General features: G+C 37.1%; 1 long non-coding RNA gene, 1 other non-coding gene and 1 pseudogene across 2 annotated transcripts; 2 read left to right on the forward strand and 1 right to left on the reverse strand.

Annotated features, from left to right (window-relative positions):
• The first annotated feature begins 33,018 nt into the window (after positions 1 to 33,018).
• LOC134736248 (uncharacterized) lies at positions 33,019 to 90,844 on the forward strand. The gene is made up of 4 exons (XR_010120145.1): positions 33,019 to 33,293; positions 86,399 to 86,522; positions 88,321 to 88,471; positions 89,853 to 90,844. It is a non-coding gene; the product is annotated as an uncharacterized lncRNA (long non-coding RNA).
• On the reverse strand, positions 50,484 to 50,586 carry LOC129479904 (U6 spliceosomal RNA). Its single transcript, XR_008656833.1, has one exon. It is a non-coding gene; the product is annotated as a U6 spliceosomal RNA (small nuclear RNA).
• On the forward strand, positions 67,714 to 68,771 carry LOC129479482 (small ribosomal subunit protein eS1-like; annotated as a pseudogene).
• Positions 90,845 to 101,025: the final 10,181 nt, after the last annotated feature.

Below are 101,025 nucleotides of genomic sequence, written 5' to 3' on the forward strand. Positions count from 1 at the left end.
ATTAGTTAAGGGTAAAATAAATTTAAGTTATATGCTCTCCTTTACTTTATTCTCCTTGTATCATTCTTCATGAAACTTGGAGCCTCAAATATACATGTGGAAAGCCTCTGTAGATTCCTGTTAGGATTGAAATTTTCTTGGTATATAAACTTTCAACAGAAAATGGGAAAGCAACCAATTAAGTTTGCATAAACTGTCTTTTAGATCACCTATCTTTCTTTCCTTTTATAAGTGATATCTCATTAGTTAATTCAATAAATTTTTATTGAGACCATTGTATTTTACACATTGATAATGCAGATATGAAAAAAAATCAGACAAGGTCTCTCCCCTTGTGGCTATTAGAATTTATTGGTATGGTTATGACCATGCTTATGTCTTTTGGAGTAATATGAACATGTGACAATATACATTCAATTCTATTTTTCTTGTTCGAAGTTAGACAATTAAAGTCCCGCTTCTATATTTCTAATTAAAGTCCCACTTCTATATTTCCTTTCACCTCTGCACAATGAATCTCTCCCTTCTTCTAAGATATTATATTGTTATTGTAGTAATGTGCAGGCCTTATTTTGTACTTTCAATTTAATTAATCAATGTGCTATCATAGCATTTTCATTTTGCATTTTATAGTCATTTCTGAACATGTTTTCCATACTAGAATATTTTCTTTAGATCTCTCAAAGATAAACAAACTGGACATTAGTTCAAGTGCTAAAAACAGATTTTATTCAGTAACTACTGACAGTAAGGGAACAACCTAAGCTCCATTCCAATTTGTGCAGAGGTGATGGATGGGGCATTTTAAAAGGAGAATAAGGGAGTAGGAAGGAAAAGTGAGCAGGGCTCAAGCAGTGTCAGGGAAGTAAAAAATTACCAGAAGTAAGTAAGAAGGTTTGTCAGTGTAAATGTGATTAGGCCAGCTGTGTATGCTAGTTGGCAATTATTGAAGTTGGAATTCTATCTTCCCACAGAGACTGAGATACAGAGGTTCTATCTTTCCTGCTTATTATATTTTAAAGGAATGGCTTTTAGGTCCTTGAGAAAGATACCCTGGGGCATAAGAGATACATACATATATATCTCAAAGTTACAGAGGAAGGATTTATAATTATAAGCTCTTTTTAGTAAATTCTCTAAGAAAGGGGAGTCAGGGGCCTATTGTCAAATGTTGGCTAGAACAAACAATAAATTCTTTCGACAGGCTTGAGCTTTTTCAGACAGGCACTCAAGGAGGGGTTGAGTCTTTCCAGGGATGTAGCCTTAGGCAGCCAGAAGCCATGTTAGGGTTGATCAGGTCTCTTAGTGCAGGGGTTTGTATGGAGTCATTTTGTGCCAAGAGTTCTTTTGTAGTTCTCAGATCCTATCTTTGTATTTCTTATATAGTAAGAGAGTAGTAGGTTCTCAGTGAATGTTGATCCAATTAGTATTTATTGCTTAAATACTAATAGTCCTTTAATAATCAGATCCTAATTATTGTTTTCTGCTTGTGTTGATTGGCCTGTTCTATTCATCGCTGCATATTCAAGATCCCATGCCAGAGCCACCTGTACAGTTGTGCAGTTTATATACTGCACAAGTGTGTCTGAATGAAGAGGTGAGAGGGAGCTTAAATTCCAGTTATGCTTTATTTGCTGTAAACCTCAACACCAGCGTATCCTCTAAATTGTATGAAGACATTATGTGGGCTAGTTTCTATCCTGCCTATTACAATGCCTGTTATAGGATTCTAAAATATATGGGATCTAAAAAACACTGGCTGGACATGTTCTAACTTTTTGCTCTGGAAAGTTAAAATAAAAAGAGTTTTAACCCCAAATTTTCAATAATTACCTTGATTTTTGCTTTGCCTTTTTAATAAGAGAAGTTTGGTTTGTTAAGGTCTAGGTGTTTGAACACTGGAAAGCACAAGTTAGTCTATTATAATGGTCTGTTTGCTTCAGATTCTACCGAAGGTCTTCAAGATCATAGATTTGTAGCCAGGGGCCTCTCAAATATAACCACTACCTTGGTAACCAGTGTCACAACCAAGAGAAACACAGATTCCTCTCCAGGGAGTTGACTGTCTTTTTGTTGATTTTGTTTTCAGCTTGGGGTAGATTTAACTGTTTTTATTATCTTTGCTATACACATTTATGCAGAGATATTTTCAAGTAAAGTCAGGATTTGTTCTTGAGTAATACCAATTTTCTTTTTATAAGGTCATGGGTTTTGGGTTTTTAGACTTTTGAAAAGCTGTACCTGTTTTTCAACTCAATCGTTTGCAATTGTTTTATTTCTTCATGTACTGACTTGCACATTCCCATTAATCTATCCCAAATTTTTCTCTACCAAAAAAGCCCCATAAAAATTAAACATCTATTTTGATATTTTATATTGTTACAACTCTGCACTCTATATTCCATAAGAAATTATTTAAAAGCAACAATGACAATAGAAAATCTGCTTGGATTAAGAAAATTAATTTTAAAGTTTTTTCATGGTAGCACAAGTATTTAATATAGTAATATATTCCTCCCTTTGGAAAAAAAAAATACCCTGGAAAAGCTAGAACAGCTGGGACATATATTACTATGCTGTATTCACCTCAATTTTACTAATATCTAATTTCAGGCTTTGAAATTGTATATTAGTATAATTGACATAACTGACTTTCTTTCAGTTTTGGTCTCAAACCAAAATAGATTCAAATGTCTTCCACTAAGCATTAGAGAGATAAATTGCTGCCCACTTGTAAGAAGAAAAAATTCATATTTGTGTGTTTCAAGACTCAGTAGAGCACAGTCTTCTGTTCCCATGGAAACTATCTCTAGCGAAATGGGGGGAGGTCGCAGAGCAGAACTGAAATGCCTATACCAATAGGAAGAGCTGTGTTTTAATTCTTCTGGAAGTTATTTACTTTTTTCTTTTTTTTTTTTGGTCCTAGCTATGGTGCCAAATTATTTGGTCAGACGACATTTACTTGGACATTAATGATCTTGAAGATAATACTTAAGTGGGGACAATTTTTTTTGGTAGGGAAAAGAAAATTGAAATGTTGGAAAAACAAAAGCTGATAGAATTCACACTGAAGAATAAGGTTTTTAGTTTTCAAAGCTGGGCATTTGAGCGATGTAAATTTTACTATTGATGTTATCAGCCATACTCAAAAGAGAATGTCCTGATGATTCATGTTAGTTTTTATTTACGTGTTCTCAGATAAATATGTGACAATCTATGAAGTGTTTATTTTTAAAAGTTATTATATAATCCATAGCACTGATATAGTTACATTTTTAGTCAACACATCACAAACACTGCAGATTGTCCAAGATTAAGAGATACTTACAATCTTGTCTCAACTGGTACAGTTACATGGAAGCTTTTCTTGGCTATATTAGCTCTTTTGAGTAAGTGTAAAAACCAGGTGCAACTACAACTATTTTCTTTTCTTGACCCTAGAAGAAATACCTATTTAGATTTTAGATGTTTATGTTTTCATAAACACAATAATTTAATTTGGAATTTATTTTCATGTTTGAAAAAACTTAGAGGAGCCAATGAATTATGGAATGGAAGAGCACTGAGATATTCTCTAGACGTCAGCTCAGTCCTCCGATTTTCATTTGAGAAAAACAGTCCCAGGTGATTTGCTAATTTCCTTATGTAAAATCTGTAGCATGAACTCCACTGGAACCTGGGGTTCTTAGACCCTAATCCAGTATGGTTGTCCTTTCCACCTGACTTATTTAAAATATTCATATTTCTCACATTTATATCTGAAGACTGTGCAAATGGTGCTATTTTAATGTCTTTTAAATTGATTTAAAAACCCAAAGACTTACTTCACGTATTAGCCTTTTGGTCAGAAGTATAATTTGCCTCAGTAATAAAGATAAGCAGTTCAGTAAAAGAAAGATAAACTTCCAAGTTTTCTAAATATGAGTGTGTTGGAAAACCTCAATCTGGGTGGCACCACTATTTTAGGCAGAATATATGTGGGAAACAATCAGGAGTTGACTATATGGTGTTTGTCATGAGACTTAAATATGAATGGATGTGGAAACACACATTTACTTCTTTGCCGATGGAACCTATCTCTATCTTAGGTGGTAGGCTAGTTATGGTTTTTTCATTTTTCATGTGAATGTTCTTTATTGGCATGGATAATGGAGAATTTACTGTATATACATATATCCTGTTCCTATGGAAGTGAAACCTTGAAAATACTGCTTTCCACCCTGAAACACAAAACAAGGTTTTAATAAACCCTGATATGAAATAATGTAAAGTCAAGATGTGTCTGGAGTTGTTTCTTCCAGTGGGTTCTTGGTCTCGCTGACTTCAAGACTGAAGCCGCGGACCTCCATGGTGAGTGTTACAGCTCTTAAAGGTGGTGTGGACCCAAAGAGTGAGCAGCAGCAAAATTTATTGAAAAGAGTGAAAGAACAAAGCTTCCGCAGCATGGAAGGGGACCTGAGTGGATTGCCGCTGCTGGCCACCTTTTATTTCCTTATTTGTCCCCGCCCACGTCCTGCTGATTTGTCCATTTTATAGAGCGCTGATTGGTCCATTTTACAGAGTACGGATTGGTCCATTTTACAGAGTGCTGATTGGTGCATTTACAATCCTTTAGCTAGACACAGAGTGCTGATTGGTGCGTTGTTACAGAATGCTGATTGGTGCATCTACAATCCTTTAGCTAGACACAGAGTGCTGATTTGTGCATTTTTACGGAGTGCTGATTAGTGCGTTTACAATCCTTTAGCTAGACACAGAATGCTGATTCATGCGTTTTTACGGAGTGCTGATTGGTACATTTACAATCCTTTAGCTAGACACAGCAATGATTGGTGCGTTTACAATCCTCTAGCTAGACAGAAAAGTATATATATTTATATGTGTATAGAGAGATCTCTCTATATATAGAAAGGCTGAGACAGAGAGATATTAAGAGAGAGAAATAGAAAAGGAGAGCGAGAAGTTGATTGATACTCAGTCAGCCAAGAAATAGAAGACTTGCTGAAAAAAGTTTACTCAGTAAGAGATAAAACTGATTAATGTCCTACAGGGCAATAAAACTATAACCTTTTGGGTTGTCTTTTCTGAGAGAAATCATTTGCACTTCTACTGGACAAAACAATCTATACCATTGACATGTAATTCATAGAACCTGGGCCTTTATCAAAGGTAACTAGTAAATCAAACAAAGGTACATCCCCTTGAGTATTAGATAATCCTTGGGTGGTCCTATTAGACAGTGTTCTGACACTGAAAGGCAATACGGTGATTCCTTTGTCCTATTTCAAATTCAGTATAATTTTTTTTAGCACAACTAGTTTCTTTCCCAAATACCTAAAGTCTGCTTTCTGTAGTTCTAACATTATCATGCTCTAGTGAAAGCCCTCCAGTTTAAGCTGAATTTCCCCCCTTTAAATCCAGAATATGCATTCCTGCCTAAAGGAAACAACTTTCTTCCCAGAGTTTTTCCAGGGTTGGGTAGAATTTTTATGTCAGGAAAGGGCTTTTGATCTTATTAAATATTCCAAAAGCAGGGAAACAGGAATTGACTGTACGTTAATATAAATATGACTAGCAGGCCTCCAAATATATTCCTATGCTATATTGAGAAATTCTGAAAAAAGTGAAGAACTTTATTACAAATATTATTTCTAACATTTATAAATATTTTCACCGTATGATGTGCTTTGAGTATTTTATTTTGCTGTGTTTGTTTTACTTTCTTTTTGCCCTGGTTGACATCATTTACTCATTGTTGGAATAATTTTTTCAATTCTGTACTGGGAGTTCTTCATTTCAGGGTCACTTTTAGCCCTAAAGATCCATAATTGTGTTCACATATTGCACTGTATTTTGTTTATCTCACAAGGCACATTTTCCTTTTCAGAGTAAAAGTAATATATATGAGACCTGCATTTTGAATGTAAGATTTATTTGAACCTATAAAGGGAAGAACTAATGTCCTTCACTCAGTAAAGTTGAAAACACAACTCCATAATGTATTGTTTCTGAAAAGAATTTATATTAAAAACATTGCAATAAGAGGTTTCAGAATAGCACATTAAGCATATGAACTTATGTGGACATTTTGGCCTGGGGCAGTGAAAGTAAATACTTTTAACTCATTTTATGAAAAGAATGCAGTTACCATTGCAAAACAAGGAAAGAAAAATAAGAAGTTAAGCTAGAAATAAAGATTTGAAATGTTTGTAACAAAAAGAAATGATAAATGTGTTTGAGATGATGGGTATCCTAAATATACTGATTTTGTCATTACACATTATATGCAAGCATCAAAATATCACATGTAACACATAAATATGCATAATTATAAATCAATAAAAATAATAGACAAAATAATAGACAAAGAATTGAATACAACTGACTTTAGACTTCTAATAGTTTATACATATGACCCCAAATCACCTAAACATTTTATACTTTAACATGTACTTCTAAAAAACCCTAACTTTTTAAAATATAGTTTTAGATTTACAGAAAAATTAAGTTGATAGTATAGAGTTCCCCTATAACACCCACCCAGTTTCCTGTACTGACATCCTACTAATGTATGATACATTTGTCACAATTAATGAACTAATATTGATACATTATTATTAGCTAATGTCCACACGTAATTCAGATTTTCTTTTCTTTTCTTTTTTCTTTTTTTTTCTTCTGAGATGGAGTTTTTCTTTTGTCACCCAGGCTAGAGTGCAATGGCATGATCTTGGCTCACTGCAACCTCTGCCACATGGGTTCAAGAGATTTTCCAGCCTCAGCCTCCCTAGTAGCTGGGATTACAGGTGCCCACCACCACACCCAGCTAATTTTTGTAGTTTTAGTAGAGACAGGGTTTCACCATGTTGGCCAGGTTCGTCTCAAATTCCTGACCTCAGGTGATCCGCCCACCTTGGCCTTCCAAAGTGCTGGGATTATAGGCGTGAGCAACCATGCTTGGCCTTTTTTTTTTTTAAGTGTAAATATCTCTGTTTTATTTGGCTATGGAAAGTACATGGCATTCTTGAACTTCATTATTGTTGAACTCCTAACAATATCCATCCTCAAGAATCATCCCTGTATTAGTCTGTTTTCACACTGCTGATAAAAACATACCCCAAACAGGGTAATTTATAAAGAAAAAGAGGTTTAATGGACTCACACTTCTGTGTGGCTGGGGAGGCCTCACAATCATGGCAAGAGATGAAAGGCACATATTAAATGGTGGCAGCAAGAAAGAATCAAAGCCAAGCAAAAGGGGAAACCCCTTATAAAACCATCAGATCTCATAAGACTTATTCACTACCACAAGAACTGTATGAGGGAAACTGCCCACATGATTCAATTATCCCTCACTCAGTCCCTCACACAACATGTGGGAATTATGGGAGCTACAATTCATGATGAGATTTGAGTGGGGAAACAGCCAAACTATATAATTCCACCCCGGCCCCTCCCAAATATCAGGTCCTCACATTTCAAAACCAATCATGCCTTCCAAACAGTCCCCCAAAGTCTTAACTCATTTCAGTATTAACTCAAAAGTCCACAGTTCAAAATCTCATCAGAGACAAGGCAAGTCCCTTCCACCTATGAGCCTGTAAACTCAAAAGCAAGTTGTTTACTCCCTAGATACAAGGGTACAGGCATTGGATAAATACACATTTTCCAGGAAAAATTGGCCAAAACGAAGGGGCTAAAGGCCCCATGCAAGTCCAAAATCCAGTGGGGCAGTCAAATCTTAAAGCTCCAAAGCAATCTCCTTTGACTCCATGTCATACATACAGGTCATGCTGATGGTAGATTCCCATGGTCTTGTGCAGCTCCACCCCTGTGGCTTTGTAGGGTACATACTCCCTCCCAGTATGAGTGTTGAGTGTCTGGCATTGAGTGTCTGCAACTTTTTCAGGTGCATGGTGCAAGCTGTCGGTGGATCAACCATTCTGGGGTCTGGAGGACATGGCCCTTTCCTCACAGCTCCACTGGGCAGTGCCCCAGTGGGGACTCTGTGTGGGGGCTCCCACCCCACATTTCCCTTTCATACTGCCCTAGCAGAGGTTCTCCATGACGACCCCACCCCTTAAGCAAACTACTGCCTACATATCCAGTTGTTTCCACACATCCTCTGAAACCTATGTGGAGGTTCTCAAACCTCAATTCTTGACTTCTGTGCACCTGCAGGCTCAACACCATGTGGAAGCTGCCAAGGCTTGGGGCTTGCACCTTTTGAAGCCATGGGCCAAGCTGTACTTTGCCCCCTTTCAGCCATGGCTAGAGAGGCTGGGATGCGGGGCACCAAGTCCCTAGGCTGCACACAGCAGAGAGGTCCTGGGCGCAGCCCACAAAGCCATTTTTTCCTCCTAGTCTTCCAGGTCTGTAGTGGGAGGGGCTGCCACAAAGGTCTCTGACATGCCCTGGAGACATTTTCCCCATTGTCTTGGTGATTAACATTTGGTTCTCTGTTACTTATGCAAATTTCTGCAGCAGGCTTGAATTTCTCCTCAGAAAATGGTTTTTTCTTTTTTCTCACATCATCAGTCTGAAAATTTTCTAAACTTTTTGCTCTATTTCACTTTTAAAATGGAATCCTTTTAACAGCACCCAAGTCACCTCTTGAACGCTTTGCTGCTTAGAAATGTCTTCTGCCAGATACCCTAAATCAAATCAAATCTCTCAAGTCAAGTTCCATAAATCTCTAGGGCAGGGGCAAAATGCCACCAGTCTCTTTGCTGAAAACATTGCAAGAGTCACCTTTACTACAGCTCCCAACAAGTTCCTAATTTCCATCTGAGACCACCTCAGCCTGGACATTATTGTTCATACCACTCTCAGCATTTTGGTCAAAACTATTCAACAAGTCTCTAGGAAGTTGCAAATTTTCTCACATTTTCTTCTCTTCTTCTGAGCCCTCCAAACTGTTCCAACCTCTGCCTGTTACCCAGTTCCAAAGTTCCTTCCACATTTTCGGGTATCTTTACAGCAGGACCCCACTCTACAGGTATCAATTTACCACAGTAGTCTGTTTTCACACTCCTGATAAAGACATGCCCAAGACTGGGTAATTTATAAAGAAAAAGAGGTTTAATGGACTCAGAGTGCCACGTGGCTGGGGAGGCCTTACAATCATAGCAAAAGGTGAAAGTCACGTCTTACATGGCAGCAGGCAAGAAAGAATGAAAGCAAAGCATAAGAGGAAACAAACTCCTTATAAAGTCATCAGATCTCATGAGACTTATTCACTGCCATGAGAATATGATGAGCAAAACCGCCCCATGATACAATTACCTCCCACTGGGTCCCTCCCACAACACGTGGGAATTATGAGAGCTACAATTCAACGTGAGATTTGGGTGGGGACACAGCCTAACGACACCAATCCCTCTGTCTTTCTGAGAAATGGAAATGTAATCCTCATCCTTTACAGAAACAGAGAAAATTCCTGACTTTATTTTTTTGAATATATTTTCTTTCTGAATTTTTAAAAATCTTTTATTTCAACAGGTTTTTGGGGAATGGGTATTCAGTTACATGAGTAAGTTCTTTAGTGGTGATTTCCAAGATTTTTCAACATCATGGGTTGAAAATATTTATGAATATTATTTATAAATGTTAGAAATAATATTATAAATAATATTATTTATTATTAATAACATTAAATTTAATATTAAATAATATTTATAATATAGCTATTCACTTTTTTCAGAATTTCTCAATATGGCATAGGAATATATTTTGGGGCCTGCTCGCCATACGTACAGTCAAGTCCTGTTTCCCTACTTTTGGAGTATTTAATAAGATCATCCAAGTAGTATTCATTGTATCCAGTGAGTAGTCTTTTATCCCTCACCCCCTTCCCACCCTTTCCTCCGAGTCCCCAAAGTCCATTGAATCATTCTTATGCCTTTGCATCCTCATAGCTTAGTTCCCAATTATGAGTGAGAACATATGATGTTTGGTTTTCCATTCCTGAGTTATTTAACTTAGAATAATAGTCTCCACTTCCATCCAGGTTGCTATGAATGCTATTATTTAGTAGATTGATTTTATTATTTTTAACCCAATATCTTTTTTCTGTTACTATATTTCATTTAGGACAGCATAAACATTTCATTGTCCAATCTTCTTTTTTTTTTTTTGAGATGGAGTCTCGCTGTTGCCCAGGCTGGAGTGCAGTGGCGCCATCTTGGCTCACTGCAGGCTCCGCCCCCGGGGTTCACGCCATTCTCCTGCCTCAGCCTCCTGAGTAGCTGGGACTACAGGCGCCCACCACCTCGCCCGGCTAATTTTTTGTATTTTTAGTAGAGACGGGGTTTCACTGTGTTAGCTAGGATGGTCTCGATCTCCTGACCTCGTGATCCACCCGCCTCGGCCTCCCAAAGTGCTGGGATTACAGGCGTGAGCCACCGCGCCTGGCCCCCAATCTTCTTATACTCCTCTTGGCTGTGACTGTTTCTTAGTCTTGATTTTAATGACTTTGACGGTTTTGAGAAATGCTGGTCATGAAACCTGTAGAATGCTCTTCTACTAGAATTTGTGTGATATTTTTCTCATTATTAGACTGGGATTATGAGTTTTTGGAAGGAAGACTACAGAGGTAAAGTGCCATTTTCATCACCTTATATCAAAGATACTTAGTGTTAATATTACTTATCACTGTTGATGTTAACCTTGATCATCTGGCTGATGTAGTGTTTGACAGATTTATCCACTGTAAAGTTACTGTTTTTTTTTTCCTCTCCCTTTCCATAATGTATTTTTTTGAAGCAAGTTACTATGCAGGGTCCACATTAAAGGAGTGGTGAGTTTTACTCTCCCTTCTTGATGGCAGAGTATCTACAGGAATGATTTTGAAAACTTCACCATGGGAAAATTTGTCTTTTCTGCTCCATTTGCTTATTTAATCATTTAGTCCTATTGGTATGGACTCATGGATATTTATTTTAAACTTTGTGTTATAAGCCAATATTATTTTTAAATTCGATTGCTCAAATTGTTGGAATTTTGACCACAGGGAGATCTTTCAGCTTGCTATGTGTCCCTTTGACATGCCCCCATCATGTGAGATATCCATCCTGCTTGTTTGTTTAGAATTTCCATACATTCTGACACTACAAAATATTGAAGGATCATCTTGTCTATTTTTTGTCCTAGCCCTAGAACCAGTCATTTCTTTTAGGAGCCCTGGTTACTTTTACTGCAGAATGCTATTAGAAGCCAAGATCTGGATACGAGGTGTCCTTTTTGCTACTGGGGTGTTATTGTTACTAGCTCTCTCAGCTGACAGAGCAAGGAAATACATATGTGCTTAATAACCACTGTATATATACAAATCTATAAATATTTCCATATGTAACCATCTGTATTTATATGAAGCAAAATATCAGTTCATACTGATGTCTCTAATGCTTATTGCAAAACATACTTTTTATTACGTAAAGGAATTCTTTTCAATGTAAAGAAGTTATGCAATTCAAATCCCTGTTAAGCTACAATTTTGAATTTGATTTTAACATTATCTGTTTTGCTTTTTTAAAAATTCTTACAATAGACTCATTTGAACAATTGCTGGGCTAATATTATTTGGTTGATCAAAGCAGGAGACCTTTTAGTTTTCTAGGTATACAATTTTGTTGGTTGGCAATATCTAGATACAATAATTAACTTCTCCCTTTTAATGTGATTAATAAGGAAAAAGAGACGTTCAAAAGAGGCAGCTTGGGCTAAAAAAGTTAATTCTCTCATTAAGGCATTTATTAAATTTTTTTTCCAGGGTGGGAAAAATAATAGCAAACAAAACAAAACAGATAATCAGTGGATCCACGGGGAATTCAGAAGCATACAAAAGTAGAATGAGCTATATCTATATGATTTCTTTTGCTGGATTTTTACCACTTTTGAAGATCACTAATAAGTGATTTGGTTCAAGGGATTCAAGTATCTGGTGGAAAGTAACATTAGATTAGGTAAGAGGTTAACTTAGAATCTGTGATTTTATGATAGCAGGTACTGTGATTGGTAATTTTAATTCAAATAAATGTTTTTGAAGACAGATCTAAATCATTTAAATATGATGAATAATTTCTAATAAAGTAAGGATAATGGCAGCATCTGCTGTTTTTTCCTTCCTTGAATTTTGTCTAAAATATTCAAAATGACATAGTGACATAGGTCCTTGAGCCCAACAATCTAACTCATTCTTCCTAAATCCTTTCCAGTATGGACAAAGCAATGAAGGAAGTTGTTGCTGAGTTTTGAGTGTGTAAACACAAACTTGTTTGCTGCATGATCCTGACCTTGAAGTGTGCATGTGGTTGAAATATAGAAGAGCAGATGGGATTTAGGAAAAAACTATAGCATTTTTTTCTTGGATAACTGACCAGAATCAGCAGGAAAACAGGCTGATATATTTTGACTCAATTGTATTATACTGACTCAACTTAATTGATTTGATTTTCAACCTAGGTGACAGAAATTGGTATATGCTAAGCTCCAGTACAATCAACTAATCTAAAGTAAGAAGCCAAGTCCTTATTTCAGCTGACTTGTCACTCTTTTTGGTGAAGTTTATAGATTAGCATTTATAAACCCTATCTTTGCTCTTGGTTGAGGAGGCAGTTTTCACAGAAGCTACTCTCTTTCCTATACACCTATATAAAACCGAATCTCCAATGTTTTAAACTAACTGTCTTACAGTTATTCTTTGATATTCAAGAAGCCCTATTATTTACAGCTTCATTCCTTTGTATTGGATCCAGTTTTCCCTGCCCTCTCCAACAGTGAATTCAGCTCATCACTCACACCAGTGTCTTGGCATTTCTGTTTTTCTTTTATAAAAAAGGATCATAAAAATTGAAGTGATCTGTCACACCACTGAAAACTAAGGAAGAATGATACACTCATGTCACAGAAATAAAACAAATTCTATTAGACATAATGAAGATGGAGTTATATTGAGGGTAAATATTGAGCTGAATTTTAATTGCTCCTTCCAAGAAAAGGATGTGATGCTTTTGGGCTGAAGTAGAAGAATCCCTGAAGAATTTCACTGAGCCCTCAACCTAGAATTTTGAAGGATGTGAAAGTGTTAGATTGTGAGGTGTGTGGAGGTAGTAGGCAGTCATTTAAAATCCTTATAGGAATAGACAAAATACGTTAGGGAACAACTGCTATTACAGTTTTTTCACAAATCAAGTATTTTGCAAATAGTATCAATAAAAACATCTAAGATAAGACACATTTCCTTTTAAAATACGGGATGTGCTGTGCATGGTGGTTCATGTCTGTAATCCCAGCACTTTGGGAGGCCAGAGCAGGTGGATCACTTGAGCCCAGGATTTCAAGACCAGCCCAGGCAACGTGGGGCAGCCCTGTCTCTACAAAAATTACAAAAAAAACTAGCCAGGTGTGGTGGCAAGTGCCTGTCCCAGCTACTCAGGAGACGGAGGTGTGAGGATTACCTGAGCCTGGGGTGGTCGAGGCTGCAGTGAGCTATCATCACACCACTGCACTCCAGCCTGGGTGACAGAGTGAGTTCCTGTCTGAAAAAGAAAAGAAAAAAGAAAAGAAGAAAAGAAAAGAAAAGGAAAAGAAAGGAAAAGACAGGAAAGGAAAGAAAAGAAAAGAAAAAAATGAAAAGAAAAAAAGGAAAGAAAAGAGAAGATATAATCTTAGGGAGACCCAGGGACAAAATTTATATCAAAAATCCTAACTATGCTTTTGACATAGTAAGGAGGAAGTGGGTAGAATTGAAAGTAAATAAAATAAGCTAAATTTAAGGAGTTAAAAAATATCAATTCCTAAGACAATAGAAATGAGAAATTAATAAAGGTAAAATAATTTTAAATTATAAGAAAAATAAAATTATAAATAAATCCAAGAATTCATTCTTTCATAGTGATGCATATGACAACATGAATGAATCTCACAGACATTGGGTTGAAGGAAGTTGAACAGAAAAGAATACATGCTGTATGATTCCATTTATGTATTTATTATTATTTTATTATACAGACAGGGTCTCCCTATGTTGCCCAGGCTGATCTCAAACTCCTGGGCTCAAGGGATCCTCCTGCTTTGGCCTTCCAAAGTGCTAGGATTACAGGTGTGAGTCACCATACCTGGTCTTGATTCCATTTAAACATACTAAATTTCATATCAGGCAAAACTAATAGATGGTGGGAAAAAATCAGAATGTCACTTGCCTGTATGTGTTGGGTGTAAGACTTGACTGGACAAGGGCCTGAGGGGACTTGACAGAAAATGATGGGAAGTGATAAAAATCTTCTTTATTTTGTTAGGATGCAGATTGTATGTATGTTTGCATTTGTCAAAGCTCATCAATTGGTAGACTTAGGTTTTATGCAGCTTACTGTACATAAATTTTACCTAAAAACAAATAAAACTGTGAACAAGGTTCTTACAAGTAGGTTTGCTTTTCTCAGAGGTATAGGTTAATAATTCTGAAACTAAGTTATGTTTGTTCTAGACTTGGGGAAATTAGTACAAATATAAAGGCTAATAGGATTCTGGTTTCTCACTGTTTGGAAGACTGAAAGAGGAATAAAACTATGGAAATGGGAGAACCAAAAGGTGCCCCATGATATTGAATTGGAATTGGAACTTGTAGTTTTTTATTTAGATATAGAAATAGTGTATAGATGTAGATATAGACAGATATACAGGTCAAGATTCCCTAGCTCTCTTTGCCAAAAGGCACTAGCAGCAATGATACATCTATAGTAATGAACACACTTAACACGTAGATCTTGGTATCTAAATACTCTTCTCCACTAAAAGAAACCAGGATTCCTAGGGAAAATGGTGGACTCCAGGCCTGGGATAGAGAAAGTTCAAGATAAGTCTGAAACACCTCATTCCACCAGAAAGTAAGAAAGTGTTTAATAAAAAGATGCCTCAGTAGAGTCATGGACCACAGCTCTTGTCCCCACTGTGGAATAGAAAGGCTGAGTGGCAGTGACAGGAGCTGAGAAAGCCTTCCTAGGGAGCACAGTCTCCAACAAATACCGGTTCTTAGATGTCTTCAGCAGGCTCTTCCAGAATGCATCTAAATAATAAATAAAACAACTACCATCACAAAGCTACAATATAGGCTACAGAAAAAAGGATTCCAGATACATGCAAAAAGGGTTAGAAAAATTCATAAAGAGGAAAATGAAAAGCAACAGAGAAATTATCATCACAAATTTATATAAGCAGGTCTGGACACTTTTTCCACTTTTTCTAGTATACCTGGGATGGAAATCTTGGAGAAAATTATATCATCTTTGAATATTTACAAATGCATAGATGAACCCAAAAAACAATCCTGTTAATATTTTCAAAATGAAAACATAGAACGTATAGAGAATAAAGATCTACAAACTCTTACAGTGAGTGAAAGTGAAAAGTTACTGAAAATCAAAAGTCTGTGATGGATGACACAGACCCAAGGCCCATACACTAGAGTTGTACTATTAAAACATTAATTAATCCAATAAGGTCCTCCTCCCATGCCATAGAAAACAGTTATCCTAAAGATAAAAATAGGCACTTTTGCACAAACTACTCCAGTAAAAGCTAACAAATGATGAAAGGCAAGAGAGAGGGTTAGTGTGTTTAAGAAGATGTGACAATGTGTTCTGTTTTGCCTGTAAATTATTTTCTACTGAAGAAAAAATGAGAACACATGGACACAGGAAGGGGAACATCACACTCCGGGGACTGTTGTGGGGTGGGGGAAGGGGGGAGGGACAGCATTAGGAGATATACCTAATGCTAAATGACGAGTTAATGGGTGCAGCAAACCAACATGGCACATGGATACATATGTAACAAACCTGCACATTGTGCGCATGTACCCTAAAATCTAAAGTATAATAATAAAAAAAAGTACCACTATCCAAAATATGTAGAGAGAAAACTCAAACTCAAATAGTTATATGAAGAATAAATAAAAACAATTATTTCACAATAGAAGAAATACTAATACTATCGAATATTTTAAAAGATGTTTAACCTCATTAGATATAATCTTAAAGATTTAAAATTATATTTTCTAATCAAGTTAACAAAAAAGCACACACAATGTGCAAGATAGTAAAATATTCAAATACCTGGAAAAGTAATTGTATCATATGAATCCAGAATCTTCAGAATGGTCGTATCCTATGGTTTAGTATTCATTGCTTTACCATTTAAATTGCAAAAATATGTTAAAACTGAGGAGCTTGACATTATTTGTAAGCCAATATATCCATTTTCTTTGAGTCTTTATCCTATGGGACAGTAACTTCCTTTATTAATCTATTTTTAACCATAAATTTAGCCAAGGAGCGGAATCTTCTGGAAGAAAATGAGATACTGATACTGACTCCCTTTTTGGTTCAAAGATGATCTTACAGTGTTTATAGACCCATAGTATTTTCACTGAGGCTTATTTGTTTATTTACTCTTTCATTAATATGTAATATTTTACATATTTATTGGATACATTTGAGTATTTGTTACATGCATAGAATGTGTAATGATCAAATGAGAATATTTGGAGTACCTATCACCTTGATTGTTTATCATTTTATATGTTAGTATAATTTCAAGACCTGTATACTAGTTACTTTGAAATATACACAGTATTGTTGCTAAGTACAGTCATCCTACTCTGCTGTCAGATGTTAGAACTTACTTATTTTTATGTAACTGTGTATTTTTACCCATAGCCAATCTCTTCATCCTCCCTACCCCCACTTCTCAATCTCCGATAGCTATCAGAAATCTATTTTCTATGTCGGTAAGATTAAGTGTTTTTACTCCCACATATGAATAAAATGATGCAGTATTTGTCAAAAAAAAAAAAAAAAAAAAAAGGCTGAGAAATTCTTCCAGACTCAAGAAAAACCAGAGAGATGAAAATCTTAGGTGGAAGGATTGTTTGAGCCTGGGAGATGGAGGTTGCAACGAGCTGTGATCACACCATTGCACTCAATTGCTATGAAGGAGATCATTGAGGCATAGATATATTTGAATATGGACTACTGATTCAAAAAGTGTACCAATGTGTAATGTCCTAAATAAGAAGATGTGACAATGTGTTTTGTTTCACCCATAAATTATTTTTATATCGCAGTATAGTTATACTGTGGTTAAGTAAGAAAATATCATTGTTCTTAGGAAATACCAGTGAAGTAGAGAAAAATAGGCATGGTATCTTCAATTTACTCATAAATGTTTCAGAAAAATACAGAATATAGACTAGGACTAAAAATACACATATGGCTGCACACGGTGGCTCATGCCTGTAAGCCCAGCATTTAAGGAGGCCGAGGTGGATGGATCACCTAAGGTAAGGAGTTCGAGGCTAGCCTGGCCAACATGGTGAAACCTCATCTCTACTAAAAATACAAAATTAGCCAGGCATAGTGACACATGCCTGTAGTCCCAGATACTCGGGAGGCTGAGAATCACTTGAACCCGGGACACTGAGGTTGCAGTGAGCCAAGATCACGCCATTGCACTCCAGCCTGGTGACAAGAGCAAAACTCCATCTCAAATATATATATATGATATATATTTTCTATATAATATACATGTATAAAAATAATACAACAAATGGGGCAAAATATAAACAATGATGAATTTGGGTAATGGATATATAGGGGTTTCCTATCCTATTCATTCAACTTTAACATAAATTTGAAATAAAGTTTTAGAAAAGAAACATTTAAAATGATGATTTTTAAAAAATAGAGATAAAATGTCATATCCTCTACATAATCTAATAAAAATCAAAAAAGTAAGCACAAATAAACAAATTTAAGGATGAGAAAGTAGATATATGCACAGTCCAGAGGATACTAAAAGGTGAAGAGAAAATACCAGCACATGAGTTCCTGTTTTCTGTGATTCCTTGGTTCACAAACTGAAGCAACGAAGATCTCTGGTGTTTTAGGAGGGCTCCTCATGCTTTTAGTGTTAACTCATGCTCTTGAAGTTTTGTTTGTGGACTACAGTGAATTTTAGCTCCTAGTTGAAATTAGACGAACATCTTTTGTGGATAACCTGTAACCTCAGTCTTACAAGCTATATTTAGGAACTGGCTGTCCTGTAACCAGAGTGATGCATGCTATCTTTTTGTTTACTTATCCTCTTGCTTCTTGTGGCATTAGGAAATATGAATGCCTATGGGGCATTCTCATTGAGAGTTTACTCACATATCAACTAGTGTTTTTGAGTATCAGAGGTTATATCCCAGTAAGATATACCCGTTGAAAGAAAGCGTTCTTGCCGGGCGCGGTGGCTCATGCCTGTAATCCCAGCACTTTGGGAGGCCGAGGTGGGCAGATCACAAAGTCAAGAGATCGAGACCATCCTGGCCAACATGGTGAAACCCCATCTCTACCAAAAATACAAAAATTAGCTGGGCATGGTGGCGTGCACCTGTAATCCAAGCTACTAGGGAGGCTGAGGCAAGAGAATTGCTTGAACCCGGGAGATGGAGGTTGCACTGAGCTGAGATCAGCCACTGCACTCCAGCCTGGTGACAGAGCGAGAAAAAGAAAAAAAAAAAAGAAAGAGAGAAAAGAAAGCCTTCTTTCTTTGTACAAAATGTAATACATAATACTCATACACCTAGGGAAATAGCCCAAACTCAGTATTATCAAATAGGAAATTTGGGAACTTATCCAGGAGTGTTATTTAGAAGCAGTTTTTTCTCTTATCGAACTGTGTAATTATTATGCCTTGACTAAGTGAAGGAATTAAGCTATGAATTCTGGTGGTTAAGGTAACCTTACTAACCTTGGTACTCTGATTAGCTGAGAATTGCACTACCTTTCAGAAGTTGGATTAATGTCTATGGATGCTAACTTTTGCTTCCAGCACAAATCTACTGATAAATTTGAAAATAATTTTCTGGGAATTATAGATGGAATACTAAGTAGCAACAAAAAGTATGCTGTTGAAGAATATTAAATGGATGAAAATGTTCATGATATATAGATATAATAATATAGAACAGTTTACAAATTGCATCTAGCTTTATAAAAATAGCCATAAAATTAGAATTTAAACAATATACAGAAAAAACTAATAATAGTGATTGTCTCCATGTAGATAAATTATGGGTAGTTTCTTTTCGGGGGGGCTTTTCTACATTTTACAAATGTTAGTCAATATTGTGTGTTACTTTTGCAATGGCAACAAAAACCCCAATACATGTTATGAAATATCTATGAAAACATAAATTAGAAAAACATGTGCAATGCCTCTGGAAACTAAGGATTAGAATTCATCATATATCAAAATCTTGGAAGGATTTACACTAATTACAAGCAGATGTTAAGGTTTAAACAACTCTAATCATAGCCAATGAAAGCTTGACCTTTTGCCCTGAACAGTGCAATAGGGAATGGATGCAGCCCTCTGACGGGAAGGGGGCCAGCAACACGGAAACCGGCTGGAAACCACCTCCTCATTGCAGATACTTTGTGAGGGAGGAAATTCTTCTCTCTCTAGTCCTCTTCCTCATTAGCTCATTCTTTCTACATTCATTTAGGATGTCTAAAGGACCCAGAGTATTATCAAAGTGGATATCTTGCCTCCATAGCTTCGCTTTCTAGATCAGTCAGAGTATAGCAATCCCCAGCATCAGAAAAGCTAAGAATGGCCCAAGAGGGAATCAGAGTAACACAACAGTTAATATCTCATTTGGCCTATCATCTAGTAGTTTAAATCTGATCAATTAAAATAAGTCTACGTAATAGATAAATTACTAAGGGAAAAATAATTTTTAAAGAGATGGATACAAGAAATATGGGACAGGAAAAGAAAGCTATAACAAAATATACTAAAGAATAAATATAAAATAAGCTGGGTAAAACAAAAGCAAACATTAATTGATTTCATTAAATTTCCCTGAGAAAAGATAGGCTCTCACATTTCTTGAAGAAATAAAATCTAGCCATATACTCACCATAAGGCACAAACAAAGGATGAAAATAAAGGGATGAAGAAAAATATTAGGCAAACACAAATTTAAAAATTAGGATGATATTAATATTGATGTAGAATTCAAAAGTATCCAACAAAAAGGATATTTATAGTGATAAAAGGTAAAATAAAAATTGATACAACAATCAATAGTATTAATATTTATTTGCGAAATAACGAAGAATAGAGATCTTGAACAAAACAATTACCAAACGAATTACATACATATGATATTTTATATCTGTCTATATCAATCACTATATATTTCTTATTTTTTAATACACAGAACAATTATAAAAATCAATCTGAAAATGAGCAGATAAAAAGTTGTAAATCTTTAAAATCAATAGATTGAGCAATTATGTTCTTTCACTAAAATGTGAAAAACTAAAACCAATTATAAAAAACAATATAAACTTAGCTGCTTTATAATGGAAAATACTCTTTAAAATGATCTCAAGAAGAAATAGGATTTTAAAAATGAAATGTAAAATCACCGCCAGGCGCGGTGGCTCACGCTTGTAATCCCAGAACTTTGGGAGGCCAAGGCGGGCGGATCACGAGGTCAGGAGATCGAGACCACGGTGAAACCCCGTCTCTACTAAAAATACAAAAAATTAGCCGGGCGTGGTGGCAGGTGCCTGTAGTCCCAGCTACTCGGAGAGGCTGAGGCAGGAGAATGGCGTGAACCTGGGAGGCGGAGCTTGCAGTGAGCTGAGATTGCACCACTGCACTCCAGCCTGGGCGACAGAGCGAGACTCCGTCTGAAAAAAAAAAAAAAGAAAACACTCTTAAGGATATTATCCAGGAGAATTTCCCCAGCCTAGCAAGGCAGGCCAACATTCAAATTCGGGAAATACAGAGAACATCACAAAGATATTCCTTGAGAAGAGCAACCCCAAGACATATAATCATCAGATTCACCAAGGTTGAAATGAAGGAAAAAATATTAAGGGCAGCCAGAGAGAAAGGTCGGGTTACTCATAAAGGGAAGCACATCAGAATAACAGGGGATCTCTTGGCAGAAACCCTACAAGCCAGAAGAGAGTGGGGGCCAATATTCAACATTCTTAAAGAAAAGAATTTTCAACCCAGAATTGTATATCCAGCCAAACTAAGCTTCGTAAGCAAAGAAGAAATAAAATCCTTTACAGACAAGGAAATGCTGAGAGATTTTTGTCACCACCAGGCCTGCCATACAAGAGCTCCTGAGGGAAGCACTAAACATGGAAAGGAACAACCAATACCAGCCACTGCAAAAACATACCAAATTGTAAAGACCATCAACACTAGGAAGAAACTTCATCAACTAATGGACAAAATAACCAGCTAGCATCACAATGGCCGGATCAAATTCACACATAACAATATTAACCTTAAATGTAAATGGGCTAAATGCCCCAATTAAAAGACACAGACTGGCAAATTAGATAAAAAGTCAAGACCCATCAGTGTGCTGTATTCAGGAAACCCATCTCATGTGCAAAGACACGCATAGGCTCAAAATAAAGGGAGGGAGGAATACTTACCAAGCAAATGCAAAGCAAAAAAAAAAAAAAAAAAAGGCAGGGGTTGCAATCCTAGTCTCTGATAAAACAGACTTTAAACCAACAAAGATCAAATGAGACAGACAAGGGCATTAAATAATGGTAAAGGGATCAGTGTAACAAGAAGAGGTAACTATCCTAAATATATATGCACCCAATACAGGATCACCCAGATTCACAGAGCAAGTTCTTAGAGACCTACAAAGAGACTTAGACTCCCACACAATAATAGTGGGAGACTTTAACACCCCACTGTCAATATTAGACGGATCAACGAGACAGAAAATTAACAAGGATATCCAGGACGTGAAGTCAGCTCTGGACCAAGCAGACCTAATAGACATCTACAGAACTCTCCACCCCAAATCAACAAAACATATATTCTTCTCAGCACCACATCATTTATTCTCAAATTGACCACATAATTGGAAGTAAAACACTCCTCAGCAAATGCAAAAAAAAAAAAAGGAAATCATGAACAAACAGTCTCTCTGACCACAGTGGAATCAAATTAGAACTCAGGATTAAGAAACTCACTCAAAACTGCACAAATACATGGAAACTGAACAACCTGCTCCTGAATGACTACTGGGTGAATAACAAAATGATGGCAGAAATCAAGAAGTTCTTTGAAACCAATGAGAACAAAGACACAATGTACCAGAATCTCTGGGACACATTTAAAATAGTGTGTAGAGGGAAATTTATAGCACTAAATGCCCACAAGAGGAAGCAGGAAAGATCTAAAGTTGACAACCTAACATCACAATTAAAAGCACTAGAGAAGCAAGAGCAGACAAATTCAAAAGCTAGCAAAAGAAAAGAAATACCTAAGATCAGAGCAAAACTGAAGGAGATAGAGACACAAAAAAACCTTCAAAAAATCAATGAATCCAGGAGCTGCTTTTTGAAAAGATCAACAAAATAGATCATTAGCCAGACTAGTAAAGAAAAAAAGAGAGAAGAATCAAATAGATGCAATAAAAAATGATAAAGGGGATATCACTACTGATCCCACAGAAATACAAACTACCATCAGAGAATACTATAAACACCGCTATGCAAATAAACTAGAAAATCTAGAAGAAATGGTTAAATTCCTGGACACATACATCCTCCCAAGAATAAACCAGGAAGAAGTCAAATCCCTGAATAGACGAATAACAAGTTCTGAAATTTAGGCAGCAATGAATAGCCTACCAACCAAAAAAAAAAAAAAAACAAAACAAACAACAACAACAACAACAACAACAAAAAGCCCAAGACCAGATGGATTCACAGCTGAATTGTACCAGAAGTACAAAGAGGAGCTGGTACCATTCTTTCTGAAACTATTACAAACAATAGAAAAAGAGGAAATCCACTATAACTCATTTTATGAGGTAAGCATCATCCTGATACCAAAACCTGACATAGACACAACAAAAAAAGAAAATTTCAGGCCAATATCCCTGATGAACATTGATGTGAAAATCCTCAATAAAATACTGGCAAACCGAATCCAACAGCACATCAAAAAGCTTATCCACCACGATCAAGTCAGCTTCATCCCTGGGATACAAGGCTGATTCAGCATACGCAACTCAATAAATGTAATCGAGCATATAAACAGAAAAATGACAAAACCCACATGATTATCTCAATAGATTCAGAAAAGGCCTTCAACAAAATTCAACACCCCTTCATGCTAAACACTCTCAATAAACTACGTGTTGATGGAACATACCTCAAAATGTAAGAACTATTTGTGACAAGCCCACAGCCAACATTATACTTAATGGGAAAAACTGGAAACATTCCCTTTGAAAACTGACACAAGACAAGGATGCCCTCTCTCACCACTCCTATTCAACATAGTGTTGGAAGTTCTGGCCAGGGCAATCAGGCAAGAGAAAGAAATAAAGAGTATTCAATTAGGAAAAGAGGAAGTCAAATTATCTCTGTTTGCAGATGACATGATTGTATATTTAGAAAACCCCATAGTCTGATCCCCAAATCTCCTTAAGCTGACAAGCAACTTCAGCAAAGTCTCAGGATACAAAATAAATGTGCAAAAATTACAAGCATTCCTATATACCAATAACAGACAATCAGAGAGTCAAATTATGAGTGAATTCCCATTAACGATTGCTACAAAAAGAATAAAATACTTAGGAATCCAACTACAAACCACTGCTCAAGGAAATAAGAGATGACACAAACAAATGGAAAAATATTCCATGTTCATGGATAGGAATAATCAATATTGTCAAAATGGCCATACTGCCCAACATAATTTATAGATTCAATGCTATCCTGATCAAGCTACCATTGAATTTCTTCAAAGAATTGGAAAAAACTACTTTAAATTTCATATGGAACCAAAAAAGAGCCCCTATAGCCAAGACAATCCAAAGCAAAAAGAACAAAGCTGGAGGCATCACACCACCTGACTTCAAACTATACTGCAAGGCTACAGTAACAAAAATGGCATGATACTGCTACCCAAAACAGATATATAAACCAATGGAACAGAACAGAGGCCTGAGAAATAATGCCACACATCTACAACCATCTGATCTTTGACAAACTTGACAACAACAAGCAATGGGGAAAGGATTCCCTATTTAATAAATGGTGTTGGGAAAACTGGCTGGTCGTATGCAGAAAGCTGAAACTGGATCAATTCCTTACTGCAAAAATTAAGTCAAGATGGATTAAAGACTTCAACATAAGACCTAAAACCATAAAAACCCTAGAAGAAAACATAGGCAATACCATTCAAGGCATGGGCAAAGACTTCATGACTAAAACACCAAAAGCAATGGCAACAAAAGCCAAAATTGACAAATGGGATCTGATTTAACCAAAGAGCTTCTGCATAGCAAAAGAAACTATCATCAGAGTGAACAGACAACCTACAGAATGGAAGAAAATTTTTGTAACCTATCCATGTGAGAAAGGGCTAATATCTAGAATCTACAAAGAACTTAAACAAATTTACAAGAAAAAAACAACCCTATCAAAAACTGGGTGAACGATATGAACAGACAATTCTCAAAAGAAGACATTTATGGAGCCAACAAACTTATGGAAAAAAGCTTGTCATCACTGGTCATTAGAGAAATGCAAATCAAAACCACAATGAGATACCATCTCACGCCAGTTAGAATGGCCATCATTAAAAAGTCAGGAAACAACAGACGCTGGAGAGGATGTGGAGAAATACGAATGCTTTTACGTTGTTGGTGGGAGTGTAAATTAGTTCAACCATTATAGAAGACAGTGTAGTGATTCTTCAAGTACCTAGAACTTAGAAATACCATTTGACCCAGCAATCCCATTACTGGGTATATTCCCAAAGGACTATAAATCATTCCACTATAAAGACACATGCACACATATGTTTATGGTGGCACTATTCACAATAGCAAAGATTGGAACCAACCCAAATACCCATCAATGATAGACTGGATAAAGAAAATGTGGCACATATACACCATGGAATACTATGCAGCCATAAAAAGGATGAGTTCATGTCCTTTGCAGGGACGTGTATGACACTGGAAACCATCATTCTCAGCAAACTAACGTTAAGAACAGAAAACCAAACACCACATGTTCTCACTTGTAAGTGGAAGTTGAACAATGTGAACACATGGACATAAGGAGGGGAACATCACACACACTGGGGCTTGTCGGGGGGGTGGGGAGCTAGGGGAGGGAGAGCATTAGGAGAAATACCTAATGTAGATGATGGGTTGATGTGTGCAGCAAACCACCATGGCATGTGTATACCTATGTAACAAACCTGCATCTTCTGCACATGTACCCCAGAACTTAAAAGTATAAAAAAAAAAAAAACTAAAGAAAAAAATACCCAAATATCAGAAAAAATAAGAAGTGATCAAAAAAGAACAGGTAATAGATTTTAAAATGGAAGTGACTACTAAAGCATAAATAGTTACTCAATTTCAGAATTTATTAAGCCTTGTGGGTGTATAGATTCATATCTTTTTCAAATTTGGAAATTTCTTGGCAATTATTTCTTGAAATATCAAATATCCTTCAAACATTCTTCCTGCCCATTTCTCTATCACCTCTCCTTCCTATTATGAGTAACTTGGTATGCTTAATGGTGTCTCACAATTCTCTTAAGCTCTGTTCATTTTTCTTCATCTTTATTTCTTTCTGTTTCTCAAACTGAATAATTTCATTTGATTTCTTTTTTAGTTCACTGATTCTTTCTTCTGATGGCTTAAATCTGCAGTTGAACCCCTTCAGTGAATTTTTCATTTCTGTTATGGTATTTTTCAGATCCAAATATTCTATTTATTTATTTTTGAAATTTATTTTCCTTTGTTGATATTTTCTATTTGTTGAGATATAATTTTCCTTGTTTCTTTTCTTTCTTTCCCCATGTTTCCCTTTAGCTCTTTAAGCATATTTATAACTTCTTCAGATCTTTGTCTACTTAAGAAAAATGTCTATGCTTCCACAGGGATAGTTTTTATTAATTTCTTTTTTTCTCCCTGTAAATGGGCCATACTTTCTTTGTTCTTTCTTTTTCTGCTTCTTTTTTGTTTAAAACTGCACTTCTTTTTTTTTTGAGACAGAGTCTTGCTCTCCCACCCAGGCTGGAGTTCAGTGGCACGATCTCGGCCCACTGCAAGCTCCGCCTCCTGGGTTCATGCCATTCTCCTGCCTCAGCCTCCCGAGTAGCTGGGACTACAGGTGCCCGCCACCACGCCCGACTAATTTTTTTGTGCTTTTAGTAGAGACGGGGTTTCACCATGTTAGCCAGGATGGTCTCGATCTCCTGACCTCATGATCCGCCCGCCTCGGCCTCCCAAAGTGCTGGGATTACAGGTGTGAGCCACTGTGCCTGGCGTTTTGTTGTTGTTGTTGTTGTTGTTTTGTTTTTTTTTTGTTTTTTTTTTGTTTTTTTAAGACGGAGTCTTGCTCTGTCACCCAGGCTGCAGTGCATTGGCGTGATCTGCCTCACTGCAAGCTCCGCCTCCTGGATTCATGCCATTCTCCTGCCTCAGCTTCCAGAGTAGCTGGGACTACAGGTGCCCACCACCACGCCTGGCTAATTTTTTGTATTTTTAGTAGAGACAGGGTTTCGCCATGTTAGCCAGGATGGTCTCAATCTCCTGACCTCTTGATCTACCCGCCTTGGCCTCCCAATGTGCTGGGATTACAGGCGTGAGCCACCAAGCCCAGCCACATTTTGTATATTAAAACATACTAACTCTGGAAATCAAATTCTTCTCTCTCCAGGATTTGCTGATTTTACTTGCTGTGAGTTGTAGTTGTTTGTTTTAATGACTTTCCTAAACTCTTCTTATAAAGACTTCTTTATCATGTGTTTGTCAGAAATCTCTGTTCTTTTAGTTTAGCTGTCACCTAATTCCTTCATAGAGATTTTTCTTAAGTTCTGGGAACACTCTCCCCACCTCAAACACACACAAAAAGCAGAAAAAAAAAGAAAGAAAGAAAACAAAGGGAGGAAAAAAGAAAAGAAGAGAAAGAAATATGATATTCTCTAGGTTTTTGAAGACTGGTTGTTTGTTGAGGCACTCCTTCATTGCTTAGGCAGTTTACAACTCTGACTTAACCTTCACTTCCTGCTTTCATTAAACCTAAAGATCAGCCAAAGGTGAAAGTTTATGGCCTTCTCAGGTCTTCTCTCAGCAAGCATCCTGCTCTGAGTTTGTGTGTAACTTCCTAGATTCTCCATTATAGGCAAGAGTTTTTCAAAGCCCTTATTCCCTACAGATTCCTACCCTCAACTTTTTCTTCCTGGCTGTGTGGAAACAATTGTTTTCCCCAACCTTTTTTTTTTGTCTCAGCTGACAGATACTCACTCTTCTGGCTTTCAATGATTTAGAGGAACATACTCTGTGTGTGATGGTGTACAATGTTTTAGAGGAACATCTCTCTGATTCTCCACCTTGAGAGAATTCCAAGGTAGATGAAACAAAGGCAGGACCCTTGTGTTAGTCTTTCAGGGAACCCGTAGACAGGTCAAAAGAGAAAAGAGTAATTCTTGGGAAAGAGGTCCACTAGCCTCCTTCTGGAACCATGTCCCCATATCAGGAACACAAGATACTGTCTTCAAGACCTCTATTGTGCTGGGGAAAGGGACGGGACAAGGCTAAGTTAAACTGCCGCAAAGTTCTTTACTTTGTTTCAATGGCCTTTCTCCTGATTAAGTGTTCCCTTTGTTGCTGCAAACCATTGTCTGACTTCTAGAGTTGAGATAAAGTTGACTGAAATTTTTTGCCAGGTTTTTGGATGTTTCTTGGGAAAAACAGGACATTGGAGGTTCATCCTGTATCATTTTTACTGATGTCCCTGTGTCTTGAAACTCTTTTTGTTTGTTTGTTTGTTTTTCCAGTTCTTACTATATTGTCCAGGCTGGTCTAGAACCCTGGGCCGCAGTGATCCTCCCACCTCAGTCTCCCAAGTAGCTAGGACTACAGATGCAAACTATTGCACCCAGTGAAATCCTTTTTTAATAAAAGGGTTTCAAAGGTATTTTTTTCTTTTACAATACCAAAATGCAATGAATATTTTATTTAAAAAAATCAAATTACATGTGGTCACTCATGCCTATAATCGCAGCACTTTGGGAGACCAAGGCAGGAGAATTGCTTGAGCCTAAGAATTCAAGATCAGCCTGGGCAACATGATGAGACCCTGTCTCTACAAAAAGATAAAGAAATTAGCCAGCTGTAGGGGTGCACAACTGTGGTCCCAGCTACTCAGGAGGCTGAGGTGGGAGAATTGCTTGAATCCAGCAGGTTGAGGTTGCAGTGAGCTAGGGTCATGCCACTGCACTCCAGCATAGGTGACAGAATAAGACTCTGTCTCAAAAAAAAAAAAATTAAATTACAGACCAATTTTACCAATGATTATGTCAAACTTTGTGTGTGTGTTTCAATGGAAACTATGAATCATTTGCAGCATACCTTCCAGCTTATCAGATTCTAGTCTTGCTCATTGTCTTTGAGCTATTTGATCTCTTTTTATGTGTAGGTAACTGATAAATATATGACTGCTGTCTTGTTCTATAATGATTTTGACTAACTCTGTGGAAAAACCAGTTTTGTACCTATTTGCAATTCCTTTCACCGTCCCTTTACTCTGTATAGTTTTTTTTTTCCATTTTAGCTTTCCTTTTGAAAGGTTTCATATTTGCTATTTTTATGTTTATATGAGTCATGATTTTCCCTTTTTCTGAAAATTGGGAACAATTATAAATGCAAATATACTAAATACAAATATTAACAAATAGAATTTGGCACCAACATATCAAGTATATTATATATCTCAGGAATGCAAGGTTGATTCAATATTAGGATATATATTGTTATAATAGCTTAAAAAAGCCATCATATAATGTCTTTCCTTCAAGAGCTTAATATTTTTTCTCTTTTATCAGTCAGCCCCAAATATCAGGGAGCTTACATTTTTAATGGTTAAAGTATAATTTTTAGAAAGATATAATTATATCTCATGTTGAATATCAAATGAACATGTGTCAAAGTTTTTTTTCAACCAATTAATGAGGGAACTAGTAGATGTTAAAACTAGTACAAAGAGCATTTGAGGAGCCAGGAATCTACAGATAATTTAATAAAAAATTAGTATTAGATTGCTTGGGTAAACACTAAGCTGGTTAATACTCACAGGGCAATAAATGATACAGAGTAGAAGTTGTTCTTCTATTCAACAGAAGTCTACCTGTTAACTTCTGCCCCTACAGAGCTGAAAGAACACTCAGTACTCAATTTTGCCTATTTCTGATTTTTTGATAGTTTTTCTATTACATTCATGGAGACAAAATGTTAGTTTTCCTGTAGGGCTGGCATGTATTTCACTGGGTATAGTTTTGACATTTCTATAAAACCACGTGACTGACAATGTGTTTCCCAAGCTTCTCTTAATAGTAACCCTCCTTATAAAACCATCTAGTGGAAATGACTGTGAAGTCAGTAGGAATTTACTACTCAGAATTCATACCTATGTTTTGAGGGTCAGTTTTTGGAGGTCAGTTTGGAGATGAGACGACCATAGCACGGTTTAATTAAAGACAGGGTAGACAAACATGGAACTGTCACCTTGACTTTAAAAATCTTTGAATTGAGACCTCCTTCATTTTGGATAAACTCATAGTATCCATGCATTTGGGGGCACAGAAAAAGTTAAGTGTCTATATATTTCTTTAGAGCAAGACAGTGGCATTTTTGCATAGATGTTTTGACTCTGAAGTTTGAGATTAAGTAGCATAAGACTTATTCTGACTGTAGGTGGGATTGGTAGTGCTCAGGAACTTACCATAGCTAGGAACCAAAATTGTTCAAATAAAAAAATTCTGAGTGGAGAATATGGAAATAAATACAATGCAAGTAAGAGAAAACTCGAAAGAGACTGTTTATGCAGGGCTTGCTATAGCAAGGCCGTCAGCCTCCATCACTTGCATCTGGCAGACACTTGAAGGCAGGCAAGGGAGTGCAAAAGCTCTATAGTGTAAAAAAGGAGGCTCTATGTGTGCTCTGATTGCAGGTTATTGGCACGGGGAAGTTGGAGGTGGGTTAACTAGAAATGTGGCATCCTATGTAATTGGTTTGGGGGAGATCATTTAGCAGTTCATCCTGAGTTGGAAGCCAAGGCAAAAATTAGGGAAGCTGGCAGTCATTGACCATGTTCTGATTGTTGTAGGCTGATTGCAGCAGAGGTTGTGAGGTTGTGAGAGGTCAGAATTGGATTGCATATTTGGTCTGGCCGTTGTCCATTTGTATATTCAGTCTCCTAGTTCCCCGCCTTTGGTCATTCTCTTATTTTCAGGAGGTTGACCAATTCCAGAAAGGCTAGGGATCCAGATCTTCATTGATGGGGGACTGTTCAGTCATCTCCATAGTCAATTGCATTGAAAGATGTTCTTCAATTCATAAAGAAGTATCACAAGTTCAAAAGGATTTGATACCCAATGTCTGCAATATCCCGTTAAACTTAGAAATCATCTCAACTGCCATTTTATAAGGGGCACAGGATATGTTTAGATAGTCGTTAGGACTTAGGAGAAAGTGTTTTTCTCAGATAGGTCATGCCCTAAACAATGGGCAGTGTTTTGGCAAAACTGTAACAACTTTTGAAATTTTATGTCCCCCTTCTGGTACAGCTAAGAGCAAGTAAATGATACTCTTTGTTCTCTCAACAAATTATGACACTGTCTACCTATTGTACTAGTACTGAATCACAAGGGAAATTTAAATCTTTTAACTCCCGATTGAGTACCCAGGAAATATAGGAGGGAGCTTCAATAACTCTTAGGCATGATTGTCCTGATACATTGTTGTCTTCTCCAGGTGAAAGGAAAGGTATTCACTGTCCTGGTCTAGAGGCACACTGAATAAGTTAGAAAAAAGACCCCTACACCGAAGCAAGTGGTTTCAGGTGGAATTAATGACAGATTGATATTTGGGTTAGGTACTACTAGCAAGTGAGGGATAACAGTTTTGCTGCTGATTCTCAGGTTGTGAAAAAAAATAGATATACTTTTGTGTTTGATTTATTTACTCTTAGGATGGGAGTGTTACAAGAGCTATTGCAGATATTTTGCTATAAAGCCTTAAACTATAGGTCTTAGCCCTTCCTTTGCTTCTGGTTTCAAGGGATCTTGGTGAACTTTGTATAATGGTTTGGTAGGATCTATTTAAATAGGTTCTGCTCCAATTATTTTTCCTATGTCAGTGGAATTTTTAGCCCATGAAGTGTTAGGTACAGTGTTATAATCCTTATTTGAGATATGCCTCAAATATAATGAGAAGTAAACGTATCTCTAGACTAGAAACAACTTGGTGATAAATAGAGGTGTCCTCTGGAACCTCAAGACAAAATCCCCCTATTGTGCATTTAATATTACAATTCTATGGCTAAGTAAGCCTTTCTATTTTAAATTTGCAGGGAGGGTATCACGGAGCAGAAAGGAACATTTTTCACTTAAGGGCCTAATGGTTATAGTTAAGGACTGGGAGGAGGTTTAAATTCTACAGGTGCCTGCATGTCTGGATCAAGGGAGGAATGGATCATTCGAGGTAAGTTGTATGTCAGGCTCTTTGAAGAGGTGTTGGCAAAAGAAAGAGGGTCTGAACCAGGGAAGGATGAGTCCATGGAGGTGCAGAAGGAGAGGATCAGAGGACAACAGAGAAGAGGAAAAGCTGAATATAGGGAAGCAACTGGAGATAAGGAGGGGGGGACTTAATGGGGGATTAGTCTAGTTTATTTTAGCTTACATTTGCTTACGTTTGCTTTATTGCTCATTATCTTTGGCCAAAAGATCTTTTAGTGAAGCAATTTTTAATTCAGAATTTCATTTAGAGGACTTTGCATACCAATTAAGAAATGTTGCCTATTTGGCCGGAGAAATATTATTCCCTTCCTTAAAGCACTTCTCAAATGAACAATTTTGTTCAAGTCAAATGTTCCCCAGAGTGGCCATTGAAGGCCCAAATCATTCTTGGTAAACTTATGCCTTTTAGAGAGACAGGTGCAAAAAATATGATTATACTATGAGTACATTTAAGAAGGAGTTTTTTCTAGGGAGGAGAGATTTTAGACACACATGACTCCATGAGAGCTGGCTCTGGTCAGTAGAAATGTGATCCTTGGACATCTCATGTTCTGGTTACTAACCTGAAAAGTGGCTGCCTCCATGAACAGAACTGATAATCTGCACCTCCCTAACTCCCAGACCCTGCAGATTGAAGACCAGAGAACACTCTCTCTTCATTAAGCCAAGCTTTTAAGACGAAAAGTCAAGACAAAAGTAGAAACTCATTTTGTTTTTGGTAACCACAGCAGAATTTGTCAAATGGACACCTGTCCAGTAAGAACCACAAATTAATGAGCCTCTGAGGCCAGCTGGAACAACAGGTTTATTAAGGCTATGCCTGTGTCTACCCTGTGATTCTCCTTAAAACAAACAATACTTTCAAACGGCACAACACAGAACAGAAGCACGAAAGACAGCAAAACAGAATGACCTGATACCACCAAGGAAGCTAAACAAAGGGGAACCAGTTACAAACTCTGCTTATTGAACTGAATAAATGGGTAAGAAACTCAGCGTAAAGAAAGCCAAGTTTAGACCTACTGCAAACTTACCACATCAGCGTGTGCTCTGTAAGACACGAGTAGCGAGGCACAAGGGGCCTCCTACTGTAGCATCTTCACCTGGTTGACGGCAACAGACAGTGCAGAACGTATTCAGGTGGGGCATCCGGTAAAATTGTGGAAATAAATGAAGACCACTGAGATGAGAATTTAAAAGACTGTTTTTTCAGACCTTGCTACAGACAGGGAGTCAGCCACTATCACTTGCTTTTGGCAGAGACTCCAAGGCAGCCAGGGAAGCCTTATAGTGAAGAAAAAAAAAATAGGGGAAGGCTTCAGGTCTGCTTTGATAGGAAGTTGTTGGCATGGGGAAGCTGCACGTGGGCTAGCTAGAAGCAGGTCATCTTATGCAACTGAATTGGAAAGCACATTTGGCTTTTTTTGATTGGTCCTGAGTTGGAAGCTGGGGCAAGAATCAGGGGAAGCTGGCAGTCACTGACCAAGTTTTAATCATTTTGGGCTGATTGCTGCAGCAATTGTGCGTCAGAGTTGGATTGCATATTTGGTCTGGCCATTGTTTTTTCCGTTTTTCAAGGAGGGAGGAGATTTTTTGTAGTCTGAAAATTCTTCACTGAACTGATAGTTGGACCAAGTGTTGTGGTAAGTAACAAATATAACTTTGGGTGGGCTTCTCTGGTCCCCCTGCTTGATAGGTTTCATTTGATCATCAGTCTGAGGATTGCTTTGGAGGTAATTTCATTTTTATAGTCTACTTCTAGTTCTCAACTCCTTTCTTCTTATCCTAGTGAATGACCCTGCACCCTGAAACTGACGCAGGGCTGCAGCAGGTTGCCTTGGCCTTTGCCTGCCCAAAAGTGTTCATTATTCCAAAAAGGCTGGTAGAAACCCTTTGAAGTCTGAGTCTTTTTACTTCTGTTGTTCTTTTAAATTGACAATAATACTAACATGGTAATCTACACACAGAGGGTGATCAATAAGTGATTCTGACTCATTTAAAAATGTACCTTATACGCACCAAGGACCAGAGCTTACTCAGCAACAAACTGGCTTGTTAAAATGGTATCATACCAGGTCATCCTTATTATCTTCCCCCCAAATTATTAAATGTACATGTTGCTGAGCAGGGTGCTTTGCAGATTACTTAAAAATAAAAGAAAATCTATTTTTGATTGTAGGAAAATCTCTAAGAGCTGGAGGCACAGTCAGTTTCAAACTGCTTTTGCACCTGAGCAGAATTATAAGTTACTCTGTCCCAGAGATGAAGAGAGAATTAGGCTGCTCATTATCAAGGTTCCTTATAGTCTCCGCTCCGCAGTTTCAGGCCTTCCCCGGAACTCACAAATTGCCTGCTGGCATAACAGTTAATGAATAAAAAACCAAGTAAAAGCTCTCAGGTTAAAAATTACTGAGAAGGGTTCAATATAACTTAAATAGGAAGACAAGTACTCCAACATTTACATTTTTAGCCATGGCTCTCCAGAGTCTTTTAATTTAGTTCTATTTCTGTTCTATAGGGTACCTGACTTGCTCACACTATGTCAGTTAACAACTACTTATTAGCTTGTTGCAACCCAAGTCTCACTCCTTCTTTACCTTTGTCAAAGATAAAGAAAGTTGGACACGAGTTGAAGTGGTAAGGACAGGTTTTATTCAGTAATATACTATTGCAATAGGGAAAAGGGTCCAATGTGAACTGACCTGAGCTTTGATTTGTGCAGAAGTGAGTGGGTGCTTTAATGGGGCAGTAAGGAAATAGTGACAGGAGTAGGCCAGCTCTCAATGGAGCTGGAGAAGTGAAAAATTAGAAAAAGTGAAAAGGGGGTTGGTCCATGTGCGATCGATCTGGGCTTACTAACTGGTGTTTATTAAAGTTAAGCTCCTACCCTCCCACAGAGACTGGGAGACGGGGGCTCTATCTTCAGATGTTGGCTAGAGAAAACAGTAAATTCTTTTGACAGCCTTGAGTTTTCTAAGGTAGGCACTTGAAGAACGGCTGGGGTCATTCTGGGGATTCAGCCTTGAGCTGTTAGCAACTATGTAAGTGTTCATTAAAGCATTTATAGGCCAAGGTTGAGGCCTAGTTGAAAAGACTGCTCAGAGGAGCCTGGCTAGAGTTTGGTCAGGGGAAGGATTTTTGTCACTCTCGATATTATTGTCAGTGTTAAAATGAGTTTTCTGATGCCCTTAAGGACAGCTTTTACGTGTAGAAGAAGCCATTTAGAGATTTACTTAGGTTTCTTTTTAAATGAATGTTTTACTTACTTGATTCTTTCTTAAGCTTTTATTCACCTTCTAGTCTTTAAATTCTTTTTAAAAATCAAGAAAATTTTTGTAACTCCTTTTAAGGAGGATTTTAGGACCTTATTAAATTCCCTTAAACATCTAAGTTTATTAAATTTCCTTTTACATTTCACATTTTATGTTAAAATGTTCAGTTTTCTTTTCAGCAATATGATTGTCTAACACAGTCTTCCTGACTACTCTTATTAATCTCACAAATTAAACTCATAAATACCTCAGGTTATCTTAGATTTTTTTCTAGACCATATATATATATATGTCTCTCTCTCTATATATATATGTCTATATATAATATATATATTTAGCAATAATTCAATATCATAAGCCTAAATCAATTACACAAGTATACTTTAGAAAATTGAATTACAAGGCTAATAAGACAAACATTAAAAAAATACTAGCAGATATACAAGATTCCTTAATGCAAAATAATAACACTACAGATTTTATTCTCTTAATTTTTTTACACATATTGCGAATTCTTCCTGAGTGAAAACATCCTTAAACACTAGGGACACTTATGTCATATCAAGACATTTTTGGAGACATCTTCTGAGTAAAGTGAGGTTCTAGAATGACTCTCCCCCCACATACTTTATTTTATTATTATTGTGGTACAAAATACAAAACATAAACTTTACCACATTCACCATTTCTAAGTGTAGGGTTGAATAGTGTTCCATATATTCAGGTTGTTGTGCAACCAATCTCCAGAACTTGTTCATGTTGTGAAACTGAAACTCTATACCCATTAAACAACAACAGCCCATTTCCCTCCCAATTCCTGGCAATCACCATTCTACTTTGTTTCTGTGAATTCGATTGCTCCAGATACCTCATATAAATCGGATCACACAGTGCTTGTCTTTTGGTCACTGGCTTATTTCGCTTAGCCTGGTGTCCTCAAGATTCATCCATGTTTTAGTGTGTATCGGAATTTCCTTCCTTTTTAAGGCTGACTTTCAGAATGATTTTTAGTGACAGCAGTAAGTGGCTCAAATTAAGTCTTAATTGTAATCACTATAACTTTTAAAAAGGCCTATAGAGAGGGTTTCACATAGTTCAAGTCCATGCATTTAAATCACATATTTCATAATATCAGCAGTACGCTGCTGGTTCTCTCCTCAGTTAAGATTTTCCCAGTAGGATGCCTCTTGGCTTTTAATACCTCTAACTTCATAAAACATATTTATCTCTCAATACATTATTTGAGGCTTTTGTTTATGTGGGGGGAAATTATATTTATGTCCCCAAAGTTAAATGCAATATTTTTAATCAAAATGATGAGAGGAAAAAGCCATGAGATGTGATTCAAATACCATTGACAGAATGACAGAATCAGCATAGAATCCTTGACAAACATATCACAGTGTCAGTAGGAGGGATGTGACTCTCATTATGTCCATGGTATAAAGAGAGGCACTGCAGCATTATTGCACACAATGCAACATTTGGTTATAACAATTTCACATCCTGACATTAGAGTCTGTTACTCATATGCAATTGTTTTTTGTATTTGAAGAAACTGGAGGCTTTGAGTTACTGTTGAGCATATTATACATTTTGCTGTTTAAAATAATTGGAGTTCTTGCTTCAGCAGCACATATACTAAAATTGGAATGATACAGAGAAGATTAGCAAAATTATCAAATTTTAAAAATAAATAGGCTGGGCATGGTGGCTTATGCCTGTAATCACAACACTCTGGGAGGCCAAGGCAGGCGGATCATGAGGTCAGGAGATTGAGAGCAGCCTGGCCAATATGGTGAAACCGCATCTCTACTAAAAATACAAAAATTAGCTAGGTGTGGTGGCGGAAGCCTGTAATCCCAGCTACTTGGGAGGATGAGGCACAAGAATCGTTTGAAACCGGGAGGCAGATGTTTCAGTGAGCCGAGATCCTGCTACTTGCACTGCAGCCTGAGCAACAGAGTGAGACTCTGTCTCAATAAATAAATAAATAAATAAATAAAATGATTGGAAATAGGCTCCTGTTAACAATTTTGTGTACAAGTGCAGATTGTCAGAAACAGTTTACTGACATTAAGGAGGAAATGCCTGAATGTGTCTCTTAAAAAAAGTGTGCAGCCGCCACCACGATTGTTGTTACTTCGCTTCATCATCTTATTTGGATTTTCACTTCTTTGTCCCCAAAATATTTAGATATCTTTCTGTCTAGCTCAAAACCCTTTGGACTTGATCATAGCTTGTATCCTTTTCATATTATTTTCTATTCTATAGCTTGCATTCTTTTTGTATTCAGTTCTAGAAGATAGAGTTTTATAGTTTATAATTTGTAATTTTATTTTCTTGTTTCAATTGTCACTTTATTGCAAGATGGTAGAATTAATTACAAGTTTAAACTATATCTTGGTAATCTTTAGCCAGGCAGCAAGTTTTAATAAAAACAAACTGTTTATTCAAAAATGATCATGGAACAACTCAACATGCAGAGGAAGAAAGATGAGAACCATCTGATTGGCCAATAGGTTTAATTCTTTCACTATAATGACACTCAAACTTTTCACTTTTAGGAAAAGTAAACTGTAACTTCAGTAGACAGCCATACAGAAAGATTTTGGCACAAAGACTACCTTTCATTTAGTCAGTCAGTTGTTTCAGTTGTCTCAGTTGGGATGGATACACTGACAGAACTGGCTGTGCTTGAGCCTTCGAGAGCAGCTTTAGGTTTGCAATGCACTTGGCAACTGTCTCCTTTTCCTGCTGTGCAGAGATCCTCTAGAGCATGTGCTTCTCCACCCAGTTGATCATGTGCTCTTGTTCCTTTTGATGCATCATGTTCTACACGCAGATATGATAGTCCAGGTGATTCTTTACCTTATATACGCTATGCAGCCATTTCCAGTAAATAACCTCCAAACCCATAGCAATGTTATTCCTCTGGACATCAAAATAGTAATGGCACTTCTGAACCAATACCTGGAATAACTTCTCCAAATGAATCGTGTCCTGGATTTGTTTGACGGAAGCCTGCTTCACCTCTTCTAGTTGGGCAATTTTTTGCTCATTGAGTTTATCAGCTAATCTCCAATAGAGGCACCATATTTTTAAATCACAGAGATGAGTAACCTACTACTGATACTGTAGAGTAGGAGTAATCACATATATTTCTTTGGGTACCACATACAACACAAGCCCAGGCTCCAAGCACGTAGGGTACTGTTACACAAGTTTTGGGATAAAGAATCTGGAAGAATTCCTCAAAGATCAGCCCAAGACAAACTTTTCCTCCATATTCAGGAAAAGGTGGTAGAGGGTAGGACTTAGACCTAGGAGGGCTGCATTCTTCAGAGAGGGCACTGCTGTGGTTGGCAGCACAAAGTACCCCATGGGATAGCATGGTCAGTGAAGGTCCAGGCAGTGGTCTTCTAGAATTTATAATTTTTATAACTATTAGAAGACATTAAATTAAATTACAGGCATCTTCATGGCTTTGTTTAGTTTTTGCCATCTTGACTTCTGAGATCTTTCTACTGATGCTTGTATGTATAGTACGATTATTCTCTGTACACTTGCATTGTCTATGTTTGCCTCTGCACCTGCCTTGTCAAAAGGCCTTTGAGATGAGTGACAAAAATGTTTCTAATATTTAATGAATCAAATTACGTTTTAATTTCTCTGTTTTAATAAATGTAGGCAATGAAATATGTGTTTCACGCTTCTGTTCAAATTGCTTCACTGCATCACTGTTGGCAAAGGAATTCTTGCTGTAGTCCAAAGTAATGAAGTAGCTTATATTAGAAAGTGACCAGAGTGATTCCGTCATCTGTAATCTTTTTTTGATTTTACCAATCAATCGTGTTAGAAGAAAAATCTTCAACTTGTTTGCTTTTCAAAAGGATCTTAAGGGCAAGCTGTTTAATTTTTTTCAGCATAGATTCTTGAGGGAAAAATCTGTAAAACATTAAAAATCAGAAAAAAATTGTTACTGGCCCTAGAAATTTGAGGAATTTTTGCTAGACATGAAGGGGAACAGGTTAAGGAAAGATACACCAGAAAGTGCCTTCCTTTATGGGCCATATGCAAAAGAATCCTGGCAAAACTTCTAAGTCTAATCTGTTAACAACGAATACCCCCTTTGCAAGGAAATAGAAACAGAAATACTATCAGATAGGTTAAAGGATAATACCATTGTAAAGAAAGTGTACATTCTAATGCCACAGATACAAAAATTTCTCTGAAATATTAATTGATGTTTTTATAGGAAATAATCTTAGGTCAATGATACCTTTCAGGTATACCATTGAGCAAACTGTGGCAGAGGTCACAAAATAGAAAGGTTCTGAGAACTCAGACCACCTGTGCCATCATAACAAAACTGCTCAAGAGAATTCTACTTCAGGAAAATAAGACTATAAACCAGTAAATTTTACTGTTTGGTTGGGGAATTTCTGCAAACCAAGTTTGTCCTGTCAAATACTTTGCTCATTTGCATAAACAGCTCCTATTATGATAAGTTTATCTCTTAGGCAAACTGCTTGCCTATCTGTCAAGTTTACTCATCAAAACACCTTACTGTGCCACCAATTTCAAATTATTATGTCAAAATTGTACTTGTCACAATCAGTTACCTGCCATGAAAGACTTGCCCTAAACCTCATAAGCTCAAGCCCCCTAAACCCTACAAATAATATTCCTTAAACTCTCCTTTTTGAGCCATGACTAAGAATTTAAATGTGGTGCTCTACCTTATTACAGTAAGTCTAATAAACTTAGCTTTGTTTGATCAATAGGTTTTTCAAATGGTCTTTTAGGGAATTGACTGTTGATGATCCTAGAGGTCCAGAGCTATGATTTAAACACCATCCCTGCCATGGCTTAAGACTTGTAGCTTGGAAATCATACATAACCTTGAAGCTTCCTGAATCTCATGTTCAGGGGTCTCTCCCGCTGCAATGGTGAGGTAGGTCCTCCATTGGGTCTCAGGTCCAATATATTTATTTGAAGCCCTGTAATACTGAGTTTATTTTATGTGCTGGGAAAGATAGTTCCTCTCTCGGAATCCTTTTATTATCTGATCAGATTTGAAAACTCATATTTGGTGGGGAAACTTCCTTATTAATTCCACAATGCTTTGGCCCTTGTTCTGTTCTTGTTTCTTTTTGTTGTGAGTCCCCAGGAGAAAATTATAAGATGAGAAAAGATTAACATAGGTTGAATAAGTGTGTCTCTCAGTGCACCCCCCAAGGCTGACAAGTCCAGAAGATCTTATCAGACCAGTGTCCTTATAGAAAAAAATTTTGCCTTGGACCAACCTTCAACCTAATAAGAACATTCCTCAGGCTTGCCTTTGTTTGTTTGATAACTACTTAATTTAGTGTCTTTTACTTGGGGCTGTTAACTTTTTCTAGACTGCCAGACTTGCTGATTGACCAGATTCTTACCTAGAATTGCAGTTGCCATGATTTGTTTTTGTTTTTGCTTTTTTTTTGTTCATTTGTTTTTTGACACTCTGGGCCAAACATGCCTTTACTCATGGCCTAATTTCACAAATTACTGTGGTCACATTGGGGAATTTTTGGCACGAACAATATGAATTATTTGAGTGATAAACTAGAATAAATGGGGAAAAACACTTTGGGAGGAGATTCTCTGGTTTGCCTGTCCAAATGAGAGATCACTTTTTTAACATAAGAAGTTTCTACCACCCCCTACCTTCCCTCTAAGGTCTCCTACTTAGATAATGATTAAGTGCCTTTTTTTTTTTTTTTTTTTTTTTTTTTTTTTTTACTTTTAAGTGCAGGGGTGTATGTGCAGGTTTGTTATATGGGTAAGCTTCTGTCATGGGGGTTTGTTGCACAGATTATTTAGTCACCTAGGGATTAAGCCTAGTACCCATTAGTTATTTTTCCTGATCCTCTCCTTCTTCCCACCCTCCACCCTCCAGCAGGCCCCAGTGTGTGTTGTTACCCTCTATGTATCCATGTGTTCTCATCATTTAGCTCCCACTTATTAGTGAGAAGATGTGATATTTGTTTTCCTGTTCCTGCATTAGTTTACTAAGGATAGTGGCCTCCACTCCATCCACGTTCCTGCAAAGGACGTGATCTCATACTTTTTATGGCTGCATAGTATTCCATGGTGTATATGTACCACATTTTCTTTATCCAGTTACTATTGACGGGCTTTTAGGTTGATTCCACGTCTTTGCTATTGTGACTAGTACTGCAGTGAACATATGTGTGTGCGTGCCGTTATAATAGAATGATTTCTATTCCTTTGGGTATATACCCATAATGGGATTGCTGGGTCCAACGGTAGTTCCATTTTCAGGTCTTTGAGGAATAGCCACACTGTCTTCCACAGTGGTTGAAGTAATTTACACTCCCAACAATGTATAAATGTTCCTTTTTCTCCGCAACCTTGCCAGCATCTGTTATTTTTTGACTTTTTTATAGTAGCCATTCTCACTGGTGTGAGATGGTATCTCATTGTGGTATTGATTTGCATTTCTTTAATGATCAGAGATGTTGAGCTTTTTTTCATATGCTTGTTGGCCACATGCATGTCTACTTTTGAAAATTGTCTTTTCATATTCTTTGCCCACTCTTTAATGGGGTTTTTTTCTTATAAATTTAAGTTCTGTAAACAAATTTATAATAGATGTTAGATATTAGACCTTTGTCAAATGCATAGTTTGCAAAATTTTTCTCCCATTCTGTAGGTTGTCTGTTCACTCTGTAAGTAGTTTTTTTTTTTTTTGCTCTGCAGAAGCTCTTTAGTTTGATTAGGTCCCAATTGTCATGTTTTTGTTGTTGTTTGTTCTTTTACCTCTGACTCAATTTCAGAGCTTGTTTTTGGCCTGTTCAGGGATTCAATTTCTTCCTGGTTCAGCCTTGGGAGGATGTATGGGTCCAGGATTTTATCAACTTCTTCTAGATTTTCTAGTTTATGTGCACAGAGGTGTTCATAATATTTTCTGATGGTTGTATTTCTGTGGGGTCAGAGGTAGTAACCCCCTTGTCGTTTCTGATTTTTGCCTTTGTTACAATTGCTTTTTGTGTCTTCATTATGAAATATTTGCCTGTTCCTATGTCCAGAATGGTATTGCCTAGGTTGTTTTCTAGGGTTTTTATAGTTTTGGGTTTTACATTAAGTCTTTAATCCATCTTGAGTTAATTTTTGTATATGGTGTAAGAAAGGGGGGTCCAGTTTCCATCTTTTGCATATGGCTAGTCAGTTCTTCTAGCACCATTTATTTCATAGGGAATCCTTTCCCCATTGCTTGTTTTTGTCAGGTTTGTTGAAGAACAGATAGTTGTAGGTGTGTGGCTTTATTTATGTTCCATTGGTTTATTTTTATTCTGTTCCATTGGTTTGTCTGTTTTTGTACCAGTATCATGCTGTTTTGGTTACTGTAGCCCTGTAGTATAGTTTGAAGTTGGGTAGTGTGATGCCTCCAGCTTTTTTTCTTTTTGCTTAGGATTGCCTTTGTTATGTGGGCTCTCTTTTGGTTCCATATGAATTTTAAAATAGCTTTTCTAGTTCTGCGAACAATGTTGATGCTAGTTTAATAGAAATCACATTGAATCTATAAGTTGCTTTGGATGGTATGGCCATTTTAATGATATTGATTATTTCTATTCATGAGCATAGAATGTTTTTCTATTTGTTTGTGTCATCTCTGGTTTCTTTGAGTGGTGTTTTATAGTTCTCCTTCTAGAGATCTTTCACCTCCCTGGTTAGCTGTATTCCTAGGTATTTTAAAATTTCGTGTGGCAATTGTGAATGGGATTGCATTCCTGATTTGGCTCTGTGCTTGACTGTTGGTGTATAGGAATGCTAGTTATTTTTGCACATTGATTTTGTATGCTGAGACTTTACTGAAGTTGTTTATCAGCTTAAGGAGCTTTTGGGTTCAGACTATGGGGTTTTCTAGATATAGGATCATGTCATCTGCAAATAGGGATAGTTTGGTTTCCTGTCTTTCTATTTGGATGCCTTTTATTTCTTTCTGTCACCTTATTGCCCTGGCTAGGACTTCCAATACTATGTTGAACAGGAGTGGTGGTGAGAGGGGGAATTCTTTTTTTTTTTTTTTTAATTATTATACTTTAAGTTTTAGGGTACATGTGCACAATGTGCAGGTTTGTTACATGTGTATACATGTGCCATGTTGCTGTGCTGCACCCATTAACTTGTCATTTAGCATTAGGTATATCTCCTAATGCTGTCCCTTCCCCCTCCCCCCACCCCACAACAGTCCCCGGAGTGTGACGTTCCCCTTCCTGTGTCCACGTGTTCTCATTGTTCAATTCCCACCTATGAGTGAGAACATGCAGTGTTTGGTTTTTTGTCCTTGCGATAGTTTACTGAGAATGATGGTTTCCAGTTTCATCCATGTCCCTACAAAGGACATGAACTCATCATTTTTTATGGCTGCATAGTATTCCATGGTGTATATGTGCCACATTTTCTTAATCCAATCTATCGTTGTTGGACATTTGGGTTGGTTCCAAGTCTTTGCTATTGTGAATAGTGCCGCAATAAACATACGTGTGCACGTGTCTTTATAGCATCATGATTTATAGTCCTTTGGGTCTATACCCAGCAATGGGATGGCTGGATCAAATGGTATTTCTAGTTCTAGATCCCTGAGGAATCGCCACACTGACTTCCACAATGGTTGAACTAGTTTACAGTCCCACCAACAGTGTAAAAGTGTTCCTATTTCTCTACATCCTCTCCAGCACCTGTTGTTTCCTGACTTTTTAATGATGGCCATTCTAACTGGTGTGAGATGGTATCTCACTATGGTTTTGATATGCATTTCTCTGATGGCCAGTGATGATGAGCATTTTTTCATGTGTTTTTTGGCTGCATAAATGTCTTCTTTTGAGAAGTGTCTGTTCATGTCCTTCACCCACTTTTTGATGGGGTTGTTTGTTTTTTCTTGTAAATTTGTTTGAGTTCATTGTAGATTCTGGATATTAGCCCTTTGTCAGATGAGTAGGTTGTGAAAATTTTCTCCCATTCTGTAGGTTGTCTGTTCACTCTGATGGTAGTTTCTTTTGCTGTGCAGAAGCTCTTTAGTTTAATTAGATCCCATTTGTGAATTTTGGCTTTTGTTGCCATTGCTTTTGGTGTTTTAGACATGAAGTCCTTGCCCATGTCTGTGTCCTGAATGGTAATGCCTAGGTTTTCTTCTAGGGTTTTTATTGTTTTAGGTCTAACATGTAAGTCTTTAATCCATCTTGAGTTACTTTTGTATAAGATGTAAGGAAGGGATCCAGTTTCAGCTTTCTACATATGGCTAGCCAGTTTTCCCAGCACCATTTGTTAAATAGGAAATCCTTTCCCCATTGCTTATTTTTGTCAGGTTTGTCAAAGATCAGATAGTTGTAGATACGTGGCATTATTTCTGAGGGCTCTGTTCTGTTCCATTGATCTATATCTCTGTTTTGGTACTAGTACCATGCTGTTTTGGTTACTGTAGCCTTGTAGTATAGTTTGAAGTCAGGTAGCATGATGCCTCCAGCTTTGTTCTTTTGGGTTAGGATTGACTTGGCGATGTGGGCTCTTTTTTGGTTCCATATGAACTTTAAAGTAGTTTTTTCCAATTCTGTGAAGAAAGTCATTCGTAGCTTGACGGGGATGGCATTGAATCTATAAATTACCTTGGGCAGTATGGCCATTTTCACGATATTGATTCTTCCAACCCATGAGCATGGAATGTTCTTCCATTTGTTTATATCCTCTTTTATTTCATTGAGCAGTGGTTTGTAGTTCTCCTTGAAGAGGTCCTTCACATCCCTTGTTAGCTGTATTCCTAGTTATTTTATTCTCTTTGAAGCAATTGTGAATGGGAGTTCACTCATGATTTGGCTCTCTGTTTGTCTGTGATTGGTGTATAAGAATGCTTGTGATTTTTGTACATTGATTTTGTATCCTGAGACTTTGCTGAAGTTGCTAATCAGCTTAAGGAGATTTTGGGCTGAGACAATGGGGTTTTCTAGATATACAATCATGTCATCTGCAAACAGGGACAATTTGACTTCCTCTTTTCCTAATTGAATACCCTTTATTTCCTTCTCCTGCCTGATTGCCCTGGCCAGAACTTCCAACACTATGTTGAATAGGAGTGGTGAGAGCGGGCATCCCTGTCTTGTGCCCGTTTTCAAAGGGAATGCTTCCAGTTTTTGCCCATTCAGTATGATATTGGCTGTGGGTTTGTCATAGATAGCTCTTATTATTTTGAGATACGTCCCATCAATACCTAATTTATTGAGAGTTTTTAGCATGAAGGGTTGTTGAATTTTGTCAAAGGCCTTTTCTGCATCTATTGAGATAATCATGTGGTTTTTGTCTTTGGTTCTGTTTATATGCTGGATTACATTAGTTCAACCATTGTGGAAGTCAGTGTGGTGATTCCTCAGGGATCTAGAACTAGAAATACCATTTGACCCAGCCATCGCATTACTGAGTATATACCCAAAGGACTATAAATCATGCTGCTATAAAGGCACATGCACATGTATGTTTATTGCGGCACTATTCACAATAGCAAAGACTTGGAACCAACCCAAATGTCCTACAACAATAGACTGGATTAAGAAAATGTGGCACATATACACCATGGAATACTATGCAGTCATAAAAAATGATGAGTTCATATCCTTTGTAGGGACATGCATGAAACTAGAAATCATCATTCTCAGTAAACTATCACAAGGACAAAAAACCAAACACCGCATGCTCTCACTCATAGGTGGGAATTGAACAATGAGAATACATGGACACAGGAAGGGGAACATCACACTCCGGGGACTGTTGTGGGGTGGGGGAAGGGGGGGAGGGATAGCCTTAGGAGATATACCTAATGCTAAATGAAAAGTCAAAGGGTGCAGCACAGCAACATGGCACATGTATACATATGTAACAAACCTGCTCATTGTGCATATGTACCCTAAACCTTAAAGTATAATAATAATAAAATTAAAAAAAAATCAATGAATCCAGGAACTGGCTTTTTGATTCAAATAATAAAATAGATCACTAGCTAGACTAATAAAGAAAAAAAGAGAAAAGAATCAAATAGATACAATAAAAAATGCTAAAGAGGGCATCACCACTGGCCCCATGGAAATACAAACTACTATCAGAGAATACTATAAACACCTCTGTGTAAATATACTAGAAAATCTACATGAAATGGATACATTCCTGGACACATACACCCTCTCAAGGCTAAACCAGAAAGAAGTCGAATCCCTGAATAGACCAATAACAAGTTCTGAAATTTAGGCACTAATAAATAGCCTACCAGCAAAAAAAGCCCAGGACCAGACGGATTCACAGCCAGATTCTACCAGAGGTACAAAGAGGAGTTGGTAACATTCCTTCAGAAACTATTCCAAATAATTGAAGATGAGGAACTCCTCCATAACTCATTTTACCAGGCCAGCATCATCCTGATACCAAAACCTGGCAGAGACACTACAAAAAAGGAAAACTGCAGGCCAATATCCCCGATGAACATAGATGCAAAAATCCTCAATAAAATACCAGCAAACCGAATCCAGCAGCATATTAAAAAGCTTATCCACCACAATCAAGTTGGCTTCATCCCTGGGATGCAAGGCTAGTTCAACATATGGAAATCAATAAACATAATCCAGCACATAAACAAAACCAATGACAACCCACATCATTATCTCAATAGATGCAGAAAAAGCCTTTGATAAAATTCAACAACTTTTCATGTTAAAAACTCAATAAACTAGGTATTGATGGAACATGTCTCAAAATAATAAGAGCTATTTATGAAAAACCCACAGCCAATATCACATTGAATGAGCAAAAGTGAAAGCATTCCCTTTGAAAATAGGCACAAGACAAGGATTCCCTCTCTTACCACTCCTATTCAACATAGTATTAGAAGTTCTGGCCAGGGCAATTCGGTAAGAGAAAGAAATAAAGTGTATTCAAATAAGAAGAAAGGAAGTCAAATTGTCTCTGTTTGCAGATGACATGATTGTATATTTAGAAAACCCCATTGTCTCAGCCCAAAATCTCCTTAAGCTGATAAGTAACTTCAGCAAAGTCTCAGGATACAAAATCAATGTGCAAAAATCACAAGCATTCCTATATACCAATAATAGACAAACAGAAAGCCAAATCATGAGCAAACTCCCATTCACAATTGCTACAAAGAGAATAAAATAACTAGGAATACAGCTAACAAGGGATGTGAAGGACCTCTTCAAGGAGAACTACAAACCACTGCTCAAGGAAATAAGAGAGGACACAAACAAATGGAAAAACACCCCATCCTCACAGTTAGGAAGAATCAATATCATGAACATGGTCATACTGCCCAACGAAATTTATAGATTCAATGCTATTCCCATCAAGCTACCATTGACATTCTTCACAAAATTAGAAAAACTACTTTAAATTTCATATGGAACCAAAAAATAGCGCCTATAGCCAAGACAATCCTAAGCAAAATGAACAAAGCTGGCAGCATGAGCTACCTTACTTCAAACTGTACAAGGCTACAGTAACCAAAACAGCACGGTACTGGTACCAAAACAGACACATAGACCAATGGAATGGAATAGAGACCTCAGAAATAACACCACACATCTACAACCATCTGATCTTTGACAAACCTGACAAAAACAAGCAATGGGTAAAGGATTCCCTGTTTAATAAATGGTGTTGGGAAAACTGGGTATCCATATGCAGAAAACTGACACTGAACCCCTTCCTTACATCTTATACAAAAATTAACTCAAAATGGATTAAAGACTTAAACGTAAGACCTAAACCCATAAAAACCCTAGAAGAAAACCTAGGCAATACCATTCAGGACGTAGGCATGGGCAAAGATTTTATGATGAAATCATCGAAAGTAATTGCAACAAAAGCTAAAATTGACACATGGGATCTAATTAAACTAGAGAGTTTCTGCACAGCAAAAGAAACTATCATCAGAGAGTACAGGCAACATACAGAATGGGAAAAAATTTGCAATCCACCCATCCGACAAAGGACTAAGGTCTAATATCCAGAATTTACAAGGAATTTAAACATATTTACAAGAAAAAAATGACCTCATCAAAAAGTGGGCAAAGGGTATGAACAGACGTTTTTCAAAAGAAGACATTTATCCAGCCAACAAACGTATTTTAAAAAAAGGACAACATTACTGATCACTAGAGAAATGCAAATCAAAACCACAATAAAATACCATCTCATGCCAGTCAGAATGGCAATTATTAAATAGCCAAGAAATAACAAAGCTGGCAAGGCTGTGGAGAAATAGGAACAACTTTTTACATTGTTGGTGGGAATGTAAATTAATGTAACATAAATTAATCAACCATTGTGGAAGACAGTGTGGTGATCCCTCAAGGATCTAGAACCAGAAATACCATTTGACCCAGCAATCCCATTACTGGGTATATACCCAAAGGAATATAAATCATTCTATTATAAAGATACATGCACACATTTTTTTTATCTTCCCCAATTTAAATCTTTTAATTTAGAAGTAAACTTTAATGTTGAAAATGCAAACTTGAGGAAGGCAGAAAGATCACATACGAGGCTGCCACTTCACACCTGGAGAGTTGCACTGGGGTGCGGCAGAGGCACTCCTCACTTCTCAGATGGTGCTATGGCCTGGCAGAGGCACTCCTCACTTCCCAGAAGGTTCCATGGAGAGAAGGTTAGCACACGTATGATTATTGCAGCGCTATTCACAATAGCAAAGACATTGAACCAAATGTCCATCAGTGATAGACTGGATAAAGAAAATGTGGTACACATACACCATGGAATGCTATGCAGCCATAAAAAGGAATGAGATCATGTCCTTTGCAGGGACATGGATAAACCTGGAAGCCATCATCCTCAGCAAACTAACACAGGAACAGAAAACCAAACACCACATGTTCTCACTCATAAGTGGGATTTGAACAATGAGAACACGTGGACACCGGGAGGGAACAACACATACTGCTGGGCGGGGCCTGTCGGTGGGGGGAAAGGGGACTGAGAGCATCAGGACAAATAGCTAATGTACGTGGGGCTTAAAACCTAGGTAACAGGTTGATAGGTGCAGCAAACCATCATGGCACACGTGTACCTAGTATACCCATGTAACAAACCTGCACATTCTGCACATGTATTCTGGAATGTAAAGTTAAAAAAAAAAAGAAAAATTCAATAAATTAAGGAAAAATAAAATCACACAAATAGAGAAAGCAAGCAACCCTTGACAACCAGAGGGCAGCCAGGTATGGTTTTCAAGTAAAAACAGAATAGTGTGTCAATTTGTTCCAGAATATTAAAGATTATAGTGAGGGATAAAACTTGAGTGTGTATATAGCAAGTTGTATAAGGTTTGAGAAAAATGGATTTTATTTACCATACTTTGTAATATCTTAGGCTAGGAAAAAAGATGAAATACGTTAAAATTTGGAGGAAGTTTGCTTAATTTTAATGGATTTATTTATAAAGATATTTTAATATCCGTTACTGCAAAAGACTGAATTAATGCAATCCTGGAATTTTATTTTCTCCCTGTTAAAACAAAATTGATCTTGAAATATTTAATCTGCTTTTAACAAAGGGAATAAGATTATTTTTTACCTTCTGTGTTATCTACAGAGTTAGCAGGAATTCTGTATATCACCAGAATAATTTCCTGAAATTTGTGCTGATTTTATTTTGTTATCGATTTTTTTAAAGTTCATCATTTCACAAGAACTAAAGTTTCTTATAATTGTGTTCCTTTCATCTATTATAAAATATCGTTATTACTTTATGTATAATTAAGCTGTAATCAGTCATTGCTCACAGGCAACTGTGATACTGTATCAATCAAATGACCGGATCTTTTCTGATAATTCTGTTTCTTCAAGATCAGATTCTAGACACAGAAAAAAAAAAAGAACAGATTGTCTTTTTATTTTTTCATTGTGGTAAAATACACAAAACATAAAATTTGCCACTTTAACCATTTTTAAATGTGCAATTCTGTGGCATTAAGTACATTCACATGTTTGTGCACCTGTCACTACCATCTATCTCCAGAACTTTTACATCTTCCGGAACTGAAACTCCATACTTACTAAACAATAACTCCCATTCACCTCTCCCAACAGCCCCTAGCATCCACCATTCTACTTGCTGTTTTATACATTTTATTATTCTAGACAGCTTATATAAGTGGAATCATATGGTATTTGTCTTTTTGTGATGAGTCTTATTTTACTTAGCATACTACACAAAAGCTTTCCATTTCTAATGTAGTCTAATCTATCTACTTTTTTTGTTGTCTGTGCTTTTGATGTCATATCCAAGAAGTCATTGCCAAATCTGATGTCATAAATCTTTCCTCCTATGTTTTCCTCTAAGAGTTTTATAGTTTAGATTTTGCTGTTTGGAGCTTTGATTCACTTTAAGTTAATGTTTATATACGGTATAATGTAAGAGTCCAACTTTATTCTTCCACATGTGGATATCCAGTTGAAATAGATAACCATTTGTTGAAAAAAAAAAATAGAATGCTTTGCAAATTTGTGGGTCGTACTTGTGCAGGGATCATGCTAATCTTCTCTATATTGTTTTAATTTTAGTACACTTGCTGCTGAAGCAAACTCTAAGATGTTTTCTAAAATTACAATTATCTTTTAGATTGCCCAGGGACTCCCCCTGGAAAATACAGAAATCACAATGATTTCTATATTTACTACATAAAAAGAGAGATGCTAGAAGTATTTTAGATTGCTTTGATATACCTCTGTTTCTGAATTCTGAAATATTTCTGAAGAATTGTCAAAATAAAAGCATAATTTTGGACAGATAAAATGTGATTCATATAAAAATTTGTGAAATTGTACATTTTGCAAAATAGGTTGGCAGGTTCAAGAGATTTGTTAATGACTTCATTTGTCCATAATATGATTTTAATCCAAGGAAAAGCATTGAAGAAATTCTTATGAATTGGTTATGTATTGTACCCCCATGGAAAAGTTTACTCACCTTTTCATATTGTTAGTTACTGGAATAAATCAATCTCATCCATTTAGTCATAGTATTACGCAGGCAGTTCTGCTTTGTTCATGATTGTAATACAAAAACTGGTATTCACCAGATCCAGAAGCTGTACTATTAAATAGTTCTTCAAGGAAAAAACTTGAGAAAAACATAATATATACATAAAAACATAAAAACACACAATGAGAAAAACAATAATACATCATCCAAGTATTGGGAAACAAGCACTGTATGCCTAAGAAATATTTTATTTATGGAAAAATCTTCAAAATAACCTAAAAATACAAACCAGTTAAGTTTTTAAAGCATATGCTAAAATTGCAAGGTTATGAAAGGTGTTTTAGTCTTTTTGATGCATAACATTTAGTTATGTATTAATATGTATTTTTAACATGCATCCAGTCCCCAAAGAAAACATATTTCATTTTAAATATTATTTTTGACAAAGCAGTTTTTGTCTTACATAATTTAAAGTAAATCAAGTGGCATTTTTTCTGAATAGAAAGACACCTAAATTTATATTGTTATAAAATAACAATATTTAATATTATTCATATATTTACATAGACATATATTTTATATCTAAAAATACACATATATAAATAAATACATATATTTATAATATGAATATAAATAATATAAATTTATATGTAATATATTTTATATAAATTATATTGTTACATAGATAAATGATAAATATACACATATGTGAATATACTTACATATTTATATTTATAATATAAAATTATATATAGGATATTTATATAAATATAAATATGTGTATTTATATTATAGTATTTATATATTTATATAGTACATATAAATATAGTATATATGTAAATGTTATATATTTAAAAGTGATCAGTGATCCTATATTAATATTTAAAATTATTTTAGGTAAATGTTATTTATATTCTTTATTGATATGCTAATGTAAAATAAAATATTTTGCTTAAATTCAATTTTTTATTATCTACCATAGAAAACAGGCAAAATAATTTTTAAAAACTTGAAGGAGACTTTATAAGTCAAATAGATTGGAAAGTCTTAGGTGGTGTAATTATGTAATGTTTATGGATAATTTTCTTTTCATTTTATTGCCCCTTTCACCATGTGCTGGATAATTTTCTTAATGAAAGCTAATAATAGGTTTATGTTATTTAAAGAGAAACTCCAACAATTTTTGTAGTAAAATAGCTATCAATAAAAAGGGGACATTTTGTAAACATATATAGATAAATTCTAATTGTGTCTAGACATTCATAAAGTTCGTATCTGTGGCAAAATATCATTTTAAAAATATTGAACGAAGCTGCTTCGGAAAAACCTGAATTTTAAAATTTTTGTTTCAGAAGAGTATTTTTATATCTTATTCATTTTATAATGCATATCAAACTGATAGTCTTAACACTGTTTACCTTATTGTAATTAGGCAGCAGAAAATGGAAACATATATAGCCTTTGTAGTTTCAACTTAAGTAGGGGCAGGATAGCCTCCCTTTTCTCCAGCCTTTGGTCCTCATGAATTCAAATGTTTTGTTAATGACAAATTCAGTATGCCTGAGGCTTTCAAGAATGTTAGTCTCCCTATTTTTTATACTTAGGCAGTACTACACGGCTTCTGAGCCTTTCCAAGTGTATTGTTTTTAATAATTTGTATGTACAATCAAAGAAACTTCAGGAAACAAGGTTGTCTGAGAATATTTTCTGTATTTCTTGGGTAATTGCTGAGCATCCCTCCAGCTTCAGAATGTACTGTGGAAATCTCATGTTTGTCCACCTGCCCCTGCATGTGACCTCTAGATTCCAAAGAGTGGATTGAGATGTCATTCTGAGGTCCAAGAGTTTACACAAGGCATATTTTAATTTAGTATATTCTCTATCTTAATATATTCAGATCATGTTTAAGAATTTTGAGCTAGAGTTTATGCTATTTTTATGATACTACAAGAATATACATGGACATTAAGTTTAGTAATTACCAGAAGAAATGTTTGCAGAACAACAACAACACAACTTTGGGCAAGGATCATTCTTGAAGTTAATGTCGCTGATGCCACCTTCCCCACCCCCTGCTACAATCAATCAAATCTAATCCTGTTATTAAGCTTACAATTTTTTTTTAAAACCGCTAAGTTGATTACTGTTGATTTAAATATTCCAATAGTTTTTACTTTAAGTGATGAACAAATGGTATCATCCAGCAACACCTAAAGAAATGGAGGAGATGTTACTAGGCTAGAAGCCACTGCAAAGCCAGCTGAATTTTAGGTGCAAAAGCAATGATATTATTGTGGAAGTAAGGAAAGTGCATATTGCACTAACATGCTTTTATCAGAGAAAGAAATACAATGAAACTGTATTTCAGAAACATTTTTAGAAGAGTAACATTCCTAGAGCCCTGGTATCTTCTGTTTTCAATTCAGCTGTTCCCATTATTGACAATAACTGTTATAATTCTGATCCTAAACCTGGGAGTTCATGAATTCATTCATCACTTACGTACAAGTTAGATTGTTGCTGTACTCCTGATGAGATAATGAGGGCCAAGATAAGGCAAAAGGAACAGAAAAGATAAGTTTAAAATATATTTAAGGTAGGATGTATAGAATATGGGTACTGCTTGGCAGAAAAAAAGAAAAGTAGATTTGGAAGCTTGAAATAGGGTATAATTGTGACTGACATATAGATATAAAATGGATACCTGTCAACGATTTTATTTAACTCATTAACTAATGAGGGACCCATAAATGTTACAATTGATCCAAACGAGTGTTAAAGAATATGCACATGTATAAGTAGTATGTTGGAATTTATTTACAAATTGGTGTAAAATGGTCTTATTCCATGGGAAGTAGAGAGAAATCAGTTTAATTTCCCTGACAAAATTAATTTGTGTGATTCTGTAAAGTAATTACTTGCATTGCTATCAGTTACTTACAACTTACAAGATTTATAAAATAACTCAAAGACAAGGAAAAATACAGAGAACCTATAGATCAGATGACAGTAATAATGTGCTTAGACAACTGCCTAGTTTTCCACTGAAGACACCCAGTAATCTTCCTGGTTCATTACAAAGAAGAGAAGACATGAGTTTAATTTTAAAAAAATTTTAATTTAAGTGTTCTCAGAGATTTTTAGAATAAATACTGATAAATGTTCTTTATATTTGACGTCTGATAATTCTTTTTTTTTTTCCAGAAAAGACTGAGAACAAGGCTCATAGAGTCTTAAGAGGGTTTATGGATCTAATTCTACTAGATAGGACACAGTAAAACATGAGTAAGAACAAGGACTCTCAAGTCAGATTGCAGAAATTGCAATTCTGACTTCCTTACTAACTAGTAATTGACTTTGGCAAGTTGATTTACTTTCTTTGTCACTCAGTTTCTACATTGCTAAAATGAGAAAAATAACAGCATTTAATTTACAAAACTGTTGAGAGGATTTCATGAGATAATAAATGCCCTGTACCTGACATACAGTAAGACTCACAGAATGCTTTCTAGTATACCTTGAGAGAAAGGCTATTAATATTGCAAATCTTCTTTCAAAGAATATATTTTGATTGAAGCTTTATTTAAGTCAATGATCCTTCTTCTGATTACAGCATTGCCCAGCTGTCTGTAATTTTCAGTCACAAACATCCTCAGTCCCATTACTTTCAAAGCAATCTTACAAGCAGCAACAGGCTTCATTACCAAGAGAAATGGAAGTGAAGAGATGCAGAAGATGCACCCCAAAATATGTCATTTTGGCATATTGATTATTTTGAGCTGAAGACAATTAAGAAGAAACAGACATAAGAAAAACTCTCTTCCCTCCCTCATTTGATAAAAAGCAGAACGTAAATTTGTAAAGGTGCCTCTCTCTCCTCTCCACCAGGAAGGACAGAGGTAATTACTGGAGACAGCTCCAGACCCTTATCAGCCTGGAGACTGCACTAGAAGAATCCACGTAACAAATCTTATAAATTAGCCCTTATCTTTCATTCATTCCCCCATGTATTTGCCTTCCCATAATTTGCTGCCCTAGAAACTCAAAGTCCTTTTCCTTCATCTTGTCACATCTCTAAAATTTATTGTTTAAAATTTATTAAGATGCTATGTAAGCCCAAATGCTAACCATCCCTTTGAGTGCTCTTCTGTGTACGCATACTGTACACGTTAACAAACTTCTGTTTGTTCTTCTCTTATTAATATGTCTTTCATCAGTTTAATTTACAGGGCCCCAGCCAATGATTCTAAGAGGGGTAGAGAAAAGAAAAGAAAACTTTCTCCCCTACAGAAGGAGCAGCTGTTGCTCAATTTTAGCCATGACAGTTTTATCTTTCATCATCACCATACACCCTCTTGGCATCTTAAGTCCCACAACCTTCACTTTGTCAGCAGGGAGTGTTATCCAGATAGATCCATCCTCTGACACTGTGGTACCAAAGGTATTTCTTGATTCCTTCCCTCTAGCTAGTATTTCTCCGTGAAATAAATTCCAAAATTACATAAACCCTACATGTCAGAGAAAATAAATATGTTATGGCAAAAATGAGAGCATATTATTAACAAATTATGCTGAACGATAGCTGGTTCGGCTAGATTCTATTGCTAAGGAATAAAGGTAAAGAAATAACTAGACAAGGCAATTTTATACATGTATCCCAGTCATTTATTTAAGCAGGCACCTGCAATTCCTTTTACAATTGCAATGAAAGCCCCCAACAATCTCAGCTATGTTTGAAAAACTACTTGGAGAACTTAGGTCAAATTATTAACTAAAATTAACTCTGGATAGTGGGTTTATGGTTTTTTTTTTTTAATTTAAGCAAGCTTCTTTTTTTCCAAATTTTTTTTTTTTTTGTATTTTTTTTTTTTTATTATACTTTAGGGTTTTAGGGTACATGTGCACAATGTGCAGGTTTGTTACATATGTATCCATGTGCCATGTTGATTTCCTGCACCCATTAACTCGTCATTTAGCATTAGGTGTATCTCCTAATGCTGTCCCTCCCCCCTCCCCCCACCCCACAACAGTCCCCGGAGTGTGATGTTCCCCTTCCTGTGTCCATGAGTTCTCATTGTTCAATTCCCACCTATGAGTGAGAACATGCGGTGTTTGGTTTTTTGTCCTTAAGCAAGCTTTTATTAGTTTTTATCAGTTAGTCCTTTTGTTTGTTTCTGTTTTTAAGGAGAATTTAAAATTCTACCTGAAATCAGTAAAGTAACTTCAGAAAAAATTTAATGAGAAAAGAGTGTTTTTCAGGAAGAACTGATTATCTCTGGCTAATTTTCTTTCCTCTTGTTAGACTTTATAAGTAAGTTATTTTGTTAAACCGTGATTTCAATAAAAATTTCCTATAGTCAGTGGAGCGATGTAAAACAGTCTGGAGCAGTGATTTAGAATCTCAAATGTTCTGACGTGTCAAATTGAAGGAATGCTTGAAAAATCCATGTTACAGCTACTATGTTATTATTCAATGCTGCCCTTTGCCCTGGAAGGAAGCCATGCATTCCTCCTAATCTTAGCAGCCTGGAGAGCTGGCTACAACACCTTCGAAGATTACTATTTATTTATTTGTTTATGACACGGAGTCTCACTCTGTCACCCAGGCTGGAGTGCAGTGGCACCATCTCAGCTCACTGCAACCTCCGCCTCTCGGGTTCAAGCGATTCTCCTGCCTCAGCCTCCCGAGTAGCTGGGACTACAGTTACACCATGCCAGCTAATTTTTTGTATTTTTAGTAGAGATGGAGTTTTACCATGTTAGCCAGGCTGGTCTTGAACTCCTGACCTCAGATGATCTGCCTTGCTCGGCCTCCCAAAGTGCTGGGATTACAGGCGTGAGCCACTGGGCCTGGCCGAGGATTACATTTTAATGAGGTAGTCCAGGAATACAAAAAAGTCTTTTAGCTTTTCCTGTGCCTTTACATATCTTACTGAAAGAGTGCTCAGAAATTATAATTAGGGTGTGTTAGGACATCATTCTGTTAGGGGTTCTAAAAAGTAATATATGATATGTAAAATGTATGTAATCTATGGGAGTTGTTCATTTCTTTTTGTTGAATTTTAAGTGTTTGTTACGTATCTTAGATAACATTTCTTTCCAGATAGGTGTTTTGAAAATATTTTTCTTCCAGTCTGTGCCTTCTCCTCTTATTAGAATGAGAATCAGTATCTTTTACAGAGTTTTTCTTTGTTTTTAAATTTCAATGAAGAACAGCATATTATTGCTCTATTTGAGAACATTTAGATTTTTTTTCCTGTTTTCTTCTAGTTTCGTTTTGTGTTTACATTTAAGTCTATGATACGTTTTGAGATAATTTTTCTTTTTTTTGAGACGGAGTTTCGCTCTCGTTGCCCAGGCTATAGTGCAGTGGCGTGATCTTGGCTCACCACAACCTCTGCTTCCCGGGTTCAAGTGATTTTCCTGCCTCAGCCTCCCTAGTGGCCGGGGTAAAGGCATGCACCACCATACAAGGCTAATTTTGTATTTTTAGTAGAGACAGGGTTTCACCATGTTGGTCAGGCTGGTTTCGAACTCCTGACCTCAGGTGATCCGCCTACCTCAGCTTCCCAAAGTTCTGGGAATACAGGTGTGAGGCACCATGCCTGGCCTTGAGATAATTTTTAAGGAGTGTAATAACTATGCCTAGATTCTTTTTAAATTTTTTTTTGCATGTGGATGTCCAGTTATTACAGCACCATTTGTTAAAAGATTATCTTTTCTCCATTGTATTGCCTTTTATTCTTTGTGAAAAATCAGTTAACTGTATTTTTGTAGATATTTGAGATTTGTGTTTGTTCCTTTAATCAATTTGTGGATTATTTTGCCAATACAATGTTTCATGATTACTACAGATTTATAATAAATATTGAAGTTGAGTAATAACAGTCCTCTTACTTGTTCTTTTTCAATATTGTGTTTTGATTTTTTTCTCTTCATATAAATGTTAGAAAGTATTATCAAAATCCATAACATAATTTCTTTGGTTTAGATAGGGATCGTGTTGATCTATAGATGAAGCTGAGAAATGACATCTTGACAATACCGAGTTTTCTTGTATATGAGAAGGAAATATTTCTTCTGTGAAATACAAACTATACTCTGTGAAATACACTGCTTCTCATTTGAATAAGCCGACAAGGCTCAGACTGGAAGAAAAATACTTTCAAAATACCTATAATATTGTATATGGTTATTGATTTTTTCATCAGAATTATATAGTTTTTATCAAAATGATCTTGACTATATTTTGTTAGATTTATATGTTTCATTTTGAAAAGCACTAATTTAAATGTTAAGGCATTTAAAATTTCACTTGTTCATACCTACTATACAGGAAACAATTTACTTGTGTATATCAATCTTGTGTTCTGTACCCTTATTATAATTGCTTATTAGTTCCAGATTTTTTTATGTTGCTCATTTTGGATTTACTACATAGACAATTTAGTCATCTGCAAAAAATGGCAGTTTCATTTTACGCTTCCCAAACACTATACACTTTCCCCCATATTATACTATTCGGATTTTCAGTAAAATGTTGAGATGGAGTGCTGATAGAGGCCATCACTGACTGGATCCTGATATTGGCAGGATAACTTCTAGTTTCTCACCATCTAGGTTATGATGGTAGCTGTTGGCTTTTTTTTTTTTCTTGTTGTTGGAGACGGAGTCTCACTCTGTCGCCCAGGCTGGAGTGCAGTGGCATGATCTTGTCTCACTGCAACCACTGCTTCCTGGATTCAAGTGATTCTCCTGCTTCAGCCTCCCAAGTAGCTGGGACTACAGGTGCCTGCCACCACACCCAGCTAATTTTTTTGTATTTTTAGTAGAGATGGGATTTCACCATGTTGGTCAGGCTGGTCTTGAACTCCTGACCTCAGGTGATCTGCTCACCTCAGCCTCCCAAAGTGCAGGGATAACAGTCTTAAGCCACCGTGCCTGGCCAGCTGTTGGAGTTTTTAAAAAATGTTTAGTATAAAGTTGAGGAAGTTACCTTCTTTTCTCAGTCTTTTAACCACGAGAAGGTACTGGATGTTTTTAAATGTTTTTCTCTCCATTTATATGCTGTTATTTTTCTTCTTTAGTCTTCATGGAATGGATTGCATTAATTGGTTTTTAAATGTTAAACCAGATTTGCATTATCTAAAATAAATCCAAGTTGGTCATAGTGTGTCTGGAATTGGTGGGTTCTTGGTCTCACTGACTTCAAGATTGAAGCTGCGGACCCTCGCAGTGAGTGTTACAGTTCTTAAAGGTGGCGTGTCCGGTGTTTGTTCCTTCTGATGTTCGGATGTGTTCCGAGTTTCTTCCTTCTGGTGGGTTCGGGGTCTCGCTGGCTCAGGAGTGAAGCTGCAGACCTTCGTGATGAGTGTTAAGCTCCTAAGGCAGCACATCTGGGGTTGTTCGTTCCTCCCAGTGGGTTCGTGGTCTCACTGGCTTCAGGAGTGAAGCTGCAGACCTTCACAGCGAGTGTTACAGCTCATAAAGGCAGTGTGGACCCAAACAGTGAGCAGCAGCAAGATTTATTGCTAAGAGTGAAAAACAAAGCTTCCACAGTGTGGAACACAACCTAAGCCGGTTGCCACCAGACCTGAGCAGGTTGCCACTGCTGGCTGGGGCAGTCTGCTTTTATTCTCTTATCTGGCCCCACCCGCATCCTGCTGATTGGTCCATTTTACAGAGAGCCGATTGGTCCATTTTACAGAGAGCTGATTGGTCCGTTTTGACAGGGTGCTGATTGATGCGTTTACAGTCCCTGAGCTAGACACAAAGGTTCTCCAAGTCCCCACTAGATTAGCTAGATACAGAGTGTCCACACAAAGGTTCTCCAAGTTCCCACCAGAATAGCTAGATACAGAGTGTCAATTGGTGCATTCACAAACCCTGAGCTAGACACAGGGTGCTGAACGGTGTGTTTACAAACCATGAGCTAGATACAGAGTGCTGATTGGTGTATTTACAATCCCTTAGCTAGACATAAAGGTTCTCCAAGTCCCCACCAGACTCAGGAGCCCAGCTGGCTTCACCCAGTGGATCCCGCATGGGGCGCAGGTGGAGCTGCCTGCCAGTCCCCTGCTGTGGGCCTGCACTCCTCAGCCCTTGGGTGGTCAGTGGGACTGGGCGCTGTGGAGCAGGGGGCCACGCTCGTCCGGGAGGCTGGGGCTGCGCAGGAGCCCATGGTGTCAGGGAGGCTCAGGCATGGCGGGCTGCAGGTCCCAAGCCTTGCCAGGCTGGGAAGCAGCCAAGGCCTGGCGAGAAGTCGAGCACCACAGCTGCTGGCCCAGGTGCTAAGCCCCTCACTGCCCAGGGCCGGCAGGGCTGGCTGGCCGCTCCGAGTGTGGGGCCTGCTGAGCCCACGCCCACCCGGAACTCGTGCTGGCCCGCGAGCGCCGTGCACAGCCCCGGTTCCCGCCCGCGCCTCTCCCTCCACACCTCCCCACAAGCTGAGGGAGCCAGCTCCGGCCTCGGCCAGCACAGGAAGGGGCTTCCACAGTGCAGCAGTGGGCTGAAGGGCTCCTCAAGTGCCGCCAAAGTGGGAGCCCAGGCAGAGAAGGTGCTGAGAGCGAGCGAGGGCTGCGAGGGCTGCCAGCACGCTGTCACCTCTCAATAGTGTGTAATTGTTTTTGTACCTCATTGAATCTGAATTGCTAGTATTTTGTTGAGGTTTTTGCGTGTACATTTATAAGAGATATTGGTCTACGGTTTTATTTTCTTGTAATGTCTTTGTCTGGTTTGATGTAGGTTAATGCTGGCCTCATATAAAGATTTAGGAGGTATTCTGTCTTCTCCTGTCTTCTGGAAGTTTGGCTACTGTCTCATGTCTCTTCACATTGCAGGGCTACTTCCTTTCCTTCAGACAGGTGAGCAGGTCTGGCTTGGAGATAGTGACACCATTTCTTGGCTTCAGGAGTGCCCTGGGGTCTTAGCTATGAATGTTCCAATGCCAGCAGGTCACAGAGCGACGGAGGCTTAGGCGGTGGCAGAATCACAGAGACCTCCTGGATCGGAGGACACAGGGCAGTGAAGCAGTAACCCCAAGCTCTGGCTAGAGCGAGAGACAAAGCCTTTATGACTTTTTAAAATCTTCTTTACAGTCCACTGTGCTCCCCAAATTTTGTACAATGAATTATATCAATGTTTAACTAAAAATAAAGGGAGCCAACCCCTCTCAAAATCTTCAAGGATGTCCTTGTAAAGCCTTAGATGCAAAAGGAATGATGTAGACACATAAGGTAATATAAATCATGTTAATTTAATTTTTTTCACTACCATACTGCTATGTCAAAAAAAACCCAAATATTTTTCGAAGTCACTAATACAGAAAACATTGTTCCCATATTGGGAATACACTTGAAGAATTATGGAGCACCTGGTAAAAAAGAAGTAGTCAACTTTACAACAGAAAGTTTTGTATTCCCCTGGTAAATGCACAATTGTTATTCCAGCTTTGGCAACAGCAGGTATACACTTCTGTTAAAGTTACCAAGTTACTTGCTTCCCATTTCTATGGTAACCACTTTTTGTGGGGGTGTATGTGTAAAAACATCATAAAATTAAGAATGGGGTTTCTTCCAGAAGTTCCACAGCATTGGGCTGAGAGGTAAGCGGTCTGTGTTTGAATTGACCTTAAAATGGATTGACACTTCTGGCCCCTTTGTAAGAATTATAATATAATGTTCCTCCACTGAACTAAAAGATGATGTGGAAATGAGAAGAAACAGTCAATAAAGGATTTAACTACTTCAAAAAGGGAAACACAGAGCTTAAAACTGAGCATACTAATGGTCTAGAGCTGAAGAGCTGTGAAAGTCATTCACTTACAATGTGTCTTTTGTCTGCCGCTAGAAAGGAATGCATAGGTTACACACATAGACTCCCTTTTCTATGGTAACAGCCACTTTCCCCAGGGCAACAGGAAATAGGAAGGGAAAATATTTTTGCAGGCCTGACATGGAGTTAAGTAGATGAAGTTTTTGGTAAATAACCAGGCTTCACCAGACTCTTAATCTCCCTTCACCAAGGACACTCTGCCCTCCTGCTCTTTCCTTTGTGTATTCAGTCAAAGCTTACTTGTAACAATCTGTCATAAATGTCCTTAGAAATATAAATGCTTGATTACAGGTTGTTACTTTAGGTATTTATTCACAATGGGGAATATGCTCATAACCACAAGGAAGGATGCTCCACAGGTAACACTTAAGGCATAAAACAGGTTAGTAAAGGAGATAGCAGGGTAAAGGGAATTCTGTGGTGAGCCTGGAATTAGGCTCTTAAAGCTGCCTTCTCTTAAAGCCATAAAGTTAATCCTATCCAGAAATACTTTTTTTTCTATTTTTAATTGTGATAAAAAATCCAACATAGCATTTACAGTGTTAACTATTGTTAGGTATAGAGTTCAATAGTGTTCATTATATTCACATTGTTGCGGAATGGATCTCCAGAATGTTTTCATCTTGCAAAACTGAAACTCTATATCCATTAAACAACAACCCCCCATTTCCTGGTTCTCCCAGTCCCTGGTAACCATGATCTATTGCCCAGGCTGATCTTGAACTCCTGGGCTCAAGTGATTCTTTCACCTTGGCCTCCCAAAGTGCTGGGATTACAGGTGTGAGCTGCTCCACCCAGCCTGTCTCTATGAGCTTGACTGCTTTAGATATCTCATACAAGTAAAACCATGTGGTATGGTCTTTTTGTGACTAGTTTATTTCACTTAGTGTAATGTCCTCAAAGTTCATCCATGTTGTAGTGTGTCACATGATTTCTTTCCTTTTTAAGACTGAATAATATTCCATCATGTGGATATACCACATTTTGTTTATCTCTTCATTCACTGATGGACATTTGAGTTGGTTCCACCTCTTGGTGGAAGCTGCTATAAACATGAGTGTTCAAATACCTCTTTGAGATCTTGCTTTCATTCTTTTGTATATATACACAGACAGGGATTGCTGGATCACATGATAATTCTATTTTTTTATTTTTTGTGAAACTGCCATACTGTTTACCATAGTGGCTGCATGATTTTGCATTCCCATCAACTGTGTGCAAGGATTCCAATTTCTCCACATCCCTTCTAACACTTGTTTTTGTTTTGATGGTAGCCATCCTAATGTATGTGAAATAATATTTCATTGTGGTTTTGAATATTTATATTGATTAATACTATATTTTTACTAGACCATCTAGTTTATAAAAATAGCTTACAATCTAACTAAATTATATCCCTGCAAATATTATAATACTTGACAAACAGTGACGCAAAAGATTGAAAAAGCTTAGTGATTCTCCAAGACTCATGGGAAATTAGAATAAATTGGGAGTTAAACTTGTAGCTATGAAGCCCCCCGCCATTTATGTAATCCCTGGAAGCACAGATATACTTCTGACTTCCATGTTCTGTTATTATTTCTCTATGCTAATACGTGTTTTTTATGCTACCCAATATGGATGCTACCCAATTTTGATGAAGAACATAGTCATGTGGTATATTTCTGCATGTTAACATAAAAAGGACTGTGTGAGGTACTTTAATGAAAATAAAAATGAAGAGAAAATTATTTCTGATTAATAGTAATCATCTTATGACACAACTTCTTGATAGTTTCAAGAAAACATTGAAGCACATAAATCTGAGGCAAGAAAAGGAAATCTATTGAAATAATGTAAGAAATTCCAAAGTAATTTCATGAATTTCACAAAAGATGTACCTTTCTATTTAAGAGTTACCTTAATGCTCTGTGTACAATACTTGATTACAATTATATAATAAAATCCAAAAGCACCAAAATTCAGTCAAAAACCATTCATTCAAATGTGTTAAAGTATAATTTTCACAAAAGTAAAATTATTTCTCTCATACAAATATAATATAAACAAGTGTAAAAAATGTTATTGAACTCACGTTTGTGAGGGAACCAGTGAGGAATTAAAACCAGTTCAAGAAGCAATTGAGAAGCTATTATGCATGCATGTATGTGCCTGTGTGCACACACACACACAGACATATTCAGTTAAGATAGTTGGGTAAGATACAAAACTGGTAATGTCTTATAGGGCAATAATATTTAGTATTATCTGTTATTCTGGACAGAAATTATTTCCATTTCTACTGAACAGAAGTCTATAAACTGATACCTAGAAATGCAGATGAATAATGTACGATAATCTAGGTAGGAATCTTCTTCTGTATCAATGATTCTGAAATTATAATTCCTGGATCAGAAATTCCTGGATCTGTCTCACCTGGAAATTTGTTAGAAATTAATATTCTCAGGCTCTTTTGCCAGATTTACAGAATCAGGAGCTCTGAGTGGGACCCAACAACCTATGATTTAGTTAAGTTAGTGAGATGATTTTGAATGCACACTGAAGTTTCAGACCCACTTCCCTAGATAATAATTAGGTTGCTGTCACCCTAGTATGACATTGAAGGGATATGGTACCCAACTTTTTGCCACACTTTCAAATTTTGCCTGTTTTTTTCATAGCAAGTAAAAATGTTAATATTTTGTACTCTTGATTTTCCCCAGGTTTTGCAAATGCCTCATAATGTCACTTCTACATTTAGGGTCATCTGTCCCTGACATCACAGGAAATTTTATTGGATGAGTCCAGATATTTTAAAAGGAAAATGCTAATGTTATGTTTTCATAAAATAATTTTATGCATATTATTTTCATACAATTTATGGGGAAATTCGAGAGATGTGGGTTGTAAGCCAAATTATAATGGAGTCCACTAAACTCTATATTTGCCATGTGAGGCTTTGGAAGACTTAAAAGAGATTTCATAAGGCATGAACACATATTTCTTCTGCATAATAAATGTTACTGTTGAATAAATAGTTAACATTGATTCTTTTGTCACACATCCTAACAAAATTATCGTTCTTTTAAGGTGTGCCAACAGGACTAATTTCTAATCTCAGTTTTTACAACTTTGTTCTGCCTTTACACAGTACTGCCAAACTACAGTCTGAGGAGAAGGAGAATTTCTAGCAGTAAAATGTCCTATTTCACACTGGTTCTCATGAGTCATCTCAATAATGTTATTTTGAAGGTCAACAGCTGGCAGGAAACAGCACAGAAGAAATAACACACGCAGTTTTAAACTTGCATCCTGTACTATGGTATACACACAGAAATCTTTATGCAATCAGTATACACAAGGCTGTTGATGCTTTTTTACTTTTGCTTCTTAAATTTGCTGCTCTTTGTGACTACTTCTCTTGGTAGCCATGGGCATGGTATAATATTTGTCTAGCAAACCGAAAAAAAAAGCAAATACATTAATTTTTAAAAGTCTTCCTTCAAGTTACATACATGTTTATTGTAGAAAATTTAGAAAACACAATCTAAAAGCAAAAATATCAACATCGGTCTAAATTCTACCTTCTGGAATAACCATATTAATATTTTTATCTTCATATGAAAATATATATTTATGATAATGTATGTTTTAATGTTAATGGACATATATCTCATTCAGAAAAGGCCTAAGAAAACAATTTCTAAGCAGAAGTACTGAAATGAATTGTACAAACATCACATAACAATTTGCATTTTTAAAGTATCATGGTAAAAATGCCTATGCCTAAGGATTCACTTGCACAAACACAGATTCCAAATATACCAATGAAAAAGCTGAGTTTTTGATCACAGCAATGCATCATTGTTTATTTTATTTAGTCTCAGCTAGCCTGAAAATTACCATTTTATCCAGTGGGTTATTCATCCACTGTGTGGTAGAAAAATACAAATGTTGTCACCAAAAAAGATGATACAGTATTTCCTTTTATTCATAAAATCACCTTGAAAAACAGAAGTGATTCATGAACAAAAAAATTTATAGCAGCACTAGAGACAAAGCAGAGTGTCATTATCATACTTAAAATTGGAGAAATTTCTTAAAAACATACAGTAGTTAGCAGGATTAGTGCTAGAAACCATAGTGAAATGCAAAGCATTGAGTCAGCAGGGTTAGTAATGGGAGCTGGTCATGGGTCAAATAGTGAGCCAATTCACTGAAGAATTGTGCAACAGTTGGGCCAGTCCCAACTTGACTATTCTTTAGCCTGCAGGCTAAATCATGTTAGAAGAATTAAATAAAGTAGAATTTTTGACTCAGAAAATGAAGCCTTAGCATGAACTCCTGAACTGGAGTAAGGCAAAGAGGTAAAATTTGACCCTTAGAATGGACATCAACAAAATGACAAGGACATTGCAGCTCCATGCTAAGAGATGGGCCACACTCACAGTTTTCTTATTTCACCATTTGAGGAAAATCAGTAGATTATCTCTTTGCTTTTTATCTATGGGCCTTTCAAAAACAGCTGCCCTTTTTTCTCCTGGCAAGAAGCATTCCTATAAGTTTTTCCCTGTCACACTTATGGAGCTCTAAAGTTACAACTCTCTTTCAAGGGGTAGTTCTCCATAGCAAAGAAGGCTTGAAAATGGCCAGGGAGCCCCATGACACCCACAATGGTGAGGCAAGTCTTTCATTTATAAATGTGAATACAAAATTTGCCAGGCATTTGAGGAAAACCAAGAGCAAATTTTAGTGAGGGACACTAAAATGAATACAAAAATACAGAGAAAAAAAGAAACATATTCCTTAAATAATTTGTAATTCATATCTTCAAATAGATTTGAAAGATTATTGCATACAAAAAATGGAACTATCAGAAAAAGAGAGCACTCTTAGAAATCAAAAACATGACACAAGGATATTTTTGAAAAAGAACTCAGTTGTTGGACTGAAGATAAATGACGTGTTTGTAGAATGACTTAATGACTGGAAGACAAAGTAGAAAGAAATGAACTGTTTTACGAACTAAGCAAAGAGGTGAAAAATAGGAGAAAAAGTAGTTAAGAAAAATATGTAGTAGATTTTGTGTTCTTTGTGGCTGCTCAGCAATTTTGAACATCCTTTCTATGTTTGAAAAATTTCTCATCTTATGAGTCTCACCAAGATAGAGGCCAGAAAGTTGTCTTCCCCATCTCTCTTGTTATTTAAAGGTAAATTTGATTAGTTAAAAATTAATATTGAAACCTCTAGGGCAGTCCTTACTAAACTATTTTTACAAAGAAGTATAATTAATATGCTAAAGGATGAGATAATGGAGAATTATAAAATGCTCAATTAAAACCAGACAAGACAGAAAAAGAGGGAAGAGAAGGGAACAAAAAATAAGTGGAATAAATAGAAAACAATTATAAACAAGGTAGATGTTAGCTAAACTATATCAGTAACCATTTTAAATGCGAATGGTCTAAATACACCAATTAAAAGACATATGTCAGAGTGGATAAAATATCAAAACCCAACTAAACACTGCTTACCAGAAAGCCACCTTAAATATGAAGACACAGATAGAGTAAAACTAAAATAATAAGAAAGGTGGACTATGCTAACACTAATAAAAAGAAAAGAAGGCTGCACTTTAGGAGGGCCAAGGTGGGAGGATTCCTTGAGCCCAGAAGTGCAAGACCAGCTTGGGGAACACAGAGAGACCATGTCTCTGTAAAATATTTAAAAATCAGCCAGGCATATTGGTGTGCGCCTGTGTTCCCAGCTACTTGGGAGGCTGAAGTGAGAGGATCACTTAAGCTCAGAAAGTTGAGGCTACCATGAGCCATGATTGTGCCACTGCACTGCAGACAACAAGACTCTGTCTAAAAAAATAAAAAAGCCTTTTGGCTCTCTGACCAGCACCAGCACCATGGCAGTTGGCAAGAACAAGTGCTTTACAAAAGGCAGCAAAAAGGGATCCAAGAAGAAAGTGGTTGATCCATATTCTAAGAAGGATTGGTATGATGTGAAAGCACCTGCTATTTTCAATATAAGAAATATTGGAAAGACACTCATTACCAGGACCCAAGAAACCAAAATTGCATCTGATGGTCTCAAGGGTTGTGTGTTTGAAGTGAGTCTTGCTGATTTGCAGAATGATGAAGTTGCATTTAGAAAATTCAAGCTGATTACTGAAGATGTTCAGGGCAAAAACTGCCTGACTAACTTCCATGGATGGATCTTACGCATGACAATATGTGTTCCATTGTCAAAAAATGGCAGACAATGATTGAAGCTCATATTGATGTCAAGACTACCAATGGTTACTTGCTTCGTCTGTTCTGCGTTGGTTTTACTAAAAAATGCAACAATCAGATACAGAAGACCTCTTATGCTCAGCACCAACAGGTCCGCCAAATCCGGAAGAATATGATGGAAATCATGACCTGAGAGGTGCAGACAAATGACTTGAAAAAAGTGGTCAATAAATGGATTCCAGACAGCATTGGAAAAGACATAGAAAAGACTTGCTAATCTATTTATCCTCTCCATGATGCCTTCGTTAGAAAAGTAAAAATGCTGAAGAAGCCCAAGTTTGAATTGGGAAAGCTCATGGAGCTTCATGGTGAAAGCAGTAGTTCCAGAAAAGCCACTGGGGACGAGACAGGTGCTAAAGTTGAACGAGCTGAGGGATATGAACCACCAGTCCAAGAATCTGTTTAAAGTTCAGACTTCAAATAGTGGCAAATAAAAAGTGCTATTTGTGAAAAAAAAAAAAAAAGAAAGAAAAAAGGAAAAGCTAGAGTAGTTATTTTGATTTCAGGAAAAAAGTAGCCTTCAGAAAAAAATTATTAGGAATAAAGGCATGCATTACGCAATGGTAAAGGCATCAATTCTCTAAAAAGACATAACAATCGGTGTGTGTGCAGCTGAGAACAGACCATCAAAGTATATTAGGCAAAAACTGATAGAACTGTAAAAAGAAATAGATAGATCCACCATTAGATGTGGAGAATTCATCTGTTAGCAGAAGGTTAATAATGCATAGATCAAGCAGGTTGAAAATTAGTAAGACTATAATTGATGAGAGTAGCACTATCAATTAATGTGATCTAACTAACAATTACAGGATACTCTATCCAATAACAGCTAAATATACATTCTTCTCAAGTTCACATAGAACATTTGCCAAGGTGGACCACAATCTGGGTCATAAAACACCACCTTAAAAACTTGTAAAGAATAGAAATCATACAAAATATGTTCTCAGACCATGATAGAATTCAACTAGATCAGTAAAAGAGAAATAACTGGAAAATTCCCAAATGTTTGGAGATTAAACATCTAAATAACACATGATTGGTCAAGGCAGGCAGATCATGAGGTCAGGAGATTGAGACCATCCTGGCTAACATGGTGAAACCCTGTCTCTACTAAAAATACAAAAAATTAGCCAGTCGTGGTGGCATGCACCTGTAGTCCTGGCTACTCAGGAGGCTGAGGCAGGAGAATCCCTTGAACCCAGGAGGTGGAGGTTGCAGTGAGCTGAGATTGTACCACTGCACTCCAGCCTGGGTGACAGAGCGAGACTCCGTCTCTAAATAAATAAATAAATAAATAACAAAAGAATAACAAAGAAACTTCAATAAAAATTATAAAATTATTTAGAACTAAATGAAATGAAATGAAAATGAAAATTTTTTCAAATTTGAGGAATGCAGAAAAAGCAGTGTTTAGAAGGAAATTTAAATGCTTTTATTAGAAAAGAAGAAAACCTAAAATCAATAATCCAAGCTCAGGAAACTAGACAAAGGAGAGCAATTTATACCTAAAGAAATCAGAAGGAAATAAATACTAAAATTGAAAGCAGAAAGCAATGACATTGAAAAGAATAAAGTAATAGAAAAAATCAGTAAAGCCAAAAGCTCTTTAAAAAAAAAAATCGGTAAATTTGATAAACTTCTAACCAAGATAACAAGAAAAAGACACAAGTTACCAATATCAGACATAAAAACAGGGCCATAACTACTGATTATTATCAGTACTGGGCCAATTCCCTGAAAGACACAAACTCCCAAAACTCACACAAGGAGAAATAAATAATCTAAATGACTGTACGTCTATTAAGAAAATTAATTAATCATTAATAACCTTCCATAAAACACATCAGTTCCAGATGATTTCACCAGTGAATCTTATTGAACAATTAAAGAAGAAATTATATGAATTCTCTACAATCTCTCCCAGAAAACAGAACCAGAGGAACACATTCTAACTCACTGTATGAGGCCAGCATTATCCTAATACCTAAACAAAATAAAAATATTATAAAAGATAGCTTTCAGTAAAAAACTACAAATCACAATCTCTCAGTACAGAGATGACAAATTCTCAAAAATAAATCAGCAAATTGAAAAAAATCTATGAGAATAATTATAAAACACAACCAAGTAGGATTTATTCCAGTTCTGCACACTGATTCAACATTCAAAAACTGATTAATATAATCAGCCATCAGTAGCTAAAGAAGAAAAATTTCTTGATCACGTCAATTGAGGGAGAAAAATCACTTGACAAAATTTATTACCTATTCATGATAAAATCTGTCAACAAAGTAGGAATAGAGGGGGAACTTCCTATATTTAATAAAGAGTATCTACAAAAACCTACAACTAACATCATACTTAATGGTGAGACACTGGATGCTTTCCCAGAAAGATCCAGAACAAAAAAGAATGTTTCCTCTCACCAGTCCTATTCAGTGTCATACTGTAAGTCTTAGTGAAATAAGACAAGAAAGGAGGGCTTCAAAGTGGATTACTGGAGGCATCTAGTACTTGCTTCCTCCACAAAGAAGAACAAAAATAATGAGTAGATAATCACACTTTGAGTAGATCATCTACAGAGAAGTGACAGGAAACATCTAACACAAGAAGAGAGGGAAATGAGACTGTCTGTTTGGCCAGGATCATCTGGGAGCCCAGAGAGGCTCCCTAACACACAGAAAGAGTAAGTGAGAGACCCTCAATGGTCCACATTTCCATCACAGACTCCTACAATCCTAACAGGGCCCTTTAAGGAGAACCCCTAGACCCTCAAGGGCCCTAAGACTAACAGGGAACTGCCCGGAGACTGTGCAAAGGTATTTCTCCAGAGTGGGAGCTCATGCTGGGTCTCACAAGGTGCCATTTTGAAAGCCAAACTTCCAACAGGCTGTATCCTGCCTGGGGGCCCAATAGCCCTTGTATGTCGACATCCTTGGAGCTCCATTGACATTCACCACCCATAGCCACTGCCATTAGGGCAAAAGTGTAAACTATTGGCAATGACCCCACTGCCCCAAGCAACAAAGCTGTCATACATTTTCATGCACCCTGAGGACAAAGAACCCCCACCCCCAACACACACATACAGCCACCATATATGCAGTCTGAAGGGCACACTCCTGGCTACTTGCATATGGTTGCTGCCACTGAAAACAGCCACACCTTCCCTAATAGCAGAGCTGTAGCACAACTGCTGCCAATCCACCTGAACATTCTGTGAAGGGCCTAGGAATAACCCTGCCCCTGCCTACCACAACCAGCACCTACATGCACCACCAGAGGGCCGGATGACACGTCCACACCGCCCAGCTGCAACCCACCAAGTACCCATGCATACCATCCAAAGTCCTGAAATTGCCCAGCCCAGCACACCACTCTTGGCACCTGAGCACTTATCCCGGGAGCCTGAGGTCAAGTCCACTCAACCTGCCATTATCACCACAGCTAGCATCCACCTGCAAATGTCACATGTGCACCTGGAAACTGTCCTGCCCAGCCCTTCATAGTCACAAGCAATATCAAGATAGACTGCTTGGGAGCCAAAAGATTGTCATGCCACTGCTCTGCCATCATGTGTGCCATAGGAACACTGCTTTAGACTCAAGAGCCCTCCCATCGGCCTGCCCCACTGCTGCCACTACCAGCACCTGAACAAGCTACATGGAGGCCCAATAACTGGTCCACCTGGACCCACTAACACTGGTGCCAGCATATACTGCCCGGAAGATCAAGGATAGGTACACTTGGCCCAATGCTGCCACCACTGGAGCCCACAGATAGGCCCACCTGATATCCTCATTCTCAGCAAAACTTCACCACAGCCACAAACAACTGCACCCTAAGCCACGGAAGAAATCACAAACACCATTGATGTTGTTTACAGTCAAAGAAATGCTGAGACTACACTACTGCACACATCCAGAATCACAGCCAAACTGCCATACTCAACCCACACCATAGATACACCTTCAAGAAAATGTCCCCTGCTATGAAAGCAAATTCAGAAAAATGGGAGAACTGATTATTACACCAGATGCACAGAAATCAGCATAAGAATACAACAAACATGACTGGGTGTGCTGGCCCACAGCTAGCACTTTGGGAGGCCAAGATGTTCAGATCACATGAGGCTAGGAGTTTGAGACCAGCCTGGCCAACATGGCAAAACCCCATCTCTACTAAAAACACAAAAAATTAGCCAGGCATGGTAGTGTGCACCTGTAGTCCCAGCTACTTGGGAGGGTGAGGCATGAGAATCACTTGAACCCAGGAGGCAGAGGGTGCAGTAAGCTGATATCATGCCACTGCACTCCAGCCTGGGTGACAGAGTGAGACTGTGTCTCAAAAAAAGAAAAAAAGAAAGAAAGAAAAAAGAAAAAAAAAGGAAACACAAAAAAGCAAGGAAATATGACATCTTCATAGTAACACAATTTTCTCCAGCAACAGATTCCAATCACAAAGAGATTTATGAAATCCCAGAAAAATAATGAGGTGCAAGAGAATACAGAAAAACAATGCAAGGAAATCAGAAACACAATTCAGTATATGATGGAGAAATTCACCAAAGAGATCTCATAAAAAAGAGCCAAACAGAAATTTTGAACAGAATTTAATGAATGAAATACAAAATATATTCAATAACTTTAACAATAGATTAGATCAAGCAGAAGAAAGAACTTCAAAACTTGAAGACAGGTCTTTCAAAGTAACAAAGTAGACAAAGGAAAAAGAAACCTACATGACATATGGGACACCTTAAAGCAACCTCATCATTGAATTTTTGGTGTCTCTGCAGGTGAGGAGAAAACTAAAGGGACAGGACACCTATTTAATGAAATAATAGCTGAAAGCTTCCCAAATCTAGCAACAGGTTTAGGCATCCAGACACAGGAAGCTCAGAGAAAGCTCAAACATATACAATTCAGAAATATCTTCCCCATAGCACATTATAGTCAAAAGGTAAAATATCAAAGACAGAGAAAATTCTTAAAACAGCAAGAGAAAAGCATCTAGTAACTTATAAGGGAACCCCTATCAGACTAACAGAAGATTTATCAGTAGAAACATCTTAGGCCAGGAGAGAATGAGACGATGCATTCAAAATGCTAAAAAAAAAAAAAAAAAAAAAAAAAAAAAATTTAAAAACCTGTCAGCCAAGAATACTATACTGAGCAAATTTATCCTCATAAATAAGGAGAAATAAAGTCTTTCCCAGACAAGCAAAAGTTAAGAGAATTCATCACTACTAGATCAGCCCTATAAGAAATGCTTAAGGAAATTCTGTACCTGGAAGGGAAAGGTTGATAGCTACCATCATGAAAACACACAGAAACACACAGAAGTATAAAACCCACTGGTAGAACAAATATACAAATAATGAAGAGAAACAAATCAAATGTTACCATTGCAGAAAACCAACAAACCACAATGATAAACAATTAGAGAGGAAGAAAGGAGCAAGGAATATACAAAACAATCAGAAATCAATAAAATGACAGGAATAATCCCTCACATATCAATAATAATATTAACAGAGTAAATGTTTCACTTAAAAGATATATACCAACTGAATAAATACAAAAACATGGCCCAAATATGTGTTGCACATAGGGAATTGATCTCATCTGTATAGACACATACAGTCTGAAAGTAAAGGGATGAAAAAGACAGTCCATGCAAACAAAACCCACAAGTGAGCAGGAGCAGCTATACTTCTATCAAATAAAAGAGACTACAAGCAAAAACCGTAAAAAGAAATAAGGAATGTCATTATATAATGACAAAGGAATCAATTCAGCAGAGGATATAACAGTTCTAAACATATACGAACCCAATATCAGAACACCCAGCTGTATAAAGCAAATATTATTAGCTCTAAAGGAAGAGATAGACTTCAACATAATAATGGTTGGGGACTTAAAAGCCCCATTCTCAAGATTAGACATCATTTAGACAGAAAATTACAGAGAAACATTGGATTTAAACAATACATTAGACTAAAGGGGCCATAATAGGTATTTACAGAATATTTTATCCAACAGCTAAAGAATACACGTTATTTTCATCAGTGCATGGAATGTTCTCCAGAATAGACCATGTATTAGTACACAAAACCAGTATTATTAACAAATTTGTAAAAATAAAAATTATATTAAACATCTTGCCAGAACACAATAGAATAAAACTACATATCAATAACAAGAGAAACTTTGGAGACTGTAAAAGTACATAGAAATTAAACAACATACTCCTGGATGACAACTGGGTCAAGGAAAAAATTCAGATGGAAATCAAAACGTTTCCTGAAACTAATGAAAATAAAAACATACCAAAACCTATGGGACACAGCAAAAGCAGTATGAAGGGGGACATTTATAGCATTAAGTGCCTACATTAAAAAGTAGAAAGATTCCAAATCAACAATCTAATGATGCACCTCAAGGATCTAGAAAGCAAGAAAAAACCAAACCTCAAATTAATAGAAGGAAATCAGCATGCAATAAAAATTCAACATCTCTTCATGATAAAAACTTTCAACAAACTAGGCATAGAAGAAATATACCTCAACATGATAAAAGCCATATATGACACATTTGTAGCCAACATCATACTGAGTGGGGGAAAGCTGAAAACCTTTCCTCCTAAGAACTGGAACAAGATGAAAATGTCCACTTTTACCTCTCCTATTCAACATGGTACTGGAAATTCTAGCCAAGGAAATCAGGAAAGTGAATGAAATAAAAAACATCCAAATTGGAAAAGAGGAAGGCAGGTTGTCCCTCTTTGCAGATGACATGATCTTATATTTAGAAAAATCCATAGACTCTGCCAAAAACTCTTAGATATGATCAATAAATTTAATAAAGTTGCAGAGTACAAAATCAACATATAAAAATCAGTACTGTTTCTATATACCAATAATGAGCTAGCAGAAATGAAATTTGGAAGGCAATCCTATTTGCAATAGCTAAAAAAAGAAAAACCCAGGAATAAATTTAACCAATGAGGTAAAATACCTCTACAAGCAAAACTATGAAACACCGATGAAAGAAATTGAAGAGGACACAAATAAATGGAAAGATATCCCATGCTCATTGATTGGATGAATTAATAGTGTTAAAATTATATTAATTAATATTCTAATTAATAGTGTTCATACTAATATATTAATACATAATACTAATGTATCACATTAGTATTAATTAATAATACTAATTAGTAGTATTATTAATACTACCCAAGGAAATCTTCAGATTCGATGCAATTCCTATCATATTATCAACATCGTTTTTCACATAATTAGAAAAAACAATCCTAAAATTCATATGGAAACAAAAAAGAGCCTGACCAGCCAAAACAATTCTAAACAAAAAGAACAAAGCTAGAGACATTACATTATCTGACTTCAAATTACACTGCAAGGCTATAGTAACCAAACAGCATGGTACTGGTATAAATATGGACATGTAGATCAATGGAACAGAATAGGGAACCCAGAATTAAAGTCACATACCTACAACCAACTGATCTTTGACACAGCCAACAAAAATATACACTGGGGAATGGAAACCTTATTCAATAAATGGTGCTGAGAAAATTAGATAGCCATATGCAGAAAAATGAAACTAGACCCCTGTCACTCACCATATAGAAAAATTAACTCAAGATGGATTAAATATGTAAATGTAAGACAAGAAACTATAAAACTCCTAGAAGAAAACATAGGGGAAACACTTCAGGACATTAATCTGGGCAAAGATTTTATAGCTAAGACCTCAAAAACAAAGGCAACAGAAACAAAAATAGGCAAATGGAATTATATTAAACTTAAAAGTTTCTGCAAAGCAAAGGAAACAATTAACAGAGTGAAGAGACAACATGTTGAATGGGAGAACATATTTTCAAACTATTCATCTGACAAGGGACTAATGCCCAGAAAATACACGGAACTCAGACAACTCAACAGAAAAAGAAACAATTCCATTAAAAAGTGGGCAAAGATCACGAATAGACATTTATCAAAAGAAGGCAGAGAAATGGCCTATAGGTATATGAAAAAAAGCTCAACATCACTAATCATCAGGGAAATGCAAATCATAAACACAATGAGACCTCATCTTACCCCAGTTAGAATGGCGATTAGTAAAAAGACAAAGAAAGTGCAGATGCTGGAGAGGAGGCAGAGAAAAGGGATCTCTTATACACTGTTGATAGGGTTGTAAATTAGTACAGCCACTATGGAAAACAGTACTGAGATTTCTCAAAAAAATAAAAAATCGAAGTATCATATAATCCAGCAATCCTACTACTAGGTATTTATCCAGAGGAAAGTCTATCAGTATATCAAAGGGATACCTGCACTCTCATGTTTATTACACCAATATTCACAATAGTGAAAATATGGAATCCACCTAAGTGCCCATCAACAGATGAATGGATGAGGAAAATATGGTATATATACACAATAGAATGTTATTTGGCTATAAAGAATAAAATCCTGTCATTTGCAGCAACATGGATGAAACTGAAGTTTATTACATTAAGTGAAATAAGTCAGTCACAAATAGATAAATATTGCATATTCTTTATCATATGTGGGAGCTAAAAATGTTGATCTCATGGAGGTAGACAGTAGAATGATAGAGACCAAAGGATGGGAAGATTTCCTGGGTTGGAGGTTGGAATAAAGAGAGCTTGCTTAATGGGTACAAACATACAATTATACAGATAGAATAAGTTCTAATGTTTGATAGCAGAGTAGGGCGATTATAGTTGACAGCAATGTGTTGTATATTTCAAAATAGCTATAAGAGAGGCCTTGAAACATTCCCAACACATAGAAATAAGTACTTGAGGTAATGGACACCCCAAATACCATGACCTGATCATTACACAGCCTATGTATGTAACAAAATATCACATATATCCCATGAAAATGTACAGATATTATGTATCAATAAGAAAATAAAAAAGGAAATAAGCAGTATACAGATTGCGAAGGAAGAAAAAAACCTCTCTGTTTGCAGATGACTTGATTGGCTATACAGAAAATCCAGAGAATCAACGTAAAACACCTGAAACTAATAAGCATATATAGCAAGACTATAGGATACAAGATTAATATACAATTAATCTTATAAGTTTGATTGTTTTTATCAATACCAGCAACAAATAATTACAATTGAAATTTAAAGCGATACAACCTAAAATAGCACCCCCCAAATGAAATACTTGGGTGTAAATCTAACAAATTTTGTATAAGATTTATATGCAGAAAAATTCTGATGAATGAGATCGAAGAATATCTAAATGAATGAAGAGATATTCCAAGTTCCTGAATTAAAAGATTTAATTTTGTTAAGATTTCTATTCTTCCCAGCTTGATCTATGATTTAACACAATCCCAACCTAATGGTAGCAAGTCACTTTGTAGGTATTGACAAACTGATCCTGAAGTTTTTGTCAAAAGGCAACAGACCTTGAACAGCCAACACAATTCCGAAGAAAAAGAACAGAGTTAGAGGTCTAACACTGTTTGATTTTAGGACTTAGTGTAAATTTCAGTGATCAGAATAGTGTGATGTTGGTAAAATAATAGACATATAGTTCAGTGAAACAGAATAGGGAATTCAGAAATAGATCCAGAAAATATTGTCAATTGGTTCGACAAAGTTGCAAGGGAGCAAAGGCAATACAATGTAGAAAGAGTAGTTTTTTCAATAAATTTTGATTGAACAACTGGACATTCACATGCAAAAAAATGAATCTAGACATTGATCTTTTACAAAATGTTTCTGAGTTTTCAAAAATTCAAAATAGATAACAGATCTCAAAATAAAATACAAAACTATAAAACTTCTAGAAAAAAGTATAGGCAACCTTCTGATGGCAATGAGCTTGTAGTTATATCATAAAAAGCATAATTTATGAAAATATAATTAATAAGCCTTAATGTCATCAAGATAGACTAACTTTGGAGGACTTTTAAAGTGTTTCCAGGTATATTCAGATTTTTTTGAGAACATTTTACCAATAATATTGTATCTTGGTAGAATTCCTCTTCCAGAATTTAAAAATTTGCCAGGATGTACCTCAAATCTCTTCTTCCATATCAGCAGCTTATCCAAGAAAACGTGTAATTTTTTCTGTAGCAATCATGTTAATTATTTAGGATCTTTCATTGAAAGACTTAATTATTTCATATGTTTTAAAATATGTGCAAGCAGACTCACACGGTCATAAAATAATTTCTTTTTTTTTTTTTTTATTATACTTTAGGGTTTTAGGGTACATGTGCACAATGTGCAGGTTTGTTACATACGTATCCATGTGCCATGTTGATTTCCTGCACCCATTAACTCGTCATTTAGCATTAGGTGTATCTCCTAATGCTGTCCCTCCCCCCTCCCCCCACCCCACAACAGTCCCCGGAGCGTGATGTTCCCCTTCCTGTGTCCATGAGTTCTCATTGTTCAATTCCCACCTATGAGTGAGAACATGCGGTGTTTGGTTTTTTGTCCTTGCGATAGTTTACTGAGAATGATGTTTTCCAGTTTCATCCATGTCCCTACAAAGGACACGAACTCATCATTTTTTATGGCTGCATAGTATTCCATGGTGTATATGTGCCACATTTTCTTAATCCAGTCTATCGTTGTTGGACATTTGGGTTGGTTCCAACTCTTTGCTATTGTGAATAGTGCCGCAATAAACATACGTGTGCATGTGTCTTTATAGCAGCATGATTTATAGTCCTTTGGGTATATACCCAGTAATGAGATGGCTGGGTCAAATGGTAGTTCTAGTTCTAGATCCCTGAGGAATCGCCACACTGACTTCCACAATGGTTGAACTAGTTTACAGTCCCACCAACAGTGTAAAAGTATTCCTATTTCTCCACATCCTCTCCAGCACCTGTTGTTTCCTGATTTTTTAATGATGGCCATTCTAACTGGTGTGAGATGGTATCTCACTGTGGTTTTGATTTGCATTTCTCTGATGGCCAGTGATGAGGAGCATTTCTTCATGTGTTTTTTGGCTGCATAAATGTCTTCTTTTGAGAAGTGTCTGTTCATGTCCTCTGCCCACTTTTTGATGGGGTTGTTTGTTTTTTTCTTGTAAATTTGTTTGAGTTCATTGTAGATTCTGGATATTAGCCCTTTGTCAGATGAGTAGGTTGCAAAAATTTTCTCCCATTCTGTAGGTTGCCTGTTCACTCTGATGATAGTTTCTTTTGCTGTGCAGAAGCTCTTTAGTTTAATGAGATCCCATTTGTCGATTTTGGCTTTTGTTGCCATTGCTTTTGGTGTTTTAGACATGAAGTCCTTGCCCATGCCTATGTCCTGAATGGTATTGCCTAGGTTTTCTTGTAGGATTTTAATGGTTTTAGGTCTAACATATAAGTCTTTAATCCATCTTGAATTAATTTTTGTATAAGGTGTAAGGAAGGGATCCAGTTTCAGCTTTCTACATATGGCTAGCCAGTTTTCCCAGCACCATTTATTAAATAGGGAATCCTTTCCCCATTTCTTGTTTTTGTCAGGTTTGTCAAAGATCAGATAGTTGTAGCTATGCGGCATCATTTCTGAGGGCTCTGTTCTGTTCCATTGATCTACGTCTCTGTTGTGGTACCAGTACCATGCTGTTTTGGTTACTGTAGCCTTGTAGTATAGTTTAAAGTCAGGTAGCGTGATGCCTCCAGCTTTGTTCTTTTGGCTTAGGATTGACTTGGTGATGTGGGCTCTTTTTTGGTTCCATATGAACTTTAAAGTAGTTTTTTCCAATTCTGTGAAGAAAGTCATTGGTAGCTTGATGGGGATGGCATTGAATCTATAAATTACCTTGGGCAGTATGGCCATTTTCACGATATTGATTCTTCCAACCCATGAGCATGGAATGTTCTTCCATTTGTTTGTATCCTCTTTTATTTCATTGAGCAGTGGTTTGTAGTTCTCCTTGAAGAGGTCCTTCACATCCCTTGTAAGTTGGATTCCTAGGTATTTTATTCTCTTTGAAGCAATTGTGAATGGGAGTTCACTCATGATTTGGCTCTCTGTTTGTCTGTTATTGGTGTACAAGAATGCTTGTGATGTTTGTACATTAATTTTGTATCCTGAGACTTTGCTGAAGTTGCTAATCAGCTTAAGGAGATTTTGGGCTGAGACAATGGGGTTTTCTAGATATACAATCATGTCATCTGCAAACAGGGACAATTTGACTTCCTCTTTTCCTGATTGAATACCCTTTATTTCCTTCTCCTGCCTGATTGCTCTGGCCAGAACTTCCAGCACTATGTTGAATAGGAGCGGTGAGAGAGGGCATCCCTGTCTTGTGCCAGTTTTCAGAGGGAATGCTTCCAGTTTTTGCCCATTCAGTATGATATTGGCTGTGGGTTTGTCATAGATAGCTCTTATTATTTTGAGATACGTCCCATCAATACCTAATTTATTGAGAGTTTTTAGCATGAAGGGTTGTTGAATTTTGTCAAAGGCCTTTTCTGCATCTATTGAGATAATCATGTGGTTTTTGTCTTTGGTTCTGTTTATATGCTGGATTACATTTATTGATTTGCGTATGTTGAACCAGCCTTGCATCCCAGGGATGAAGCCCACTTGATCATGGTGGATAAGCTTTTTGATGTGCTGCTGGATTCGGTTTGCCAGTATTTTATTGAGGATTTTTGCATCAATGTTCATCAAGGATATTGGTCTGAAATTCTCTTTTTTGGTTATGTCTCTGCCAGGTTTTGGTATCAGGATGATGCTGGCTTCGTAAAATGTGTTAGGGAGGATTCCCTCTTTTTCTATCGATTGGAATAGTTTCAGAAGGAATGGTACCAGTTCCTCCTTGTACCTCTGGTAGAATTCAGCTGTGAATCCATCAGGTCCTGGACTCTTTTTGGTTGGTAAGCTATTGATTATTGCCACAATTTCAGAACCTGTTATTGGTCTATTCAGAGATTCAACTTCTTCCTGGTTTAGTCTTGGGAGGGTGTATTTGTCAAGGAATTTATCCATTTCTTCTAGATATTCTAGTTTATTTGCATAGACGGGTTGTAGTATTCTCTGATGGTAGATTGTATTTCTGTGGGATCGGTGGTGATATCCCCTTTTTCGTTTTTTATTGCATCTATTTGATTCTTCTCTCTTTTCTTCTTTATTAGTCTTGCTAGCGGTCCATCAATTTTGTTGATCTTTTCAAAAAACCAGCTCCTGGATTCATTAATTTTTTGAAGGGATTTTTGTGTCTCTATTTCCTTCAGTTCTGCTCTGATTTTAGTTATTTCTAGCCTTCTGCTAGCTTTTGAATGTGTTTGCTCTTGCTTTTCTAGTTCTTTTAATTGTGATGTTAGGGTGTCAATTTTGGATCTTTCCTGCTTTCTCTTGTGGGCATTTAGTGCTATAAATTTCCCTCTACACACTGCTTTGAACGTGTCCCAGAGATTCTGGTATGTTGTGTCTTTGTTCTCGTTGGTTTCAAAGAACATCTTTATTTCTGCCTTCATTTCATTATGTACCCAATAGTCATTCAGGAGCAGGTTGTTCAGTTTCCATGTAGTTGAGTGGTTTTTACTGAGTTTCTTAATCCTGAGTTCTAGTTTGATTGCACTGTGGTCTGAGAGACAGTTTGTTATAATCTCTGTTCTTTTACATTTGCTGAGAAGAGCTTTACTTCCAACTATGTGGTCAATTTTGGAATAGGTGTGGTGTGGTGCTGAAAAAAATGTATATTCTGTTGATTTGGGGTGGAGAGTTCTGTAGATGTCTATTAGGTCCACTTTATGTAGAGCTGAGTTCAATTCCTGGATATCCTTGTTAACTTTCTGTCTCGTTGATCTGTCTAATGCTGACAGTGGGGTGTTAAAATCTCCCATTATTATTGTGTGGGAGTTTAAGTCCCTTTGTAGGTCACTGAGGACTTGCTTTATGAATCTGGGTGCTCCTGTGTTGGGTGCATATATATTTAGGATAGTTAGCTCTTCTTGTTGAATTGATCCCTTTACCATTATGTAATGGCCTTCTTTGTCTCTTTTGATCTTTGTTGGTTTAAAGTCTATTTTATCAGAGACTAGGATTGCAACCTCTGCCTTTTTTTGTTTTCCAGTTGCTTGATAGATCTTCCTCCATCCCTTTATTTTGAGTCTATGTGTGTCTCTGCACGTGAGATGGGTTTCCTGAATACAGCACACTGATGGGTCCTGACTCCTTATCCAGTTTGCCAGTCTGTGTCTTTTGATTGGAGCATTTAGCCCATTTACATTTAACGTGAATATTGTTATGTGTGAATCTGATCCTGTCATTATGATGTTAGTTGGTTATTTTGCTCGTTAGTTGCTATAGTTTCTTCCTAGCCTCGATGGTCTTTACAATTTGGCATGTTTTTGCAGGCGCTGGTACCGGTTGTTCCTTTCCATGTTTAGTGCTTCCTTCAGGAGCTCTTTTAGGGCAGGCCTGGTGGTGACAAAATCACTCAGCGTTTGCTTGTCTGTAAAGTATTTTATTTCTCCTTCACTTATGAAGCTTAGTTTGGCGGGATAGGAAATTCTGGGTTGAAAATTCTTTTCTTTAAGAATGTTGAATATCGGCCCCCACTCTCTTCTGGCTTGTAGAGTTTCTGCTGAGAGATCAGCTGTTAGTCTGATGGGCTTCCCTTTGTGGGTAACCCGACCTTTCTCTCTGGCTGCCCTTAACATTTTTTCCTTCATTTCAACTTTGGTGAATCTGACAATTATGTGTCTTGGAGTTGCCCTTCTCGAGGAGTATCTTTGTGGCGTTCTCTGTGTTTCCTGAATCTGAATGCTGGCCTGCCTTGCTAGATTGGGGAAGTTCTCCTGGATAATATCTTGCAGAGTGTTTTCCAACTTGGTTCCATTCTCCCCATCATTTTCAGGTACACCAATCAGACATAGGTTTGGTCTTTTCACATAGTCCCAAATTTCTTGGAGGCTTTGTTCATTTCTTTTTATTCTTTTTTCTCTAAACTTCCCTTCTCTCTTCATTTCATTCATTTCATCTTCTATCAGCGATACCCTTTCTTCCAGTTGATCGCATCTGCTACTGAGGCTTCTGAATTCTTCGCGTAGTTCTCGAAACTTGGCTTTCAGCTCCATCATCTCCTTTAAGCCCTTCTCTCCATTGGTTATTCTAGTTATCCATTCTTCTAATTTTTTTTCAAAGTTTTTAACTTCTTTGCTATTGTTTTGAATTTCCTCTCGTAGCTCAGAGTAGTTTGATCGTCTGAAGCCTTCTTCTCTCAACTCATCAAAGTCATCCTCCATCCAGCTTTGTTCCGTTGCTGGTGAGGAACTGCGTTCCTTTGGAGGAGGAGAGGTGCTCTGTTTTTTAGAGTTTCCAGTTTTTTTGGTCTGTTTTTTCCCCATCTTTGTGGTTTTGTCTACTTTTTGTCTTCGATGATGGTGATGTACAGATGGGTTTTTGGTGTGGATGTCCTTTCTGTTTGTTAATTTTCCTTCTACCAGACAAGACCCTCAGCTGCAGGTCTGTTGGAGTTTACTAGAGGTCCACTCCAGACCCTGTTTGGCTGGGTGTCAGCACCGGTGGCTGCAGAACAGCGGATTTTCGTGAGACCACAAATTCAGCTGTCTGATAGTTCCTCTGGAAGTTTTGTCTCAGAGGAGTACCCGGTTGAATGAGGTGTCAGTCTGTCCCTACTGGGGGGGTACCTCCCAGTTAGGCTGCTCAGGGGTGAGGGACCCACTTTAGGAGGCAGTCTGTCCGTTCTCAGATCTCCAGCTGCGTGCTGGGAGAACCACTACTCTCTTCAAAGCTGTCAGTCAGACAGGGACATTTAAGGCTGTGGAGGTTCTCGCTGAGTTTTTGGTTGTCTGTGCCCTGCCCCCAGAGGTGGAGCCTACAGAGGCAGGCAGGCCCCCTTGAGCTGTGGTGGGCTCCACCCAGTTCGAGCTTCCTGGCTGCTTTGTTTACCTAAGCAAGCCTGGGCAATGGCGGGCGCCCCTCCCCCGGCCTCGTTGCCGCCTTGCAGCGTGATCTCAGACTGCTGTGCTAGCAATCAGCAAGACTCTGTGGGCATAGGACCCTCCGAGCCAGGTGCGGGACACAATCTCCTAGTGTGCCGTTTTCCAGGCCCGTTGGAAAAGCGCAGTATTAGGACGGGACTGACCCGATATTCCAGGTGCCGTCTGTTTCCCCTTTCTTTGACTAGGAAAGGGAACTCCCTGACCCCTTGCGCTTCCCGAGTGAGGCAATGCCTCGCCCTGCTTTGGCTCACGCACAGTGCGCTTCACCGACTGTCCTGAACCCACTGTTAGGCACTCCCTAGTGAGATGAAACCGGTACCTCAAGCAGAAATGCAGAAATCACCCGTCTTCTGTGTCGCTGGGGCTGGGAGCTGGAGACGGGAGCTGTTCCTATTCGGCCATCTTGGCTCCACCCCAAAATAATTTCTTTCATAGTCTTTGCTATAGTCTAAATGTCAGTGTCTCCCCCAAATTCATACGTTGAAAAATATAACCCAAAAGCAATGGTATTGACAGGTGGGACCTTTAGGAGGTGATTAGGTCATGAGGGCTCTGCTTTCATGAATAGGATTAATATTCTTAAGAAGGAAGATTGAGGGAGTCTGTTTGCCTTCCTGCTATATGAGGACACAGCTAAAAGATGCTAAATTTGAAGAAAGGAATGAACCCTCACCAGACACTGAATCTGCTGGTACCTGGATCTTGGACTTCCTAGCCTCCAGAACTGTAAACAATAAATTTATGCTGCTTATAAATTACCCAGTCTAAGGTATTTTGTTATAGTAGCTCAAACAATCTCAGATAAAAATTGGTAATGAGAGTGGGGGCTGCTTTAACAAATATCTGAAAATGTGGAAACAGCTTTGGAATTGGGTGATAGGTAGCAGCTAGAAGGGCTTTGAAGTACATTCCCATGAATGGACCATAAAACATGATTCTTGTGAGAACCAGGAAAAAGAGAAGAGCTGTAGGGAAGCCTCAGCCTTCTACTGATTGCCTAAATGGTAGCCATTAGAAGGTTGGTAGAAATACAAACAGTAAAGGCCATTCTAATGAGGTCTTAGACACAAATGAGGAACATGTCATTCAAAACTGGACGAAAGGCAATCCTTGTTATAAAGTGGTAATTTGGCTGAATTGTGTTCACGTCCTAGGGTCCTAGTGTTTTGTGGAAGGTACAACTTGTGAGTAATGAAATAAGATATTTGGTGAAAGAAATATCTAAGCCAAGTGTTGAAGGTGTGGCATATCCTTTCTTAACTGCTTATAGTAAAGTGTAGGAAGAGAGAAATGAGTTCAAGATAGAATTTATAATAAAAATGGAAGCAAAACTTCCATTTTTCAAGATTAGGAAAATTCTAAGCATGGCAGTAAAGAATGAAAAAGCAAGTTTTGGAGAGAACACCAATGTTGTGGCCAAGTGACTGTTAAATAAGATTAGTATGGCTAGAAGCCAGGTGCTATTCATTAAGACAATGGAAGAATGACACCAAAGTCATTGTGGAGATCTTCCACAATAGGAGATGCCGCACCTGTCATAGGCCCAGAATGTCAGAAGCTTGAGGAGAGAACAATTTTAAGGCTCCACTCACTTCATTCATGTGCAGTGATCCTTGGTCATCCCAGCTACGGCTTAACCAGGCCCAGGTATAAGTTTGGTGGGCCCTCCAGAAGGCACAGGTGGTAAACCGTGTGGCAGTGTCTACACAGTGCCACCTCCACAGGTCCACAGAGTTCATGAACTGTGTGGCTATGGCTATCTCCAGCTAGATTTCAGAAGATGCTCTGGAAAGCCTCTGTATCCAGACAGAGAACTGCCACAGAGGTGGGGCCACTGCAGAGAGTCCCCATGAAGGCAATGCCCAGCAGAGGCATAGGTTGGGGTCATCACAGAGAGCATCACAACATTTAGTGTTGTTGTGGGAGTAGGCTCTGAGACTCCAGAATGATGCAACTGCAGCCTGGGAGAGCTGCAGGCATGTGATTCCAATGTATGAGAGGTACTGTGTGGCGTGCACCCAGCCAAGCCTTAGGGGTGGGGCTGCCTGATCCTCAAAGGCCCCACTCCCAAAGCTTGGTTGTGCCCCAGTGTGTATAGAAGGCAGGACATCAAGTCAAAGGATATTATTCTCAAGCCTTAAGATTTAATGTTATTAGCCCTGTTGGGTTTTGGACTTTGAATCAATTACTCTTTTGTTCCTTTCTAGTTCTCTCTTTTGGAATGAGAATGTTAATCTTATGCCTACCCCAACATTGTATTTTGGAAGGACATGACTTCTTTGATTTCATAGGCTCACAGCTGGAGAGAAATTTGCCTCAGGATGAATCACACATTTGAGTCTCAACAATTCCTGATCTTGATGACATTTAGATGAGACTCTGGACTTCAGGCTTTTGAGTTGGTGCTGGAACAAGGTAAGACTTTGGGGACTATTAGAATGGAATCAATGCATTTTGCATGCGACAAGAACATGAATTTGGGGGGATCAGGGTGAAATGCTATGATCTGAATATGGTTTTACCACCAAAATTCATATGTTGAAATCTAACCTCCAGTGCAACACGTATTGAGAGATGAGGACTTTGGGAGGCAAAATGGGGGCCTTTGGGAAGTGGAGACCTTATAAATTAGATTAGTGCTTTTATAAAGGCTTCAGGGAGCCTGTTTGCCCTTCTGCCATATGAGGACACAGCTAGAAAGTGCCATCTTTGAAGCAGAGACTGGATACTCACCAGACATGAAATCTGCTTATTTTATCTTGAATTTATCTTAAACTTGAAATCTTCTGGTTTTATCTTGAACTACAGCATCCAGAATTGTAACCAACCAATTTATGTTGTTTATAAATTACCCAGTCTAAGGTATTTTGTTATAGCAGCTCAAACTGGACAAAGACAATGTTCAAAAAGTATTTTTTGTTCTTATTGTTTCATAAAATGTACAACTTATGCCTCAACAATCATAGCAAGATTTATTCTCTTAAAAGCCAGCAAACTTCTGTTTGGTGGTGATTATTATATCCTTTGCCCATTCCTTGACAAAAATTTTTAAATGTAATGATTCATATACCTTTTTCTGATAAAGTTAATGAATTTTATGGTTGTTGACAAAACTTATTTTAAAACTGTAGGAAGAGTTTTGTTGTGAGTACATGAATTTGTTAAATGATGATGCGAAGCACTTTCTTTTCCCTAAAAGTAGTAAAAACTAGAGACATTATCAAACATCATGGGAGCTCCATCTGAGCAAAGAATATAAACCTTACTTCCTGATATAATTACTTTGGCCAAAATATGATGTGCTAAGTTTATTAACTGCAATAATTTCTAAGTAATAATGACTAAAAACAATATTTTTAGATATCTGTAATTGCAATTTGATATAAAAATCTCTAATTTCTATTGGTAGCCAAGTCAGGGATACTGCTATTGCTACTGTAGTTTGTTTCCTCTATTCATCATTGAAGGAAAGTATAAATATCAATTAGATGTTAGTGAAAATAAAAGGTAATCTTTTTCCATTCAGATTCACAGATTTGCCCTGAATCTGTAGATCTCTTGGGGAACCCATGGATGTTACTGATCTGCTCAGTAAATTATGACAGAAAAATGACTAACAATCTAAAATAAATGATTCTTAAGTAACATCATAATTTTAAAAGGTTCTAGAACGGTCAAAAGTATCAATATTTTTAAAAATTGCAAAATAAATAGAGAAACATATTGAAATATGTTTTAATTTTGGAATGGGACAGAACTTTCTGAGCTTGTTATATAGTATAGAGACCATCAATAAGTGGAAAAATGTGTGACCATAAAATAAGCTATCCAAAGAAGAAATACAAAAGACCAATAATACCAGCAGCTCAAACTCTCCAATAATTAAAAAAATTAAAACAGCAATTATTTTATATTTTTGTCTACTGAATTGGTAAAAATAAATCACACTGATAATATCCAGCATTTTTAAGCAAAAATTTCTGTTTTTAAAAAAAATTTTTATTTTATTTTAAGTTCCTGATACATGTGTAGGACATGCAGGTTTTTTTTACATAGGTAAATATGTACCATGGTGGTTTGCAGCACATATCAACATATCAACTAGGTATTAAGTCCCACATGCATTAGCTATTTATCCAGATACTCTCCCTCTGTCCGCCCCCTCGACAGGCCCCAGTGTGTGTTCCTGTGTTCGTTTGTTCTCATTATTCAGGTCCCACTTATAAGTGAGAACATGCAGTGTTTGGTTTTCTGTTCCTGTGTTCGTTTGCTGAGGATAATGGCTTCCAGTTCCATCCATGTGCCTGCAAAGGACACGATCTCTTTCCTTTTGATGGCTGCAATAATATCCAGCATTTTTGAAGGTATAATAAATCTGCCACTCTCTCATACTATTGTTGGGGTTGCAAATTTTTATGACCTCCTGAGGGTGAGAGGACTAAGGAAAGGGAATCATCAATTTCAAATGTGTGTACTTTTTGAAACAATTAATACCCATTTTAAGAACCCAGTGGCCCACCAGGGGCAGGTCAGTGGGAAGATCTGCCCAGGATATAGGTAATCAAGGAGTTTGTAGAGAGTTAAAAAAAACAAGATTAAAACCAACCAAAAGTTATTCTTCTTTGTATTACCAGTATGCACCAGCAATTCTAAGCAATTTCAGTAATAAAACACGTCTCCCAGTTAGGGCTGACTGCTCATTGTCACTCGCTCAACCCACCCCTTGATTGCTACTTTAAGATTTAGTCCTACAGAATTACTAATTCAGTGCAGCATTATTTATAATAATAAAATAGGCACCTGGCCGGGCATGGTGGTTCATGCCTGTAATTCCAGCACTTTGGGAGGCCGAGGCAGTTGGATGACTTGAAGTCAGGAGTTTGAGACCAGCATGGCCAATATGGTGAAACCCTGTCCCTACTAAAAATACAAAAATTAGCCGAGTGTAGTGTTGTGTGCCTGTAGTTCTATCTACTCGGGTGGTTGAGGCAGGAGGATCACCTGAGCCCAGGAGGCGGAGTTTGCAATAAGCTGAGATAGCACCACTGCACTCCAGCCTGGGCGACAGAGCAAGACCCTGTCTCAAGAAAAAAAAAAGGCACCAATTTAAATACAATGGTAAAATAAATTAGACACCTATTGTTCAACATCATTCCGCTCCTAAATCAGATGGAACTCTAATAGAAAGTGGCCCTGACCTATTCCATCTCTACTAAAAATACAAAAATTAGCCAGTTGTGGTGGCACACACCTGTAGTCCCAGCTACTTGGGAGGCTGAGGCAGGAGAATCTCTTGAACCCAGGAGGCAAAGGCTGCAGGGAGCCAAGATCGTGTAACTGCACTCCAGCCTGGACAACAGAGTGAGACTGTGCCTCAAAAAAAAAAAAATAATAAAATAAAAAGAGAAATGAAAAGAAAAAGACAAGTTATATAATCTTACTAAATTTAAAAAGTATGTGTATATGCATGTGATATGTGTTGTGAGTATGTACGTATGCTTAGAAAATTCAGAAAGCAACTATTGTTACTCCTAGGGGCCAGCCTTGCAGAAAAACAAAAGGAAGAATGTGTTACTTTTGTATTACTTAGAGAAAAATCCACTAAAATGTTAAAAGAAAGAAAAGAAGGAAAGAAGTAAGAAGGGAGAGAGGAAGCGGGGAAGAAGGGAAAAAGAAATAGTATTCAAATACTATGTGATTCAAATCTATGCTCTGTTATTAACCATGAGTCTAAATTTTCTTCAGCTACAAAACATGGCTGGGTGCGGTGGCTCATTCCTGTAATCCCAGCACTTTGGGAGGCCGAGGCAGGCGGATCATGAGGTCAGGAGATGGAGAACATCCTGACCAACATGGTGAAACCCCGTCTCTACTAAAATACAAAAAAAAAAAAAATTATCTGGGCATGGTGGCACGCACCTGTAGTCCCAGCTACTCTGGAGGCTGAGGCAGGGGAATCACTTGAACCTTGGAGGTGGAGGTTGCAGTGAGCTGAGATCACACCACTGCACTCCAGCCTGGCGACAGAGCGAGACTCCATCTCAAAAAAGCAAAAACAAACAAGAAAAAATAATAAAAAAGAAAACCCTAAAAAACACATATTCAAATAACTAAAGAGAAAATCTTTTCAAATAGGACTTAAAGGCTTAAATGAAGACCACGAGGAATGATGATAGGATATGCTGAGGAAACTGATGAGATTCAGTTGGCTATCATGAAGTTTTGTACAGAAGTGTGGGGAGAAAAGTGCGAATTAGGTAATGGAGAGTTTGAGTATAGGACTACTCCATGTCCATCACAGTCCATCTCTTGCATTTCTCAGATTCATTTCTTCACATACATTTTGGCAAGCAACTCTTTCAGGATTCATTCCAGCAGGCCTTCCTGCCTGGAGGAAACTTAAAAGAAGGTTAGTGAAATAAACTATGGCCCCTGCCTCTACAAATGTTCTTAGTAAATATGAATTTCTTTTGTCAACAGTGTAGCAGAGTATTATTTTTTAAATACTTACCAGTTTGTGTCCTCTTACCAATAAAATATTTCCTCCTTATCTAACATCTGCCATTTAGGTAAAGCTCTGAATTAGATTTGGAAAAGAAGAGGATGCAGGGAAAATGAGAAGGGGAAGTAAAAGATCAGCCTGCTCCTTGCAGGCAAGAAAGGGATACAGTGGTAGGGTGAGAACAGCAAGTGTTGAGATGTTTTGCTGTAACAGGACACCAAAGTAGAAATGTATGAATCACTGAGATGGAATACCATGTACCTGTTAAAATAGGTGGAGTGGAACTACATGTACATTTTACCACAATAATGCAAGCTGTGATATTATTCAAACAGTACTTGGAACAGGTATAATATACTCTTAATGTTGAATCTGTACATATTTAGTTATTCTATAGAAACATTCATGGAAATGATAAACATGACATTTAAAATCGTTGGCTCTATGAAACATAAAATCTGAGATTGAATTTAGTGTGCTTGGCATCAGCCCCTGTGGAAAGGAGGAGAAGGAAGTAGAGGACTGGGAAGAGGTAGAAGTCTAACTATGATGCAGCCCCAATTGTGGCTCATCATTTTACTTTCTTTAGGGTATGTTTTGATTAAAGATTTTAATATAGTCATGGATCAACGTTTTCTCTGTTGTTAGCATTTTTATGTTTTAAGAATTTTTTCCCTATCCTGATATCATACAGATATTTTTTCATATTTTCTTCTAAAACTTCTAGAATTCTAAAGTTTGCTTTTCAAATTAAAGGCATTTATTCACTTGAATGTGACTTTTGTGTATAGCAGGAGGCAGAAACTCAGTTTTGATTTTTGCTTTTTTCCTTATGAATAAGCAAATTTATCAACACCTATGTTAATTATCGATATAACAAATCACCCTAAAATTAATGGTTTAGAACAACAATACTTATTTATCTCTCATGGTTGCTGTGGGTCAAAAATGTTGAGAAAAGCTCCACTGAACATTTCTCTCTTGAGGCCTTTCATGCAGTTTCAGTCGTATGTCTTCTGGGGCTGCATTAATCTGGAAACCTGTCTTACCTAGGGCTAGGACATCGACTTCAAAGGTATCTCATTCACATGGCTGGCAAAATGATGTTCGCCGTTACCAGGGGCCTTAGTTTCTCTTCGCATGAGCCTCTCAAAAGGGTTGCTTGATTGTCTTCATAGCATGAAGGCTGGATTCTCCCAAAGGGAACATTTCAGAGAGAAAGACAGAAGATAAAATGCCTTTTATGACCTAGCCTCAGAAGTCATGAACTGTCATTACCACTGTTATTTATTAGTTAAGACAGTTACAAAGGTCTGCTTAGGTTCAAGGGAAGGGAACACAGACTCCACATACCTCAGGGGGAGGTATGTTCGTGTCACAGTATGAGAAGAGCATGTGGGCTGTGATATATATTTAGTGCAGTCATCTTTGAAAATAAAATCTGCCACAACACCCATTAAACAGTCCATTCTTTCTCCACTCATCTTCAATGCCATCTTTTTCACACATTTTAAATTTCCACATATTCATATTTCTGCAGTTCATTTCTCTATTGGTTTATGACTCCTTGCCTATCTGGCTGTAATAACATTTATGTTAATAATCTTAACAATATATTTATATTGTTGATATCTGCAAGATATACTCCTCAATTTTATACTTACAACTGAGGTGAATTTAATAGGTTTGGGACTCAGAATAGCATGTTCTAAATTCACTACTGCCATACAGTCAAGATCTAAATCAATACCATTTCCTCTTTTTGCTCATGATTCCTTTCGTTTACCTTCCTTCCCTCAATACAAGTTGATATGGTTTGGCTCTGTGTCCTGACCCAAATCTCACTTTGAATTGTAATCATCCCCAAGTGTTGTAGGAGGGGCCATGTGGGAGGTAATTAAACCATGGGGGTGGTTTTTCCCATGCTGTTGTCATGATAGTGAATCAGTCTCATGAGATCTGATGGTTTTATAAAGGGGAGTCCCCCTGCACGTGCCCTCTTGCCTGCCGACATGTAAGATGTCCCTTTGCTCTTTGTCTTCCACCATGATTATGAGGCCTCCCCAGCCATGTGGAAATGTGAGTCCATTAAACTTCTTTCCTTTATAAATTACCCAGTCTCTGGTACGTCTTTATTAAGAACGTGAGAACAGACCAATACATAAGTAGGTCAAAAACAATGTGGATCTGGATTGTACTATGTGGTAGAAATTGAGTTGTCTATTCTAACATCATTGTTCTTTCCTTTTTCCTTAGGGATGGATCGTAGATTTTAGCTGGGAAGAGAAACATTTAAAGTGAAATGTTACATTTCCCATCCCGCTATACTCTCACTCATAACTGAGTTCTCAGTAATGAAATCTAAGCAAAGAATGTTGGGTTTTAGCTTAAAGAGACCTGACTCAGCATAGCAGGACCCATTTTGCTTTTTTGCCTTTCCTGCTTTTGACCAGCAACAATCTTAGACTAGAAGTTGGTAGGATGGAAAGATCAGAATCTAGGTATCTGGTGATACTGGAGAACAACTTCACTAGCCGTGGACTATTTCTTCTTCATCTTCTAGTATTTGAGAGAGGAATAACTTCTGTCTTACTTTAGCCACTGTCACTTTGAGGTTTTCTTTTATATGCAGTTAAAACTAACTGATTCAAACCATATACTAGGGCTTAGAAACATCATTTTGCTTGGTTAAAATCTTTAAGGGGTAAGGGGACAGTGTGTGTCTGTGTGTGTGTGTGTGTGTCTGTGCATGCAACTGTAATATTCTTATGTGTTCCACGATCTGTTTTTCTAAAAAAGTGGGACACATGAGAGACTTGGATTAGTTTAATTCAGTTTGGATATGATGAAGAAAGTAGCATCATCCCTTCAGCACCAAATAGCCCAAGCTTAAGGCAACAATACTCCAGCTGAACAGCTGTGACACCCTTCTGAGTTAAACAGTGGAATAAGAAACTAGTGTGGGCAAAATTTTGAACTTTGACTTAATGCAAAAATTTGAACTTTGACTTTTAGCTTTAACTTCAGAGACTTTTATAGTAGTAGGAGTTTCATACATTCTAACATGGCCTCCATATCATATAGATTTCTAAATTTGTCTAGGAATTTCATTTGTGCCTTCCTGGGCATAATTTGAGACTGAAATAGTAAATGGGATAAAATTTTGGCCTAGACTATGAAGTACTTTTGAAATTAACGAATACTCTATTATGATCCATTTCAGAAGTTTCTGGGAATAAAAGCTGAACTGCCCATCACTGGTCTTAAATGAAAAGAGCAGTGCATGTTTTGGGGGAGTTGCCTCAAGGGTAGGTGTGGGCCTGCCTTGACAAGGTACTGGTGGCCTCTTCTCCAAGAGTGATGGCCACCCCCACCACACCATACAGCCTTGGCTGTGAAACCCAACCAGTTAATAGAATGAGGAGCTGGAGTAAATAGAGGGAAATCATTCTCTGTCTCATCCTGCTTTCATACTATGGCCCATGTAACAAGAACTCAGACTCTCAGAGGAATTTCAGTAAGGAAAGTTTCCTCTTCTCTTCCCTGGAGCATCAAGGAGATGTAGGTGATGATGAATGCTCCTTCAAGGTCCATCACATTGCATTTGCACTTTCTTACTGAGGCTTTCTGCCAACATAATGCTTTCCATTACATCACTCTAGAGCTCTTGAATTCCAAGACCTCCTGTGTCAGAGTCAAAAGCAAGGCTGTAGAATTACAGGGGATTCTAAGTGTAGTGAATACACTACAGACATTCCACTGGTTTTAATATAATAACCTGTTGAGATTACTTGTATTTATTTTACTATAATAAATACCAAATACATATGCATATACAGTCACACCTCTCGTAGTTACATTTTGGTCAATAACTGACTGCATATAAGATTATAGTGGAGCTGAAAAATTCTTATTGCCTAGTGTTGTCATATCTATCACAGCATTGTAGTGCAATGCATTATTCATGTGTTTGTGGTTAGCTGGTATAAACAAACCTACCTCACTGTCAGTTGTGTAAAAGTATAGCACATACAATTATGTAGAGTAGATATTTCTAATGATAACAAATGACTGTATTACTGGTTTATGTATTTACTATAAGATACTTTTTATCATTATTTTACAATGTACTTCTTCTACTTATAGAAAATAAAGTTAACTGTAAAGCAGCCTCAGGCAGATCCTTTAGGAGGTATTCAGAAAAAGGCACAGTAATCATAGGAGATGACGGCTTCATGTGTGTTATTGCTGCTAATGACCTTCCAGTGGGACGTGATGTGGAGGTAGAAGACAATGCTATTAATGCTCCTGATCCTGTGTAGGCCTAGGCTAATGTGTGTGTTTGTGTCTTAGTTGTTAACCAAAAGTTTAACAGTAAAAAGAAAATAAAAAATTTTAAAAAGAAAGAAGCTAAGCTGTCAGAAGAGAAAAAGTAACAAAGATCAGAGGATAAATAAATGAAATTTAGACCCCAAGAAACAATACAAAGGCTCAACAAAGTGAAAATTGGTTCTTTCAAAAGATAAACAAAGTTGATAGATCACTAGCTAAATTAACCCAGAAAAAACAAGACTCAAATAAGTACAATTGAATGAAAAAGGACACATTACAACTGATTACATAGAAATGCAAAAGATCATCAGAGACTACTATGAGCATCTCTATGCACACGAACTAGAAAATCTAGAGGAAATGGATAAATTCCTGGAAACATACTACCTCCCAAGATGAAACCAGGAAGAAATAGAAATCTTGAGCAGAGCAATAATGAGTACCGAGATTGAATCAGTAATAGTAATAATAATAAACGACCAGTCAGATTCACAGCTGAATTCTGATAGATGTACAAAGAAGAACTGGTTCTAAAAAATCGAGAAGGGACTCCTCCCTAACTTGTTCTGCAAAGCCAGTGTCACCCTGATACCAATGCCAGGCAAGCAAACAACAGCAACAACAGAAACTACAGGCCAATATCCCTGATGAACATAGATTCAAAAATCCACAACAAATTACTAGCAAACTAAATCCAACAGCACATCAAAAAGATAATTCACCACTATGAAGTGGGTTTTATTCCAGGGATGTAAGCATGGCTCAACATTTGCAAACCAATAAATGTGATTCACCACATAAATACAATTTAAAACAAAAACTATACAATCATCTCAATAGATGCAGACAAAGCATTTGATAAAATTTAGCACCCCTTCATGTTAAAAACCCTCAGAAAACCAAGCATCAAAGGAGCATACCTCAAAATAATAAAAGCCATATATGCCAAACCCACAGACAACATCATACTGAATAGGGAAAAGTTGAAAGCATTCCCCCTAAGAACTGGAACGAGTCAAGGATGCCTACTTTAATCACTTCTATTCAACATAGTACTGGCAGTCCTAAATAGAGCAATCAGGCAAGAGAAAGAAATAAAAGAAATCCAAATTGGAAAAGAGGAAGTCAAATTATCTGTTTGCTGATGATATAATCTTATACCTAAAAAATCCGAAAGACTCTTCCAAAGACTCCTAGATTTAATAAATGACTCAGTAAAATTTCAGGATACAAAATCACCATACAAAAAACGGTAGCATTTCTATACACTAATAAAGATCAAGCCGAAAACCAAATCACAAACTCAATACCATTTACAATAGCTACTAAAAAAACCACAGAAAATACCTAGGAATACATTTAACCAAGGTGGTGAAAGATCTCTATGAGGAGAACTAAAAAATATTGATGGAAGAAATTGTAGATTCTTCTATCAGTATTCTTTCCACAAACAAATGGAAAAACATTCCATGCTTATAGATTGGAAGAATCACTATTGTTAAAATGATCATACTGCCCAAAGAAATCTACAGATTCAATGCAATTCCTATCAAATTACCAATATGATTTTCCACATAATTAGAAAAAACAATCCTAAAATTCATATGGAAACAAAAACAAAGCCTGACTAGACAAAGCAATCCTAAGCACAAAGAAAAACTTCTGGACATTGACCCAGACAAAGAATTTATGACTCAAAAGCAAAGGCAACAAAAACAAAAATAGACAAATGGGACTTAAACTGAAAAGCTTGTGCACAGCAAAAGAAACAATCAAGAGAGTGAACACACAACCTACAGAATGGGAGAAATATTTGCAAACTATGCATCTGATGAAGGACTAATATCCAGAACCTACAAGAAACTAAAACAACTCAACAAGAAAACAAACAACCCCATTAAAAAGTGGCCAAATAATACACTGGTAATACTGTGGGTTTTTATTCTAATCTTATACTCCAGATAGGAACGGGGGAGGTGATTCCTGGGCTTAATTTTCTTTAAGGACATGGGAACTTGGCTTCTTTTTTATTGCCATGGGCTCTTTTGGAAGACAGTGGGTTGATTAGCAGGGAAGAGCGGTAGGGAGTTATAGACTGAGATTAGGGTGTACTGGCTGAACTGTGGAAACAGTATGCAATTCTGCATTCCTCAGTAAGTGAGATTAGCATCTAATGAGTAGCACACCTTTACTAACTTACTAAGTAGTGGTATAAAGGGATTTTTATTTAGTTTATTACCAGGGGGATTTAGCATAAAGGTTCTGGATTCAATAAATCAAGTCAGATTAGATCATTCACCTTAACTTTTACTTTAGCAGCCATTTCCACTAATTTCCATTAATAGTGTTCTATAAACTTTGGTTCAAAGTGGAATCAATGTCTTTTCCATCTTGTGACAAATTTCTGTGTCTATGATGCATGTGAGTGTTTTCATTTCATCTGGTAACTATGGTGTTCCTTTCACCATGACATTCACAAGATCAAATGAATAACTGACCAGAATGAGAATTGTCCAGTGGCCAACAAATGTGAAAAAATGCTCAATATCACTAATCATCAGGGACATGCCAATGAAACCACAGTGACATACCATCTCACAACAGTCAGAATGGCTATTATTAAAAAGTCAAAAAACAACAGATTCCCATGTTTCTAGGGAGCTTAAAAAGATTGACAAGAACAAAACAACAGATGTTGGTGAGGATGCGGAGAAACGATAATGCTTATACACTGTTGGTATGAATGTAAATTAGTACAACATTTATGGATGGAAAACTGTATGGAAATATCTCAAAGAACTAAACAGAAACTACTGTTTGATCCAGAAATCCCACTACTGGGTATCTACCCATAGGAAAATAAATCATTGTATGAACAAGAAATCTGCACTTGTATGTTCATCACCACACTATTCACAGTAGCATAGTCATGGAATCAATCTAAGTGTCCCTCAATGGATGATTGGATAAAGAAAATGTGAGTAGTATTTTATGGCGTATGTGTGTATATACCTTCAGTGTGTGTATGCCTCACTATGTGTGTATTTCTTCAGTGGAAATAACTCAGAAACAAAGGCGAATCCCACATGTTCTCCCTTATAAGTGGGAGCTAATAAATGTGTACACATGGACAGAGAGAGTGGAATAACAGACACTGGAGAGTCCAAAAGGTAGGAGGGAGAGAAAGGAATAAGGGATGTGAAATTACCTATTGGGTACAACGTACACTATTTGGGTGACGGTTACACGGAAAGCCCAGACTTCACCACCATAAAATATATCCATATGAAAAAATTTATACTTGTACTCCCTAAATCTATAAAAATAAAAAAATAGAAAAAAGCTTATAGAATAAGGATACAAAAAGAGAAAATATTTTTATACAACTGTACAATATCTCTGTCTTAAGCTATGTTACAATAGTCAAAAAGCTAAAAAAATTAAAAAGTTTGTGAAGCTAAAAATTACAGTAAGTTAAAGTTAATTTATTATTGAAAAAAGAAAAATTTTTAAATAAATTTAGTGTAGCCTAAGTATACTATGTTTATAAAGTCTACAGTCATATATAATAATGTCCTAGGCCCTCATATTCACTCATGACTCATTCATTGACTCACCCAGAGCAACTTCTAGTCCTATAAACTCCACTTATTGTATGTCCCCTCTATAGGTGTACTCTTTTTTATCTTTTTTTTTTTTTCAAGATGGAGTCTCGCACCGTCGCCTGGGCTGGAGTGCAATGGCATGATCTCAGCTCACCGCAACCTCCTCCTCCGAGGTTCAAGCAATTCTCCTGTCTCAGCCTCCCGAGTAGCTGTGATTACAGGTGCCCGCCACCACGCCTGGCTAATTTTTTATGTTTTTAGTAGAGATGGCATTTTACTATGTTGGCCAGGCTGATCTTAAACTCCTGACCTTGTGATCACTGCCTGCCTTGGCCTCCCAAGGTGCTGGATTACAAGCATGAGCCACTGCGCCTTGCCTATTTTTTATCTTTTATACTGTATTTTTACTGTAACTTTTCTACAGAAATATTGACCATTGTGTTACAATTATCTATAATGTTTAGTATAGTAACATGCTATACAGGCTTGTAGCCTAGAAGCAATAGCCATATAGCCTAGGTGTGTAGTAGGCTATACCATCTAGGTTTATGTAAGTACACTCTATAATGTTCACACAATGACAAAATTGCCTGACACATTTTTCAGAATATATCCCTGTCTTTAGGCAATACTATATAACATATAATAATATATTTATGCTTATTTTACCTACATCTATTATACTATATTATACTATTATAAAACATTAAATAACTATATAATATATGATATAATATATACTAATATTTAGTATTCTTATACTATATTATATGTTATACTCCTCTATATTATATCATAATAAATAGAAAATTTATAGAATACAAAATACAATATTGTATTAGTCTGCTGGGGGTGCCGTATCAAAATACCATAGGCTGGTTGGATAAAATAACAAACATTAATTTTCTCCCTGTTCTGGATGTCAGAATTCTAAGATCAACGTACTGCCAGAGTTGTTGTCTGGTGAGACCCTTGTGTTTGCCTTGCAGATAGCTACCTTTTTGCTGTGTCCTCACATGACCTTTCCTCTGTGCGGGTGTTCCTGGTGGTTCTTTTTTTTAAAACACTAGTTCTATTTGATTAGGAGCCCACCCTTATGCACTCATTTAATCTTAATTACTTCCTTAAAGGCCCTTTCTCCAAATAGGTCACACTGGGGGTCAGAGCTTCAATATATATATATTGATATATAAAAATCCTGATTAAGAGCTTGATGACACTTGTTCCTGCTTCAGAGGACCTGCTGTCCTTTGTTCCCCTGACATTGAAAGATCAAGTCTCTGACCTAATACCCTGGACTTCACAGTGATGAGAGTCCTCACAGTGATTCCAATCCACAGTGATAGCCTAAAGGATCACTTTGAAGAAGACGCATTCCTACGTACGAGATGATAAATGAACCATCACAGACACCCACCTAGAGGTTAAAAGGTGGTGTTCTATACCTACTCCAAAGGAATGTGTGAGTTATTTTTATTATAAATAGGAAAGTGTAGTTTAGACGGTTTAGTTTTATGTAGGAATTTTTTTTTTTTTTTTTAAGATGAAGTCTCACTCTATCACCCAGGCTGAAGTGTGGTGGTGTGATCTTGGCTCACTGCAAGCTCCATTTCCCAGGTTCAAGTGATTCTCCTGCCTCATCCTCCCAAGTAGCTGGGATTATAGGCACCCGCCACAATGCTCAGCTAATTTTTGTATTTTTAGTGGAGACGGAGTTTCACCACATTGGCCTGGCTGGTCGCAAACTCCCGAACTCAAGTGATCTGCCCGCCTGGGCCTCCCAAAGTGCTGGGATTATAGGCATGAGTCACCGCACCCAGTCTATGTAGAATTTCTAAATGTTGATTAATTCCATACTTACATATATAGTTAATTCTTATAATACATATTTGTTATGAACTAAATTGTCTGCCTTCCCTCCCACAAAAAGGGTTGCTTGGGAGGTCAGTTTGGGAGGGAGGAATCATTTCTCTTGTTCATTCTTTCTAATCTCCAATTGAAAAACATTAGTAAAAATAAATATTTAAGAAATTTAATGTATTCTAGAAAAAAATCTTAAATGTCAAATATTCTTTGTCTGCACTAAATGATAATTAAACAGTGCCTACTCACAAATGACTTGGGCAACTATGGTGCCTAAGAACAGTTGGGGTACTCGGGTGCTACTATTTGGATATGGTTTGTTTGTCCTTACCAAATCTCGTGTTGAAATTTGATCCCCAATGTGGCAGTGTTGACGGGCGTGGAGCTAGTAGGAGGTGTTTGGGATATGGAGGCAGATGCCTCATGAATGGCTTGTTGCTGTTCTTGAAGTAGTGACTGGATTAGTTTCCTCAAGAGTGGGTTGTTATAAAGCCAGGATGCCCCTCAGGTTTTTTCATTTGCATATGTCTGCTTCCCCTTTGACTTCTCAGCCATGTTGTGACAAAGCTTGAAAGTCCTTGCCAGAAGCCAGGACCATGCCCTTGAACTTCTCAGC

The sequence above is a fragment of the Symphalangus syndactylus genome, chromosome 3 (genome assembly GCF_028878055.3).
Source record: "Symphalangus syndactylus isolate Jambi chromosome 3, NHGRI_mSymSyn1-v2.1_pri, whole genome shotgun sequence".
In the NCBI taxonomy this organism is placed as follows: Eukaryota; Metazoa; Chordata; class Mammalia; order Primates; family Hylobatidae; genus Symphalangus; species Symphalangus syndactylus.